Source organism: Nerophis lumbriciformis, linkage group LG12 (genome assembly GCF_033978685.3).
Source record: "Nerophis lumbriciformis linkage group LG12, RoL_Nlum_v2.1, whole genome shotgun sequence".
NCBI classification, from domain to species: Eukaryota; Metazoa; Chordata; class Actinopteri; order Syngnathiformes; family Syngnathidae; genus Nerophis; species Nerophis lumbriciformis.
In genome coordinates, this window is record NC_084559.2 from 18,595,646 (window position 1) to 18,718,145 (window position 122,500).

At 41.2% G+C, this 122,500-nt stretch overlaps 1 protein-coding gene across 1 annotated transcript; it reads right to left on the bottom strand.

Annotated features, from left to right (window-relative positions):
• Positions 1 to 8,571: 8,571 nt before the first annotated feature.
• On the bottom strand, positions 8,572 to 89,919 carry tacr1a (tachykinin receptor 1a). Its single transcript, XM_061986001.1, has 5 exons — positions 89,473 to 89,919; positions 56,470 to 56,664; positions 21,951 to 22,101; positions 17,388 to 17,584; positions 8,572 to 9,069 (listed from the first exon to the last, which is right to left on the bottom strand). Exons 1-5 carry the CDS (start codon positions 89,877 to 89,879, stop codon positions 8,724 to 8,726), a joined length of 1,296 nt encoding a protein of 431 aa, XP_061841985.1. The 5' UTR covers positions 89,880 to 89,919; the 3' UTR covers positions 8,572 to 8,723.
• Positions 89,920 to 122,500: the final 32,581 nt, after the last annotated feature.

Sequence of the window (122,500 nt, forward strand, 5' to 3'; positions counted from 1 at the left end):
AGTGTGTATATTGTACATATTACATATTGTTATGAAGGCGTCTGTTACTACATTATATATATACTTGCAGTGTGTATAGTGTACATATTACATATTGTTATGAAGGTGTCTGTTACTACATTTTATATATATATATATACTTGCAGTGTGTATATTGTACATATTACATATTGTTATGAAGGTGTCTGTTACTACATTATATATATATATATACTTGCAGTGTGTATATTGTACATATTACATATTGTTATGAAGGTGTCTGTTACTACATTATATATATATATATATACTTGCAGTGTGTATATTGTACATATTACATATTGTTATGAAGGTGTCTGTTACTACATTATATATATATACTTGCAGTGTGTATATTGTACATATTACATATTGTTATGAAGGTGTCTGTTACTACATTATATATATACTTGCAGTGTGTATATTGTACATATTACACATTGTTATGAAGGTGTCTGTTACTACATTTTATATATATATATATATATATATATATATATATATATATATATATATATATATATATATATATATATATATATATATACTTGCAGTGTGTATATTGTACATATTACATATTGTTATGAAGGTGTCTGTTACTACATTATATATATATACTTGCAGTGTGTATATTGTACATATTACATATTGTTATGAAGGTGTCTGTTACTACATTATATATATATACTTGCAGTGTGTATATGGTACATATTACATATTGTTATGAAGATGTCTGTTACTACATTATATATATACTTGCAGTGTGTATATTGTACATATTACATATTGTTATGAAGGTGTCTGTTACAACATTATATATATACTTGCAGTGTGTATATTGTACATATTACATATTGTTATGAAGGTGTCTGTTACTACATTATATATATACTTGCAGTGTGTATATTGTACATATTACATATTGTTATGAAGGTGTCTGTTACTACATTATATATATATATACTTGCAGTGTGTATATGGTACATATTACATATTGTTATGAAGATGTCTGTTACTACATTATATATATACTTGCAGTGTGTATATTGTACATATTACATATTGTTATGAAGGTGTCTGTTACTACATTATATATATATATATACTTGCAGTGTGTATATTGTACATATTACATATTGTTATGAAGGTGTCTGTTACTACATTATATATATATACTTGCAGTGTGTATATTGTACATATTACATATTGTTATGAAGGCGTCTGTTACTACATTATATATATACTTGCAGTGTGTATAGTGTACATATTACATATTGTTATGAAGGTGTCTGTTACTACATTTTATATATATATATATACTTGCAGTGTGTATATTGTACATATTACATATTGTTATGAAGGTGTCTGTTACTACATTATATATATATACTTGCAGTGTGTATATTGTACATATTACATATTGTTATGAAGGTGTCTGTTACTACATTATATATATATACTTGCAGTGTGTATATGGTACATATTACATATTGTTATGAAGATGTCTGTTACTACATTATATATATACTTGCAGTGTGTATATTGTACATATTACATATTGTTATGAAGGTGTCTGTTACTACATTATATATATATATATATACTTGCAGTGTGTATATTGTACATATTACATATTGTTATGAAGGTGTCTGTTACTACATTATATATATACTTGCAGTGTGTATATTGTACATATTACATATTGTTATGAAGGTGTCTGTTACTACATTATATATATATACTTGCAGTGTGTATATTGTACATATTACATATTGTTATGAAGGTGTCTGTTACTACATTATATATATATACTTGCAGTGTGTATAGTGTACATATTACATATTGTTATGAAGATGTCTGTTACTACATTATATATATACTTGCAGTGTGTATATTGTACATATTACATATTGTTATGAAGGTGTCTGTTACTACATTATATATATATATATATACTTGCAGTGTGTATATTGTACATATTACATATTGTTATGAAGGTGTCTGTTACTACATTATATATATATACTTGCAGTGTGTATATTGTACATATTACATATTGTTATGAAGGCGTCTGTTACTACATTATATATATACTTGCAGTGTGTATAGTGTACATATTACATATTGTTATGAAGGTGTCTGTTACTACATTTTATATATATATATACTTGCAGTGTGTATATTGTACATATTACATATTGTTATGAAGGTGTCTGTTACTACATTATATATATACTTGCAGTGTGTATATTGTACATATTACATATTGTTATGAAGGTGTCTGTTAATACATTATATATATACTTGCAGTGTGTATATTGTACATATTACATATTGTTATGAAGGTGTCTGTTACTACATTATATATATACTTGCAGTGTGTATATGGTACATATTACACATTGTTATGAAGGTGTCTGTTACTACATTATATATATATATACTTGCAGTGTGTATATTGTACATATTACATATTTTTATGAAGGTGTCTGTTACTACATTATATATATACTTGCAGTGTGTATATTGTACATATTACATATTGTTATGAAGGTGTCTGTTACTACATTATATATAGCGCTTTTCTCTAGTGATTCCAAGCACTTTTACATAGTGAAACCCAATATCTAAGTTACATTTAAACCAGTGTGGGTGGCACTGGGAGCAGGTGGGTAAAGTGTCTTGCCCAAGGACACAACGGCAGTGACTAGGATGGCGGAAGCGGGGATCGAACCTGGAACCCTCAAGTTGCTGGCACGGCCACCCTACAAACCGAGCGACACCGCCCCAACATAGACCGACTTAAACGTGTTCCACTGTACTCCTGCAAACTACTCCCAGAATAATAACATTCACCTCTTTTTGTTCAGCTTCTGGATTCTGGATATTGAGTTTGCAGACATGTTTTTTTTATTTTTTATATATTACGTTATTGTTTCTTTTGTTAATATTATAGCAGTAGTAGAGATTATGGATAAGGGACCCACCGTTAAAATATATAGCATCATATAATATTAAGGGTGTAACGGTACGTGTATTTGTATTGAACCGTTTCGGTACGGGGGTTTTGGTTCGGTTCGGAGGTGTACCGGACGAGTTTCCACACGGACATATTAAGTAGCGCACCGCACGTTGTGTAAACAATGCACACCGAGGCACAACACACGGCATGCTAGCAGCGACCGGGCTACTACAACATGCAAAAAGCCAGAGCTGGAAGACCCTCCTGCCTCGTTAAGATCTCTCGTTTGGGAATATTTCGGTTACAACAATGGATAACATCGCTTCAACGAAGAGAAAGACGAACAGACACAGCTCCCACCGCATTCAAGCAGCCTCTCCTCGGCGTGTCAGGCAGGGCTAAAGCAATAACAAATGTTTTTATAGCAGCAGATTTAAAGGGGAACATTATCACCAGACCTATGTAAGCTTCAATATATACCTTGATGTTGCAGAAAAAAGACCATATATTTTTTTAACCGATTTCCGAACTCTAAATGGGTAAATTTTGGCGAATTAAACGCCTTTCTAATATTCGCTCTCGGAGCGATGACGTCACGTTGTGACGTCACATCGGGAAGCAATTCGCCATTTTCTCAAACACCGAGTCAAATCAGCTCTGTTATTTTCCGTTTTTTCGACTGTTTTCCGTACCTTGGAGACATCATGCCTCGTCGGTGTGTTGTCGGAGGGTGTAACAACACGAACAGGGACGGATTCAAGTTGCACCAGTGGCCCAAAGATGCGAAAGTGGCAAGAAATTGGACGTTTGTTCCGCACACTTTACCGACGAAAGCTATGCTACGACAGAGATGGCAAGAATGTGTGGATATCCTGCGACACTCAAAGCAGATGCATTTCCAACGATAAAGTCAAAGAAATCATTGAATCTGCCGGAGTGTGCGAGCAATTCAGGGACAAAGGATCCTCGGTAGCACGGCAAGCAATGGCGGCAGTTTGTTCCCGCAGACGAGCGAGCTAAACCCCCTGGATGTCTTGGCTCACACCGTCCCTTATGCCACCGAAAATGATCAAGAGAAGAATATCGACCCTAACTCCAAAACTGGACAGATCAGCTTTCAGGAATAGAGCGCGGATGAGGGTATGTCTACAGAATATATTAATTGATGAAAATTGGGCTGTCTGCACTCTCAAAATGCATGTTGTTGCCAAATGTATTTCATATGCTGTAAACCTAGTTCATAGTTGTTAGTTTCCTTTAATGCCAAACAAACACATACCAATCGTTGGTTAGAAGGCGATCGCCGAATTCGTCCTCGCTTTCTCCCGTGTCGCTGGCTGTCGTGTCATTTTCGTCGGTTTCGCTTGCATGCGGTTCAAACCGATATGGCTCAATAGTTTCAGTTTCTTCTTCAATTTCGTTTTCGCTACCTGCCTCCACACTACAACCATCCGTTTCAATACATGCGTAATCTGTTGAATCGCTTAAGCCGCTGAAATCCGAGTCTGAATCGGAGCTAATGTCGCTATAGCTTGCTGTTCTATCCGGCATGTTTGTTTGTGTTGCCATCACTATGTGACGTCACAGGAAAATAGACGGGTGTATATAACGATGGTTAAAATCAGGCACTTTGAAGCTTTTTTTAGGGATATTGCGTGATGGGTAAAATTTTGAAAAAAACTTCGAAAAATATAATAAGCCACTGGGAACTGATTTTTAATGGTTTTAACCATTCTGAAATTGTGATAATGTCCCCCTTTAAGACCATGTTGCATTAAAAACTAGATTTTGACCCACTTCTATGGTGGAAGAACAATGAGCCCATATATCCTCTTACTGCCAAGTTAGCCAGGCACTACCTCGCCATACCTGCTACCTCCGTGCCCAGCCAAAGGGTATTTTCCACAGCTGGAGACATTTTAACTGCAAGCAGGTCTGCTCTTTCTGCAGACAATGTGGATAAACTGATTTTTCTGGCAAAAAAACTTGAAAATTGAGTGAAAGTCACCAGGGTTAAAGGCTGGGGGGGGGAGAAAAGTTAATCTGAGGCTGATTTGACTTGAAACTGTTTAATGTTGCACTTTTTGTATGTAGAAGAAAAGTTGTGTCATTTTATTTAATCTGAGCAACAACTTGAAGCAGTTTAATGTTGAACTTTATATGTAGAAAGTAGGGATGTCCGATAATGGCTTTTTGCCGATATCCGATATTCCGATATTGACCAAACCCTTAATTACCGATACCAATATCAACCGATACCCATATCAACCGATATATACAGTCGTGGAATTAACACATTATTATGCCTAATTTGGACAACCAGGTATGGTGAAGATAAGGTCCTTTTTTAAAATAAAAATAAAAATAAAATAAGATAAATAAATTAAAAACATTTTCTTGAATAAAAAAGAAAGTAAAACAATATAAAAACAGTTACCGTATTTTTCGGACTATAAGTCGGAGTTTTTTTTCATAGTTTGGTCGGGCTGCAGTGCGACTTATATATGTTTTTTTCCTTCTTTATTATGCATTTTTGGCAGGTGCGACTTATACTCCGGTGCGACTTATACTCCGAAAAATACGGTACATAGAAACTAGTAATTAATGAAAATGAGTAAAATTAACTGTTAAAGGTTAGTACTATTAGTGGACCAGCAGCACGCACAATCATGTGTGCTTACGGACCGTATCCCTTGCAGACTGTATTGATATATATTGATATATAATGTAGGAACTAGAATATTAATAACAGAAAGAAACAACCCTTTTGTGTGAATGAGTGTAAATGGGGGAGGGAGGTTGTTTGGGTTGGTGTACTAATTGTAAGTGCATCTTGTGTTTTTTATGTTGATTTAATAAAAAATAAAAAATAAATACCGATAATAAAAAAACGATACCGATAATTTCCGATATTACATCATACATGTTATCGGACATCTCTAGTAGAAAGGTTTTGTTAAGAAATCAATTCTGAGCCTTATGTTATTTAGTTTTTATTTGATATATGTTGACTGCATTAACCCTGACAATGGACCCTGTGTGTATATGTATGTTATTGTTATGTTAAAAGGATAAAGCCATTGTTTACAAATTTTGGTAAATAATTAACCAGAAAATGTACATTTTGTTTTTTTCTTACTGTACCGAAAATGAACCGAACCGTGACCTCTAAACCGAGGTACGTACCGAACCGAAATTTTTGTGTACCGTTACACCCTTATATAATATACAAAATACAGTACAATATAATTGATTTTAAAATCTACCCACCATTTACAATTTCATAGCAACCTATCAGTTCCGATCTACAGAGCCCCTAAAGCAGTGGTTCTTAACCTGGGTTCGATCGAACCCTAAGGGTTCGGGGAGTCGGCCTCAAGGGTTCGGCGGAGGTCAAAACACACCCGACTCATCGTGTAAATACAATCCTCTCCCTATCGGCGTAATAAGGATACGGCAACAGCAGAAGTCACACTAATTTGCAGGTGTGTAATTTGTTGAGAGTTTATGCACTGTGTTGGTTTTGTTCCTTGAACAAGGTGATGTTCATGCACGGTTCATTTTATGCACCAGTAAAAAAACATGGTAACACTTTAGTATGGGGAACATATTCACCATTAATTAGTTGTTTGTTAACATGCAAATTAGTAACATATTGGCTCTTAACTAGTCATTATCAAGTACTTATTAATGCCTTATTCTGCATGGCCTTATTATAACCCTAACCCTCTAACCCTGACCCTAACCCTAACTAAATAACTTTCAATTAAGTCTTTTTTACTTAGAATATGTTCCCCTAGTATCCAAATAACTCTAAATGTAGTCTTTGTTACTTAGAATATGTTCCCCTAGTGTCCAAATAACTCTAAATTAAGACTTTGTTACTTAGAATATGTTCCCCTCGTGTCCAAATAACTCTAAATTAAGTCTTTGTTACTTAGAATATGTTTCCCTAGTGTCCAAATAACTCTAAATTAAGTCTGTGTTACTTAGAATATGTTCCCCTAGTGTCCGAAAAACTAAAAATTAAGTCTTTGTTACTTAGAATATGTTCCTCATACTAAATAGTTACTAAAAACATATAACTTTGTCTTGAATTTGAAAAAAAAAAAAAGTTTATTTTTCACTAAAGAAGGGTTCGGTGAATGCGCATATGAAACTGGTGGGGTTCGGTACTTCCAACAAGGTTAAGAACCACTGCCCTAAAGGGACATGGGGGAAATTTTATTTTTTATAAAACCATTTTTATTTTTTATTTTTTTAGACATGTATCTCGTGCGCACAAGAAACTTTTTATAAAGTTATAAAAAAAAAAAAAAAATTATATCATTTTTTATTTTTATTTTATATAAAATTTCTCTTGCGCACGAGATACATGTCTAAAAAAACAACAAAAAAATTATGTGTTTTTTTAATCTATTTTTTAATAAAAAGTTTCTCGTGCGCACGAGATACATGTCTAAAAAAATAAAAATAAAAAATTATAATTTTTATTTTTTTATAATTTTATAAAAAGTTTCTCGTGCGCACGAGATACATGTCTAAAAAAACTAAACAAAAATGATGTGTTTTTTATTTATTTTTTAATAAAAAGTTTCTCGTGTGCATGACATACATGTCTAAAAAAAATAAAAATTATAATTTTTATTTTTATTTTTTTATAATTTTATAAAAAGTTTCTCGTGCGCACGAGATACATGTCAAAAAAAAATTTAAAAAAATAAAAATTATAATTTTTATTTTTATTTTTTTATAATTTTATAAAAAGTTTCTCGTGCGCACGAGATACATGTCTAAAAAAACAAAACAAAAATGATGTGTTTTTTATTTATTTTTTAATAAAAAGTTTCTCGTGTGCACGACATACATGTCTAAAAAAAATAAAAATTATAATTTTTTTAATTTATATTTTATAATTTTATAAAAAGTTTCTCGTGCGCACGAGATACATGTCAAAAAAAAAAAATAATAAAAAATTATTAAAAAAAAAAAATCCCCCATGTCCCTTTAGGGGCTCCGTACCGATCTAATTTAGGGTATACTTCTTTGTTTTACGCTACAGGGTGTGCAAAAATGTAGCCGACAGCAGGCTGCAAGCAACTTTGTAAATATGTCTGTACATAAGTGATTAACAAAGCTGTACATGTGTGTGTGGTGTTCAGAATGCAAGACACATATTAGAGTGGGATTTAGGGACACCACATTCCTGTTACAGTTTTTTTTTTTGTTCCGTTCTTCAGCCAGTTTTCAGTCTCTGGAGCGTTTTTGTGGCACAACACAAGACGCCAGCAGCTGTTCATTGTTCAGCTGGATGAAATGCTTCAGGTAACAATCACAACCTTTCAGCAGCATCTGTTCGGTCTCCCTCGAGCCAAACAGGTGCTCGCTCTTGACGTGTCCTACTTGGCTCGACAAGCCACAGAAAATACCTCAGAAGTTCCTCGGTCTCGGTCTCTCTGCGGTAAACCGCCGTGGACTGAGGAGTCGCTGCATTGACAGCCTGCCGGTGTCAAGTTGGCTCTAAAATAGACTTGTGAGCTGAAGAATGTGTGAAGCTTCCCTGCTGTGACAAGCAGAAAGTGTGTGAATAATCGAGGTTTCTGCATCTTTTAAAGTGGAATGTGCTCACTTCTACTATCAGTAACAGTAAGCTGAAGAAGTGAGGACTGAGCTGTCTTTCTCACCTGCAATATCAATAATTCACTCGCTCGTGTCATCCTTTTGTGCGACGCAGGTCAACAACTCACATCCTCTCGCTGCTCGTGTGTGACGTCGGCTCTGGAAGGTTGTTGTTGTTGTTGGAGTAGAAGCTCGAGGCCTCAGACGCCGTTTTGGAGACGCTCCGAGAGGACGACCCGTTGGTGGTGAGATCCAGAAAACAGCTTTGAGCGACCCGGGCTTTGGGCTTGGGCCGCTCCATTTCGTCTCCCGCCTGCACAACTGTGGACACGGTGGTCTCCATCCGGCCTGCCTTGTAGATGCTCGTTTGGGTTTGATAGTAGCGAGTGGACTTGAGTTCGAGGCCTTCGTACGAGCCTTGAGGGACACAGGGGAAGCAGCGGAAAGCTTGTTTGAAACCTGCACGGAACCTGTAGAGGAAGTACAACAAAATTAAACATGTTCATGCACATCTATCATTGATTGATTGATTGAGAAGTTTCTTGAAGAATTGAATCCATGTAATGCTTTAAAAAGGCAAATGGATGGCACAAAAAGCCAAAAGGCTTGTCTCCATTGTGGTCCATTTAAATATTCATCACATTTGATACATTCAATAATAAAATATATATAACCTGCAACATGTATATAAAAAATTACGTAAAAAAATTGATTAATTATATACATATACACATGTCAGGTGATTTGAAAAACAATATATACAAAAAATGAGGGGGGGGTTATATACACTATGTACAAACCCCGTTTCCATATGAGTTGGGAATTTGTGTTAGATGTAAATATAAACGGAATACAATGATTTGCAAATCATTTTTAACCCATATTCAGTTGAATATGCTACAAAGACAACATAATTGATGTTCAAACTGATAAACATTTTTTTTTTTTTTTTTTGCAAATAATCATTAACTTTAGAATTTGATGCCAGCAACACGTGACAAAGAAGTTGGGAAAGGTGGCAATAAATACTGATAAAGTTGAGGAATGCTCATCAAACACTTATTTGGAACATCCCACAGGTGTGCAGGCTAATTGGGAACAGGTGGGTGCCATGATTGGGTATAAAAACAGATTCCCAAAAAATGCTCAGTCTTTCACAAAAAAGGATGGGGCGAGGTACACCTCTTTGTCCACAACTGCGTGAGCAAATAGTCAAACAGTTTAAGAACAACGTTTCTCAAAGTGCAAATTGCAAGAAATGTAGGGATTTCAACATCTACGGTCCATAATATCATCAAAAGGTTCAGAGAATCTGGAGAAATCACTCCACGTAAGCGGCATGGCCGGAAACCAACATTGAATGACCGTGACCTTCCATCCCTCAGACGGCACTGTATCAAAAACCGACATCAATCTCTAAAGGATATCACCACATGGGCTCAGGAACACTTCACAAAACCACTGTCACTAAATACAGTTGGTCGCTACATCTGTAAGTGCAAGTTAAAGCTCTACTATGCAAAGCGAAAGCCATTTATCAACAACATCCAGAAACGCCGCTGGCTTCTCTGGTTCGAGATCATCTTAGATGGACTGATACAAAGTGGAAAAGTGTTCTGTGGTCTGACGAGTCCACATTTCAAATTGTTTTTGTAAATATTCGACATCGTGTCATCCGGACCAAAGGGGAAGCGAACCATCCAGACTGTTATCGACGCAAAGTTGAAAAGCCAGCATCTGTGATGGTATGGGGGTGCATTAGTGCCCAAGGCATGGGTAACTTACACATCTGTGAAGGCACCATTAATGCTGAAAGTTACATACAGGTTTTGGAACAACATATGCTGCCATCTAAGCGCCGCCTTTTTCATGGACGCCCCTGCTTATTTCAGCAAGACAATTCAAGCCACGTGTAACAACAGCGTGGCTTCATAAAAAAAGAATGCGGGTACTTTCCTGGCCCGCCTGCAGTCCAGACCTGTCTTCCATCAAAAATGTGTGGCGCATTATGAAGCGTAAAATACAACCCCGGACTGTTGAACGACTGAAGCTCTACATAAAACAAGAATGGGAAAGAATTCCACTTTTAAAGCTTCAACAATTAGTTTCCTCAGTTCCCAATCATTTATTGAGTGTTGTTAAAAGAAAAGGTGATGTAACACAGTGGTGAACATGCCCTTTCCCAACTACTTTGGCACATGTTGCAGCCATGAAATTCTAAGTTAATTATTATTTGCAAAGTTTATGAGTTTGAACATCAAATATCTTGTCTTTGTAGTGCATTCAATTGAATATGGGTTGAAAAGGATTCGCAAATCATTGTATTCCGTTTATATTTACATCTAACACAATTTCCCAACTCGTATGGAAACGGGTTTTGTACATGACCATGTTCTAATGCTATGTTTACAGTATACAACTCAGACATCATTGAGGTGATGCCGTGTGGAATCACAAGGAGAGGAGAGGGAAATAGATAAGAGGAGATTTATGGCAGATGGAAGGAGATAGCCATCATAGGTCACATTTCATTGAGATCATCCAATTGCCAGAGACAAAAGTCGATGCGTATTTTATAAAGAATGACTAAACCTCAGCTTTTATCAGGACGCTCACATAATTTCATTCTTCAGGCTAAATTAATTTCAGAGATGGAAACACCCAAAGTGTGACAGCACAGAGACAATTATCAGGTGGCCACAGTGGAAAACCAAGCACAGAGTTCAACATCTGTCTTGTTTTTGTCAAACAAAGTCCTGGTGACAAAAACCATCTACAGTCAGTGTGAGAGTCAGGTCGTCAGACTTGATTGACTTCACCATTTTTGTATACAGTAGCACTTTTAATTCAATAACTGTACTCAGTCGGGATCCATTGCAGCCGTTCACCAATAGAGGGGTCCCCACATCTCCGGGCCCCTTCCCAAGGTTTCTTTTCCCCCCCATTTTAGGCTTTTGGAGATTTTCCTTGTGGGTTTCAGAGCAAGGTATGTCTTTGTGGTTTGTGCAGACTTTTGAGGCGCTTGTGATTAAAGGCTATGTAAATATACTTTGATTGATTGTGTCAGGATTGTTACTGACACAATGGTTATGTTTGGGTTTATTTCCTGTCAGCTCTCTTATTTTGGTTCCATTTCCTGCATGTCTCCCTCACCTGTCCCTGATCGGCAGCCTGGCACACCTGGTTGCAGTTGCCAATCAGGCTACTATTTATGCCTGCCTTACCCTCCAGTCAGGGCTCGACGATTCTGTCAGGGACTGCCATCGGTCTTGAACTTCAAGATGCTGAGATGGCAGGCGTAGCGCAGGGAAAACTTGACTTTAATGTCAAAAAAACAAATAGGGCAACTGGTAAGTACACATGTGGGGAAAACAAGAACCAGGAATCAGGAAACAGCCAACAGGAAAAAAGTTGAAGTACCAATGATTGTCACACACACACTAGGTGTGGCGAAATTATTCTCTGCATTTGACCGATCATTCCCGCACCCGGGAATCATTTTTGGTAATTTAACCCCCAATTCCAACCTTTGATGCTGAGTGCCAAGCAGGGAGGTAATGGGTCCCATTTTTATAGTCTTTGGTATGACTCGGCCGGGGTTTGAACTCACAACCTACCGATCTCAGGGCGGACACTCTAACCACTATGCCACTGAGTAGGTAACCAGGAAACAGGATAACAGGTTACAGGAAACCAACAACAGGATACAGGATACAATCCTCAAGCCCTGACTGGAGGGCGAGACAGGCATAAATAGTTAAATTACCAATGATTGTCACACACACACACTAGGTGTGGCGAAATTATTCTCTGCATTTGACCCATCACCCTTGATCACCCCCTGGGAGGCGAGGGGAGCAGTGGGCAGCAGCTGTGGCCACGCCCTGGAATAATTTTTGGTGATTTAACCCCCAATTCCAACTTTTGATGCTGAGTGCCAAGCAGGGAAGTAATGGGTCCCATTTTTAGTCTTTGGTATGACTCGGCCGGGGTTTGAACTCACAACCTACCGATCTCAGGGCGGACACTCTAACCCAGGGGGAGGGAACCTATGGCTCTAGAGCCAGATGTGGCTCTTTTGATGACTGCATCTGGCTCTCAGATAAATCTTAGCTGACATTGCTTAACACGATAAGTAATGAAGAATTCCGCTGGTAATCACAGTGTTAAAAATAACGTTCGAAATATAAAATATTCTAATGCATTTTAATCCATCCATCCGTTTTCGACCGCACCTGTTCAAGAAGTCGCAGTAACGGTAAAAAGTATTTAATTTATTATTGGTTAGCTTCAGAATAACAATGTAATTAAAAAGAATAAGAAACTTATTGTACTCTAAAAATGTTGGTCTTACTTAAATGCATTTAGTTGTATTCAGTGTTAAAAAATATTATATGGCTCTCACGGAAATACATTTTAAAATATTTGGCTCTTTCAGCCAAAAAGGTTCCTGACCCCTGCTCTAACCACTAGGCCACTGAGTAGGTAGCCAGGAAACAGGATAACAGGTTACAGGAAACCGGCAACAGGATACAGGATACAATCATCGAGCCCTGACTGGAGGGCGAGGCAGGCATAAATAGTAGCCTGATTGGCAATTGCAACCAAGTGTGCCAGGCTCAGGGACAGGTGAGGTGACATGCAGGAAATGGAACCAAAATAAGAGAGCTGACAGGAAATGAACACAAACATAACCAAACTATCAGTAACAAGCCTGACGGATTGGTACTTTTCATATAATTAATTTTTTGACGACAATTCTAGTCAAAATTTTGCCCCGGTTTTCATATAAAATCTCGGTTAAAGTACAGTCAAACACCAAACAGTCTCCAATATTTAGATACTTCTTCTTGCTAACAACCATTCGGATCAGTTGAGCGTGGGGGTGTGGGGGTGTGAGGGGTCTGTTTCTTCGCAGCTCTAAGTGGTGGGGGTCAATCATTTATGCCAATGTCTGCTTAACTTAACTTTTTGCTAATAAGAGCGCGGTAGAGCAGTACTTTATAAGTTAGTCGACATAAATACGGTTGACTTAAACAAGGGCCTCCGTATCGTTCTTCTGAAGGACAGCAGTGGCTAATCATGGAATGTTGGCCTGTGTCGTGTCAGCGCTAGTCTGCTATTAAATGGCTACTGCAGAATATACTATATGTACACCATTTTTCTGTACTACTTTGTATGAAGAAGCAGCTATAAATGTATAAAATGGAATTGCGGAGTAGACAATATGTATAGAAATATCGCTATTTCTGACGCTCCAAATATGTTGACGTGCGTACGGATGGAATATTCATTGGATTAAAGAAATAAATCATGGAAAAACATGGCCGAGTGTGTCGACATGGCAAAATAGTACAGCACCAGAGATGTCCGATAATGGCTTTTTTGCCGATATCTGATATTCCAATATTGTCCAACTCTTAATTACCGATTCCAATATCAGCCGATACCGATATATACAGTCGTGGAATTAACACATTATTATGCCTAATTTTGTTGTGATGCCCCGCTGGATGCATTAAACAATGTAACAAGGTTTTCCAAAATAAATCAACTCACGTTATGTAAAAAAATGCCAACATGGCACTGCCATATTTATTATTGAAGTCACAAAGTGCATTATTTTTTTTAACATGCCTCAAAACAGCAGCTTGGAATTTGGGACATGCATGAGGAGGTTGAGGTGGGTGGGGTTGGGAATAGGGGGTAGCGGGGGGTGTATATTGTAGCGTCCCGGAAAAGTTAGTGCTGCAAGGGGTTCTGGGTATTTGTTCTGTTGTGTTTATGTTGTGTTACGGTGCGGATGTTCTCCCGAAATGTGTTTGTCATTCTTGTTTGGTGTGGGTTCACAGTGTGGCGCATATTTGTAACAGTGTTAAAGTTGTTTATACGGCCACCCTCAGTGTGACCTGTATGGCTGTTGGCCAAGTATTTGCATTCACTTGTGTGTGTGAAAAGTCGTATATATTATGTGATTGGGCCGACACGCAAAGGCAGTGCCTTTAAGGTTTATTGGCGCTCTGTACTTCTCCCTACGTCCGTGTACCACTCTGTACAGCGGCGTTTTAAAAAGTCATACATTTTACTTTTTGAAACCGATACCGATAATTTCCGATATTAGCATTTATCGGCCGATAACATCGGCAGTACGATATTATCGGACATCTCTATACAGCACATTACTTTACAATCTGCACTATACTGAAGGAGAATTAGTCGATAATGGTAGCCAAAAGTTTTAAAATATTATCTAAAACCGATACCGATAATTTCCGATATTACATTTTCAAGCATTTATCGGCCGATAATATCGGCAGTACGATATTATCGGACATCTCTATACAGCACATTACTTTACAATCTGCACCATACTGAAGGAGAATTAGTCGATAATGGTAGCCAAAGGTTTTTAAAATATTATCTAAAATGAGGATATTTATCCATGAAAATATGGCAAAGCTGATGATGGTGTGTTTGACAGAGAAAACGACTGAAGGAGATACTACTTCTTTCTCGAAGTCTGCTCTCCAAGGTAAACGCTGTGAATTGTTATTACATTACTTCATAAAACTACTGTAGTTGTTAATAGTACATTCTAGTGCAAATTGAGGCCCCGGGGCTGCATGCGGCCCGTTGAGCTTTTCAATCTGGCCCACCGGACATTCCCAAATAATTTATTTAGACCTTTAAGTTGGAAACTGTAGCTGCCATTATGATGTGCAGTGATGTTTTCTAATGGCCGTAAGTCTTGAACTATACAAAGTATTTCAATGGTTGGAATCTGCACTTTTGTATGATATACTAGTTACTATGGTCATCTAATTAGTTACTGTGGTCATTGTGGAGGGGGGGGCGTGGTCTGCGGGCCTGCCGCGGAGCCTGCCGAAGAGTAGATTGCCCAGCTGGGGCTTGTTATCTAATCACCTGTCACCCTTATTAGCAGCAGCCGGAACGAGACACGTGGGGGGAGTTGGAATGGGAGTTGGAGCTAGAGAGAGAGAGAGACACGCCGAGAGAAAAGACTCAAAACAAGGACTGAAAAGTCTGTGTGCTTTCGTGGCGTGTGCACGAATAAAAACGATTGTTAAACCTGACTACCGGGCTCACAAGAGGATCTGTCTTAATCAGGGGAACCCGCGGGAGGGCAACCTCCACAGTCATGTTATTAGTTACTATGGTAATCTAATTAGTTACTATGGTAATATAATTAGTTACTATGGTCATCTAAGTCACAGCAGCTCAGACGAGGCACCAAGCAGTGGGGGTAGGGAGCGTTTCCACAGAGTGTTTCAAGAGCCTGAAATGCGGATGTCAGGGACAGACGCGGAAGGAGATTTTTACAACAAAGTTCTAAAACTTAGTGATATATCTAGGGCTGCAACAACTAATCGATTAACTCGATTATAAAAATAGTTGGCGATTAATTTAGTCATTGATTCGTTGGATCTATGCTATGCGCATGCACAGAGGCTACTTTTTTTAATTTATTTTATTTGTATTTTTTTATTATTTTTTTTTTAAATAAACCTTTATTTATAAACTGCAACATTTACAAACAGCTGAGAAACAATAATCAAAATAAGTATGGTGCCAGCATGCTGTTTTTTTTTCCAATGAAATACTGGAAAGGATAGAAATGAAGTTTGTCTCTTTTATGCGATTATTAATCGATTAATCGAAGTAATAATCTACAGATTAATCGATTATCAAATTAGTTGTTAGTTGCAGCCCTAGATATATCAGATGTATCAGATTGTAGGTGGGTTTTTATTTTACCCTTTGCATTCATTTTTCACTGTGTTTGTTAAATTTTTGTAATAATGTGTAAAATATGTGGATGGAGAGGGGGTGTGACGTTCATATGTTGTCAATATTCCGTGTTTTATCCTTCATAGGCAATATTGTAAATTCCACGTTCTTTATTTTCATGTGCATTCTGAGTGTCTCATTCAGTAAAAAAAAAAAAAAATTCCATTCCGTTTTTTAAGGTGTTTTTACAACGTTTTTAGCATTCAATCAGAGATTATTGTGAGGTTTTGTATTAGTGTTCCTAAAAATCAGATATACCGGCCCCCAGATAAAAATGTTTCTCTAAATTTGCCCCCCCGAGTCAAAATAATTGCCCAGCCCTGCTCTATTGTGTTGTTTTTAATACAATATTCTTAATTTAAATTTTTTTGTAATCAAAATTCATGTTACGTGTTAAAATTGAGATTTTTTTTGTGAGCCCAGATTAAATTCATTTCAATGTGGAACATTGCTTTGGGATACAAGTATTTTGGACAAGGGATGTCCCAGAACCATTTTCTGCTCCGCCGCTCCCAGTCTGTGGAATGCTCTCCCTGACCACCTGAGGGCACCAAAAAAGGCTTAAAAACCTTTAAAAAAGCCTTTTTATAGATATATGCATGCTAGTTCTGGCTATTAGGCTGTTCTAGTTTTTATTTGTATTTTTTTTTTTATTATCTTTTTATTATTATTATTATTTTCAATACACTGTAGCACTTTGAGGTTTTGTTTGCTCAATGTAAAGTGCTTTTTACAAATTAAAACTATTATTATTATTATTATTATTTTAAGCTGTAAGCTGAGGTACCACCGTTTTTTTATCACCCCACAAAGAAATGTTTTGGGTTAAAAATGTGACAGCAAACCACAAAATATTGGCCCAAAACCAAGGTGAAATACAATGGAGACTAATGATTGGTTGTCAGGAGGGTCTTAGTGATCTGTTTGTCAGCAAACAGATCACAAAGCAAGATGATTATTATAGAGTGTGGATGCTGACTTGTTGTTGAGGCAGCAGTAGATGATGGGGTTGTACATGGTGGAACTCATAGCCAACCACATGATGGCCAAGTAGACTTGCTGGATGAATCTTTCCTCAAACATGTCGGGAAAAAACTGGTGCAACAGGAAGTAGACGTGGTAAGGCAGCCAGCAGATGGCGAACGTACAAACCACCACGATCATCATCTTTACCACCTGCAACACAAACGTACACACCAGGTGAGACGCAATGTCGATGCAGCACAATCGCTCTTCTAGAAATCCCAAGGGTGTTTCATGACGTTGAGGTCAGGTTTCTTTGCAATGCTGGACCAGAAAAGACTGTCGCTGTACCAAAATACAAACCCTGTTTCCATATGAGTTGGGAAATGGTGTTAGATGTAAATATAAACGGAATACAATGATTTGCAAATCCTTTTCAACCCATATTCAGTTGAATATGCTACAAAAACAACATATTTGATGTTCAAACTCATAAACTTTTTTTTTTTTTTGCAAATAATAAATAACTTAGAATTTCATGGCTGCAACACGTGCCAAAGTAGTTGAGAAAGGGCATGTTCACCACTGTGTTACATGGCCTTTCCTTTTAACAACACTCAGTAAACGTTTGGGAACTGAGGAGACACATTTTTTAAGCTTCTCAGGTGGAATTATTTCCCATTCTTGCTTGATGTACAGCTTAAGTTGTTCAACAGTCCGGGGGTCTCCGTTGTGGTATTTTAGGCTTCATAATGCGCCACACATTTTCAATGGGAGACAGGTCTGGACTACAGGCAGGCCAGTCTAGTACCCGCACTCTTTTACTATGAAGCCACGTTGATGTAACACGTGGCTTGGCATTGTCTTGCTGAAATAAGCAGGGGCGTCCATGGTAACGTTGCTTGGATGGCAACATATGTTGCTCCAAAACCTGTATGTACCTTTCAGCATTAATGGCGCCATGCCTTGGGCACTAATACACCCCCATACCATCACAGATGCTGGCTTTTCAACTTTGCGCCTATAACAATCCGGATGGTTCTTTTCCTCTTTGGAAACGGGGTTTGTATCTTGGTGAACACATTTGATCAGGCTGTATTATGGTTACTCTGAAGCAGTGGTCCCCAACCGACAATTGGGAAAAAATATATATATATAAAAAAAAAAATATATATATATATATATATATACATATATTAAATCAACATAAATAACAGAAGATACACTTACAATTAGTGCACCAACCCAAAAAACCTCCCTCCCCCATTTACACTCATTCGCACAAAAGGGTTGTTTCTTGCTGTTATTAATATTTCTGGTTTCTACATTATATATCAATATAGATCAATACAGTCTGCAAGGGATACAGTCCGTAAGCACACATGACTGTATTTTTTTATGAGGAAAAACATTTATTTATTTATTTTTATTTTTTTAAATAATGAAAAAAATTGTAACAATTTAGTATGGGGAACATGTTCACCATTAGTTAGTTGCTTATTAACATAGGGTTAGGGTTAGGGCTGGGGTTAGGGTTAGGGAAGACTCTTAGTTAATGGCTTACTGCTTGTACATTAAGGCCATGCAGAATAAGGCATTAATAAGTACTTAATAATGACTAATTAAGAGCCAATATGTTACTAATTTGTATGTTAATAAGCAACTAATTAATGGTGACCAATTCTGTTCATAACTTTTATGGACATAATTTCTAGGTGCAGTCAGGGCGTTGAGGGGATCCGGTTTGGTGGCTGCAGGATTAGGTCTCTGCTTTTTGCAGATGATGTGGTCCTGATGGCTTCATCTGGCCAGGATCTTCAGCTCTCACTGGATCGGATCGCAGCCGAGTGTGAAGCGACTGGGATGAGAATCAGCACCTCCAAGTCCGAGTCCATGGTTCTCGCCCGGAAAAGGGTGGAGTGCCATCTGTGGGTTGGGGAGGAGACCCTGCCCCAAGTGGAGGAGTTCAAGTACGTAGGAGTCTTGTTCACGAGTGAGGGAAGAGTGGATCGTGAGATCGACAGGCGGATCAGTGTAGCGTCTTCAGTAATGCGGACGCTGTATCGATCCGTTGTGGTGAAGAAGGAGCTGAGCCGGAAGGCAAAGCTTTCAATTTACTTGTCGATCTACGTTCCCATCCTCACCTATGGTCATGAGCTTTGGGTTATGACCGAAAGGACAAGATCACGGGTACAAGCGGCCGAAATGAGTTTCCTCCGCCGGGTGGCGGGGCTCTCCCTTAGAGATAGGGTGAGAAGCTCTGCCATCCGGGGGGAGCTCAAAGTAAAGCCGCTGCTCCTCCACATCGAGAGGAGCCAGATGAGGTGGTTGGAGCATCTGGTCAGGATGCCACCCGAACTTCTCCCTAGGGAGGTGTTTAGGGCACGTTCGACCAGTAGGAGACCCAGGACGCATTGGGAAGACTATGTCTCTGGGAAGGCCTCGGGATCCCCCGGGAAGAGCTGGACGAAGTGGCTGGGGAGAGGAAGGCTGGGCTTCCGACCTCGGATTAGTGGAACAAGATGGATGGATGGTTGGATAATGACTAATTAAAAGCCAATATGTTACTAATTTGCAGGTTAATAAGCAACTAATTAATGGTGAATAGGTGTACCTTAAAATAAAGTGTTACCAAAATCCTTTCATTATTTCATTATGCGGCCCCATATGGAAACAGTTTGGACATCCTTGGTTTACATAACAAACATTTCTATAAAGTATATAGCAGTGACGTGCGGTCACTGGAGGCAGGTTAGGCGGGGCCTCACCTGCCATCATGGAAAGAAAAAAAATGTAAAAAGAAAAAAAATTAATTAAATTGTTATATGTATTCAGTGATTATACTATAAAGTTATTTTCCATTTAACTTCACCAGTTTTAGATTATTTTTATTCAAAATCGCTGAATTTTCACATTTGCCGTTCAAATACTGAGAAGAGACGGTGCGGTGATCAGCAGCCAGTTGAGGCACGTCACTCAGTGCCTCACCATGGATTGCGGACTCGGCTAACTGCTGGCCTGCTGTGCAGTGAGACCGTATTGCTATATGAATTATATTATACATTTCCATAGTTTAGTTAGCTGAGGTATATAATGTACAGTGTATTTTGTCAACAACTGTATGTGTGTAACGTATTTCTTGTGCTGAGCAGTCATAAAACTTCTGCTGCTGCTCGCAGTAATCCCGCCTCTTGGTGCTGGTTAATGCATCCCCGCCGCAGAATGCACCCCCCGACGGGAGCGCCACACCAACCAAAGCCCACACCCAAACCCTCCACGTGCAAGACCGAATCCACCCAAAAAAAGTCACTTAACAAGAAGCCAAAAAGTGCAAAAACAACAATGCTCGCGCCGGAGGAGCCGTGAACGACTGCAGGGACACAACATTAGGTACACCTGCAGACTGCAGCATTTCATTCATTCACAACTCCTCCAACACGAACACCACTGTTCCCGCACTTATAAGTAAAGGTAAGACCATAATAACGTTTTTTTTTTATTAAATGTGCTTTTTTTGTGTGCTACAGTTTGTATGTGTAAAGTTAAAGTTAAGTTAAAGTACCAATGATTGTCACACACACACTAGGTGTGGTGAAATTTGTCCTCTGCATTGACCCATCCCCTTGTTCACCCCCTGGGATGTGAGGGGAGCAGTGGGCAGCAGCGGCGCCGCGCCCGGGAATAATGTTTGGTGATTTAACCCCCAATTCCAACCCTTGATGCTGAGTGCCAAGCAGGGAAGAATGCTGGTATGAGCTTTTAAACATAACCCGTTAACTGCTGCCAATCAAATGGTGAATAAGATACTCTTTAGGATTCATATGTTTGTAAATCTGACTGTGATGAAGTCAGTGCCTCACCAGTGTCAAGACTTGGACTGTGACGTGGTTTGTTCTCCCATTGTGCAAATGAACATTTGGACCAGACATGGCGTGAAGGTGAAGACATTATTTATTTTACACTAACAAAGGAACAAAAAGCGCGCTCAAGGCGGAAGTACAAACTTGACTAACGAAACAAAAAGACTTGCACGTGGGCAAAAAACTATGTACATGAACAAAAGTCGCTAACTGTGGCATGAATCGAAAAAAAACTTATGGCATGAAGTGCGCAGAGGTAAACAGAGTGAGAAGCAGAAAGTCAGGGGTATGATGTCGCCAGGGACACTTCCTGGCAACAATGGGTTTAAATAATAGTGACATGATTAAAGACAGGTGCGTGAGTCGTGAGGGCAGGTGAAAACTAATGGGTTGCTATGGTGACAAACAAGAGTGCACAATGAGTCCAAACGTGGAACAGGTGAAACTAATGGGTAACCATGGAAACAAGACAAGGGAGTGAAAAGCCAGAAACTAAAGAGTCCAATAACTAAACAAAACAAAACGTGATTACACAGACATGACAACCAGTCATGAACCTCACCGCACGTCACTGGTATAATGTTTATACTCACGAAATGTATAATATTATTACAGAGCCACATGAAAAAAAACACACATTCCCACATTAATACAAAACATAACGAGCACCAACTTCATTAACAATTCATAATATCGTTAAGGCAACAAGGGCAGCTTACCTTGCGTTTGGCAGTCAGCTGCTCCTTATAGCGGTCAGAGGAGTCTCCTGGGATTTCACTGGCCCAGAGCGTGAGTCCCACCACCAAATAAGCACAACCCATCACCAACAGGGGAAGGAAGTAGATCAGGATAGCCACACACACATAATACCTGTGGAAATACACACACCCCTCATTAATTACACATGCTCTTTTGTCACATCATGGCAAACTTCTTCCTGCTCAATGATGTCAAAAGTTGCAGAAGGGAAAACTTTATTGTTTAAGATCAATAGAGAAGCTTGTACGTGTGAAATGGAAACGGTATTGATTAATCGTCGGAAGCAAAGCTCGATCAGAAAGAGTGGATAGATGCCTCTGAGTAAGAAGATGTACAGTTGAATGGCACGGGGAACTAAGGTTTTTAGAAGTTTGTCGGTTTTGCACCCGTGGAAATTAAAAAGTGAAAGTGTGTAACGTATAGATCAGTGTTTTTCAGTCACATTGACCACAAGTGACTTCATCCTGCACACGGACTGTAGTCTTCTCCACAAACCAATGCAGACGAGCCTCGCAGGCCATTTCCGTGCTTATTAGGTACAATTATGTTAATAGCGCTGAAATTCCCCGTGGCTTTCATCAGGGTGAAAAAGACTGTGCACACACATGTGCAAGTACATTTCATGGAGGGGAAATCAATCCCAAAGCAATCAAAGGAAAACAAATGTTCAATTGGCAAAACTTTGAGCTCACTGGACTTCACCCAGACGCTGAAGAGAGTGTAGTGTGCACAACTGATTACATGAATATGGAGTATCGAAGAAAATGCTATATTAAGGAGTATTTCTATTCTTTTTTTTTTGTATAGCTTGTGGAATAAATATGTTTCAGAAAGCAGGAAAGGGATAGTAAACTATTTTAGAGATGGGTGATACTTCAATTTTTGGTATTGATCCGAACTTTTACTATTTTGGCTTGTCCCATTAGCGGCTTACTGTACATGTTTCTATCTCCTCTTCCTCTGTCACTATTACCTCTAATGGCTGCAACTAACCATTATTTGGACAGTCGATTAGTCAACAATTATCTTAACGACCAGTCGGATAATAAAGCGTACACATATTTAATGGCTCTAATTTTTCCATCGACTTTTAAATGCAGCTTAAGCTATTTTAGGCATGTGCTTACTAACAAAGCTGACTAATTCATTCATAAATATTTATTCATACTGTAACTGTGCTGCTCATTCAGCCGCCACAACAATTTAAATGACTAATAAAATGTTGTCCATTTAAAAGAAAGGAAAGGCAAAGTGCTAAAAAAAACACAAATTAACCTTGTTTATGTATTTAATAAACAGTTGAAATATCTGTCAGGTTCAAACACTGATGACATCTATTAAACAAGACAAGAAGCAAGGAATTAAACAGAGACAGAATTAAATTTGGCTCAATTGAGGAGAGATGTCTGGACTGTACTCTTTGTACAGTCAAGATTCAAGATGCTTTATTATTGTCCATTCTTTAACATGTACAAGACATATAAGAACTGAAACTTCATTTTCGGCACAGTCCCACTAAGAGCAGACATACGTTACAGGGGGACAAGACGGGACCGCCAATGGATCAGCCACTTACAGCGCTCCTTAAAAAAGGTGGCAAAAAGGTGATATTTGGAAAAGGGGGAAGAGTAAAAAAAATATCAGTCTAAGGCTGGACCCTCGGGAGGGGGTCCAGACTGAGTCCAAGGAAAAAACCTCACATAAACATGATAGGGGGGAGTTCAGACAAGATAAAACGAAGAAAGCAAGCAGGGAAGGGAGCGGAGAAAAATGCGACCGCCCTCACCAAGAGGCAAGACAGAAAAAAGTCTCACCACGCTCTGGCGAAAGATTGTACGCCTCCTCTTTTATTTGGACTTATCCTGATTACATGACAACAGCTGTTTCTAAGGTACGGGGGTCGTAAACAGCCATCGCTTTTGATTACAACAGTTCCAAGAAAAGGTCGTAAAACAGTTCAAAGAAGAGGTCCCTGGAGGGGAGTCGGGTCCTGCTTCCTCTTCACTTTGTAGTTCTCGGGTCAAGACAATATCGTGTTTCAATGAGTTCCCGGCGAGAAGACAAAAGCTGTCTTTGAACCTACCAAGAAGAAGGCTTGTGATAACTTAGATACAATTATTCGAACAATAGCAGCAATGAAAACAAACAACACAACAGAAAATCCAACTTCCTCAAAAAGAAAAGAAGCATTTTGTGAGGTTTAAAAACCTGCACACTGATATATTGATTGTTGATGAACTCTTGGCAGTTTTAAAGCTCTAATAGACTCAATGTGTAGAATTGTATCTTTGATTGATTGTTCAAATGTTGACTATGTAATAGATTGTATGTTTAATATTATGATACCTCTGCATTGGTGTGTGTGTGTGTGTGTGTGTGTGTGTGTACATGTTCTGCAATTCATATGCATGAAAGGAGCTCCATAAATAAAGTTTGATTCATTTGGGCAACATGTACAATCTCTACACACACTGGCCTGGCTCACTTTCTGTCATGTATCATTCTTAAAGTGTTGACCCTGCAAGCTGCGTTAACGAGGAAACTTTGCCACCACTTACTTCTGGCTCACCTGCTTTGTCAAACTGTCTGATTGCCAGAAATACACCGAATTCCTCATCAGGACAAGGCACACGGTGCTTATTAGGAAAAAAAGAAAGGAGACGGATATGGAGTTGTTTATTGTTCTGTGTGAGTTTTAGGAACAAATAAACCACCCACACACACATATCATAAAGATGATTAAATGATTCCCTGCCCGGAATCTTTCTAGAGTCCCAACTCTAAAAGTACCACAGAGACTGAGTAAACAAAACGTGGGACACTTTGTTTGGGCACTCGCTCGATGATAACTAAGACAGTGAATGAGAACCGAGACAGATTTTTGGTATTTGTATTTGTCACCCACTGGGGCATAGGAAAACAGAGATGTCCCAATCTTGCAATCCCTCCAAACCATCTCAGTCTGGCCCCTTGGACCTAGTCTTACAGACGTTAACGAGGTCTGTTCCTCTGATCCGATCCTCGTCAATCCCAACGACAATCTAAATGGTCAGAGCGGCCGTCTCCAGATCACACATCTCTGCTGATCTCACTTCTGTCTAAATCTCTCACTTGCCTTTTGCTTATAGGATTTCTGACAGCCATTCCACACTGTCTGCAACGGTTTCTTCAACCTCTTTTCCCGCACATTCTCCGTAGTTCTGAACTGTGGCGTTCCAGATGTACTGGGGATTTGGCATTTCCGAGTTCCTGGTCGGAAATTTCGACTGGAAAGACCCTTGAGGTCAGTTGTTGTACCCGGAAAGTCGGAGAGTTCTCACCATCCCAGAGTTCCCTTCAAAGATGACTGCTCTGAATGTAACAATAATAGAAGCTTCTGCAAAATGTGTTATTAGCATTTCCGACTTTTTTTTTTGGTAGGACTAAATCAGCCATATACGATGTTTTGTTGGACGTTTACCTAAGGTAATGTTTCTGTTTCTGTAGTGTTCATTACATTTATTCATGTGTTTTGTAAGATCTACATTGCTAGTAATGTTTCCTCTTCATCCACCATGTTTGAAGGTGGCATAAGGATTGCATATTATATTTTCGGATAAGGCTAGCAGAAGAATAGCTTTCTTGATTTCTGGAACGCTCCTAACTGGTCTGTGACGTCATTCCCAACTCCGACTTCTGACTTCCAAGGTTAAAGGAACGCACCGCTAGTACTTAAATTCCTTCACCTTCCTCACCTGGACTCCTCGCATTCTCACCTGTTACCCTTTTATGGACTCACATGTATTCCGTCTTGCTACTACCACAGTTCACAATGTCATTTGCAAAGATCATCATCGATGGGGGCGGCATGGTGTAGTGGGTAGAGCGGCCGTGCCAGAAACCTGAGGGTTGCAGGTTCGCTCCCCGCCTCTTGACATCCAAATCGCTGCCGTTGTGTCCTTGGGTAGGACACTTCACCCTTGCCCCCGGTGCCGCTCACACTGGTGAATGAATGATGAATGAATGATAGGTGGTGGACGGAGGGGCCGTAGGCGCAAACTGGCAGCCTCGCTTCCGTCAGTCTACCCCAGGGCAGCTGTGGCTACAAATAAAGCTTACCACCACCAGGTGTGAATGAATGATGGGTTCCCACTTCTCTGTGAGCGCTTTGAGTATCTAATAATAGAAAAGCGCGATATAAAATCTAATCCATTATTTTTACCCGGAAAGTCGGAGAGTTCTCACCATCCCAGAGTTGGCTTCAAAGATGACTGCTCTGAATGTAAACAATAATAGAAGCTTCTGCAAAATGTGTTATTAGCATTTCCGATTTTTTTTGGTAGCACTAAATCAGCCATATACGATGTTTTGTTGGACGTTTACCTAAGGTAATGTTTCTGTTTCTGTAGTGTTCATTACATTTATTCATGTGTTTAGAAGATCTACATTGCTAGTAATGTTTCCTCTTCATCCACCATGTTTGAAGGTGGCATAAGGATTGCATATTTCTCTATACGTGGTTATTTTCAGATAAGGCAAGCAGGAGAATAGCTTTCTTGATTTCTGGAACGCTCCTAACTGGTCTGTGACGTCATTCCCAGCTCCGACTTCTGACTTCCAAGGTTAAAGGAACGCACCGCTAGTACTTAAAGGGGAACATTATCACAATTTCAGAATTGTTAAAACCATTAAAAATCAGTTCCCAGTGGCTTATTATATTTTTCGAAGTTTTTTTCAAAATTTTACCCATCACGCAATATCCCTAAAAAAAGCTTCAAAGTGCCTGATTTTAACCATCGTTATATACACCCGTCCATTTTCCTGTGACGTCACATAGTGAAGCCAACACAAACAAACATGGCGGAAAGAACAGCAAGCTATAGCGACATTAGCTCGGATTCAGACTCGGATTTCAGCGGCTTAAGCAATTCAACAGATTACGCATGTATTGAAACGGATGGTTGTAGTGTGGAGGCAGGTAGCGAAAACGAAATTGAAGAAGAAACTGAAGCTATTGAGCCATATCGGTTTGAACTGTACGCAAGCGAAACCGACGAAAACGACACGACAGCCAACGACACGGGAGAAAGCGAGGACGAATTCGGCGATCGCCTTCTAACAGACGATTGGTATGTATTTGTTTGGCATTAAAGGAAACTAACAACTATGAACTAGGTTTACAGCATATGAAATACATTTGGCAACAACATGCACTTTGAGAGTGCAGACAGCCCAATTTTCATCAATTAATATATTCTGTAGACATACCCTCATCCGCGCTCTTTTCCTGAAAGCTGATCTTTCCAGTTTTGGAGTTGATGTCAGCAGGCCAGGGAAGCTAGGTTCGATAGGGGGTTTAGCTCGCTCGTCTGCAGGAACAAACTGCCGCCATTGCTTGCCGTGCTACCGAGGTCCTTTGTCCCTGAATTGCTCACACACTCCGGCAGATTCAATAGGGGTCTGGCGGCAGATTTCTTTGACTTTATCGTTGGAAATGCATCTGCTTTGAGTGTCGCAGGATATCCACACATTCTTGCCATCTCTGTCGTAGCATAACTTTCGTCGGTAAAGTGTGCGGAACAAACGTCCAATTTCTTGCCACTTTCGCATCTTTGGGCCACTGGTGCAACTTGAATCCGTCCCTGTTCGTGTTGTTACACCCTCCGACAACACACCGACGAGGCATGATGTCTCCAAGGTACGGAAAACAGTCGAAAAAACGGAAAATAACAGAGCTGATTTGACTCGGAGAAAATGGCGGATTGCTTCCCGATGTGACGCCACGTTGTGACGTCATCGCTCCGAGAGCGAATATTAGAAAGGCGTTTAATTCGCCAAAATTCACCCATTTAGAGTTCGGAAATCGGTTAAAAAAATATATGGTCTTTTTTCTGCAACATCAAGGTATATATTGACGCTCACATAGGTCTGGTGATAATATTCCCCTTTAAATTCCTTCAGCTTCCTCACCTGGACTCCTCGCATTCTCATCTGTTACCCTTTTATGAACGCACATGTATTCCGTCTTGCTACTACCACAGTTCACAATGTCATTTGCAAACATCATCATTGATGGGGGCGGCATGGTGTAGTGGGGAGAGCGGCCGTGCCAGAAACCTGAGGGTTGCGGGTTCGCTCCCTGCCTTTTGCCATCCAAAATCACTGCCGTTGTGTCCTTGGGCAGGACACCTCACCCTTGCCCCAAGTGCCGCTCACACTGGTGGATTAATTGATGAATGACGGGTGGTGGTCGGAGGGGCCGTAGGCGCGAACTGGCAGCCTCGCTTCCGTCAGTCTACTCCAGGGCAGCTGTGGCTATGAAAGTAGCTTACCATCACCAGGTGATTGAATGATGGCTTCTCACGACTCTGTGAAGCGCTTTGAGTGTCTAGAAAAGCGCTATGTAAATCTAATCCATTATTATTATTATCATCATCGATGGCACCTCCTGTTTAACCTCATCTTTCAATCTGTCAGCAAACAAAAAAGGGTCAACCGTGCCCCTGGAATCAATCCGTCACACCTCATTGATGCCATACAACTTAACTCCATTTGTCCATCACCCCACATTTCCTTCATATCACATCTCCTCTCGGGACTCTTGTTTGAATCCACAGACTCAGTGTAACATCTACTGTCTTCTCTAGTAGGACCATGATCTCTGGTGCTTTTTCTCGACATGAAACCATACTGCTGCTCACTCATTTCTACCACTTTCCTTATAGCCTTGGTTATTTCTCTTTCCCAGTGAATGTCTCATCATCTTGATTACCTGGTAGTTGTTAAAGATTGGCACCACTATGCTGTCCTCCAAGACATTATTGAATAATCTTGCCAAAAATGCCAGTCCTGTCTCCCCTAAACATTTCCATTGGTTTAGTCATCAGACCCAACTGTCATTGGTAACCCATTGCTAATCCTCTTTAGAGCTGCTTTTACTTCAGACTTACTGATGCCTGGAAGTTCCTCATTTCCATTTCCAACTTCCACTCTTTCTCATTTTCTACATTTATCGATTCTCCCAAGTATTCTTCCATCTCGTCCTTACACTTTTCTTTCTCACTTATGAGCTCATTCCCGTCTCCACCCTAACCTGCTGCAGAGCCTCGTGATCTCTCATTCTTGCAATTATGTACAGGCTCTTTTTCTTCTTCCCTTCTGTCTGATCACTCTTGCAACCAATCAAAGGCGTTTTGTTAAGACTTTACCACCGCAATGTCTTCCAGGGCCGGTTCTAGGCAGGCACATTTGAGGGGGCAATCAGACATGTGAAGGGGGCATCATGTGCACATGCTGCTCCATCATGCTGCAGCACTATTTTTCTGTGCTATTACGGCAGTAACATTGCCTTCTTCATGGAATTTGGTTGTTAGCTACAGTAAGAGGCTGATTTACTAAGGTCCAAATACCACGCACTAAACATAGGCTGACAATATTCTGAAATCCCAAAAAGAGGACACATATATGCGGGCCAAGGCGGGCAGCACGCCAAGGCCGGGACTAGGCGAAAATTTGCCAATGATACTCGAACTTGCTTTATAAATGTCATGACTTGGACTATGGCTTGGTTTGTTCTCCCGAGGTGCAAGTGAATTGGACTGGATATGACTTGTAGGTGAATACATATTTAATAATAACACTCAAAGGAACAAAAGGCGCGCTCAAGGCGGATGTACAAACTTGACTAACGAAAACAAAAGACTTGCACGGGGGCAAAAAACTATGAACAACAAAAAAAACACTAACTGTGGCAATAATAAACAAACTTACTTGGCATGGACATGAAGTACGCAGAGGTGGACAGAGTGTGACAGGGGGCATAAATGCGGGGATGTCGTCAGGACGAACAACAGAAAATGAAAAGCTTAAATAACACAGACATGATTAACGAAAACAGGTGCGTGACTCAAAACGTGAAACAGGTGCGTGACGTGACAGGTGAAAACTAATGGTTGCTATGGTGACAAACAAGAGTGCACAATGAGTCCAAACGTGGAACAGGTGAAACTAATGGGTAATCATGCAAACAAGACAAGGGAGTGAAAAGCCAGAAACTAAACAAAACATGACTTAAAACAAAACATGACAATAAATAATATATTTATTTAAATAAAGCATTTTTTCTCCTCTGTTGACAGCAGTGTTGGCGCTAGGAATGATCAAAATGGGGTCCCACAGTAAATCTTTGGGGTCCCACTTTTTCGTAAGCGTTTTGAAAACCAATTATAAAGGTATGCATTATCCTGTTATATCTCACATTCTATATTGTGTTTTGGAAAAAGGTTGTCATAAACGTAACTTAATTCATTAAAAATAAAAAATAAAAAAATAAAACTAATGTGTATACATATGTAAATGTATTCAGTTATAAACATTCATTCACTTTCTTCTTTCCTTCATGGATCTAAACTTCACCGCTGCTGGTAGTTTGTTCTATGTTTTTATTTAATAAGTTGTAGGTGTATTTATTTCAGTATAAAACTGTAAAAAGTGTTTTGCTTCGGTCATGAAATGATGATAATGGTGTGTCAGGGCATACATACATTTTATATTTAACGCTTAAATCTCTGGAGTCTACATCAACTTCAGATCTATCCTTCATTTCAAAATGTTTTAGTTTTTTTGTTTTTGTTTTTTTGTTTGTTCGTTTTCCGCCCTTTTTTGTCAAACAAAACTATGTTTTTAATGGCAAACACACAAAATATGCAAAATCTTCCACCAAAAATGTTTTTCAAAGTGGAATATTTGATGTGAAGTAATCAGAACCTTGGATAGGTCAATAATTCATAATAACATTGATTTTGATTCAATATTATGTTTTGAGCAATGACAGTTTGAAAGAAAAAAAAACAGCTTTGTTTTATTAGTCAACATTGCAACTTTTTCTAAATTACATTTCACCTTTAAGCTTTTTTATTTCACTTTTGTTATGTTTTTGTTTATTTTAATAGTATTTTTAGAATGTGCCGTGGGCCTTTAAAACATTAGCTGTGGGCCGCAAATGGCCTCCGGGGCACACTTTTGACACCCCTGCTATAGATAATAAAAAATTAAATCTGATAAATCTATGGATAAAAAGCAGAGCCTGGCGAGGCATGCGCGTTTATCATAACTCTCTCTCTCTCTCTGTCTCTGCCCCTCCCTCACCAATGCTGCTGCACGCACAATTTGTTTTATTTTTAACCACTTCTTAACCCTGAACGTACATTGAAAATACACGAAACCCTAACTCAAAATGCCGGACATTTGAGGTATTTAAGAAACCCCGCCCGGACAGCATGGACAGCCCCGCAAAAGAGGACATGTCCGGGGAAAAGAGGACGTATGGTCAGTCTACTAAACAGTATGTGCAAGCTATAAAATAACAAGTACTATTAGTGGGCGTGTTGCGTGTGATTTACTGAGACTGCGTGAGAGTATGTAAAATGCCGCATGCCACCTTATTTAAATGAGGATTTTGCGTGTACTATAAAGGGACATCACCATGGAAACACTCATTTACTGCACATTCATGTTATCATGCTCCCCTACCTGTGGCATTTTGTTATGATTTTAAACATGCAAGAGACATGTACCACACCATCATACATTATTTCAAAATACAGGAATATATCATTATTACCGTATTTTTCTAACTATAAGTCACAGTTTTTTTCATAGTTTGGCCGGGGGTGCGACTTATACTCAGGAGCGACTTATGTGTGAAATTATTAACACATTACCGTAAAATATCAAATAATATTATTTAGCTCATTCACGTAAGAGACTAGAAGTATAAGATTTCATGGGATTTAGCGATTAGGAGTGACAGATTGTTTGGTAAACGTATAGCATGTTCTATATGTTATAGTTATTTGAATGACTCTTACCATAATATGTTACGTTAACATACCAGGCACGTTCTCAGTTGGTTATTTATGCCTTGTATATTGTACACTTATTCAGCCTGTTGTTCACTATTCTTTATTTATTTTAAATTGCCTTTCAAATGTCTATTCTTGGTGTTGGCTTTTATCAAATACATTTCCCCAAAAAATGCGACTTATACTCCAGTGCGACTTATATATGTTTTTTTCCTTCTTTATTATACATTTTCGGCCGGTGCGACTTATACTCCGGAGTGACTTATACTCCGAAAAATACGGTACACACACGTATATATATATATATATACTGTTGCGTTTGGACCAGTTGTTCCTCCCAGGCAATTCAAGCGGCTGGTCGCTCCCAAGCTCTTTATGACAGTACAGCTGAGTAGAAGAACCACCAGAGACAGAATAGGTATTTTGTAATTTTATCTTCAAAGCTTTGGAAATATAATGAGACCAGTCCAGCATAGAACATTCAATCGCGCAGCTAAGGTGGTCTGATCTAAAATATGGAAACCTTCTCTTCTATAAAGTGTCTCTCCCTCCCACCCTCATTGTCTTGTCTCTCTTTCTCGCCCAAACACATGCCCATTGTCCTCCTCAGCTGGACACAGGAACAGATAAAAAAAAGGAGTATCTCTCTTCCTTACATTCCAAAGTCAAGGTTAGCACACAGTATTTGCAGACAACCAAAAGACCACAATTGGAAGAAGAACACTAGCTGTTTTGTAATATGATTATGAAAATAAAGAAGTAACACTTAAATACGGATATATGTTTCCAGAAATTCAACACAAACACATATCTAGGTATATATTAAAAAATTATATAATATAATTTCTACAAACCTCAATAAGACTCATGAATAGTAGTTCATTCTTGGCATTTTAGTTTAGTTTTAATGGCTCAATCGTACATTTATGGAATCAACTCATGGTATTTCAAGCAATATAGACTCTTGTACTTTGTTGTATCTTGAAAAAGGACTCAAGGGTTTAAATTATTGACATATTAGCTTTTTGACAAATTTGTTTTATATTTATTGTTTTATGTCGGCGCCTTGTTGCCTAATGTTTGTGAACTGACGCTGCTTCAAACCTGAAGTTCCTAACAGTGAACCATGAAGCAAAGTTAACTGTTGCATTACCCAAATATTTACTACAAGCTATTAAAAGATGCATACGGTCGGACTGAAATGTCAACATGCTGAGTTAATTATATACACTGTGGAAGCAAACACTTTCTTGTTTGTCAGCCAGTGAGCATGTTTTGTTTAGTCTCTTTTGTATTGTGTTCATTTTATTTTATACAGTATATTACAGCCCCCGCAAGAAGTTCAAGTTAATTCAATTGCATTTTCTATATAGCACCAGATCACTAAGAAAGTAATTTAGGGATATATTTTATACAATGTAGGAGAGGTCTTAATATTGTTCTTTTTATTTACACAACACAGTACGTCAGTTCTAATCTACATGAATGAATGAATGTATTTATTCCGGAAGGCAGACATATATAGCAACGGCACTCAACGAAAAGGGATACGGGAAAAAAGCAGTAATGCTCATTCATGTCCCGCCCCTAATTTACAATCAAACTTATATGTTGGTTATATACTGTATGTTGGTTGTATAGTCCAAGTTTCAACAGCAGATTTGATGGATTCATGACGATTTCAGAAAAAGTACAACATATGATAATGGATGATAATGACAAGTTCTTTGTTTTTTTGTCAATAGCATTGAGCGACCATGAGATTTGCTCCAACCTGCCTGGGTATATTTAGTCTTCTGAAGCCTAGTCTGGTGTGTTATGTCCCTTATTCCACAGTGAGTTGTTTTGCACCTGTGTCCCACAGTTGAGATAGTCCAAACAACTAGTCATGCATGTTTACATGCATAAATGGTTGATTGTTTACAATGGAGGCAAACTTACAACTACGTTATTTAATTTGACTAATTGGCATACTTGCCAACCCTCCTGATTTTCCCGGGAGACTCCCGAATTTCAGTGCCCCTCCCGAAAATCTCCCGGGGCAACCATTCTCCCGAATTTCTCCCGATTTCCACCCGGACAACAATATTGGGGGCGTGCCTTAAAAACACTTTAACGTCCTCTCTCACCTGAAACCATCACCCCTTAACAGCCGCATGCTGTCCAGGCATCCGCTTTTCCTCCATATAAACAGCGTACCGGCCCAGTCACATAATAATGTAGCGTTGGACAAGTTTAATAATGGTCTTTACTCGAAAATGTCAAGAAATGTTGACACGTTGTATGATCTTTTAACTGGTTTAATGATAACGCAAAGCATTCTTGGTCAACAGCCATACAGGTCACACTGACGGTGGCCGTATAAACAACTTTAACACTGTTACAAATATGCGCCACACTGTGAACCCACACCAAACAAGAATGACAAACACATTTCGGGAGAACATCCGCACCGTAACACAACATAAACACAACAGAACAAATACCCAGAATCCCTTGCAGCACTAACTCTTCCAGGACGCTACAATAACATCTATGGCTTTTGGAGCTCAGTGCACAACTGCACACACAACAAGAAGGAGACGAAGCAGAAGAACGAAGAAGAGACATGGCGACGACGAGTAAGAAGAAGAAATACGCTTGCCCCCACCATCTCCAGAATTTGGAGGTCTCAAGGTTGGCAAGTATGTTAATTGGAAGTATTTCTAATGCATTTTATTATATAATGAATATCCATCCATTCATTTTCTACCGCTTATTCCCTTTTGGGGTCGCGGGGGGCGCTGGAGCCTATCTCAGCTACAATCGGGCGGAAGGCGGGGTACACCCTGGACAAGTCGCCACCTCATCGCAGGGCCAACACAGATAGACAGACAACATTCACACTCACATTCACACACTAGGGACCATTTAGTGTTGCCAATCAACCTATCCCCAGGTGCATGTCTTTGGAGGTGGGAGGAACCCGGAGTACCCGGAGGGAACCCACGCAGTCACGGGGAGAACATGCAAACTCCACACAGAAAGATCCCGAGCCCGGGATTGAACCCAGGACTACTCAGGACCTTCGTATTGTGAGGCAGATGCACTAACCCCTCTTCCACCGTGCTGCCCTATATAATGAATATAATAACATAATTTATTATGAAGCTTGTGAAATGTGGGGGAACAGTCAGCTACACTTTGCACGTGCAAAACACACCAAACATAAGTGAGGCGCGATCACAATACATTTGGCGATATGTTTGCGCTCTCCTCCTCCTCACAGCTGTAAACACTGACATCAGTGTCATGGATGCTCAGGACAATATGCTTTATTGACAATAAAAGAAGAAACATTAAATATGTCTCAATTTATGGAATGGATTTGTTCTATTCAATAATTCCACCGCCCCTGGGTGTGCCGTACATCTCACCAATCTCTCCTGCAGCTGCAAATCTCTGCAGCACACTGTAGGAAACACAACTTTCACTGTAAATCAAATAAACACACGACACTGTGTTCTCTACCATTTTACTGTGCAATTCTGTGATTGACAACAACAGGAAACAACAGATAAAACAATGACTAACAATATCTCGCCTAATCAGCTGAGACGCTATAAGGGTGACGAGGAGGTGGTCCAATACGATCGCTTTATTGAGCAAAACGGGTTACTATGTTGTCCAAAACAACATCAGCAACAAACAACTATAATTGATTGATTGATCAATTTAAGTGCGTTTTAAAGTAGCGTCAATTTGAAATGCCATAAAAAAAGGCACGTTAACAAATGCGCACACACACACACACAAACACACACACACACACACACACACACACACACACACACACACACACACACACACACACACACACACACACACACACACACACACACACGGTATCATAAGATTAAACATACATTCTATTACATAGTCAACATTTTAAGAGATAATCCATCCATCCATCTTCTTCCACTTATCCGAGGTCGGGTCGCGGGGGCAGCAGCCTAAGCAGGGAAGCCCAGACTTCCCTCTCCCCAGCCACTTCGTCCAGCTCTTCCTGTGGGACCCCGAGGCGTTCCCAGGCCAGCCGGGAGACATAGTCTTCCCAACGTGTCCTGGGTCTTCACCGCGGCCTCCTACCGGTCGGACGTGCCCTAAACACCTCCCTAGGGAGGCGTTCAGGTGGCATCCTGACCAGATGCCTGAACCACCTCATCTGGCTCCTCTCGATGTGGAGGAGCAGCGGGTTTACTTTGAGCTCCCCCCGGATGGCAGAGCTTCTCACCCTATCTCTAAGGGAGAGCCCCGCCACCCGGCGGAGGAAACTCATTTCGGCCGCTTGTACCCGTGATCTTGTCCTTTTGGTCATAACCCAAAGCTCATGACCATAGGTGAGGATGGGAACGTATATCGACCGGTAAATTGAGAGCTTCGCCTTCCGGCTCAGCTCCTTCTTCACCACAATGGATAGATACAGTGTCCGCATTACTGAAGACGCCGCACCGATCCGCCTGTCGATCTCACGATCCACTCTTCCCTCACTCGTGAACAAGACTTCGAGGTACTTGAACTCCTCCACTTGGGGCAAGATCTCCTCCCCAACCCGGAGATGGCACTCCACCCTTTTCCGGGCGAGAACCATGGACTCGGACTTGGAGGTGCTGATTCTCATCCCAGTCGCTTCACACTCGGCTGCGAACCGATCCAGTGAGAGCTGAAGATCCTGGCCAGATGAAGCCATCAGGACCACATCATCTGCAAAAAGCAGAGACCTAATCCTGCAGCCACCAAACCAGATCCCCTCAACGCCTTGACTGCGCCTATAAATTCTGTCCATAAAAGTTATGAACAGAATCGGTGACAAAGGGCAGCCTTGGCGGAGTCCAACCCTCACTGGAAACGTGTCCGACTTACTGCCGGCAATGCGGACCAAGCTCTGGCACTGAGCATACAGGGAGCGGACTGCCACAATCAGACAGTCCGATACCCTATACTCTCTGAGCACTCCCCACAGGACTTCCCGAGGGACACGGTCGAATGCCTTCTCCAAGTCCACAAAACACATGTAGACTGGTTGGGCAAACTCCCATGCACCCTCAAGGACCCTGCCGAGAGTATAGAGCTGGTCCACAGTTCCACGACCAGGACGAAAACCACACTGATCCTCCTGAATCCGAGGTTCGACTATCCGGCGTAGCCTCCTCTCCAGTACACCTGAATAGACCTTACCGGGAAGGCTGAGGAGTGTGATCCCACGATAGTTAGAACACACCCTCCAGTTCCCCTTCTTAAAGAGAGGAACCACCACCCTGGTCTGCCAATCCAGAGGTACCGCCCCCGATGTCCACGCGATCTTGCAGAGTCTTGTCAACCAAGACTTAATCACATATATAATTCTACACATTGAGTCTATTAGAGTGCTAAAACTGCCAAGAGTTAATCAATAATCAATATACCAGTGTGCAGATTTTTAAATGCTATAATGCTTCTTTTCTTTTTGAGAAAGTTACATTTTGTGTTTTGTTTGTTTTCATTGCTGCTATTTTAACTGTTTTTTTTTTTTTAATTCATACACAAGGTGAATTATTTTATTTTCTAGCAATTTGCCTTTCCTTTCTTTTAAATGGTCAACATTTTCTTAGTCATTAAAAGTTTTGTAACGGCTGAATGAGCAGCACAGTTACAGTATGAATACATATTTATGAATGAATTAGTCATCTTTGTTTTTTCGTAAGCACATGCCTAAAATAGCTTAAGCTGCATTTAGAAGTCGGTGGAAAAATCAGAGCCATTAAATACGTGTACGCTTTAATATGCGATCAGTCGACGAATCGTTAAGATAATTGTTGACTAATTGATTATCAAAATAATCGTTAGTTGCAGCCCGAGTTTGCACGGGAAACTGTTGAAATTGTGCCGTTGTTTGTTATCACAAGATTGGTAATAAAAGTTAAAAATAGCGTCGGACTTTGTTGTCAATACTTGGACTATGGCTTGGTTTGTTCTCCCGAGGTGCAAGTGAATTGGACCAGATGTGGCGTGAAGGTAAATACATGATTTATTTAAACACTATAACTACAAAGAAAAGGATCAAACAAAAGGCGCGCACAGGGGCGGAGGTACAAAACTAGACTATAAACACAGAACTTGCACATTGGCAGAAACTATGAACAATTACACAAAACTTGCAAACTATGGCATGAATAAAGAAAACTTACTTGGATGAAAAAACGGCATGAAAAAGCGCAGCAAGGGTCATAAGGGTGTGTGGAGAGTATAAATGCGGGATGTCGTCAGAACGACAAACTGAAAACAATGAACTTAAATACTATAGACATGATTAACGAAAACAGGTGCGTGACTCAAAACGTGAAACACGTGCGTGACGTGACAGGTGAAAACTAATGGTTGCTATGGTGACAAAACAAAAGTGCACAAAAAGTCCAAAAACCAAACCGAACATGACCAAAACAAAAACATGATCACACAGACATGACATTTGTGTGGTTTCTTCTGGGGGCTACACTATATTATATTACTTTAATATGTTTTTAAGTTTAAAAAAAAAAAAAAACTTTTTTTTTTGAAGGTGTGGCAGTAATAAAAATGGTGTGGTGGCGCGGCACATTTAATTTCATTAAGGGGAAACCCTGTGATTACACTGGCGGGTGGGGGGGGGGGGGGGGGGGGTCTTAAACGGTGGCATTGTTGTGTGTGGACACGGATAAGGTTAGGTGTGATTTACCCTGGATAACATTATCCGGTTTAGTGTAAACGGGGCCATTAAGGGCCCAGGAACACCCCCGCTCTGCCTGATGGTTGAGGCTTTATGACAAAGACGTTGCACTCTGTTGACTTAAAGTCACTCAAGCTGAATCAATAAAACCCTGATAAGCGCATAACATCAGTGACAAATTATAGACAGTGGGGATGCTGCTTCACCCCTTCACCAAGCATGAGAGCTTGCTTAAATGCTGTTGGAAGTGCTGTACACACTACTGTATACACTACTGTATACAGTACTGCACATGTGGGAATGTGGACACAAATACTAACAAGCTGGGAGAACAAACTTTGGGCCAACTTTATAGTGTCTCTGCAGGTTTTAACAAGTCAAATTTAAGACGTTTTTAAGATCATAATGAATCACATTTAGGACCCATTTCACATCCATACTGACACGAAAAAAAGTTCAAGGACAGGAAAGAAAATCAGAGGCTTAGAATTAAAGGGGCTTTTGGCAAGATTTCTGCAGCTTCTTGGAGGGCGCCAACTTTCTCAAGTATTGCACTAGAGCTTGCACCATTTCAAAAATAACAACAAAACAATTGCTATTTACCTCAAGGACATCACCGCCCCCCTCCTGGACCCACTGCAGTTCGCCTACAGAGCCAACAGGTCTGTGGATGATGCAGTGAACCTGGCCCTCCACTTCATCCAGGAGCATCTGGACTCCCCAGGAACCTACGTCAGGATCCTATCAGCTCTGCCTTCAACACCATCCTCCCTGGACTGCTACGAGACAAGCTCTACCAGCTTAGCGTGCCCGACTCCCTCTGCAGTTGGATCAATGACTTCCTGACGGACAGAAGACAGCACGTGCGGCTGGGGAAGATTGTCTCGGACAGTCGAAACCACAAACACTGGTACTCCTCAAGGCTGTGTACTTTCCCCCTGGCTCTTCTCCCTGCATACAAACTGCTGCACTTCCAGTCACCAGTCGGTAAAGCTGCTCAAGTTTGCGGACGAAACTACTCTCATCGGGCTCATCTTGGATGGCGACGAGTCCGCCGACAGGAGAGAGGTGGACCGGCTGGCGTCCTGGTGCATCCTCAACAACTTGGAGCTGAACGCCCAGAAAACAGTGGAGATGATCATGGACTTCAGGAAAGTCAAATCCCCACCATCCCCCCTCACCCCGATTGACTCTCTTACCCCCGTCTCCATTGTGGACTCCATCCATTTTTTTGGGCACCTCCATCACCCAGCACCTCAAGTGGGAGCCGACCATCAGCTCCCTCATCAAGAAGGCCCAGCAGAGGATGTACTTCCTGCGGCAGCTGAAGAAGCTGAAGGTGCCGACCGAGATGCTGGTGCAGTTCTACTCAGCCATCATCGAGTGCATCCTCACCCCCGCCATCACCGTGTGGTTCCCCGGCGCTACAGCCTGGGACAAGCATCGACTGCAGCGCATCGTACGTGCTGCTGAGAAGGTGATTGTCTGCAAGCTCCCATCCCTCCAGGACCGGTTCTCCTCCAGGACCAGGAGGCGTGTGGGTCGGATCACAGCTGACTCTTCTCACCCTGGACACAAACTATTCTCCCCTCTCCCCTCAGGCAGGAGACTATGGTCCATCCAGACCCACACCTCCCGCCACCTGAACAGTTTTTCCCCCTCGGCCATCAGGCACATGAACAATAACAAGATCTGATAGCTTAGTTACAGCTCATGTTATTCTATTCTGTGTCATATGTGATTTATGTTGCACGATTGCACCAAGTAAAATTCCCCTCCAGGAGCTGAACGCCCAGAAACAGCGGAGATGATCATGGACTCCAGGAAAGTCAAATCCCCACCATCCCCCCTCACCCGGATTGACTCTCCCACCCCCGTCTCCATTGTGGACTCCATCCGTTTTTTGGGCACCACTATCACCCAGGACCTCAAGTGGGAGCCGACCATCAGCTCCCTCATCAAGAAGGCCCAGCAGAGGATGTACTTCCTGCGGCAGCTGAAGAAGCTGAAGGTGCCGACCGAGATGCTGGTGCAGTTCTACTCAGCCATCATCGAGTCCACCAGCGCCACAGTCCGGGACAAGCATCGACTGCAGCGCATCGTACATGCTGCTGAGAAGGTGATTGGCTGTAAGCTCCCACCCCTCCAGGACCTGTTCTCCTCCAGGACCAGGAGGCGTGGGGGTCGGATCACAGCTTTTTCTTCTCATCCTGGACACAAACTATTCTCCCCTCAGGCAGGAGACTACGGTCCATCCAGACCCACACCTCCCGCCACCTGAACAGTTTTTCCCCCTCGGCCATCAGGCACATGAACAATAACAAGATCTGATAGCTCAGTTACAGCTTATGTTATTCTCTTCTGTGTTATATGTGTTTTATGTTGCACGATTGCACCAAGTAAAATTCCTAGTTTGTGAACCCGTTCTCAAACAATGGCAATAAAAACTATTCTGATTCTTTGAATACCATATGTGAGGTGGCCGGCAGACCTGCAGTGAGGCCGGGACCGGCTCCGAGATGGACGGCAGGTGCGTGGATCACCCACCTTGGCGCAATTCTGTAATCACCTGTCAGTGTGTAAAAGGGCAGCTGCAGAGAAGGAGGGGGCAGAAGGAGTTGGAGAGCCAGTGGATGCAGAGCGAAAGCGACCGAGAGCGAGACGCAGAAGACAACGTGGGCGGCTGAAAAGCAACCGGCAGAGCAAGCAGTGCCCGACGGGCACAGAGGTTTATTGAAAAATAAACAAAGTCACGAAACTGCTCGCCGTCATGTCTGTTCTTGGTGGTCCATGGAACCCGGAGGGAGGAAGACCTCCACACCATACATTTAGTCTTTTCCAAATTTAAGGATAATTTATTTACATCAAACCACAATTTTAGTTGAACCATTTCCTCTTCAATATTACCGGCTAAGATTTTCAAGTCATCTCCTGAACAGTATACATTTGTATCGTCTGCGATTATGTGGTGAAAATGGTGATGTGTATAATTAATATGCATGCTTGGCTATTTACTGTAAACATGCGTATGATTGTATCCGGGTGCATAATTGACTCAAGTGTGTTGCACAGCAGCTGCTCAGAAGGAAAATAGTTGTGACAAAAGAACGCAGGGCGCCTCTCTCCCTGCGTCTGATTGTACATGCAATTACTGTACGTTGTACGTGGCTGTCTTTCTTCAACACAACACAAATGCATTCTGTGAAGTGTTTCTGCATTCGGTTTGACATGGCGGTTCAAAAGACAGAGAGTGGCCATTAGTCAGTGTTGAGGGGATACGTGGGGGTCAATGTCACCCTTTGGAAGAGCTCTCACAAGTCGACAACAAGGGACCATTTGATGTATTTGCTAAAGTGCACAACCATGCTTTGTATCCTCTTCAGATTTGTGTTGATATTATGGCGCCACCTGGAATCTTGAAGCGAGCGCTAAAAATACTCACATACCACATTGGTTATAGTGAAGACTCTAAAATAAAAGAAGCTAATTCATACCATATAGTACAAACCCCGTTTCCATATGAGTTGGGAAATTGTGTTAGATGTAAATATAAACGGAATACAATGATTTGCAAATCCTTTACAACCCATATTCAATTGAATGCACTACAAAGACAAGATATTTGACGTTCAAACTCATAAACTTTATTTTTTTTTTTGCAAATAATAATTAACTTGGAATTTCATGGCTGCAACACGTGCCAAAGTAGTTGGGTAAGGGCATGTTCACCACTGTGTTACATCATCTTTTCTTTTAACACTCAATAAACGATTGGGAACTGAGGAAACTAATTGTTGAAGCTTTGAAAGTGGAATTCTTTCCCATTCTTGTTTTATGTAGAGCTTCAGTCGTTCAACAGTCCGGGGTCTCCGCTGTCGTATTTCACGCTTCATAATGCGCCACACATTTTCGATGGGAGACAGGTCTGGACTGCAGGCGGAACAAGGAAAGTACCCGCACTCTTTTTTTACGAAGCCATGCTGTTGTAACACATTCTGAATGTGGCTTGGCATTGTCTTGCTGAAATAAGCAGGGGCGTCCATGAAAAAGACGGCGCTTAGATGGCAGCATATGTTGTTCCAAAACCTTTCAGCATTAATGATGCCTTCACAGATGTGTAAGTTACCCATGCCTTGGGCACTATTGCACCCCCATACCATCACAGATGCTGGCTTTTGAACTTTGCGTCGATAATGTCAGGCTTGTCCCTGACAGTTTGACTGTGTTTTAGTTTTTCCTCTGCGTTTGTCTTAGTTTTCTGTCAGCGCTTTTATTTTGTCTTCATTTCCTGATTGTCTCCCTGAGTGCTGCTTCCCCTCAGCTGTGGCTGATTGGCACCTGGCCACACCTGGTGTCAATCAGCCAGCTGCTATTTAAACCTGCCTTCCCCTCCAGTCAGTGCTGGATTATTGTCTTTCCTACTTGTCGATGCCAGTGTAGCTGTAAGCGGTAGCGGTAAGCTATTTATTGTAGATGTTTGTAGCTTGCTGTCTTTTTGTTTCTCGTATTCCAGTTCCTGTTTTCCTGGCATCCTGTTTTCTGTTCCTAGTTCCTGGTTTGTGTTTTTTCCTTTATTTTATGAACATTAAATCTTGTTTTCCCGCACAATGCCTTCCACCTTCTCTGCATCTTGGGGTTCGTGTCCTACAAACTCTGACAGATAACAGTCTGGATGGGTCGCTTCCTCTTTGGACCGGATGACACGATGTCGAATATTTCCAAAAACAATTTGAAATGTGGACTCGTCAGACCACAGAACACTTTTCCACTTTGCATAAGTCCATCTTAGATGATCTCGGGCCCAGAGAAGCCGGCGGTGTTTCTGGATGTTGTTGATAAATGGCTTTCGCTTTGCATAGTAGAGCTTTAACTTGCACTTACAGATGTAGCGACCAACTGTATTTAGTGACAGTGGTTTTCTGAAGTGTTCCTGAGCCCATGTGGTGATATCCTTTAGAGATTGATGTCGGTTTTTGATACAGTGCCGTCTGAGGGATCGAAAGTCACGGTCATTCAATGTTGGTTTCTGGCCATGCCGCTTACGTGGAGTGATTTCTCCAGATCCTCTGAACCTTTTGATGATATTATGGACCGTAGATGTTGAAATCCCTAAATTTCTTGCAATTGCACTTTGAGAAACGTTGTTGTTAAACTGTTTGACTATTTGCTCAAGCAGTTGTGGACAAAGGGGTGTACCTTGCCCCATCCTTTCTCGTGAAAGACTGAGCATTTTTTGGGAAGCTGTTTTTATACCCAATCATGGCATCCACCTGTTCCCAATTAATCTGCACACCTGTGGGATGTTCCAAATAAGTGTTTGATGAGCATTCCTCAACTTTATCAGTATTTATTGCCACCTTTCCCAACTTCTTTGTCACGTGTTGCTGGCATCAAATTCTAAAGTTAATGATTATTTGCAAAAAAAAAAATGTTTATCAGTTTGAACATCAAATATGTTGTCTTTGTAGCATATTCAACTGAATATGGGTTGAAAATGATTTGCAAATCATTGTATTCCGTTTATATTTACATGTAACACAATTTCCCAACTCATATGGAAACGGGGTTTGTACTAGTTTTTGGTTGTTATAAGGCTCATACACGGATAGACTTTCTAAATCTGAAGAGATTTTTGCTATTGGAACATACTAACTACACACACTATGACACTAAGAACACCACAGTCATCAATCAACAATTCTTCCCCCCTTACATGAGAGCAAAGCCTGGCAATAATTGCATATTGCCTGTTCTGCCCTCACTATACGTGTTGAGGTTATACAACTTGGCAGACAGCTAACAAACAATCCAAAGCAGATTAATCCATTTAGGCTCTTTATTGTTGTTGATCTTGCTTTGTCTTTTCCTATCTTTACTTTTGTCTTGCACTGGACTGTTTTTTTTTTTTTTTTAAACTGAAATACACACAATGACAAATGTATAAGCTATGTGATGCAATTAACATACTGAAATGTAATACACAATATGTAAATATTAGCTTCAAACTAATATACAGTACTATCATCAAACAAATACTTCTGAGTGTTGAAACTATTTCGATGGTGGAAATATACGACTGGCAGCCATTTTAAGTCCTCAAAACATCCATTGAAACAGTGCACAAAAATCGTTTTTCATTAAACATCTTAGTATCAAACTTAACCACTTTCCACCTTAATATTGAATTACATGAACAAGTTAAACAATTTACTTACAGGCTTGTAATAGCTAACACAACGTGTCTACTTCTCAATTGTCTCAACCCGGAAGTGCCCAAACTAATGACGCGTAGTATTTTCATATCGCCACAAGGTGTCAGTAAGAGTCTACAATCAAATGGGCATAACATTGCAGGTCCCACAGGGCATTTCCTGTACGTGGGAAGGGATTAGTTCCCAGGGATTCGAATAAAGAACCAACTCTCTTTTTCTTTACTATAGTGGCCTCGATAACAGGAACCGGTTTAGGGATGTCCCGATCCAGGTTTTTGCACTTCCGATCCGATACCGATATTGTTTTTGCACTTCCGATCCGATACCGATACTGACCGATACTGGCCTATCCGAGCATGTATTAAAGTTTAAAGTTATTTAGCCTACTTAGTTGTCAGAATCATGTTGAAAAGGGTTTTAGTACTCTTGATAACAACTAGCCAGCTGAATTAGGGGAGTTTGAATAATACACAATGGTTGGTAACAAGAAACTGACCTGTTTATTCAAGGATAAACACAAAATAGACAAAATTATACATGACAAACAGAAATGGCATCATTGAAACTAGGGCTGGGCGATATGGCCTTTTTTTAATATTGCGATATTTTAAGGCCATATTGCGATACACGATATATATCTCGATATTTTGCCTTAGCCTTGAATGAACACTTGATGCATATAATCACATCAGTATGATGATTCTATGTGTTTTGATTGATTGATTGAGACTTTTATTAGTAGGTTGCACAGTGAAGTACATATTCCGTACAATTGACCACTAAATGGTAACACCCCAATAAGTTTTTCAACTTGTTTAAGTCGGGGTCCACTTAAATTGATTCATGATACAGATATATACTATCAGATATATACTATCATCATAATACAGTCATCACACAAGATAATCACATTGAATTATTTACATTATTTATAATCAAGGGTGTGGAGGGGGGCGCCGGATGTAAGTGTCAAAAAGACAGCCAAAAGAGTTTGATATGAGAATAAATCTAAAGTTAAAATATAGGGTAGAAATGCACCCATTTGCAGGAAATGTAGTCTTGATTTTCAAAATTTTCTTTCAAGGCTTGCATGTCTACATTAAAACATTCTTCTTCATACTGCATTAATATATGCTACTTTTAAACTTTCATGCAGAGAAGGAAATCACAACTAAAAAAATCACTATTTTTTTCATACGGTGTTGATCTGGAAATGTTTGCCTCGGCATTTTGATGGTGTGGACGTTTGGCACCGAATGGAGATAAGCGTCTCGACAGACGTTACAATATTTGAACAATGATGACGAAAACTGTTTTCTCTGTCGTGTCCGTGTGTCGAAAATTGTTATGCGCTTATTTTTTTATTTGATTTTGTGTGTGGCATAGATTTGCTATGCGCAGAGAATGTTTGAGCAGGCGCGCACCTTAGCGGCTGCGCTAGCATCACAGCTAACGTTAGCCATGCTGCTACCTCTCTGCTGGGAGAGGACGTATACGTATGTGACGTGTGACGTGACCGTATGTGACGTGTGATGTGACAGTATGTGACGTGTGTAAGAAGTTGCGCTTGCTGTCTGTGAGAAGGAGACAGAAGAAGGAGTGGGAAGAGCCTGTAGTGCAATGCCAGCAGCTAAAAGCAACTGCGTGAGAATCCACAGACCTGTGGATGTGTTGAAGGTGTGCTGGAAAATGCGGAACGGAAATAGGGAGCAGCAGAAAAGTGGAATGTATTATTTAAATCTGTGCGTTGGAAAACACGGACCGGAGTTTTTTTTAAACTGGATCTGGATCGGCATTTTCCCATGCCTTGCCGATACGCATTTTTTGGCAAATATCGGCGGCCGATCCGATCCAAATATCGGATCGGGACATCCCTAAACCGGTTATCAAAAAGGGATTCGAGTCCATGGAATCGGTTCATTTCTTATCGAACAACCGGGAGAACCGATTTCGAACATCATCCCTACATGCTTAATGGCCAATTATGCAAATTAGACAATGACGTCATAAACCAACCTCGGACCAGATCAAGCCAAATAAGCAGGTGAAAATATGAGGAACAGTGATGCAAACGACAATAGTTGCAGTGGGTCAATGGACTGTGGAACATGTGAGACCTCACCCTGGACCAGGACTAATCAGCTATGCAGCTTCACCAGATGATTTGGCAGATGTCACACAATCACTTAGCTCCCATGTTCTGCCGGGTCCCATCATTAAAAAAAGTAATAGGTGCGGAAGCAATCCCATCATGAACAAATTACCGTAGACCGCTGCTGCACAATTCATCATAAATGATATTTCCACTGAGAAATTCAACCGAAGCCATAAAAACAGGCATAAAAAGGCTGCTTTGAGGGATAAACACAGAGAAGTTGTCATCAGCAGCGCTGCCATGGAAGCGACTTTCCCAGTGATGCTTTTGTTTTCCTTCAATACAAGTAAAGTACAGCACAGCTGCCAACATTTGGTGATTGCAATCCAGGAGATTCCACTCTAAGCCCTCTCCCTGACACACGGTTTAATATTGGATTTTTTCAAATACATTTTTACTCAATGAAATAATGAAAAACATGACCGATTTTGTGACTGCATTACGAGTAGGCATACTTGCCAACCTTGAGACCTCCAATTTCGGGGGGTGGGGTGGGCGTGGTCGGGGTGGGGCGGGGGCGTGGTTGGGGGCGTGGCTAAAAGGGGAGGAATATATTTACAGCTACAATTCACCAAGTCAAGTATTTCATATATATATATATATATATATATATATATATATATATATATATATATATATATATATATATAAGAAATAGTCAAGTATTTCATATATATATATATATATATATATATATATATATATATATATACATATATATATATATATAAGAAATACTTGACGTTCAGTGAATTCTAGCTATATAAATATACGTATATATATATATATATATATATATATATATATATATATATATATATATATATATATATATATATATATACATACGTATATATTTATATTTATTTTATTATATGTATATATATATATATATATATATATATATATATATATATATAGGGCAGCACGGTGGAAGAGGGGTTAGTGCGTCTGCCTCACAATACGAAGGTCCTGAGTAGTCTTGGGTTCAATCCCAGGCTCGGGATCTTTCTGTGTGGAGTTTGCATGTTCTCCCCGTGACTGTGTGGGTTCCCTCCGGGTACTCCGGCTTCCTCCCACCTCCAAAGACATGCACCTGGGGATAGGCTGATTGGCAACACTAAATGGTCCCTAGTGTGTGAATGTGAGTGTGAATGTTGTCTGTCTATCTGTGTTGGCTCTGCAATGAGGTGGCGACTTGTCCAGGGTGTACCCCGCCTTCCGCCCGATTGTAGCTGAGATAGGCTCCAGCGCCCCCCGCGACCCCAAAGGGAATAAGCGGTAGAAAATGGATGGATATATATATATATATATATATATATATATATATATATATATATATATATATATATATATATATATATATATATATAATAAATACTTGAATTTCAGTGTTCATTTATTTACACATATACACACACACATAACACTCATCTACTCATTGTTGAGTTAAGGGTTGTCCATCCTTGTTCTATTCTCTGTCACTATTTTTCTAACCATGCTGAACACCCTCTCTGTGATGCATTGATGTGTGGCACGCACAAAAGTGCTTTCATCAAATGCACTAGATGGCAGTATTGTCCTGTTTAAGAGTGTCACAACATTGCTGTTTACGGCAGATGAACTGCTTTACGGTATACAAAAACGTGACTGCTGTTGTTGTGTGTTGTTGCCGCGCTGGGAGGACGTTAATGAAACTGCCTAACAATAAACCCACGTAAGAAACCAAGAACTCGCCCTCGATCATTCTACAGTTATAATGTGATTGGGCAGGTATGCTGTTTATATTGTGGGTTAGCGGACTCAGGTCCTCATCGACCTGAGTCCGCCTGAATTTCGGAAGATTTTCGGGAGAAAATTTGTCCCGGGAGGTTTTCGGGAGAGGCGCTGAATTTCGGGAGTCTCCCGTAAAATCCGGGAGGGTTGGCAAGTATGCGAGTAGGGCTGGGCGATATATCAAATATACTCGATATATCTCGGGTTTGTCTCTGTGCGATGCAGAAAATGACTACCGTATTTCCTTGAATTGCCGCCGGGTATATCGTATGCCCCTACCTAGAATTACCGCCGGGTCAAACTCGTTTCGCAAAATATTATTTTTATTAGCGCATGTCTAGAATTTCCGCCGGGTCAAACTCATTTCGCAAAATAATTAGCATATGCCTAGAATTTCCGCCGGGTAAAACTCGTCACGTCACGAGTGACACTTCACCTGTCATCATTTTCAAAATGGAGGAGGGTGATTTCAATAATTTAAAATCGCATAAAGGGAAGAAGATATTCAGTAGGATTTAAGGTCCAAGCTATTGAATATGCTAAAAAGAACAGTAAGCAGCTATGTTTTATTAATATACCGTAGCTGCGTGTGTCAAATATGAGTCATTAAATGACTCCCGCCTCCTGGTGGTAGAGGGCGCTAGTGATCCTTCTTGCGACTACTCGGCTGCAGAAGAAGTGACAACAAGCAGCAAGTTTATTTTTTTCCTCTCGCTTGCAGTTTTAACATGGACGATTACATATCTAAAATAAAACAGTTTTCTAAACTGGACTTTCAATCGAAGCAGGAGGTAATAATTAAAGGAAGATCGAGACGGAAAAACTTTTAAAACTGAAGAAAGATAAGGAAGACTTCTATAAACAAGTTATCGATGCTTTTGTTCAGAAGGAGCTGCGCATGGACTTCATTTATAAGTAAAGGTAAGACCATAATAACGTTTTTTTTATTAAATGTGCTTTTCATGATGGTATCCTTACATCACACTCAAATTTATAAGCGCAGGCCTAAATTTACCGCATGCCTTTGGTAAGTGCCGGAATGAGAAGAGGTTTTAAAATAATTAGCGCATGCTTACATTTACCGCGTGCCTTTGGTAAGCGCCGGAGTGAGAAGAGGTTTTAAATTAATTACCGCCCCGGCGGCAATTCAAGGAAATATGGTATATATATATATCGTGAGTATTCGAGTATACGTTCTCACGCAGTTGCTTTTAGCTGCGGGCATTACACTACAGGCTCTTCTCACTCTTTCTTGTCTCTCCTTCTCACAGAGAGATAAAACAAGCGCACCTTCTTACATACGTCACATACTGTCGCGCGTGCAACGTCATACGCCTTTGCGGAGCAGAGGGCGTTAATGTTACCAGCATGGGTAACGTTAACTGTGGTGCAAGCGGAGAGGTGCGAGTGGTAATACGAGAGAGAGAAGGTGCGAATCTGGTAAGAAATGAAGGAAGAAGAATTCAATCCCAAGGAAAACAGCAGGGTGTCCATCGTCTGGCGGTGGTTTGGCTTCAAGCGGAAAGATGTTGAACAGACAACCGTAATATGTCAAGTATGCGGCAAAAGCGTTGCTACAAAAAGTAGCTGCACTACTTATTTGTAGCATCATTTGAAAAGTCACCCGTTAGAGAATGAGGAGTGCTTGAAACTCCGCATGTCAACATTTCGGCCGGTGCCACACCAACAAAATGCCGAAGCAACCAGCACTGACCCAATTGAGCCTGGCGTCTTCCATTTCCACATCAACACCGTATGAAAACAATAGTCAACAACAGAAGGAGATAACGTTCGCATTAACCTACAACATAGCGAATGACAATTACCCCCCCCCCCCCCCCCCACACACACACACACACACAAACAGCAGGCCTAGACAGGAGGAGGACAGAGTGTAGGTACACAGAACATCAGAGGGTCAAATGTGCGAGAAAATGAGAGCAGACAGTGTTGACAAACAATGTTGCAACCTTGTGTGCAGAAACTGGCAGAGAAATTTTCCGTGCAACGTTTGTGGGTCTGATGGACCCGTTGCATTTTGTGGCTTTTAATGCCTCACAATCAAACACTTTTATGTTAAAATACTGAACAGACAACCTTATCCCAATAAACATCTGCTCTGGTTTGGATTTTATGAGCCCTCAAAGTCGGTCCCGTCCATCGCTGCTTGCAGCTTTAATGTTCATATTGTTGTTACTCAGCCAGCGTTTGTGGGTCTGATGGACCCCTTGCATTTTGTGGCTTTTAATGCCTCACAATCAAACACTTTTATGTTAAAATACTGAACAGATGTTTACCTTATCCCAATAAACATCTGTTCAGTATTTTAACATAAAAGTGTTTGGTTGTGAGGCATTAAATGCCACAAAATGCAAGGGGTCCATCAGCCAGCATTTGTGGGTCTGATGGACCCGTTGCATTTTGTGGCTTTTAATGCCTCACAATCAAACACTTTTATGTTAAAATACTGAACAGATGTTTACCTTATCCCAATAAACATCTGTTCAGTATTTTAACATAAAAGTGTTTGGTTGTGAGGCATTAAATGCCACAAAATGCAAGGGGTCCATCAGCCAGCATTTGTGGGTCTGATGGACCCGTTGCATTTTGTGGCTTTTAATGCCTCACAATCAAACACTTTTATGTTAAAATACTGAACAGATGTTTACCTTATCCCAATAAACATCTGTTCAGTATTTTAACATAAAAGTGTTTGGTTGTGAGGCATTAAAAGCCACAAAATGCAAGGGGTCCATCAGACCCACAAACGTTGGCTGATGGACCCCTTGCATTTTGTGGCATTTAATGCCTCACAACCAAACACTTTTATGTTAAAATACTGAACAGATGTTTATTGGGATAAGGTAAACATCTGTTCAGTATTTTAACATAAAAGTGTTTGATTGTGAGGCATTAAAAGCCACAAAATGCAACGGGTCCATCAGACCCACAAACGCTGGCTGAGTAACAACAATATGAACATTAAAGCTGCAAGCAGCGATGGACGGGACCGACTTTGAGGGCTCATAAAATCCAAACCAGAGCAGTAATTAAAACTCTTTCATCAACTTTTAATCAGAAGGGTTCAATCTCTCTCCTGTGCTAATTTGAAGCCGACACGACAAACGCGCTCACATGAGATAATGTATAATGTTTGAAAAAAGGTGACTGTTTTTACACAGCTTTTGTTTTGAAGGGGGAATTGCAAACTTCCTGTTGATTTTTGCTGGGGGTTGTCAGTGTATGAAATATAGGTCTAAGTGAGACCTACATAGAGGTTTTTGTTTCATGTCTCTATGACATTCCTACTGGGAGTTACAGGCAGTTTTGTCTGTGTTTTCTTCCTAGGGGGTGCTAGAGCGCAATTTTGAGTTTTGGGGTTTGGTTTTTTGATTAGATCGCAATGTTCGCCAGTCCTGATGTGTGTCCAGTGAGTTTTGAAGCATGTTAAGGGGCTCAAATTACAGCTCAAAGAGGCGGCGGTATTATAATAAAACGCTAGAAATTCAATAGGGTTCTCTGTCCCAAAGGGACTCTGTCCCTAATTACACAAGGGTTAAATGGCCCGAATGGTAAACAACATATTTGTGTGGAATGATAGCTGAATGTACACTTCAAACACATCTTGAATGTAACTGTGCAGTATGTTTCTTCACATCTCAGACTTCACACTACTAATATTCTGTTTGGCTATTTACTTCATAACACACACACACACACAACAAACCCCGGCCAGCAGATAGCACGGTGTTAGTGTGTTATGGTCCACTGGCTGGCTGGTATTCCTGTTTTTCTTAGGCTTTTCACACATTTCATCTTCGGTTCCGGTGTTACACTGGGAAAACATAATTGCGTGTTTGCACTCAGACCTTTGAGGCTTGCTGAAAGGCAGATGCAAAGGAACGCTCACATGGTGATGATGATGAGCTAAACATACACCAGGTGTTAAAAGCAGAAGAACTGGAGCTGTAAAATCAAAATTGTTTTTTGTTCTTATCTGTAATGGTTTTCATTCACGCTTTAATTCCTCCTTTGATGCAGCATCACAGTCACGGCTTTAATTAAAGTGTGAAAAAAAAAAACTTAACTAAAATATAAACGCAACACTTTTGTTTCTGCTCCCATTTTTCATGGGTTGAACTCAAAGATGTAAAACTTTTACTATATAAACAAAATACATATTCACCTCAAACATTGTTCACAAATCAGTGTTCGTGAGCATTTCTTCTATGCCAAGATAATCCATCCCACCTCACAGGTGTGGCATATCAAGATTGCATAGGTATGCCTTAGGCTGCCCACAATGAAAGGCCACTCTGAAACGTGCAGTTTTCTCACACAGTACAATACCACAGATGTTGCAAGTTTTGAGGGAGCTTAAAGTTGGCATGCTGACTGCAGGAATGTCCACCATAGCTGTTGCCCGTGAATTTAATGTTCATTTCTCTACCATAAGCCGTCTCCAAAGGCGTTTCAGAGAATTTGGCAGTACATCCAACCGGCTTCACAACAGCAGACCATGTGTAACCACACCAGCACAGAACCTCCACACCCAACCCAAGGCCCTCGACGCAAATCCCATAGGAGTGATGAATGGATGGTCAGCGCCTGAGAGCTGCGGCCTACCATCATGACCTCGCCCTTCCCTCTGTTGCTAGATATCTCGAGATGTATATGTGCTTTGCTATGGAGGTTTTTTCCCACTCCAGACTGGGCCCCCTTCGGAGCCCAGTCTAAATTGTATTTTTTTACTCATCCTTCCCCAGCGTTTTACCTTTTTCCCATCTTTTACGGGGCGCCTTGTGGCGACCCATCAGCGTTCCTGTTCTGTAACCCTGTACACAGTTTGTTTTGTCCGGGTTTGTGCTGAAAACATAGTTTCGTTGTACTTGTGCAATGACAATAACGACCTATCCTATCCGATACTATCCTATCCAGCAGGTGCACCTCCATGGTTGTCTGAGACCAGCCACCTGGACAGTTGCTGCAACAATTGGTTCGCATAACCAAAGAATGTCATATGGTCTAAAAATGCATTTTTCCATCAATAACATGACATCATCGCGCCAAGTGCGTGGTCTTTCAGTCAATTAGTGCGCAAGGAAAAAAAAAATATATATATACATATGGCCCATTTTTTTTAATTGTAATTTTGAAGAATTCATCTGAATGTGCATGAACTATTTCTGTTCAAAATTGTTTGAAATGTTAAATGTTTAAATATTAACTGTCAGTTTACTGTACCAACTGTACTACTATATGAGTACGTGTTTTCTATTGTTTCATTGAAAATAAAACAGCAAAAAGTCCATTTGGCCGTCATCTGTTTTAATTATGAGACACAATTGTGTCAAAGTCATTATTTTTTATTTCATGCTTGAAATAAGAAATTATTACTTTAAAAAAGTAGTTTTATACTTGTGAGTGTTGATGACACAGCTTTGCAACAGTTGATATTCTAGTTTCAAGCATGTTTTACTCAATATAGGTCATCAAATCTCAGCAACAAGCTGTAATATCTTACTGAGATCATTTAGGACCAAAACCCTTAAAACAAGTAAAACACTCTAACATAAAATCTGCTTAGTGAGAAGAATTATCTTATCAGACAGAAAATAAGCAAATATATTCCTTTTTTGAGATATTTCATCTTACTTAGATTTCAGTTTTTGCAGTGCAGCAGCATAATGTCCGTATAGAACGATTAAGGAGAACTGAAACACACTGTGTGTGTGTGGGGGGGGGGGGGGGCGTGGCCTGCGGACCTGCAGCGAAGCGGGGTGTGCCAGGACCGGCTTTGAGATCAGCGACAGGTGCGTAGACGGCCCACCTGGGCGCGTTTATCTAACCACCTGTCGCTCTGTTAAAGGCAGCAGCCGGGAAGGAGAGTGGTGGTTGATGGCGGAGCACGAGCGAGAGCGAGGGCGAGACTGACGAGAACGACAATTGCTGAAAAGCACAGCGGAAAAGACAATTTATATAAAATAAAACATCATTGTCAACATGGAAGAGCCTGGCATGTCGGTCAACCCGGAGGCGCAAGACCTCCACACACACATTACGCAGGAGCCATCCATCCATCCATCCATCTTCTTCCGCTTATCCGAGGTTGGGTCGCGGGGGCAGCAGCCTAAGCAGGGAAGCCCAGACTTCCCTCTCCCCAGCCACTTCGTCCAGCTCTTCCTGTGGGACCCCGAGGCGTTCCCAGGCCAGCCGGGAGACATAGTCTTCCCAACGTGTCCTGGGTCTTCCCCGCGGCCTCCTACCGGTCGGACGTGCCCTAAACACCTCCCTAGGGAGGCGTTTGGGTGGCATCCTGACCAGATGCCCGAACCACCTCATCTGGCTCCTCTCGATGTGGAGGAGCAGCGGCTTTACTTTGAGCTCCCCCCGGATGGCAGAGCTTCTCACCCTATCTCTAAGGGAGAGCCCCGCCACCCGGCGGAGGAAACTCATTTCGGCCGCTTGTACCCGTGATCTTGTCCTTTCGGTCATGACCCAAAGCTCATGACCATAGGTGAGGATGGGAACGTAGATCGACCGGTAAATTGAGAGCTTTGCCTTCCGGCTCAGCTCCTTCTTCACCACAACGGATCGATACAGCGTCCGCATTACTGAAGACGCCGCACCGATCCGCCTGTTGATCTCACCATCCACTCTTCCCTCACTCGTGAACAAGACTCCGAGGTACTTGAACTCCTCCACTTGGGGCAAGATCTCCTCCCCAACCCGGAGATGGCACTCCACCCTTTTCCGGGCGAGAATCATGGACTCGGACTTGGAGGTGCTGATTCTCATCCCAGTCGCTTCACACTCAGCTGCGAACCGATCCAGTGAGAGCTGAAGATCCTGGCCAGATGAAGCCATCAGGACCACATCATCTGCAAAAAGCAGAGACCTAATCCTGCAGCCACCAAACCAGATCCCCTCAACGCCTTGACTGTGCCTAGTAATTCTGTCCATAAAAGTTATGAACAGAATCGGTGACAATGGGCAGCCTTGGCGGAGTCCAACCCTCACTGGAAACGTGTCCGACTTACTACCGGCAATGCGGACCAAGCTCTGGCACTGATCATACAGGGAGCGGACTGCCACAATCAGACAGTCCGATACCCCATACTCTCTGAGCACTCCCCACAGGACTTCCCGAGGGACACGGTCGAATGCCTTCTCCAAGTCCACAAAACACATGTAGACTGGTTGGGCAAACTCCCATGCACCATCAAGGACCCTGCCGAGAGTATAGAGCTGGTCCACAGTTCCACGACCAGGACGAAAACCACACTGCTCCTCCTGAATCCGAGGTTCGACTAGCCGGCGTAGCCTCCTCTCCAGTACACCTGAATAGACCTTATCGGGAAGGCTGGAGCCTTTGCCATTAAATAACTGACGTTTTCAAATCACGGTTAATAGTAAAATGAAATTATAGTTGCATCACACGCACACAGACACACCCCCACACCTTACGTACAGTATGTAGTACAATCAAGAGTGGAGGCCACAGTGATATTAATAGGAGTCCTTCTTACTAACGCTGTCAGATTACCATCAACAATTAATCCTGTTTCTCCCAGTTTGACACCCCTTTGCTAGATGCTTCATCAACCTTTGGAGATTGCATTTTGGTTCATATCTGCACAGCGCAAATTATCGTTGGCCGTGCTTTGCCTCAATTATACTGAATATGAACAATAACTGCCCACATTTGCTGCTCGTTAAGAAGAAAATGAACAGTGCATGTTTTCAACAGATGTTTCAAAAGAGACTCACATCTTTTTGAAGTCCCAAATTGTGTATTCAGGCCAGTCGATGTAGCACACCACACGGTCTGGGAGCTGGTCCGTGTTGGAGTAGTAGTACTGAGGAAAGGCCAGGAGCAGAGCCAGGATCCAGATCACTCCGATCACCAGCTTGGTTTCTGTAGACGACATACGCTGCTGCAGTGGGTGGATGATGGCCACGTACCTGAAACACAAACCAAATAGCTTAGATGGCAAGTACTGGAGAGCCATTTAGAGCCTTACTAAAGGTTTAGGTGTACTAATTGGGCTTTCATTGAAGTCTGCACAGTAGGGCTGGGCGATATGGCCTTTTGTTAATATCTCGATATTTTTAGGCCATGTCACGATACACGATATATATCTCCATATTTTGCCTTAGCCTTGAATGAACACTTGATGCATATAATCACAGCAGTATGATGATTCTATGTGTCTACATTAAAACATTCTTCTTCATACTGCATTAATATATGCTACTTTTAAACTTTCATGCAGAGAGGGGAATCACAACTAAGTCAATTTACCAAAACTGCATTTATTAAACAGTTATTAAGCAGTGGCACAATGGATAACACAGCCGGTGTTTCATTGTTTACATTCCCAAAAGATGACAGTCAAGCTTTACCATTGGCCTGTGGAGAACTGGGACAACAGAGACTCTTACCAGGAGGACTTTGAGTTGGATACGCAGACGCGGTACCGTGAGTACGCATGCAGCTGCGGCTTCCAAACATTTGATCGCTTGCCCGTACGTGCGTGCCGCTATGTGCATGTCACGTACGTAACTTTGGGGACTTTGGGGAAATATATGTGCTGTATGAACTTTGGGGAGGTGAACGGTACTTTGGGCTGTGGGATTGAGTGTGTTGTGCAGGTGTTTGAGTTGTATTGGCGGGTTATATGGACGGGAGGGGGGAGGTGTTTGTTATGCGGGATTAATTTGTGGCATATTAAATATAAGCCTGGTTGTGTTGTGGCTAATAGAGTATATATATGTCTTGTGTTTATTTACTGTTTTAGTCATTCCCAGCTGAATATCAGATCCCACCCGCCTCTCACAGCATCTTCCCTATCTGAATCGCTCCCACTGCCCTCTAGTCCTTCACTCTCACTTTCCTCATCCACAAATCTTTCATCCTCGCTCAAATTAATGGGGAAATCGTCGCTTTCTCGGTCCGAATCGCTCTCGCTGCTGGTGGCCATGATTGTAAACAATGTGCAGATGTGAGGAGCTCCACAACCTGTGACGTCACGCGCATATCGTCTGCTACTTCCGGTGCAGGCAAGGCTTTTTTATCAGCGACCAAAAGTTGCGAACTTTATCATCGATATTTTCCTTTCAGCAAAAATATGGCAAAATCGCGAAATGATCAAGTATGACACATAGAATGGACCTGCTATCCCCGTTTAAATAAGAAAATTGCATTTCAGTAGACCTTTAATTGCATACATTTAATTATTTAAAGGTCAAACCTAATGAGAATATAAACATGTCATCACAAACATTACTATAGTTCAGGAATGTTACAATAAACAAGTAGCCATTGGTGCTGCCCGTAGACTTGTTGTCGGGGAGCTGTACTGATATCTAAAATAATTATCTTGTGGACTTTGTTGGGTAGATAAATTAGATAGACAGACACTCAATACCACAGTAATCCTGGTAAGTACTCACTGCCTGGTAAAACCTTGCAGGATAATAAACTAGACAAGCAGCTGTAACTCACAGACAGCTGGTTGTGGTTAGTTTTACTGTGTCCGTGCAATTCAAATGAACGACATTCTACTTCAAGTATTGTTTTTTTTATAAGTAGAAGCTAAGATGAAAGGAACTAAGAGGACAAACACGGAGCACAGTCAGTCAATTATATGGAAGTTTAAACAAAGACTGGTATGTTTTTATTACTGACTGATTATGCAGGGTCAGATGGATTTGATCCATCTTAAGCTCAATAACATTTGTAGCTCCCTAAATGAAAAGAAAACAGGAAAATGGTCACGTGGCCTTGTGGTTAGAGTGTCCGTCCTGAGATCGGTAGGTGGTGAGTTCAAAACCCCGGCCGAGTCATACCAAAGACCAGTGACGTGCGGTGAGGTTCATGGCTGGTGAGGCACTGACCTCATCACAGTCAGATTTACAAACATATGAACCCTAAAGAGTATCTTATTCACCATTTGATTGGCAGCAGTTAACGGGTTATGTTTAAAAGCTCATAGCAGCATTCTTCCCTGCTTGGCACTCAGCATCAAGGGTTGGAATTGGGGGTTAAATCACCAAAAATGATTCCCGGGCACACAAAAAAGCACATTTAATAAAAAAAACGTTATTATGGTCTTACCTTTACTTATAAATGAAGTCCATGCGCTGCTCCTTTTGAACAAAAGCATCGATATCTTGTTTATAGAAGTCTTCCTTATCTTTCTTCAGTTTTAAAAGTCTCTCTGTCTCGATGGAGATCTTCCTTTAATTATTACCTCCTGCTTCGATTGAAAGTCCAGTTTTATTTTAGATATGTAATCCTCCATGTTAATAGTCCAGGAGAGAGGAAAAAATAAACGATCGCTAACCGTTGCTGCTTGTTGTCTTTTATTCTGCAGCCGAGTAGTCGCAAGAATGATCTCTGGGATCACTAGCGCCCTCTACCACCAGGAGGCGGGATTACTGCGAGCCTCACCCAGTACGTCTTTTGCAGCCGTTTTATGATTGGTCAGCACAAGAAATACGTTACACACTTAGTTTACTTAATTGCAAAGTAAAAACATTCGCTTTTACACTGCACTGTCAATAAATGCATTATTCTTCCCTGGTTACTCTTTTTCTGCGTGTGCAGCTAGTTAAGAAAAATAATTTCCAGTTTTTGTCGGATTGATGTTGGATGGATGCTCCTTCTTTTGAATTATTTTTCCTTCCTTAGTTTTATTTCTTCACACTTCATTTAGGTTTGTAAGACTGAAAATACAAACATAAAATAAACATAAAAGCATAATGTCCATTGTGCACTTTACATTGATAATGTCAATTGTGTTTTTTTACATAAATAAAACAGAAGGTTTAGTGTTGATGTATTCACACAATAAATTTCACACATATAGAAATTACAGCAACATTCACACAGCAAACATTGTATGTGACTTATCACTAGTAGCGTTGTCACCCTCTACTGGTCAAATTTAGCACTACATGTATTAAAAAAGGTACCGTTGCTCTCAGACAAAAAACAAAACACGACCACGAATACAAAACACAACACAAAGTCAGAAATTTTAATACAAAACTAAATATCTTTATGCACAACATCTACTCACAAATGTTTGACCAAGTTTTGAGATGAAGCTGACATGTTGGGATTTCTACCATTGTTGCTGCTTGTCTGCATCAATGTGTCCGTCGCTTAAAAGGTCCCCCAGGAAACAATGACTCGAGCAGAACATTCATACTTTGTTGTCCAGTCGTCGTTAGAAGTCAGATTTTTGCAATTTATTTAGATTTTTTCCAGAGTTGAATGAGTAGTCTTCTTCTACTCACCCCATTGCCGCTTCACTGTGACACATATTGCCTTGCTCTTGCCCCCTGCGGGGTGGCGAGAGTACTGCGAACATGATCAACCCCAGTTTTAAAGGGGAACATTATCACCAGACCTATGTAAGCGTCAATATATACCTTGATGTTGCAGAAAAAAGACCATATATTTTTTTAACCAATATCCGAACTCTAAATGGGTGAATTTTGGCGAATTAAACGCCTTTCTATTATTCGCTCTCGGAGCATCGGGAAGCAATCCGCCATTTTCTCAAACACCGAGTCAAATCAGCTCTGTTATTTTCCGTTTTTTCGACTGTTTTCCGTACCTTGGAGACATCATGCCTCGTTGGTGTGTTGTCGGAGGGTGTAACAACACGAACAGGGACGGATTCAAGTTGCACCAGTGGCCCAAAGATCCGAAAGTGGCAAGAAATTGGATGTTTGTTCCGCACACTTTACCGACGAAAGCTATGCTACGACAGAGATGGCAAGAATGTGTGGATATCCTGCGACACTCAAAGCAGATGCATTTCCAACGATAAAGTCAAAGAAATCTGCCGCCAGACCCCCAGGAAAAGAGAGCGGATGAGGGTATGTCTACAGAATATATTAATTGATGAAATTTGGGCTGTCTGCACTCTCAAAGTGCATGTTGTTGCCAAATGTATTTCATATGCTGTAAACCTAGTTCATAGTTGTTAGTTTCCTTTAATGCCAAACAAACACATACCAATCGTTGGTTAGAAGGCGATCGCCAAATTCGTCCTCGCTTTTTCCCGTGTCGCTGGCTGTTGTGTCGTTTTTGTCGGTTTCGCTTGCATACGGTTCAAACCGATATGGCTCAATAGCTTCAGTTTCTTCTTCAATTTCGTTTTCGCTCCCTGCCTCCACACTACAACCATCCGTTTCAATACATGCCTAATCTGTTGAATCGCTTAAGCCGCTGAAATCCGAGTCTGAATCCGAGCTAATGTCACTATAGCTTGCTGTTCTATCCGCCATGTTTGTTTGTATCGGCATCACTATGTGACGTCACAGGAAAATGGACGGGTGTATATAACGATGGTTAAAATCAGGCACTTTGAAGCTTTTTTTAGGGATATTGCGTGATGGGTAAAATTTTGAAAAAAACTTCGAAAAATAAAATAAGCCACTGGGAACTGATTTTTAATGGTTTTAACCCTTCTGAAATTGTGATACTCCTCTCTGAGCTGCCACCTTAACGTGGTAGAGGAGTTTGCGTGTCCCAATGATCCTAGGAGCTATGTTGTCCGGGGGCTTCCATGCCCCCTGGTAGGGTCTCCCAAGACAAACAGGTCCTAGGTGAGGGATCAGACAAAGAGCAGCTCGAAGACTTCTATGGAAATGCAAGAACCGAGACTCAGATTTCCCTCGCCCGGACGCGGGTCACCGGGGCCCCCCTCCGGAGCCAGGCCCGGAGTTGGGGCACGACGGCGAGCGCCTGGTGGCCGGGCCTGTCCCCATGGGGCCCGGCCGGGCACAGCCCGAAGAGGCAACGTGGGTCCCCCCTCCAATGGGCTCACCACCCATAGCAGGGGCCATAGAGGTCGGGTGCAATGTGAGCTGGGCGGTAGCCGAAGGCAGGGCACTTGGCGGTCCGATCCTCGGCTACAGAAGCTAGCTCTTGGGACGTGGAACGTCACCTCGCTGGGGGGGAAGGAGCCTGAGCTAGTGCGCGAGGTAGAGAAGTTCCGGTTGGATATAGTCGGACTCACCTCGACGCACAGCAAGGGCTCTGGAACCAGTTCTCTCGAGAGGGGCTGGACTCTCTTCCACTCTGGCGTTGCCAGCAGTGAGAGGCGACGGGCTGGGGTGGCAATTCTTGTTGCCCCCCGGCTCAGAGCCTGCATGTTGGAGTTCAACCCAGTGGACGAGAGGGTAGCTTCCCTCCGCCTTCGGGTGGGGGGACGGGTCCTGACTGTTGTTTGCGCTTACGCGCCAAACAGCAGCTCAGAGTACCCACCCTTTTTGGATTCACTCGAGGGAGTACTTGAGAGTGCTCCCCCGGGTGATTCCCTCGTTCTACTGGGGGACTTCAATGCTCATATTGGCAACGACAGTGAAACCTGGAGAGGCGTGATTGGGAAGAATGGCCGCCCGGATCTGAACCCAAGTGGTGTTTTGTTATTGGACTTTTGTGCCCGTCACGGATTGTCCATAACGAACACCATGTTCAAGCATAAGGGTGTCCATATGTGCACTTGGCACCAGGACACCCTAGGCCGCAGTTCTATGATCGACTTTGTAGTTGTGTCATCGGATTTGCGGCCTCATGTTTTGGACACTCGGGTGAAGAGAGGGGCGGAGCTTTCTACCGATCACCACCTGGTGGTGAGTTGGCTGCGATGGTGGGGGAGGATGCCGGACAGACCTGGCAGGCCCAAACGCATTGTGAGGGTTTGCTGGGAACGTCTGGCAGAGTCTCCTGTCAGAGAGAGTTTCAATTCCCACCTCCGGAAGAACTTTGAACATGTCACGAGGGAGGTGCTGGACATTGAGTCCGAGTGGACCATGTTCCGCACCTCTATTGTCGAGGCGGCTGATTGGAGCTGTGGCCGCAAGGTAGTTGGTGCCTGTCGTGGCGGTAATCCTAGAACCCGTTGGTGGACACCGGCGGTGAGGGATGCCGTCAAGCTGAAGAAGGAGTCCTATCGGGTTCTTTTGGCTCATGGGACTCCTGAGGCAGCGGACAGGTACCGACAGGCCAAGCGGTGTGCGGCTTCAGCGGTCGCGGAGGCCAAAACTCGGACATGGGAGGAGTTCGGGGAAGCCATGGAAAACGACTTCCGGACGGCTTCGAAGCGATTCTGGACCACCATCCACCGCCTCAGGAAGGGGAAGCAGTGCAGTGCCAACACCGTGTATGGTGCGGATGGTGTTCTGCTGACCTCGACTGCGGAAGTTGTGGATCGGTGGAGGGAATACTTCGAAGACCTCCTCAATCCCACCAACACGTCTTCCTATGAGGAAGCAGTGCCTGAGGAATCTGTGGTGGGCTCTCCTATTTCTGGGGCTGAGGTTGCTGAGGTAGTTAAAAAGCTCCTCGGTGGCAAGGCCCCGGGGGTGGATGAGATCCGCCCGGAGTTCCTTAAGGCTCTGGATGCTGTAGGGCTGTCTTGGTTGACAAGACTCTGCAGCATCGCGTGGACATCGGGGGCAGTACCTCTGGATTGGCAGACCGGGGTGGTGGTTCCTCTCTTTAAAAAGGGGAACCGGAGGGTGTGTTCTAACTATCGTGGGATCACACTCCTCAGCCTTCCCGGTAAGGTCTATTCAGGTGTACTGGAGAGGAGGCTACGCCGGATAGTCGAACCTCGGATTCAGGAGGAACAGTGTGGTTTTCGTCCTGGTCGTGGAACTGTGGACCAGCTCTATACTCTCGGCAGGGTCCTTGAGGGTGCATGGGAGTTTGCCCAACCAGTCTACATGTGCTTTGTGGACTTGGAGAAGGCATTCGACCGTGTCCCTCGGGAAGTCCTGTGGGGAGTGCTCAGAGAGTATGGGGTTTCGGACTGTCTGATTGTGGCGGTCCGCTCCCTGTATGATCAGTGTCAGAGCTTGGTTCGCATTGCCGGCAGTAAGTCGGACACGTTTCCGGTGAGGGTTGGACTCCGCCAAGGCTGCCCTTTGTCACCGATTCTGTTCATAACTTTTATGGACAGAATTTCTAGGCGCAGTCAAGGCGTTGAGGGGATCCGGTTTGGTGGCTGCAGGATTAGGTCTCTGCTTTTTGCAGATGATTTGGTCCTGATGGCTTCATCTGGCCAGGATCTTCAGCTCTCACTGGATCGGTTCGCAGCTGAGTGTGAAGCGACTGGGATGAGAATCAGCACCTCCAAGTCCGAGTCCATGGTTCTCGCCCGGAAAAGGGTGGAGTGCCATCTCCGGGTTGGGGAGGAGATCTTGCCCCAAGTGGAGGAGTTCAAGTACCTCGGAGTCTTGTTCACGAGTGAGGGAAGAGTGGATCGTGAGATCGACAGGCGGATCGGTGCGGCGTCTTCAGTAATGCGGACGCTGTATCGATCCGTTGTGGTGAAGAAGGAGCTGAGCCGGAAGGCAAAGCTCTCAATTTACCGGTCGATCTACGTTCCCATCCTCACCTATGGTCATGAGCTTTGGGTTATGACCGAAAGGACAAGATCACGGGTACAAGCGGCCGAAATGAGTTTCCTCCGCCGGGTGGCGGGGCTCTCCCTTAGAGATAGGGTGAGAAGCTCTGTCATCCGGGGGGAGCTCAAAGTAAAGCCGCTGCTCCTCCGCATCGAGAGGAGCCAGATGAGGTGGTTCGGGCATCTGGTCAGGATGCCACCCGAGCGCCTCCCTAAGGAGGTGTTTAGGGCATGTCCGACCGGTAGGAGGCCACGAGGAAGACCCAGGACACGTTGGGAAGACTATGTCTCCCGGCTGGCCTGGGAACGCCTCGGGATCCCCCGGGAGGAGCTGGACGAAGTGGCTGGGGAGAGGGAAGTCTGTGCTTCCCTGCTTAGGCTGCTGCCCCCGCGACCCGACCTCGGATAAGCGGAAGAAGATGGATGGATGGATGGATGGAAATTGTGATAATGTTCCCCTTTAATGGTTTCATCAAGTCTGTTTGGGTGATGTTTGGCGGGCCAAATGAAAAGCCAGTTGAATACAGCTGCGCTAAAGAAATCTAATCAAGGGTTAAATCACACTACTATGAACGTCCTCACACTAATGGCTTCAAAGACATTTTCCTGGGGTTTGTTTTTTTTAAAAAGGAAGATTAGTCTTAGTTTTGTTTTGGTCCAGACTTCAAAGCCCAAAGGCAGCTGTGTGGCTTGTCTTTATTTATACAAGGGTCGTGGAATTGGGAATCAAATGAACACTTGACAGAGGCAAGACCTCGGCTTGATTGATAGCAACACCCATTCAAAGCATCTCTTCAGTTAGCAAAGTAAAACTATTGAGACAACAATTACAAACAGTAACAGTGAAGTGCAGCACAAGAAAAGAGTAATAAATGAATTCAAGGCTTGACAATTGGGACAGATTTCAGTCCATTGAAATGAGTGACAGATGAGGTACAACCCTACTAATTTCAGGGTGTTTTAAAATGATAATGGATCCCAGTGTGGCACTCGAGTAGGTTTATTCTAATAAGATACTCCATACCTGTAAAGGTTGTGTACTTGGCAAATCTGCATTCTTCTCTTGGCCAAAACTTAATGTTTACAATCCTTGTTTACAAACTATAATCTCTTCCGTTATTTCGATTAGAGCCATCGATGTTAAAATGTTGGCTCTGTATCCGTATTGGTTCTCTCAAGTCTTATGCTTTTATTCATGAATTTGTCCAGTTTGTTGATGAATAGTTTTTCAATGATTTTCGAAAATTGAGGAAGTAAGCAGGTCTATAGAACAAATTTGTGCAACTTTTGCCATTTTCATTTAGTTTGCGAATTTGCCCGTTTTGAAATGACTGGTTGCTGATATACAGTACATTAAAGTTTCTGCAATCTTCCATCCATCCATCCATCCATCCATCTTCCTCCGCTTATCCGAGGTCGGGTCGCGGGGGCAGCAGCTTAAGCAGGGAAGACCAGACTTCCCTCTCCCCAGCCACTTTGTCCAGCTCCTCCCGGGGGATCCCGAGGCGTTCCCAGGCCAGCCGGGAGACATAGTCTTCCCAGCGTGTCCTGGGTCTTCCCCGTGGCCTCCTACCGGTCGGACGTGCCCGAAACACCTTCCTAGGGAGGCGTTCGGGTGGCATCCTGACCAGATGCCCGAACCACCTCATCTGGCTCCTCTCGATGTGGAGGAGCAGCGGCTTTACTTTGAGCTCCCCCCGAATGACAGAGCTTCTCACCCTATCTCTAAGGGAGAGCCCCGCCACTCGGCGGAGGAAACTCATTTCAGCCGTTTGTACCCGTGATCTTGTCCTTTCGGTCATTACCCAAAGCTCATGACCATAGGTGAGGATGGGAACGTAGATCGACCGGTAAATCGAGAGCTTTGCCTTCCGGCTCAGCTCCTTCTTCACCACAACGGATCGATACAGCGTCCGCATTACTGAAGACGCCGCACCGATCCGCCTGTCGATCTCACGATCCACTTTTCCCCCACTCGTGAACAAGACTCCGAGGTACTTGAACTCCTCCACTTGGGGCAAGATCTCCTCCCCAACCCGGAGATGGCACTCCACCCTTTTCCGGGAGAGAACCATAGACTCGGACTTGGAGGTGCTGATTCCCATCCCAGTCGCTTCACACTCGGCTGCGAACCGATCCAGTGAGAGCTGAAGATCTTGGCCAGAGGAAGCCATCAGGACCACATCATCTGCAAATAGCAGAGACCTAATCCTGCAGCCACCAAACCAGATACCCTCAACGCCCTGACTGCGCCTAGAAATTCTGTCCATAAAGGTTATGAACAGAATCGGTGACAAAGGGCAGCCTTGGCGGAGTCCAACCCTCACTGGAAACGTGTCCGACTTACTGCCGGCAATGCGGACCAAGCTCTGACACTGATTATACAGGGAGCGAACTGCCACAATAAGACAGTCCGTTACCCCATACTCTCTGAGCACTCCCTACAGGAATTCCCGGGGTACACGGTCGAATGCCTTCTCCAAGTCCACAAAGCACATGTAGACTGGTTGGGCAAACTCCCATGCACCCTCAAGGACCCTGCCGAGAGTATAGAGCTGGTCCACAGTTCCACGACCAGGACGAAAACCACACTGTTCCTCCTGAATCCGAGGTTCGACTATCCGGCGTAGCCTCCTCTCCAGTACACATGAATAGACCTTACCGGGAAGGCTGAGGAGTGTGATCCCAGTTCCCCTTCTTAAAGAGAGGAACCACCACCCCGGTCTGCCAATCCAGAGGCACCGCCCCCGATGTCCACGCGATGTTGCAGAGTCTTGTCAACCAAGACAGCCCCACAACATCCAGAGCCTTAAGGAACTCCGGGCGGATCTCATCCACCCCCGGGGCCTTGCCACCGAGGAGCTTTTTAACTACCTCGGCAACCTCAGCCCCAGAAATAGGAGAGCCCACCACAGATTCCCCAGGCCCTGCTTCCTCATAGGAAGACGTGCTGGTAGGATTGAGGAGGTCTTCGAAGTATTCTCCCCACCAATCCACAACATCCGCAGTCGAGGTCAGCAGAGCACCATCCCCACCATACACGGTGTTGACACTGCACTGCAATCTTGTTTAGTATAAAATAAAGAGTGAGTTCTAGAGATCCATAACAAATCAATCAATCAATAATTTCTTTTACATTTTTAAACCATTTTTAAAAACTTGACAAGCACACATTTTTAATCATGTCATTAAAAGAGTGGGAAAAAGCAGAGCTCTTCTGGTCACACCCCTGTGCCATAAGCAGCAATGCAAAGAGAGAAAGAAATAAGGAAAGAAAGAAAGAAGGAACCAACTGAACCCCCCATGAGCAAGCACTTGGCAACGGAGGCAGGGAAAAACTCCCCTGTGGGAAGAAACCTTGGACAGAACCTAGGTTTTTTGGGGTGTCTTGACCGGTTGGGTAAAGAGAGAGAGATAGGGTAGAGGGACAGAGCATATGAAGAGATAAGAAATAACTCATACTAGAGTTGTAGAGATTAGAATAAAGCAAAGCCTATTTGTTTATACCCGTGTCCAATAACAAGTATCTCGTAGTGATATCCGGCACTTTACTTCAACAGTTCTTTTGTACACTTTGTGAGCACCATCTACTTTTCTTAAACTGTCTCTCATATTAGGGAAATAAAGGTATAATGAAGTGTTCTGGGGTCAGTAAGAGAAGCAAACAGGATTAGACAAAATTTGTAATTTGGTGAAAAAAGAAATCTGATGTTATATGAAAAGTTCTCTGCTGGTCTGTTCAAGGTAAGGAGTCATTCCTGGTAGATATAAAGATCGCAAACTGTCTACCATGGTCAACAAAAAAATACTACTGCTGAAATAAAACTTGACATTTTCAGAACGAATACACTAATACCTCAGTGTTTGTACAATCAATGTGTGTATCTAGAATACACTTACAAGAAGTAAGGAAGCGAGGAAGCAGCAGACCACTCAATGATGTAAACATAGGGACACACGAAACTATACTATACTATAAATAGTATAATATAAATATCATCTGTGTTCGCACTTATAATAACAATATCATCAATACTTTGTTAATATTCAAGTCACGAAATGTAAATTGAGTATTGTTGGTGCTTTTTGAATGGTTATTTATCGGATTTTATGGGCGAAATAGTGTAGCTCCCATTGGCTCTGCTGTAAGTGGACTTTTATTTACGTTTATTTGATATTTAGAATGCATAAAAAAAAAGTTTTTAAATCCATTCGTCGTCATGTATTTCATAATGATTGTGAACAATAAGCAAAATTCCCCTTTAAAATTGGGCCAGGATTTAGTGACCCAGCCGGTCCAAGTGTGAGTCCATTGGAAAACCCTTGCGTTATAAAATGAAATAATACTTGATGTTTTACCTTCGCAATGAGCACTGTCGTAGACCTGCCATTAAATTTAATGGACATATGCTTTTTCTGCATTTGAGTCCATACCAAAGCTAACAAATACCTTTTTGGTTCTTGAGGTGTCTGATTAAATGTACTACAATACATTTGATAAACTCTTGTGTAGTATACCAATGTCCTCAATGCTTTTGTTTAAATATTAAAGAACTACAAGTATTTGTGTCAAGTGTCTGGTAAAAGGTGTGATTCCTTTTTTCTACTCCCTTGTATTACCTATGTTGAAATTGAGACTTGGGTAATACATGGTTCCCCTAAAAGGAAAACCTTCATAAGGTCGCAGCAGAGAGGCCGGCCAGTGCAACGTGGCGAAGGCACACATTCATTCATTTAATTATTCCAGAATGGGAGCTAACCTGCATTGGCAATGCAGTGGTTCAATATAAACACTGTGAAGCTGCTTTCCTGAAAAAAAAGGAGGTAATTTAGAAGTAGGCTGCTAAAGAACCAACCTTCATGCCTGGAATTTCTTTGTAAATTGCATTTGAAGCCAAGTTGGAGTAATTCGATCAAACATTTGTTCCCAATGGTTTATTGGCCTTTCGGGCAATTTTGCAGAAAACGTAAAACTCCAAGAGGGAAAAAGCATAGGCAGTTTGTGTATTGCAGTGTTTTTCAACCACTATGCTGCGATACAGTCTGGTGTGCCGTGGGAGATTATCTACTTTCACCTATTTGAGTTAAAAATATTTTTTGCAAACCAGTAATTATAGTCTGCAAATGATGTGTTGTTGTTGAGTGTCGGTGCTGTCTAGAGCTTGGCAGAGTAACCGTGTAATACTCTTCCATATCAGTAGGTGGCAGTCGGTAGCTAATTGCTTTGTAGATGTCGGAAACAGCGGGAGGCAGTGTGCAGGTAAAAAAGGATCTAATGCTTAAACCAAAAATAAACAAAAGGTGAGTGCCCCTAAGAAAAGGCATTGAAGCTTAGGGAAGGCTATGCAGAACGAAACTAAAACTGAACTGGCTACAAAGTAAACAAAAACAGAATGCTGGACGACAGCAAAGACTTACAGTGGAGCAAAGATGGCGTCCACAATGTACATCCGAACATGACATGACAATCAACAAGGTCCCCACGAAGAAGGATAACAACAACTGAAATATTCTTGATTGCCAAAACAAAGTAGATGCGGGAAATATCGCTCAAAGGAAGACATAAAACTGGGACAGGAATACACGAACAAAACAGGAAAAGCCACCAAAATAGGAGCGCAAGACAAGAACTAAAACACTACACACAGGAATACAGCAAAAAACTCTAAGTCAGGGGGTGATGTGACAGGTGCTGACAGTACACCTGCTTTGAGACAAGAGCTATAGTGATGCGTGTTTGGTAATGGTTTAAAGTCATATTCAACAATTGCGACGACGACTTTTTACTGTCAGCTGAGTTTTGTTTTTGAATGATTTCTGCTGGTGGTGTGCCTCCGCATTTTTTCAACGCAAAAAATGTGCCTTTGCTCAAAAAAGGTTGAAAAACACTGCTGTATTGGACTATAATGGTACACATTGTTTTTTTTCATTATTGTTCATATGCATATTGTATATCCTTCTATCTCTACTGCTTGTCTCTTTCTGGGTCGCGGGGGTGGTTGGAGCAGAATCAAAAAACACAGGACGAGATATTGAACAGTCCTTTGTGCCAAATGTGGTGAGTACTCACTCGAGATGTCCTTGTTGTTGGGAGTGGTAGACAGACAATGTTCTTGTCTTGGGATATGAGACTTGGTCAGGGTTGAATTTCAAGACAATTGGACGAGCGACACATCTTCGGTAGTGTGCCCTTGCATCATTGGGTGTTTCGGCCTTCAAACACCATACACTGCAAAAACTGAAATCTAAGTAAGATGAAATATCTCAAATAAGGGTGATATTTGCTTATTTTCTGTCTGATAAGATAATTATTCTCACAAAGCAGATTTTATGTTAGAGTGTTTTACTTGTTTTAAGGGTTTTGGTCCTAAATGATCTCAGTAAGATATTACAGCTTGTTGCTGAGATTTGATGACCTATATTGAGTAAAACATGCTTGAAACTAGAATATCAACTGTTGCAAAGCTGTGTCATCAACACTCACAAGTATAAAACTACTTTTTTAAAGTAATCATTTCTTATTTCAAGCATGAAAAAAAATCATAACTTAATTATTAATCATTAAAACAGATGACAGCCAAATGGTCTTTGCTGTTTTATTTTCAATGAAACAATAGAAAATACGTACTCATATAGTAGTACAGTTGGCACAGTACAATAAACTGACAGTTAATATTTAAACATTTAACATGTGACATTTCTAACAATTTTGAACAGAAATAGTTCATGTACATTCAGATAAATTCTTCAAAATTACAATAAAAAATTTGTAATTTGGTCGGGGGCCGGCTGTATATATGCGCACTGATTGACTGAAAGAGCACACACTTGGCGTGATGATGTCATGTTGTCGATGGAAAAATGCATTTTTAGACCATATGATTTGCCTGAGCGGCTAGGAGACCCCGAGAGTAACAAGCGGTTGCCTTATTGCCTTTCCATTAAGAACAATAAATTCGTTTTTAGTATAAGTTTGCTGGTTTCAAGAAATGTAATGCCGAGCGCATATCATTATGTCAAGATAATGGCACTAGCATTTACTTCATTTAAGAATATTTTTCAACATACTGAGAAAAAAGGTCTCATATTTGTTAATTCTACCAAGAAAAGTGCACTTGTTATTAGTGAGAATATACTTATTTTAAAGGTATTTTTGGGTTCATTGAAGTTAGCTAATTTTACTCGCTTTGGAAAGTCTTGACAAGCCGAATTTTCTTGTTCTATTGGCAGATAATTTTGCTTAGTTCAAATAAAATACCCCTCATTTTTGTATTTTTTTTCTTCTTGTTTTTGAACACTGACTTTTTGCAGTGTACACCATCCACAAGGGTGGCCCGCCGCATGATGATCAGTCCTCAGCTTGTGCCCCGTGCTCAACTGTTCCCGAAATTCACCCTGTTACACTACTGTTTTCGGGGCCCAACCGGGGTCCTTCCGCTTGAGCCAAATCCACTGGCTGCTTCTTTCAGCTGCCTCTGAGACTCTTCTGACGGTCCTCCGCAGAGCCTGACCGTGGCTGCCGAGCAGGCCCGGCCCTAACCAATCTGGCGCCCTAGGCAAGATTTTAGGTGGCGCCCCCCCACATCGGCAGTGAAGTGTATATACTCACAAGAAACCGAATAGCTTTGTCTTTGACCTTTTTTTTTTACTTACAACCAGAGGTTGCGCTACATTTACTCCGTTACATCTACTTACGTAACTTTTGGGATAAATTGTACTTCTAAGAGTAGTTTTAATGCAACATACTTTTACTTTTACTTAAGTATATTTATAGAGAAGAAACGCTACTTTTACTCCGCTACTTTTATCTACATTCAGCTCGCTACTCGCTACTAATTTTTATCGATCTGTTAATGCACGCTTTGTTTGTTTTGGTCTGTCAGACAGACCTTCAAAGTGCCTGCCTTACTGGTGACGTTTCACTTCGTTCCACCAATCAGATGCAGTCACTGGTGACGTTGGACCAATCAAACAGAGCCAGGTGGTCACATGACCTGACTTAAACAAGTTGAAAAACTTATTGGGGTGTTACCATTTAGTGGTCAATTGTACGGAATATGTACTGTACTGTGCAATCTAATCATAAAAGTTCCAATCAATCAATCAAAAGTGTGAAGGAAAAAATATACTTTTTTTATTTCAACCGTACATCCCGTCAAAAGCCTCAAGACTGACCGCACATGAGGACGTTCCTGTCTTCACAATAAAAGTGCCGCTCCATCGCGCCTGCGCTTTCAAAACAAGAGTCTCCGAAAGCCAGCGCAAACAAGCTAGCAAGCTACGGAGTTTGACGCCAATATATTTCTTGTAAAGTGTATAAAAACGAATATGGAAGCTGGACAAATAAGGTGCCAAAAACCAACCACTTTCATGTGGTATTAGACAGAAAGGAGGAACTTTTCTTCTCCTCCATTTGAAAACGTGGACGTTATCATCACTACTGTCTGATTACAATCAACGCAAGTCATCAGAATCAGGTAACACACCAACTTATATTCTAGTCTGCATGAAAGAAAGGAATCTATATGTTAAACATGCATGTATATTCATTAAAACATCTTTAACATGTAAACAAAAACAGCAAAATAAATACATATAAATTATATACTGTATATATCAATGTATATGTATGTATATATATATATATATATATATATATATATATATATATATATATATATATATATATATATATATATATATATATATATATATATATATATATATATATATATATATATGTGTGTGTGTGTATGTTACTCATCAGTTACTCAGTACTTGAGTAGTTTTTTCACAACATACTTTTTACTTTTACTCAAGTAAATATTTGGGTGACTACTCCTTACTTTTACTTGAGTAATAAATCTCTAAAGTAACAGTACTCTTACTTGAGTACAATTTCTGGCTACTCTACCCACCTCTGCTTACAACTATACCTAATATATAAAGGGGTGGAAAAGTGACTATTACCTGCAGGGCAAACATTAGCTAACCAGAAGGCAATAACAATGTAAACAAAAACACCTGCTTAAAAGATCTAATACAAATGTCCCTGAGGAATGTAAGGTGGGAGTACTGTAATTACCTAACGTTACATTATTATTTTCCATAACAATTTAGCCCCCTCCACAATATTAACCCGACGTTAAAACAGAACTAGCTATTTATTGATTAGCAATTGCCGAATCATGTAACATTAGCTTAATGCTAAAAAGCCAGGTTACTATCACATTCTGTAACAGACAAATAATTTCATGTAGGCTAACGTTACCTACCTGCTACCTCTGTCTTTTCTCGTTTCTACTCCTCTTCTTTTCTCTTTTTTCTTCCCTGGGCACCTGACAGTTTTGGCCGTTTTGACATCTTGTGTTGATTTTTTGATGTGGTGACATCCAAAAAGAGTCATGATACGGGAAGGGGGGGGCGCACCGTGCGGGGGGAAGGGGGGGGCGTAATGTTGTAACAAATAATATTTCTATTAAATAGGCTTTAATTTGCATTTTAATTAACGTGGGATTATTTTTTGTATTTAGAAATAATAGTACCAACTTTCTTTTTTTTTTTTTTCTCCAACATTTGTGGCACTGGCGTGGCGCCCCCTGATGGACGCCGCCCTTAGCATTTGCCTATACGGCCTATGCCACGGGCCGGCCCTGCTGCCGAGTTCCCTCAGCAGTCTGATGGTAGACGACGCCGCAAATCCTCTGCATTCCACTTCAACTGGATAGACTTTGGTGTTCCAGCCCCAACCATGCTGCCTCGCTTCTTCTGCCAGCTCTGAGTAGCAGCTTCTTACGTTTATAGAGGTCCACAGACTTCTCCCATGGGACTGTGAGCTCTATGATGTAAGCCAGTGGTTCTTAACCTGGGTTCGATGGAACCCTAGGGGTTCGGTGAGTCGGCCTCAGGGGTTCGGCGGAGGTCAAAACACACCCGACTCATCGTGTAAATACAAACTTCTCCCTATCGGCGTATTACGGATACGGCAACAGCTGACTGATTTGCAGGTGTGTAATTTGTTGTGAGTTTATGCACTGTGTTGGTTTTGTTGTTTGAACAAGGTGATGTTCATGCACGGTTCATTTTGTGCACCAGTAAAAAAACATGGTAACACTTTAGTATGGGGAACATATTCACCATTCATTAGTTGCTTATTAACATGCAAATTAGTAACATATTGGCTCTTAACTAGTCATTATTAAGTACTTATGAATGCCTTATTCGGCATGGCCTTATTATAACCCTAACCCTCTAACCTTGACCCTAACCCTAACCAAATAACTCTAAATTAAGTCTTTATTACTTCGAATATGTTCCCCTAGTGTACAAATAACTCTAAATTAAGTCTTTGTTACTTAAAATATGTTCCCCATACTAAAGTCTTACCAAAAACATATAACTTTGTCTTGAATTTGAAAAAAAACAAAATTTTATTTTTCACTAAAGAAGGGTTCGGTGAATGCGCATATGAAACTGGTGGGGTTCGGTACCTCCAACAAGGTTAAGAACCACTGATGTAAGCAGTCTTCACCGAAGGGGACCAGAGCACCAAGTCTGGTGCTCTGGATGTAAACAGGATGTGATGTAGAGGGCCCCGCCTCTTCAAAATGGCCGTGCCTGCGTGCACAGGAAGTGATGTCATGAAAGTGGCAGCCCGCGATGACTTCTAGCAGCGTGCAAAATGAATGAAAGGAGCGTTCTTACGGCGAGACATGGTTGCAGCACTAACTCTTCCGGGACGCTACAAGGTGTGTGGGGTGGGGTTTGGTGGTAGCGGGGGATGCATTTTGTAGCGTTCCGGAAGAGTTAGTGCTGCAAAGGGTTCTGGGTATTTGTTCTGTTGTGTTTATGTTGTGTTACGGTGCGGATGTTCTCCCGAAATGTGTTTGTCATTCTTGTTTGGTGTGGATTCACAGTGTGGCGTATATTTCTAACAGTGTTAAAGTTGTTTATACGGCCACCCTCAGTGAAACCTGTATCACTGTTGATCAAGTATGCATTGCATTCACGTGTGTGCGTACAGAAGCCGCACATATCTTGTGACTGGGCCGGCACGTTGTTAGAATGCATGAAAAGCGGACGTGACGACAGCTCGTAGAGGACGTTAAAGGCAGTGCCTTTAAGGCACGCCCCCAAGACTGTGGTCCGAGTGGACTACGAGATATAATGACTGATGAACATCTTCGTTTGATAATGAAGGTTGCCTCAGCTCAAAGCCTGAGCCCTGACAATAATGAACTAGCATCCAAGTATCTGGCTTGGGCACATCAGATTAGATCAGTGTGTTGCAAACTGAGCAGTTTAAAGTCCTGAATGGTTGGTTTATTCATTGTTATTTTATTTTCAAATGTATTAGCCTATGGAAAAAGTTAATGCTGATATTTACCTCAGAAGGCTGCAAATAGAAAAGAGGCATTACATTTTTTTTTTTATTGTATTTGATAGGCCATTGATATTTTTTAATTATTATTATTATTATTTGAAACTCGATTTTGCATGTCACTATAAAGTTATATAAGCCTTGCTTGTTCAATATTCAATGCAAAACTTGTTCGGGTCCCTATTAAAAGGTTAATTTGTTCAACCTTGGCCCGCGGCTTTGTTCAGTTTTAAATTTTGGCCCACTCTGTATTTGAGTTTGACACCCCTGATGTAGAGGGATGAGAAACACGGGTATATTTCCAGTGGTTAGCTCCGAGCTACGAAACCGCTTTATTATGAAGCTGGCTGTGGCGTGTTCTTTCTGACGTCACTTCCTGTGTGGGCGAGGTCTTTCTGGCGTCACTTCCTCTCCGAACTCACTTTGTAAACGATCAATGAGTCCATACAAAGCTAAGTGCCGGAGATTCAAGAATTACACGGCTGACTTACCCGTGTATAAATTTGTCCGAGGAGGGGGACCTTAAACGCTGGTTTAGTGTGGCTGAAACGGGGCTTAGGCTAAATAATTATTTGTTTAAGGGGTTAAACTGTCATGTCTGTGTAATCATGTTTTGTTTTAGTCATGTTTTTAGTTATTGGACTCTTTAGTTTCTGGCTTTTCACTCCCTTGTCTTGTTTCCATGATTACCCATTAGTTTCACCTGTTCCACGTTTGGACTCATTGTGCACTTTTGTTTGTCACCATAGCAACCATTAGTTTTCACCTGTCACGTCACACACCTGTTTCACGTTTTGAGTCACGCACCTGTTTTCGTTAATCATGTCTATAGTATTTAAGTTCATTGTTTTCAGTTTGTCGTTCTGACGACATCCTCACATTTATGCTCTGTACATTTCTGACACTTGTTTTCATGTCCATCCTTCATGCTGCTACTTTTGTCCAAGCCAAGTAAGTTTTTGTTTATTAATGCTATAGTCTTTTGGTTTCATAGTTTGTTCTCCGCCACTGTGCGTGCTTTTCGTTTGTACTTTTTTTGCTATAGTCTTTTGGTTTCATAGTTTATTCTCCGCCACTGTGCGCGCCTTTTCGTTTGTACTTTTTTTTTATATATTAAATAAATCATGTACTCACATTCCCGTCTCGCCCGAGCCAACTTTCCGTTGCATCCCGGAAAAGCTAACACCCAAGACCAAGTCCTGACATAAACGACTTAGGCCTAAGTCAAAAAGCTCAGTTTGATGCAAATTAGACGATCACATGGTCTCAGACAACTCCACCTACCCTTGGCTTGGTTTTACATAAATGTATCCTAAAAAGCGCACCTTTTCACCACAATGCCATCTTTTAGGCAGTATTCCCCAGGAAAGTACTGTGAGAATGGATCCAGTCAAGCAACGCTGAAGACTGAAAATGAGGGCGAGTAATCACCAATGAGTCCTACTAAAGGTCAAGACTGGCTATCTGTGGCTGCCACACAGGAGGTCTGTTCCTGGGAGAAGGATAAATTAGCCTCACTCAATGACATCATGAATTTCAGTCTCTTTTGTCACTTTTAAACAATCTCAGCCAATCCATTCCGCATTCTTTCTAATTCCTATAAATGTGTCATGATCTTTACCCGCAGGCCCACTGAAAGGGTTTTTATATGCTGCTGAAATGGAGCGTAAAAGGAGCAGACTTTATATCACAGCATATGAGCTGCATAAGGGATGAGAGAGAATAATGTTAATTGAGCATTTGGTAAGTATAATGATCTCCCCAAAACTATGCCCATGTACAGTATTTATTTGCGTCAGTTTGTGTCCATTTTTATTATTTAGTTACACTCATTTAACGATTAATCAAAGCATCAGAATATAAATTGATGTATTTTTCTAATCGGATTTATTCGGTAAAGAATCTGGGTATTATCTTCGACCCAACTCTCTCGTTTGAGTCACACATTAAGAGTGTTACTAAAACGGCCTTCTTTCATCTCCGTAATATCGCTAAAATTCGTTCCATTTTGTCCACTAGCGATATTCATGCCTTCATTACGTCTCATCTCGATTACTGTAACGTATTATTTTCGGGTCTCTCTATGTCTAGCATTAAAAGATTACAAAATGCAGCTGTTTGACTTTTGACAAGAACCTATATACATATATACCTATATATATATACCTATACTGGCTCACCTGCACTGGCTTCCTGTGCACTTAAGATGCAACTTTAAGGTTTTACTACTTACGTATAAAATACTACACGGTCTAGCTCAGGGGTCGGCAACCCAAAATGTTGAAAGAGCCATATTGGACCAAAAGTACAAAAACAAATCTGTCTGGAGCCGCAAAAAATTAATTGCCATATTACATACAGATAGTGTGTCATGAGATATACATTGAATTAAGAGGACTTAAAGGAAACTAAATGACCTCAAATATAGCTACAAATGAGGCTTATGATGCAATATGTACATATAGCTAGCCTAAATAGCATGTTAGCATCGATTAGCTTGCAGTCATGCAGTGACCAAATATGTCTGATTAGCACTCCACACAAGTCAATAACATCAACAAAACTCACCTTTCATGCACAACGTTAAAAGTTTTGTGGACAAAATGAGACAGAAAAAGAAGTGGCATAAAACACGTCCTAGAAAGTCGGAGAAAGTTATACATGTAAACAAACTAAGGTGAGTTCAAAGACCGCCAAAATTAGTAGGACAAAACGGCGGTCGCCAAATACTCGAATCAGTGAAGCCTGTTTAATATAAACAGTGTGCTTTGTAACAATTAGGGAGGCTTGTGTCATGTTTGTCCTCCTACAGAAACCATATTAAAACAAAAAATAGATTTTTTTCCCCTCATCTTTTTCCATTTTTCATACATTTTTTAAAAAGCTCCAGAGAGCCACTAGGGCGGCGCTAAAGAGCCGCGGGTTGCCGACCACTGGTCTAGCTCCATCCTATCTTGCCGATTGTATTGTACCATATGTCCCGGCAAGAACTCTGCGTTCTAAGAACTCCGGCTTATTAGTGATTCCCAGACCCCCCCAAAAGTCTGCGGGCTATAGAACATTTTCTATTGGGGCTCCAGTACTATGGAATGCCCTCCCGGTAACAGTTAGAGATGCTACCTCAGTAGAAGCATTTAAGTCCCATCTTAAATCTAATTTGTATACTCTAGCCTTTAAATAGACCCCCCTTTTAGACCAGTTGATCTGCCGTCTCTTTTCTGCTCTGCACAGATCGGGTGACCAAAGGTGAGGCGCTAGCTGTCCAAAGTCGGGACTCAGGGTGGACCACTCATCTGTGCGTCAGTTGGTGACGTCTCTGCGCTGCTGACTTGTCTCCACTCAAGATGATCTCCTTCTGGCCCCACTATGGACTGGACTCTCACTATTATGTTAGATCCACTATGGACTAGACTCTCACAATATTATGCTAGATCAGGGGTCGGCAACCTTTACCACTCAAAAAGCCATTTTGACCCGTTTCACAAAATAAAGAAAACAATGGGAGCCACAAAACTCTTTTGAAATTTAAAATGAAATAACACTGCATACAAAGTTTTTTTTTGCTTTGTGTTATGTATAAACCAGGGGTCTCAGACACGCGGCCCGCACCTTAATATGAAAATTTAATAGTGCGGCCCGCAACTTTTTCCGGGAGATTCCCGAATTTCAGAGCAACTATTCTCTCGAATGTCTGCTGATTTTCACCCAAACAACAATAATAAGGACGTGCTATGATGGCACTGCCTTTAGCGCCCCCTACAACCAGTACAAACAGTTTGCCAGCCCAGTCACATGTTGTATGCGGCTTCTGCAGACACACACAAGTGACTGCAAGGCATACTTGTTCAATAGCCATACAGGTCACACTGAGCGGCCCGTATAAACAACTTTAACACTCTTACTCAGTGGTTCTTAACCTGGGTTCGATCGAACCCTAGGGGTTCGGTGAGTCGGCCTCAGGGGTTCGGCGGAGGTCAAAACACACCAGACTCATCGTTTAAATAAAAACTTCTCCCTATCGGCGTATTACGGATACGGCAACAGCAGAAGTCAGACTGATTTGCAGGTGTGTAATTTGTTGTGAGTTTATGCACTGTGTTGGTTTTGTTGTTTGAACAAGGTGATGTTCATGCACGGTTTATTTTGTGCACCAGTAATAAAACATGGAAACACTTTAGTATGGGGAACATATTCACCATTAATTAGTTAATTATTAACATGCAAATTAGTAACATATTGGCTCTTAACTAGTCATTATTAAGTACTTATTAATGCCTTATTCGGCATGGCCTTATTATAACCCTAAATAACTCTAAATTAAGTCTTTATTACTTAGAATATGTTCCCCTAGTGTCCAAATAACTCTAAATTAAGTCTTTGTTACTTAGAATATGTTCCCCTAGTGTCCAAATAACTCTAAATTAAGTCTTTGTTACTTAGAATAAGTTCCTCACACTAAAGTGTTACCAAAAACATATAACTTTGTCTTGAATTTGAAAAAAAAAAACATTTTATTTTTCACTAAAGAAGGTACCTCCAACAAGGTTAAGAACCACTGCTCTTACTAATATGCGCCACACTGTGAAGCCACACCAAACAAGAATGACAAACACATTTTGGGAGAACATCCGCAACGTAACACAACATAAACACAACAGAACAAATACCCAGAATCCCATGCATCCCTAACTCTTCCGGGCTACATTATACACCCCCGCTACCACCAAACCCCGCCCCCACCCTCTGTGCGTCGGTTGAGGTGGGCGGGGCTGGGGGGGGGGGACGGGGTTTGGTGGTAGCGGGGGTGTATAATGTAGCCCGGAAGAGTTAGGGATGCATGGGAGTCTGGGTATTTGTTCTGTTGTGTTTATGTTGTGTTACAGTGCGGATGTTCTCCCGAAATGTGTTTGAGTGCTTTGAGTGCTCAAAGAGTCGCATGCGGCTCCGGTGCCGCGGGTTGCCGACCCCTGTGCTAGATCCACTCGACGTCCATTGCACCATGGTTTGATTTCAAATTTTCAGAAAATATGCAGAGATCAAATACACAAAAATGGGCACCAATAGGTAAGAAAAGTTGGTTACGCATGATGGGTCTCCTTTAAGTTGAAGTATTATTTTCATCTGATTGTGGCACAATATTTATTATCACATTGTAACTGCAAGCATGATCGAAACAAACTTGAACCATAAACCATAAATCCTAATGTGTGACATCCAGTGGCATAAATGCTGTCTTTGTTTGATGTTCCCAGAGAATGAGGAAGTGTGGTTGTGTGTGTCAGGGGAAGCACGGAGACGGATGTGTGTGCGTGGGAGGGAATACTGTTGGAATCGGGCCAGTGGTTGGCATAAGACTGGCAATAAAAGTTAAAAATAGCATCAGACTTTGTGTGACTTCTTTGTGGAGGCTACAATACATTGGATTACTTTAATTTGTTTTCACCTAAAAAGCCTTTTTTAAGGTCTGGCAGCTATACTTGTGGGTGGCAGAGCGCCACGACCATTAAGGGGAAACCCTGCGTAGATTACGATCATCACAGGATCCTTTAAACAGCGTCTAAACTGTATCGTTACGACTATTAATATCAGCAATCAATCAATATATTTTTATTTGGAACATGTTAGAACTTCACAGGCACACATTTTTACTCAAGTGATGATCGACCGTCCAACACTTATGTGTCAAAGTCAAGGCCCGCGGGCCAGATCCGGCCCGTAAATGAATGATCTATGGCCCCCGGGATGATATTTGATTAGTATTAGAAGCGGCCTCGCCTGCTGCTGTTTTGCATGCACCAACACTCCATTAGTGTTGGCACTAGGAATTTTCAAAACCGGGTCCAAGTGTCACAAGGTGTTGGTGACGAACCCCAAGATGCAGAGATGGCAGGCTCGGTGCAGGAAAACATGACTTAATGTTCAAAAATTAAGGCAAAACACAAACCAGTAACCAGGAACAGGCAAACTGGAGACAGGGAACAGGAACCAGCAAACAGGAAAACTGGAAACAGCAAACAGTCCACAGCATACAGCTTACAGCTACAACGACAATACTCCAGCCCTGACTGGAGGGCAAAGCAGGTCTAAACAGCAGCTGGCTGATTGACGCCAGGTGTGGCCAGGTGCCAATCAGTTGAGCTGAAGGGAAACAGCGCTCAGGGAGACTAGCAGGAAACTGAACCAAAATAAGAGCGCTGACAGGAAATAAACAAACAGAGGAAAAACCAAAACATAACTAAACTGTCAGTGACAAACCTGACACCTAGGGACCCCATCAAGTCTTAAAAATGGGGTCCTACAGTACATTTTTGTAAGCGTTTTGAAAACAAATTATAAATTATTGCATTATCCTGTTATATCTCACATTAGGGCTGGGCGATATATCGAATATACTCGATATATCGAATATACTCGTTATATCGAATATACTCGCTATATCGAATATACTCGATATATCACATGACGTCACATCGGGAAGCAATCCGCCATTTTCTCAAACACATTACAAACACCGAGTCAAATCAGCTCTGTTATTTTCCGTTTTTTCGACTGTTTTCCGAACCTTGGAGACATCATGCCTCGTCGGTGTGTTGTCGGAGGGTGTAACAACACGAACAGGGACGGATTCAAGTTGCACCAGTGGCCCAAAGATGCGAAAGTGGCAAGAAATTGGACGTTTGTTCCGCACACTTTACCGACGAAAGCTATGCTACGACAGAGATGGCAAGAATGTGTGGATATCCTGCGACACTCAAAGCATATGCATTTCCAACGATAAAGTCAAAGAAATCTGCCGCCAGACCCCCAGGAAAAGAGAGCAGATGAGGGTATGTCTACAGAATATATTAATTGATGAAAACTGGGCTGTCTGCACTCTCAAAGTGCATGTTGTTGCCAAATGTATTTCATATGCTGTAAACCTAGTTCATAGTTGTTACCGGTAGTTTCCTTTAATGCCAAACAAACACATACCAATCGTTGGTTAGAAGGCGATCGCCGAATTCGTCCTCGCTTTCTCCCGTGTCGCTGGCTGTCGTGTCGTTTTCGTCGGTTTCGCTTGCATACGGTTCAAACCGATATGGCTCAATAGCTTCAGTTTCTTCTTCAATTTCGTTTTCGCTACCTGCCTCCACACTACAACCATCCGTTTCAATACATGCGTAATCTGTTGAATCGCTTAAGCCGCTGAAATCCGAGTCTGAATCCGAGCTAATGTCGCTATACCTTGCTGTTCTAGTTTGTTTGTATCGGCATCACTATGTGACGTCACAGGAAAATGGACGAGTGTATATAACGATGGTTAAAATCAGGCACTTTGAAGCTTTTTTTAGGGATATTGCGTGATGGGTAAAATTTAAAAAAAAACTTTGAAAAATAAAATAAGCCACTGGGAACTGATTTTTAATGGTTTCAACCCTTCTGAAATTGTGATAATGTTCCCCTTTAATATGTCCGTGTGGAAACTCGTTCGGTACACCTCCGAACCGAACCGGAACCCCCGTACCGGAACGGTTCAATACAAATACACGTACCGTTACACCCCTAATATGTACATTTATTTAGTTATAAACATTTATTCCCTTTCTTCTTTCCTTCATGGATCTAAACTTGAATGTTTTTCTTTATTTTTATTGTAATATTTTCAGAATGCGTTTGTTCTATTTTTGGCCAAAGTAAGACAAGGAAAACAATCTGAAAACAGTCTTTATTTTTTTAGTTTTAATGCCATGATTTTAATAGTCCGGCCCCTGTGTGCATGCAAGGATTTTCCTCCATGCGGCCCCTGAGCTAAAATGACTTTGACACCCCTGCTCCAAAAGGAGTGGGAAAACACAAAGCTTGTCTGGTCTCCCCCCGCTGTTCCGTGAGCAACAATGTCTGCCATCTTATTTGACACACTACAAACTGAAGACGTTAGTTTCCTCGGTCGCATATTTTTCATCCCATCATTTGTTCATGGGGGACAAGAGACCGCCACAATTATATTTCTATCCAACTGGTAAGAGCAAAAGAATGTGAGATAATGGTGGCCAGTACACTTTTTGTACACACACAGCTTACAGTTGTTTTTATGCAGCTCATCCTCAATCATCCTCACTGACAGGAAGAACAGCCCACTGATGAATTCACCTCACACACACACACACACACACACACACACACACACACACACACACACACACACACACACACACACACACACACACACACACACACACACACACACACACACACACACACACACACACACACACACACACACCATTACAGTCATTCACACTAAATACATGTGGCAGAGCCTGATAAAACAGCATGGCTTGAGTAATGAAAGTGTTGCATTAACTACCTTATTTTTGTTTGTTTTTACACCCTTTATCCTTACTAGCACACATTTATATGCAACAATATACACCATTCGTATGAGCACGAGTATTATTTATTACCTTTAGAAGATTATATAAGATTTATTAAATATAATACGTCAATAATCTTTTATAAAGCATTGAACAAATTATTGCCGCCTAATATAAGACGAGTGCAGGGTCATAACTTGAGAGGCTTTGGATATTTCTTATTGCCGAGAGCTCAAACCACGCGTAAAGGTTTGTGTGTGTGTGTATGCGGAGTAAAACTATGGAACAAACTGGACTTACAACACAAGCAATGCCAAACTATTCATCCATTTAAACTATTATACAAACATCAGGTCTGGTTCAAATATAGAGATGAGGGTCTTTATTTTGACTTGTTGTTGTACTCTGTCTCAAAGTGTTAACATGTGCTCAATGTTTCATTACCATTATTGCTATGTTGTCTATTACCATTGTTGGTATGTTGTCTATTACCATTGTTGGTATTTTGTCTATTACAATTGTTGGTATTTTGTCTATTACCATTGTTGGTATTTTGTCTAATATCATTGTTGGTATGTTGTCTATTACCATTATTGCTATGTTGTCTATTACCATTGTTGCTATGTTGTCTATTACCATTGTTGGTATTTTGTCTATTACCATTGTTGGTATTTTGTCTATTACCATTGTTGGTATTTTGTCTATTACCATTGTTGGTATTTTGTCTATTACCATTGTTGGTATTTTGTCTATTATCATTGTTGGTATTTTGTCTATTACCATTGTTGGTACGTTGTCTATTACCATTTTTGGTATTTGGTCTATTACCAATTGTTGTATTTTGTCTATTACCATTGTTGGTATGTTGTCTATTACCATTGTTGGTATGTTGTCTATTACCATTTTTGGTATGTTGTCTATTAACATTTTTGGTATTTTGTCTATTACCGATTCTTGTATTTTGTCTATTACGATTGTTGGTATTTTGTCTATTACCATTGTTGGTATTTTGTCTATTACCATTGTTGGTATTTTGTCTATTAACATTGTTGCTATGTTGTCTATTACCATTATTGGTATAATGTCTATTACCATTGTTGGTATTTTGTCTATTACCATTGTTGGTATTTTGTCTATTACCATTGTTGTATTTTGTCTATTACCATTGTTGGTATTTTGTCTATTATCATTGTTGGTATTTTGTCTATTACCATTGTTGGTATTTTGTCTATTACCATTGTTGGTATTTTGTCTAATATCATTGTTGGTATGTTGTCTATTACCATTATTGCTATGTTGTCTATTACCATTGTTGCTATGTTGTCTATTACCATTGTTGGTATTTTGTCTATTACCATTGTTGGTATTTTGTCTATTACCATTGTTGGTATTTTGTCTATTACCATTGTTGGTATTTTGTCTATTACCATTGTTGGTATTTTGTCTATTATCATTGTTGGTATTTTGTCTATTACCATTGTTGGTACGTTGTCTATTACCATTTTTGGTATTTGGTCTATTACCGATTGTTGTATTTTGTCTATTACCATTGTTGGTATGTTGTCTATTACCATTGTTGGTATGTTGTCTATTACCATTTTTGGTATGTTGTCTATTACCATTTTTGGTATTTTGTCTATTACCAATTCTTGTATTTTGTCTATTACGATTGTTGGTATTTTATCTATTACCATTGTTGGTATTTTGTCTATTACCATTGTTGGTATTTTGTCTATTAACATTGTTGCTATGTTGTCTATTACCATTATTGGTATAATGTCTATTACCATTGTTGGTATTTTGTCTATTACCATTGTTGGTATTTTGTCTATTACCATTGTTGTATTTTGTCTATTACCATTGTTGGTATTTTGTCTATTATCATTGTTGGTATTTTGTCTATTACCATTGTTGGTATTTTGTCTATTATCATTGTTGGTATTTTGTCTATTACCATTGTTGGTATTTTGTCTAATACCATTGTTGGTATTTTGTCTATTATTATTGTTGGTATGTTGTCTATTACCATTGTTGGTATTTTGTCTATTACTATTATTGCTATGTTGTCTATTACAATTGTTGGTATTTTGTCTATTACCATTGTTGGTATTTTGTCTATCACCATTGTTGCTATGTTTTCTGTTACCATTGTTGGTATATTGTCTATTACCATTGTTGGTATTTTGTCTATTACCATTGTTGGTATATTGTCTATTACCATTGTTGGTATTTTGTCTATTATCATTGTTGGTATTTTGTCTATTACCATTGTTGGTATTTTGTCTGTTACCATTATTGCTATGTTGTCTATTACCATTGTTGGTATTTTGTCTATTATTATTGTTGGTCTTTTGTCTATTATCATTGTTGGTATTTTGTCTATTACCATTGGTGGTATGTTGTCTACTACCATTATTGCTATGTTGTCTATTACCATGGTTGGTCTGTTGTCTACTACCATTGTTGGTATGTTGTCTATTACCACTGTTGGTATATTGTCTATTACCATTGTTGGTATGTTGTCTATTACCATTGTTGGTATGTTGTCTATTACCATTGTTGGTATTTTGTCATTATCATTATTGCTATGTTGTCTATTACCATTGTTGGTATGTTCATTCTTCCTACATTGTTGCTACAAATTATTGTTACAGTGTAATAATTATTGTTACCTGTGGTAATGCCACCATGACACAACAATTGTATTATAATCCTTAAACAAAGTAAGAGTGAAACTTAATGTATTAATCACTGAATGGAGAACTGGGGATGGGATTAAATAAATTATCGGTAACACTTTAGTATGGGGAACATACTCACCATTAATTAGTTGCTTATTAAAGTATCAAAGACTTCATTTAGACACTAAGGGACCACATAAGGGTTAGGGTTAGGATTTACAACCTTATCTTTTTGAAGCTGAATATACAGAGGATGAACGACTGGTTATTTAAACGAGCACAAAGAGAGGTTGATGTTTTGAAAGCAGATAGAAGCTGAGAGAGTGAGAACTGCGTGACTTGAAGCTGCAAATGTGGAACTCGGTGCCAAGTGGACATGTGTTGTGGTATTGTTAACGTTAAAAATGGCTAAGCAGCGTGTACCGACAACATAACTACCGCATACTTACACAGCATTCAAATGTAACTTCCTGCAACTAACAAAATGCATCTTTTTTTTTTTCATTGTTAATTATTGGATGAAAGATTTGAAACGTTATTGTCTATTTCTGTTAGATAAGAGTAAAAATGTCGGTAACACTTTAGTATGGGGAACATATTCACCATTAATTAGTTGCTTATTAAATTAATAAAGACTAATTAAGAGCCAATGTTACTAATTTGCATGTTAATAAGGATTTAACACTTTAGTATGGGGAACATATTCACCATTAATTAGTTGCTTATTAAAGTAACAAAGACTTACTTTAGAGTTATTTGGACACTAGGGTTAGGGTGAGGGTTAGGGTTATGGTTACTAATAAGTAATAATTCCGAGGTTATTGAGGGAAGACTCTTAGTTAATGGCTTACTGGTTGTATAATAAGGCCATGCAGAATAAGGCATTAAGAAGTACTTAATGACTAATTAAGAGCCAATGTGTTACTAATTTGCATGTTAATAAGCAACTAATTAATGGTGAATATGTTATCCCCATACTAAAGTGTTACCAAATTATCTTCTTTCCACTCCCTTTCAGGCAAAACTGGACCATCATGCTTACATACTGTACATTACCTTTTGCATTATATTCATTTATATTATTACTAGATAATAATATAAATAAATGCTTTAGAATGTAATATCAGAAATTATCGGTATCGTTTTTTTAATTTTTGGTATCGTTTTTTTTTTTTTTTTTTTTTATTAAATCAACATAACAAACACAAGATACACTTACAATTAGTACACCAACCCCAAAAACCTCCCTCCCCCATTTACACTCATTCACACAAAAGGGTTGTTTCTTTGTGTTATTAATATTCTGGTTCCTACATTATATATCAATATATATCAATACAGTCTGCAAGGGATACAGTCCGTAAGCACACCTGATTGTGCGTGCTGCTGGTCCACTAATAGTACTAGGGCTGCAACTAACGATTAATTTGATAATCGATTAATCTGTCGATTATTACTTTGATTAATCGCTTCATAATCGGATAAAAGAGACAAACTACATTTCTATCCTATCCAGTATTTTATTGAAGAAAAAAAAACAGCATACTGGCACCATACTTATTTTGATTATTGTTTCTCCGCTGTTTGTAAATGTTGCAGTTTATAAATAAAGGTTTATTAAAAAAAATGAATAAATAAAAATTCAAAAAAATTTAAATAAAAAATAAAATAAATAAAAAAAGCCTCTGCGCATGCGCATAGCATAGATCCAATGAATCAATGACTTAATTAATCGGCAACTATTTTTATAATCCATTTTAATTGATTTAATCGATTAGTTGGTGCAGCCCTAAATAGTACTAACCTTTAACAGTTAATTCTACTCATTTTCATTAATTACTAGTTTCTATGTAACTGTTTTTATATTGTTTTACTTTCTTTTTAATTCAAGAAATTTTTTTTAATTTATTTATCTTATTTTATTTAATAAAAAAAAAAAACAACCTTATCTTCACCATACCGGTTGTTCAAATTAGGCATTAATGTGTTAATTCCACGACTGTATATATCGGTATCGGTTGATATCTGCATCGGTTGATATCGGTATCAGTTGATGTCGGTATCGGGAATTAAGGGTTTGGTCAGTATCGGAATATCGGTTATCGGCAAAAAGCCATTATCGGACATCCCTAATTATTACATGTTGTCTACCTTGTAGTTGTTTTAATGTCATTGCCTGAAAAAAAGAAGAAGAAAAAAAAATAAAAAATGGGGAAAAAATGGGAAAAAAATGGGGGAAAAAATGGGAAAAATAAATAAATAAAATACAAATGAAAAAAATTAATGAAAAAAATAATAATTAAAAAATGAGAAAAAAAAGAAAAAAAAAAGAAAAATAAATAAATAAAAAAAAGTCCTGGAGCAGTTAAGACTTGAAAAAAGATGACTGTGTGAATGTGAGTGTGAATGTTGTCTGTCTATCTGTGTTGGCCCTGCGATGAGGTGGCGTTTTGTCCGGGGTGTGCCCCGCCTTCCGCCCGATTGTGGCTGAGATGGGCTCCAGCGCCCCCCGCGACCCCAAAGGGAATAAGCGGTAGAAAATGGATGGATGGATGGATGGACTAATTGTTGCAGCTTATGTTTTGTCAACTTATATGAAATATTTATATGAGAAGAACTACCATTATCGGACATCCCTAATTATTACATGTTGTCTACCTTGTATTTGTTTTAATGTCATTGCCTGAAAAAAAGAAGAAGAAAAAAAGAAAAAAAAATGGGGAAAAAATGGGGGGGGGGGAATGAAAAAAATAAAATAAAAAAAATAATAAATAAAAAATGAGAAAAAAATGGGGGGGAAAAAATAAAAAATAAAATGAAAAAAAGTCCTGGAGCAGTTAAGACTTGAAAAAAGATGACTAATTGTTGCAGCTTATGTTTTGCCAACTTATATGAAATATTTATATGAGAAGAACTACCAGTACCTGTCCAGGGCGATGGCGGTCATGGAGTAGATGCTGGCGAAGACGGCAGCGACGGGGAAGAAGTTATGGAAGCGGCAGTAGACCAGTCCGAAGTACCACTCGTTGTGCACCGCGTAGACGAAGTTGACGACGGTGTTGAAGGCCGACATGGAGGCTTCGGCGAACGCCAGGTTGAGCAGGAAATAGTTGGTGACGGTCCTCATGCGTGTGTGCGCCACAATGATCCAAATCACCGTCACGTTGCCCACCACGGACACGGCCACGATGCAGCAGTAAGCCACGGCCCACAGCGCGATCCTCCAGGCGGGCTGCACGAACTGGTTCCAGTACTCCGTCCCGTTGTTGGTGTCATTGGAGGAGTCCACGCTCCAGTTGCCTTCGTCCATGCTGGGAAATATCGGATCCATGGCACGGACGTAGCTGGTCAAAGACTTGACTCCACTCCAACTTCAGCCACTGGAGTTTTAGCTTGACTTTCAATGGGATTGGAACGGCGCGTAAAAAGCGAGCGGCGCGTATTTTACGCGCGTCTCCTTGGCAGCGCGGAGGAGAGTGAGAGTTTGCATGCTGCTGCTCTGCGCTCCGACACACACACACACACACACACACACACGCACACACACACACACACACACACACACACACGCACACACGCACACACGCACACACACACGCACACACACGCACACACACACACACATCTTATATCAGTCACACGCACACGCACACGCGCACACGCACACGTGTCTTATATCCCGCCTTCTGCTGCCCCCTGTGGTTCTGACAAATGTACTGGTTTTAAAACCTCCAGGGACAAGAAGCCAGAACGCATGGAAATTATATATTGGCATTGGAGTAAATATTCTCTGAAGCACGTTTTGGCATTAAAAAAAAAACACATTTGTTATTATTTTTTAATATTATGAGGTATTTTCGGAGCCAGATTTCTCTTGGTGTTATATTTCATAGTCTGCATTTTCACATTCGGTTTGATTTATTTCACTTTCAACCTAAGACACTGCTCTTCTGTAAAGTAAATATGTACAGCAGATATGCATTAACAATATTGTTTTCCTGAGACATATTTACATTTTAAAATACATATATTAAAAAAAAAAAAAAGAAAAAAAAAAAAAAAAAATATATCCATCCATCCATCCATTTTCTACCGCTTATTCCCTTTTGGGGTCGCGGGGGGCGCTGGAGCCTATCTCAGCTACAATCGGGCGGAAGGCGGGGTACACCCTGGACAAGTCGCCACCTCATCGCAGGGCCAACACAGATAGACAGACAACATTCACACTCACATCCACACACTAGGGCCAATTTAGTGTTGCCAATCAACCTAACCCCAGGTGCATGTCTTTGGAGGTGGGAGGAAGCCGGAGTACCCGGAGGGAACCCACGCAGTCACAGGGAGAACATGCAAACTCCACACAGAAAGATCCCGAGCCCGGGATTGAACCCAAGACTACTCAGGACCTTCGTATTGTGAGGCAGATGCACTAAGCCCTCTGCCACCGTGAAGCCCTATATATATATATATATATATATATATATATATATATATATATATATATATATATATATATATATATATATATATATATATATATATATATATATATATATATATATATATATATATATATATATATATATATATATATATACCCTACAGACATAATTTACAACTGAATGCTACTTATATATATATATATATATATATATATATATATATATATATATATATATATATATATATATATATATATATATATATAGACCCTACAGACATAATTTACAACTGAATGCTACTTTGTATTCATACTTGCCAACCTTGAGACCTCCGATTTCGGGAGGTGTGTGTGTGGGGGGGGCGTGGTTGAGAGGGGAGGAGTATATTTACAGCTAGAATTCACCAAGTCAAGTATTTCATATATACCGTATTTTTCGGAGTATAAATCGCACCGGAGTATAAGTCGCACCTGCCGAAAATGCATAATAAAGAAGGAAAAAAACATATAAATCGCACTGGAGCCCGGCCAAACTATGAAAAAAACTGCGACTTATAGTCCGAAAAATACGTTATATAAGAAATACTTGACTTTCAGTGAATTCTAACTATATATACAGTATATATATATTTATTTTATTATTTATATGTATATATATATATATATATATATATATATATATAAGAGAACTACTTGAATTACAGTGTTCATTTATTTACACATATACACACACATAACACTCATCTACTCATTGTTGAGTTAAGGGTTGAATTGTCCATCCTTGTTCTATTCTCTGTCACTAATGTTCTAACCATGCTGAACACCCTCTCTGATGAGGCATTCTGCTTCGTCTCCTTGTTGTGTGCGCAGTTGTGCACTGCACTCTCTAAAAGCCCTAGATGTTATTGTCACATATGCATGTACAGTAGATGGCAGTATTGTCCTGTTTAAGAGTGTCACAACATTGCTGTTTACGGCAGACGAACTGCTTTACGGTAGACGAAAACGTGACTGCTGTTGTTGTGTGTTGTTACCGCGCTGGGAGGACGTTAATGAAACTGCCTAACAATAAACCCACATAAGAAACCAAGAACTCGCCCTCGATCATTCTACAGTTATAATGTGATTGGGCAGGCACGCTGTTTATATTGTGGGAAAGCGGATGTGAAAACAGGCTGTCGACACGTCACTCAGGTCCGCATGGAGCTGGAGGGGGCGTGGCCTCCAGCTCCGCCTGAATTTCAGAAGATTTTCGGGAGAAAATTTGTCCCGGGAGGTTTTCGGGAGAGGCGCTGAATTTCGGGAGTCTCCCGGAAAATCCGGTAGGGTTGGCAAGTATGTTTGTATTAGAAATGGCAACAGCGGAGGATGCATGTGCATGTACGAGCCAGTCTGACCCACAACAAGAGGATAGAGAAAACGAAGGAATCTATTGACTTCAGTGTCGCACTACAATGACCTGCAACTGTGCAAAACTCTTCAGGTAAATCTCCACACGGGGATATCCGCGGATGTCACCAACTGGGAAAAAAACGTCACAAATTGGGCATATTCTAAAAAGCTCATTTGGGCAAGATCGTTTTATAAATATCTCTGCCATGCCTCCATGGGTTAATTTCAAATTTTCAGAAAATATGCAGAGATCAAATACACAAAAATGGGCACCAATAGGTAAAAAAAGTTGGTTACGCATGATGGGTCTCCTTTAAGTTGAAGTATTATTTTCACCTGATTGTGGCACAATATTTATTTTTACATTGTAACTGTAAGCATGTTTAGTGGTGATGTAGCCTGTGGGTGGAGGACTAGTGGTGATGGGGCCTATATATATATATATATATATATATATATATATATATATATATACAGTATATATCAATCAATCAATCAGGGTGACCAGTGCAATAGATGTGGAGTGGATCCAGCATGATAGTGTGAGAGTCCAGTACATAGTGGATCTAGTTAATAGTGTGAGAGTCCAGTCCATAGTGGATCTAGTTAATAGTGTGAGAGTCCAGTCCATAGTGGATCTAGTTAATAGTGTGAGAGTCCAGTCCATAGTGGGGCCAGCAGGAGATCATCTTGAGTGGAGACAGGTCAGCGGCTCAGAGACGTCCCCAACTGATGCACAGATGAGTGGTCCACCCTGGGTCCCGACTTTGAACAGCTAGCGCTCATCTGTGGTCACCGAATCTGTGCCCCCCCTCACCTTCGTGGAGAGGGGGGGCATTATTTATGATGTAAAATAAACTTACAGGGAGTAGGTAAACAAGGAAGCAGCTTATCTGTTGATGATGTAAACATAGGCACACAGGAAGAGATCAGGGTTTGCCTGTGTTAGCGTTTATAATAACAATATCACTAATACTTGGGTAACACTTTAGTATGGGGAACATATTCACCATTAATTAGTTGCTTATTAACATGCAAATTAGTAACATATTGACTCTTAATTAGTCATTATGAAGTACTTATTAAAGGCCTACTGAAACCCACTACTACCGACCACGCAGTCTGATAGTTTATATATCAGTTTATATATCAATGATGAAATCTTAACATTGCAACACATGCCAATACGGCCGGGTTAGCTTACTAAAGTGCAATTTTAAATTTCGCGCAAAATATCCTGCTGAAAACGTCTCGGTATGATGACGCCTGCGCGTGACGCCATGGATTGTAGAGGACATTTTGGGACAGCATGGTGGCCAGCTATTAAGTCGTCTGTTGTGCCGGATTACACAGCCGGTGTTTCATTGTTTACATTCCCGGAAGATGACAGTCAAGCTTTACCCTTGGCCTGTGGAGAACTGGGACAACAGAGACTCTTACCAGGAGGACTTTGAGTTGGAAGCGCAGACGCGGTACCGTGAGTACGCATGCAGCTGCGGCTTCCAAACATTTGATCGCTTGCCCGTACGTGCGTGCCGCTATGTGCATGTCACGTACGTAACTTTAGGGACTTTGGGGAAATATATGTGCTGTATGAACTTTGGGGAGGTGAACGGTACTTTGGGCTGTGGGATTGAGTGTGTTGTGCAGGTGTTTGAGTTGTATTGGCGGGTTATATGGACGGGAGGGGGGAGGTGTTTGTTATGCGGGATTAATTTGTGGCATATTAAATATAAGCCTGGTTGTGTTGTGGCTAATAGAGTATATATATGTCTTGTGTTTATTTACTGTTTTAGTCATTCCCAGCTGAATATCAGGTCCCACCCGCCTCTCACAGTATCTTCCTATCTGAATCGCTCCCACTGCCCTCTCTAGTCCTTCACTCTCACTTTCCTCATCCACAAATCTTTCATCCTCGCTCAAATTAATGGGGAAATCGTCGCTTTCGCGGTCCGAATCGCTCTCGCTGCCGGTGGCCATGATTGTAAACAATGTGCAGATGTGAGGAGCTCCACAACCTGTGACGTCACGCTACTCGTCTGCTACTTCCGGTACAGGCAAGGCTTTTTTATCAGCGACCAAAAGTTGCGAACTTTATTGTCGATGTTCTCTACTAAATCCTTTCAGCAAAAATATGGCAATATCGCAAAATGATCAAGTATGACACAGAATGAACCTGCTATCCCCGTTTAAATAAGAAAATCGCATTTCAGTAGGCCTTTAATGCCTTATTCTGCATAGCCTTATTATACAACCAGTAAGCCGGTAACACTTTAGTATGGGGAACATATTTACCATTACTAACCCTAACCCCAATCCTAACCCTAACCCTAACCCCAACTCTAACCAAATAACTCTAAATTAAGTCTTTGTTACTTAGAATATGTTCCCCTAGTGTCCAAATAACTCTAAATTAAGTCTTTCTTACTCAGAATATGTTCCCCATACTAAAGTGTTACCAATACTTGGTTAATATTCAAGTCACGAAATGGAAATGGAGTACTGTTGGCGCTTTTTAAAAGGTTATTTATCAGATTTTATGGGCAGAATAGTGGAGCTCCCATTGGCTCCGCTGTAAGCAGACTTTTATTCACGTTTATTTAATATTTAAAATCCATTTAAAAAATCCATCAATCATCATGTCTTTCATAATGGTTGTGAATGATAAAATCCAACCAAAAACTGCAGTTCCCCTTTAATCTCAGTGTATCTACAAAGCAATTCAACTTTAAGTCACAGCCCGTCTCGGATTGAACAAAAAACAAAATAAAACATAAATAAAAACTCTTATCAACTACCTCATTTGTCATATCCACATATCAATTCTGTACGAACTCAGCAGAGCATACAAACTGAGGTAGAAACTATTGAAGAAGGTTGACTTACTCCCTGCCTTCTAGGCACCACTGTGTATTGATAGAACAATAAAAGCAGAGCAATGTGTGAACAATTTCAACAAACCAACAATAAAAACTTCAATGGAAGACTGAGAATATTGCAGTAAATCACACACTTTCTTTAAATTTGCACAGAAGACAATCATTTTCACAGAACTATATCAATGTGCAGTGTCTCATGCAGAATTTTAAGTGGGGTTACTAGTTGTTTATTTACTCCTGAGGGGGAGGAGTTGCAGTACCGCTTTACCGTGTACCTCTGACTTGGTATACTTTCTTGCCCCGGTATAAACAATTTGCTTGCCGGTATAAACTATTTGCTTGCCTAACATAATTGCTATTGCGACATCCAGTGGACACATTTAGAACAGCTGTTTTTTAAAATTTAAAAATGCAGCTCAATTTTACACTTAGAAAACTCAGCTCAGGGGTCGGATTGAACCTGTTCGCTGCCGGCCGCATGTTTGACATCCCTGTTTTATATATATATATATATAAAACAAGAGTTTACTGTTCACTTTAATAATAATAAGACAAGATACTTGTTAGAATCTGTGGTAATGATTATTATAACAGTAATAATCAAGATTGACGAACCCATCCAACAAGTACGTCTGGTGCTTCAGAGACTGTTACTAAAAGCGTAGAAGTGTGCTTTTCACATATCCTCGATGCCATTTCTGGGGTTTATTGTAGGCCAAAGTAGGCTCAGACCCAACCCCGCAAAGGTCCAGACACTACTAGATTAGTCTCCGCTCACTTCTCGTAAATTACTTCAGAGATTCCTAGGGTTCGCAAACTCTTAGCGCTAAATATATTCGTGATTATAGCCAAGTAGCACTTTTTCTTTACAGGCTCACATCTTTTAAAATCCTGTTTGAATTGACTCCTGAAACCACTAACGCCTCCTTATGTCTCAAGGAACTGTTTTACCTCTGTCCCTACTCACCCTACTCTCTCTGCTCATTTTTGTGTCAAGGTTGGCGCCTCTGATACCGGCATAGGAGCCATCCTCTTCCAGCACAACCCCTCCCCTGGGAAACTGCACCCCTGTGCCTTCTTCTCTCGTTGCCTCACCTCGGCAGAAAGAAACTACGCCGTGGAAAATCGGGAACTCCTGGCCATTGTATTGGCTTTGCAGGAGTGGAAGCATCTCTTGGCGGAATAACAATACATTTTCAACATCTTTACGGATCACAAGAACGTGGCATATCTGCGGTGCGCACAAAGACTTAATCCGAGGCAGGCCAGGTGGGCGCTACTCCTCTCACTTTTTAAGTACTCTCTCACGTTTTGCCCAGGGACTTAGAACGGCATGCCAGCTGTTCTGTACAGGTTACATTCCCCGGTGGTGGAAGACAAGATCCCAAAACCAATTATTCCTCCAACTCGGATCATTGATGGCCTCCGGTGGGACGTCGAAAAGGAGGTAGAAGAGGTACTCAGAACATCACCTGCTCCTGCTGCTTGCTCCATGGTCGATTATTTGTGGGACCTGAACTACGATTCAAGGCATTATCTTGGGCCCATAGTTCTCGAGTGGCCTGCCATCCTGGTACTAACCAAAAATGTTCCTGCTGTCTCAACGATTTTGGTGGCCTTCCATAAAACTGATCTCAAATAATTTGTCGCTGCCTGCTCTGTCTGTGCCCGCAACAAGTTGTCCCAAGTTGTACGACCTCTCTCCATTCCCTCCTGACTCTGGTAGGATTGGACTTCATTACTGGACTTGCTCCATCCAATGGTAACGCTGTCATTCTCACATGTGTCGACTGTTTCTCTACTGGTACATTTTGTCGCTCTGCCCAAGCTGCCTTCCGCCTTAGAGACCGCCGACCTCCTGGTCCAGCATGTGCATGGAAGTGGTTTCCAACGAGGGTCCTCAATTCTCCTCAGCTGTCTGGAAGGAATTTTGTAAAGCATTGGGTGCATCCGCCTGCCTGTACACCCACAGATAACAACCAGACATAATATAACAACCAGCATTTGGAGGCAATGATTCGCTGCCCCCAACAACCGGCCTTCTGGGCCCTCAACTTACCATGGATCATCAGCTCAGCCACTGGAGTTTCTCCATTTCACACGGCCTAGGGATTTCAACATCACATAGTCCCATCATTGAGGCGGAATCCGTAGTGCCATTGATTATTTGTGGGACCTGAACTACAATCAAAAGCATTATCTTGGGCCCATAGCACTCAAATGGCCTGCCATTCTGGTATTAACCAAACATTTTCCTGCTGTTTCAACGATTTTGGTGGCCTTTCATAACACTGATCTCAAAGAATTTGTCGAAGCCTGCTGTTTCTGTGCCCGCAACAAGTTGTTCCACTAGGCTCTGGAGGGACTACTACGACCTCTCTTCATTCCCTGCCGACGATGGTGGGATTGGAATTAATTGCTGAACTTCCTCCATCCAATGGTAACTCTGTCATTCTCACGTGTCGACTGTTTCTCTAAAATGGCCTGCCTGTCCTCTGGGAACCACCCACTTACCAACAACCGGACAGAATATGACAACCAGGATTTGGAGGCAACGATTCGCTGCCCCCAACAACCGGCCTCCTGGGCCCTCAATTTACCATGGATCATCAGCTCAGCCACTGAAGTTTCTCCATTTCACACGGCCTTTGGATTTCAACATCCCACAGTCCCATCATTGGAGGCAGAGTCCGCAGTGCCATCTGTGTCTTCCAATCTTTGCCGCACGCGTCTGGCATGGCAAAACCCGCGCAGCATTGTCCCGCACGCCCGGCGTGAATGATCATATTTTGATATTATTCGCTTTTTGGTGATATTAAATATACTTTTTGTAAATTCGCCTCTTTGGTATTTTGGGGATTCTTCTTTGGAGTAAAAGCGTAACATTTTCTGCAGTGGGTCCTTAAAACAGTATGTCAACTTTTAAGGAATGGCAGGTGGTTGACATTTTAACCTACTAAAAGTCAGCCTCCTCAGCAGTGGACACAGTCAGCATTTTTTTCCCCGCAATTTGTAACTCGGAAATAGAACAAAAACAAATGTTTACTACAGAGGACACTGGTTCTCAGGAATTTACAACATACGACTAATAGTAAAGGGAGAAGTCTGGGCCTGCGGTCCTTAGCTTTTTGGAAATGCATTCCCCTGAACAAATGAGTTGAATAGCCCTGCTTTAGACATACAGTATGTTCTTGCAGCTGAAAATGGATGTTTTAAACCAGAGGTGTCAAACTCAAATACAGAGTGGGCCAAAATTTAAAACTGAACAAAGCCGCGGGCCAAAGTTGAACAAATTAACCTTTTAATAGGGACCCAAACAAGTTTTGCATTGAATATTGAACAAACAAGGCTTATATAACTTTATAGTGACATGCAAAATCGAGTTTCAAATAATAATAATAATAATAAAAAAATATCAAAAGCACATCAAATACAATTTAAATAAAAAATTGAATGCCTCTTTTCTATTTGCAGTCTTCTGAGGTAAATATCAACATTAACTTTTTCCACAGGCTAATAAATTTGAAAATAAAATAACAATGAATAAACCAACCATTCAGGACTTTAAACTGCTCAGTTTGCAACACACTGATCTAATCTGATGTGCCCAAGCCAGATATCTGCCATCTTTTTTTGGATGCTAGTTCATTAATGTCGGGGCTCAGGCTTTGAGCTGAGGCAACCTTCATTATCGAACAAAGGTGTTTATCAGTCATTATATCTCGTAGTGCGCCCGGACCACAGTCTTGGGGGCGTGCCTTAAAGGCACTGCATTTAACGTCCGCTTTTCATCCATTCTACCAACGTGCCAGTCCAGTCACAGGGATATGTGCGGCTTCTGTCCGCACACACAAGTGAATGCAATGCATACTTGATCAACAGCGATACAGGTTACACTGAGGGTGCCCGAATAAACAACTTTAACATTGTTAGAAATATACACCACACTGTCAATCCACACCAAACAAGAATGACAAACACATTTCGGGAGAACATCCGCACCGTAACACAACATAAACACAACAGAACAAATACTCAGAACCCTTTGCAGCACTAACTCTTCCGGGACGCTACAAAATACACCCCCGCTACCACCAAACCTCCCTCCGCCCACACACACACACCTTGTAGCGTCCCGGAAGAGTTGATGCTGCAAAGGGTTCTGGGTATTTGTTCTGTTGTGTTTATGTTGTGTTACGGTGTGGATGTTCTCCCGAAATGTGTTTGTCATTCTTGTTTGGTGTGGATTCACAGTGTGGCGTATATTTCTAACAGTGTTAAAGTTTTTTATTCGGCCACTCTCAGTGTAACCTGTATCACTGTTGATGAAGTATGCGTTGCATTCACTTGTGTGTGCGTGCAGAAGCCGCACATATTATGTGACTGGGCCAGCACTCGTTGGACTGGCTGAAAAGCGGACGTGACGATTTTCGGGAGGGGCACTGAAGTATGGAAGTCTCTTGGGAGGGTTGGCAAGTATTATACTTTGCGGTGAATGCGGTGTTACCGCGGCACCGCCGCAATATATAATCGGCGGGCCAGCTTTAGTGTTAATTTGATATCTCCTCAAGGGCCAAGTGAAATTACACGGCGGGCCATATTTGAGTTTGACACCCATGTTTTAAACCAATGTCCATGAACGCACCTCACTTGAGTGTGATTGTTGGGAAATGAGGTGGGGGAAGGGTAGGGATTTGGTGTGTAAGTTGTAGATATGTGGCGATGGAACTTGGAACTGAACACTGCTGTTGATGTAAAAAAAAAACGTCAGACTCTGTGTCTCTGTCGGGATGATGCAATGATAATGTGCCACATGTCAAGGCTATTTGAACAAACTATTATATAAATACTACAGAGGAACCAATTTATGTCGATTACCCATTTTTTTGCGGTCTGTTTTAGGGCTGCGCTCCAAGTTGCAGAGACAGAAGACGACGCGCAGGTAAAAATATTAATTGAAGAAAGCAGGGAGCCCCAGCGTGGACAAGATAGTGGAGCCCAGGTGAAACAAAGGTTACATTGCATGGGTGAAAATAGTGCAGAGGAAAACTGTCAAACCGATGACAGTGGCTTATGTACCCTCCTTATTGGTTGTAACAGCCAGGTGAACATCCTCGGTCCCAATCAAACAGGTGAGGAACCAGCACTCTTGGCAGAGGTGAAGTACAACTTCATACACAAACAGAAATTGTGCTAAAAATTACAATAGCGCTGAAAGGGAGATAAAACCAAAACAGAAGTACACTTTTCATTTCCCACATCAAAATGGATTGTTGATGAGGTTGCTGCTTTTAAGCCTTGTAAAATTCCAGTTGTGAATCCCACTCCTTGGTTAAAAGGGAACATTATCACAATTTCAGAATGGTTAAAACCATTAAAAATCAGTTCCCAGTGGCTTATTATATTTTTCGAAGTTTTTTTCAAAATTTTACCCATCACGCAATATCCCTAAAAAAAGCTTCAAAGTGCCTGATTTTAACCATCGTTATAAACACCCGTCCATTTTCCTGTGACGTCACATAGTGAATACAAACAAACATGGCGGAAAGAACAGCAAGATATAGCGACATTAGCTCGGATTCAGACTCGGATTTCAGCGGCTTAAGCGATTCAACAGATTACGCATGTATTGAAACGGATGGTTGTAGTGTGGAGGCAGGTAGCGAAAACGAAATTGAAGAAGAAACTGAAGCTATTGAGCCATATCGGTTTGAACCGTATGCAAGCGAAACCGACGAAAACGACACGACAGCCAGCGACACGGGAGAAAGCGAGGACGAATTCGGCGATGGCCTTCTAACCAACGATTGGTATGCGTTTGTTTGGCATTAAAGGAAACTAACAACTATGAACTAGGTTTACAGCATATGAAATACATTTGGCAACAACATGCACTTTGAGAGTGCAGACAGCCCAATTTTCATCAATTAATATATTCTGTAGACATACCCTCATCCGCTGATCTGTCCAGTTTTGGAGTTGATGTCAGCAGGCCAGGGAAGCTAGGGTCGATATTCTTCTCTTGATCATCTTCGGTGGCATAAGGGACGGTGTGAGCTCGACTGCGGGAACAAACTGCCGCCATTGCTTGCCGTGCTACCGAGGTCCTTTGTCCCTGAATTGCTCACACACTCCGGCAGATTCAATGAGGGTCTGGCGGCAGATTTCTTTGACTTTATCGTTGGAAATGCATCTGCTTTGAGTGTCGCAGGATATCCACACATTCTTGCCATCTCTATCGTAGCATAGCTTTCGTCGGTATAGTGTGCGGAACAAACGTCCAATTTCTTGCCACTTTCGCATCTTTGGGCCACTGGTGCAACTTGAATCCGTCCCTGTTCGTGTTGTTACACCCTCAGACAACACACCGACGAGGCACGATGTTTCCAAGGTACGGAAAACAGTCGAAAAAACGGAAAATAACAGAGCTGATTTGACTCGGTGTTTGAGAAAATGGCGGATTGCTTCCCGATGTTCGCTCCGATATTCGCTCCGAGAGCGAATAATAGAAAAGCGTTTAATTCGCCAAAATTCATCCATTTAGAGTTCGGAAATCGGTTAAAAAAATATATGGTCTTTTTTCTGCAACATCAAGGTATATATTGACGCTTACATAGGTCTGGTGATAATGTTCCCCTTTAAACAACGATATTCATTGCCTTTGGCGCAAATGCCGAAGAACATGTGGAAGTCAATGAAACTTCTTGTCCATGGTCTCAATCTAAAAAAAAATGTTAGCAGAATTCAATTCTATAGTTAAGGTGGGAGGATCATGTTATTTTGCAAACCTCATCACCTTCAATAAAAGGAATCCAAGGGTCAATTTTGACACCATAAATTCCATTACTGGCTCACAGCCACCCATGCACCTCCTCTAATAAAGACTGCAGTAATCATTTTCATTTTTATTTTGTCACTAAAGTTGCTAGTGTCAAGGCCAATGTTATACCCCCGTATCCATCTTCTCCCTTTCTTCAACAACAGCCCTTTTTAAAATAATTTTTCACCTCTTTTCTGTGATCATGTTTTGTTTAAGTTATGTCCTGTTTGGTTGTTTAAGACTCTTAGTTCATGTTTACGCTCCTTTGTTTGGTCACCATGGTTACCCATTAGTTTCACCTGTTGCACATTTTGATTCACGCACCTGTCACTTATCATGTCACGGTTATTTAAGCCTGTCGTTTTCTGTTGATCGTCCTGGCGACATTGCTTCTGTTACCCTTGTCAATCATGCTATTCTTCCATGCCGTTGTTCCATGCTTGTTCCAAGTAAGTTTTGTTTATTCATGTCACGTTTAGCAGTTCTTTTGTTTCATGTCCTTAGTCTTCGTTAAGTGTAAGTTTTTGTTCATAGCCAAGTTTTATCTCCGCCTTCTGCGCGCTTTTTGTTTACACCTTTTTGTTAGTGTTAAAATAAAGATGTCCTTACTTTCACACCATGTTCGTTCCAATTTCCTTGCAACTCGGGAAAACAAACCCCGCCAAAGTCCACGTCGTGACATTTTCGCACAAGACTTAACAGATCTTGTGCGCATAATGTTGATTAGTCATCCTGCGCACAACTTTGTTAAAAATGTTTTTCAGCAGTCTTGGTCCATCCCTGCTCTCTATAATGAATTGCTCACCGGTTTCTGGTTGCGTCCTTTACCACTTCAAGCAGGCAGTTGATCAGCCTCCTTTTAAAAAGCAAAAACCATGACCCCTCTCTAAGCAACTATCCGCTTCTCTCCAAGCTGCCCTTGATGTCCAAAATGTTTGAAAAAGTTGTGGCGAACCAGTTCGTCTCTCCTTAAAAGAAACATATCTTAAATAAATTTCAGTCCATTTATCGTCAGTTGCATTCCACAGAAATCACTTTTTTTCTTTAGCTGCACTTGACACGGTCTTTAAGGCTTGTTGGATTGAGCAACAGACGGATGGTAGATGCTTCCACATATCTACTACATCCCTAGGTGGTGGTCTCACAGCTGTTCCGGGATGCTTTAGCAGCCAGGTTAGAATATTTGTTTGTCTTTCTCTCATAAGCCCCCTCAACCCCATCTTCCCATAGCACTGTCAGCTACACAATGTAAACCAGCTTTGCTGTTGGACACCACTGGACCATGTCTGGCCAGAGTGTTGCCACTTAAGGCCCTAACCACGACCCATCAGGAGCAAGGGTGAAGTGTCTTGCTCAAGGACACAACGGACGTGACTAGGATGGCAGAAGCTGGGGATCGAACCAGGAAGCTTCAAGTTGCTGGTACGGCCGCTTTTCCAACCGAGCCAAGTAAAGGGCAACCTATTATTGTTGTACCTGATGTCTGTTGTAATATTGGAAATATTTTTCTCCCTGCAATGCTTTCAGAATGTTTAAATTTGAGAAGCACATATACAGTCTCCTCTTAATCCCAGTTTTGTCTGTTTTTGTTTTTGCTTCCTGGTTATATCCCGAGCATTGGGACTGGCATAGCAAAGGGTCCCCTCCCTCCCACTCCAGGGATCTGGTTTTCAATCGCATAATCAAGGTGCGTTAGTCTGACTTTTCAAAAGCCAAATTATTTGAGAAATCTAGTGCATGGGAATGTAGTCAGTGCAAAAGAAATGTTGTGTACTTCCAAAATCAGGTGATCATGGACTAGTCCACGCCAACAAAAATCAATCAATCAATCAATCAAAGTTTATTTATATAGCCCTAAATCACGAGTGTCGCAAAGGGCTGCACAAGCCACAACGACATCCTCAGCTCAGATCCCACATCAGGGCAAGAAAAAACTCAACCCAGTGGGATTACAATGAGAAACTTTGGAGGGGGCCGCAGATGTGGGGACCCCCCGTCGCCTGGACGTCGAGTGGATCTAGCATAAGAGTGTGAGAGTCCAGTCCATAGTGGGGTCAGCACGAGATCATCTTGAATGGAGACAGGTCAGCAGCGCAGAGACGTCCACAACTGATGCACAGATGAGTGATCCACCCTGGGTCCCGACTTTGGACACTAACGCCTCACCTGTGGTCACCGAATCTGTGCAGAGCAGAAAAGAGACGGCAGATCAACTGGTCTAAAAAGGGGGGTCTATTTAAAGGCTAAGTATACAAATGAGTTTTAAGATGGGACTTAAATTCTTCTACGGAGGTAGCATCTCTAACTGTTACCAGGAGGGCATTCCAGAGTACTGGAGCCCCAGTAGAAAACGCTCTATAGCCCGCAGACTTTTTTGGGGCTCTGGGAATCGCTAATAAGACGGAGTTCTTAGAACGCAGATTTCTTGCCTGGACATATGGTACAATACAATCAGCAAGATAGGATGGAGCTAGACCATGTAGTATTTTATACGTAAGCAGTAAAACCTTAAAGGGGAACATTATCACCAGACCTATGTAAGCGTCAATATATACCTTGATGTTGCAGAAAAAAGACCATATATTTTTTTAACCGATTTCCGAATTCTAAATGGGTGAATTTTGGCAAATTAAACCCCTTTACGTGACGTCACATCGGGAAGCAATCCGCCATTTTATCAAACACCGAGTCAAATCAGCTCTGTTATTTTCCGTTTTTTTGACTGTTTTCCGTACCTTGGAGACATCATGCCTCGTCGGTGTGTTGTCGGAGGGTGTAACAACACGAACAGGGACGGATTCAAGTTGCACCAGTGGCCCAAAGATGCAAAAGTGGCAAGAAATTGGACGTTTGTTCCGCACACTTTACCGACAAAAGCTATGCTACGACAGAGATGGCAAGAATGTGTGGCTATCCTGCGACACTCAAAGCAGATGCATTTCCAACGATAAAGTCAAAGAAATCTGCCGCCAGACCCCCAGGAAAAGAGAGCGGATGAGGGTATGTCTACAGAATATATTAATTGATGAAAACTGGGCTGTCTGCACTCTCAAAGTGCATGTTGTTGCCAAATGTATTTCATATGCTGTAAACCTAGTTCATAGTTGTTAGTTTCCTTTAATGCCAAACAAACACATACCAATCGTTGGTTAGAAGGCGATCGCCGAATTCGTCCTCGCTTTCTCCCGTGTCGCTGGCTGTCGTGTCGTTTTCGTCGGTTTCGCTTGCATACGTTTCAAACCGATATGGCTCAATAGCTTCAGTTTCTTCTTCAATTTCGTTTTCGCTACCTGCCTCCACACTACAACCATCCGTTTCAATACATGCGTAATCTGTTGAATCGCTTAAGCCGCTGAAATCTGAGTCTGAATCCGAGCTAATGTCGTTATAAACTTGCTGTTCTATCCGCCATGTTTGTTTGTATCGGCATCACTATGTGACGTCACAGGAAAATGGACAGGTGTATATAACGATGGTTAAAATCAGGCACTTTGAAGCTTTTTTTAGGGATATTGCGTGATGGGTAAAATTTTGAAAAAAACTTCGAAAAATAAAATAAGCCACTGGGAACTGATTTTTAATGGTTTTAACCCTTCTGAAATTGTGATCATGTTCCCCTTTAAAGTCACATCTTAAGTGCACAGGAAGCCAGTGCAGATGAGCCAGTATAGGTATGTTTATAGGTATATATGTATATAAAGGTATGTACAGTATAGGCGTAATATGATCAAACTTTCTTGTTCTTGCCGCATTTTGTACCAACTGTAATCTTTTAAAGCTAGACATAGGGAGACCCGAAAATAATACGTTACAGTAATCAATACAAGACGTTACGAACGCATGAATAATGATCTCAGCGTCGCTGGTGGACATAATGGAACACATTTTTGCGATATTACGGAGATGAAAGAAGGCCGTTTTAGTAACACTCTTAATGTGTGACTCAAACGAGAGAGTTGGGTCGAAGATAATACTCAGATTCTTTACCGAGTCGTCTTGTGCATCTCCTTTTCCCAATATTTTTCACACTACTGATGAGTACATATTCTGCAAATAAATGTAGACAAACACGCTAAAAAAAAACAGATACAGTATATCGGCTTTGCACGCGCTATTAAAGTTGCACATGTTTTAATACACACAAACCTTTAGTATATCAGGCCTTACTGCTACTGTCATGATCCGTGGTCCGGATCATGTGTTTGTTATGTTCTGTTAGTTTTAGACTTCATTAGTTCCTGTTTTTATGTGCACCCTTGTTTGTTTTAGTTACCATGGCGACTTATGATTTTCACCTGCCTCTGGTGTTCAGGACACGCACTTGTTTCCAATCAAGAGACATGATTTAAGCCCACCTTTGCCAGTCAGTCGTCCTGGCGTCATTATTGGTTTCATGTTGTGCTATGCCCAGTGTTGGGACAGTGTTACTGTAACGCCGTTAGTTTCGGCGGTAACTAGTAATCTAACGCGTTATTTTTTATATTCAGTAACTCAGTTACCGTTACTACATGATGCGTTACTGCGTTATTTTACGTTACTTTTTATGTAGTATAAAGTGTGTTTTATCGGAGCGCTGCTCTGTCATCGTTCTGATTCTTCTTGTGACACAAGCCGGAGAAGAGAGACGTGCGCTCTGTGTGTGTGAGTGTGGAGGGATGAGAGGGAGGGAGGGGAGGGGGGCGTGTCTGATCATGGCGGAGCCAGAAGTCGAGTTTGCTAACATGGAGATATTTTCACTACTTTTCTTTTGTCGAGCACAAAGAAAAGAACATTTTAGTTAAATGTAAATTGTGCTTTGGATCAAAGATGCCATCTACTGCCCAAAACAGCAATTCAAATCTGCTGAAACAAGCTACATAAGCAACATGCTTCGACGAAGCTAGTAAAGAGAGACAGAGACTGATGCCACTTCACCTCCACCATTTAAGGATTAACTTTGCCTCTTCTCATCATTCACCGCTGAAGGTACACACTCTGTCAATAAATGTTCCCTCTAATTTTTCATGTGTGTGAGCAAACGCAAAAACTCCCTGAGCATGAGTGGAGCCCATGTGAGCAACATCACACGTGCACACTGTGGCTACACCAGCAGCACACCTGTCCCAAACCTCACTAAATAACAAGTTCAATCTCCATCCATCCATCCATTTTTACTACCGCTTGTCTCTTTCGGGGTCGCAGGAGCCTATCTCAGCTGCATTCGGGCGGAAGGCAGGGTACACCCTGGACAAGTCCCCACCTCATCACAGGGCCAACACAGATAGACAGACAACATTCTCTTATTATTATAATCAAATGACAGCAGTCATTTCCATTTCTAATATAAGTGTTTAGGCCCACTTACAATGACAATAACAACAAATATTGTTTTTCATGAACTGTGTACTTGTATTGTTTGTCTGGGTGGAGGTCCTGCTTTGGAAATAGTTTGTACCCCTTTCATTTAGTTCCCATTAAAACATTCACATGTTGCACAATGAGATGTAAGCAGGGGATCATGTGTACATTCCTGCAACTTCCTGTTTGTAAAAAATATATTTTTATAAGTATTTATTTAATATACTAACATCATTTAATAATTAATATTTATAAATTAAGATTCCTAATAAATGACACTAGAATAAGCACACATTTGATTGGTAAATCATAGTGTAACGACCTGGAATTACACTTTATGTGTGGTGTTGGAGTTGTCTGACTTTTTGTGTGGCTGTAAACTCATCACTGGCTAAGTGCCATATGTGCAAGTGTTGGCACACGTGAGAAAGAGCGAGTGGCTGCTGTTGATATAACAAAGTAGCTTTTGGTCTGGTTTGTACTGCAGAAAATGACCACTTTTGCTAGATATCATTTTTTTTACTAATGTTTTGGTGATGTGTTTATGGCCGACAATAAAGAGTTTTGCTCAGTAAAGAAAATGCCTGGTTAGGCTTTGTGTATGTAGTGTGTGCCTTTCTTGGTTTACATCTATGCTGTTATTATGCTGTTTGTTACTTATGTACGTTATGTTGCAGCTATTTAAAATAGTTTTGTCAATTTGTTCTGGCCAGAAACAAATTGGCCTTTGTAACATATCTTTGTCTTTGTGTGTTGTATGTAGAGCACATTGCTTAGCAGAGTTCAGTGATGCAAATGCATGTCAAGTTGATCAACAGATTGTATTATTCTCCAGTGCAATAACAGTACTGAAATGAAGGCTAAAAGGGCATTAATGGGAGCTTTAAAAAAAAAAGAAGAAGAAAAAAAGAAGTAACTAAATAGTTACTTTTCACAGTAACGCATTACTTTTTGGTGTAAGTAACTGAGTTAGTAACTGAGTTACTTTTGAAATGAAGTAACTAGTAACTGTAACTAGTTACTGCTCTGCAGTAACTAACCCAACACTGGCTATGCCATAGTTATGTTAGTTGTTTCATGCCATAGTAATTCTTGTTTGTTCTATGTCAGGGGTCGACAACCCGCATGCGGCTCTTTGATCACTCTGATGTGGCTCAGCTGCATACTTGCCGACCCCCCGATTTTCCCGGGAGACTTCCGGATTTCAGTGCCTCTCACAGAAAACTCCCGGGATTAATATACTCAGATTTGCACCCTTACAATAATAATAAGGGTGTGCCGTGATGGTACAGCATTTAATGCCCACTACAATATGTATTAACAACGTGCCAGTCCAGCCTCTTATTATATGCATCTTCTGCTTGCATACGTACGTGACAGCAAGGCATACTTGGTCAACAGCCACACAGGTTACACTGACGGTGACCATATAAAACAGCTTTAACACTCTTACTAATAATGCGCCACACTGTGAACCAAAACCAAACAACAATGACAAACACATTTCGAGAGAACATCTGCACCTTAACACAACATAAACACAACAGAACAAATACCCAGAATCCCATGCAGCCCTGACTCTTCCGGGCTACATTATACACCCCTGCTACCAAACCCCCCCTGTTCTGTGTAGTTCATGCTAAGTGTTAGCCTTCTATGTTTCTTGCGTTAAGTTTTTTTGTTCTTTAGCCTCTCGTGCGAACGGCACGCTTTCCTTTTGTTTTAGTTCCTGTCTTTTGTGATGTGTAGGATTCATTAATTAATAAATATGTTCCTACCTTCAAGTACTGTCCGGAATAGTCAGTTTGCATCCTGGGAGAACAAACCTCGCAGTAAGCTGCGGAAACCTCGTCATGAGAGCTACAAGAAACACTGTAATAAACTATACAAATACAGTTAAGTAAAACACAGCATACATGTAGAATAATGTGAGGTTAAAGAGTGGAACATGCATGTTTGTAGAAAGAGGCAGGAAGCTGGAGGACTGCAGAAAACATGCAAACTCCACACAGAGATGTTACAAATAAGGTTAAATGACACCTGCAGCCCAATTGCTACCATAGTAACTATAATTACAGTCGTTTTCCTTTAGGGAGCCATGCTGTTTTTATTGCTGACAACACCTTATCAAATTCATTAGCACTTTGCTTCTGGGCGCATTTTATGCTCAGCATGGGTCAATTGAGGGGGTTAATGAGGTCATTAGACCTTATTATTTTGCGGTCCTTATGGCGCAGGTTGTCTTCAAAATGAGTTATGCGTTAAAGGAACAGGACTTGATGATAATAAATCTGAGACGTTTGATTTGTCATATTTACTGTCATGAATGATAGGTCAGATAATAAACATGTTGATTGCACACAGGCTGATTGCTCAGTGCAATGTGGCAAGATGCAAATCATATTCATCACAGACCTCATTAACCTGAATGTTGTTTTCTGAAGCACAATTTGGCAAAGAGCATAATACAAAATACAAAATAAACATTGTCGTAACCATTACATAGTACATTACAGTTTGAATTTGGCCTGTTTAGACATTTAACAGCAGTAAAAATGCCCTAAATGTTATTCTTTTATGATGATGGATGATCAAGTAAACTGATTATTTCCTGCACATTTACTTTACCAGAGACATAAGAAAAATGAGTAGTAATAAAGGACTTTTTTTAGACAACAATATTTGACCTTTTGTTGAGTTACTGTATCATAAAGTGTAGTGTCACTATCATAAGTGTAGTGTCACTGTCATAAAGTGTAGTGTCACTGTCTTAAGGTGTAGTGTCACAATCATAAAGTGTAGTGCCACTGTCATAAGGTGTAGTGTCACTATCATAAGTGTAGTGTCACTGTCACAAAGTGTAGTGTCACTAGCACAAGTGTAGTGTCACCGTCATAAGTGTAGTGTCACTGTCATAAAGTGTAGTGTCATTGTCATAAGTGTAGTGTCACTGTCATAAAGTGTAGTGTCACTATCATAAGTGTAGTGTCACTGTCATAAAGTGTAGTGTCACTAGCACAAGTGTGGTGTCACTAGCACAAGTGTAGTGTCACTGTCATTAGTGTAGTGTCACTGTCATAAAGTGTAGTGTCACTGTCATAGAGTGTAGTGTCACTGTCATATAGTGTAGTGTCACTGTCATAAGGTGTAGTGTCACTGTCATAAAGTGTAATGTCACTATCATAAGTGTAGTGTCACTGTCATAAAGTGTAGGGTCACTATCATAAATGTAGCGTCACTGTTATAAAGTGAGGTGTCACTATCATAAGTGTCGTGTCACTGTCATAGGTGTAGTGTCACTGTCATTAGGTGTAGTGTCACTGTCATAAAGTGTAGTGTCACTATCATAAGTGTAGTGTCACTGTCATATGGTGTAGTGTCACTGTCATAAGTGTAGTGTCACTGTCATATGGTGTAGTGTCACTGTCATAAGGTGTAGTGTCACTGTCATAAAGTGTAGTGTCACTGTCCTAAGTGTAGTGTCACTGTCATAAGGTGTAGTGTCACTATCATAAAGTGTAGTGTCACTGTCATAAAGTGTAGTGTCACTGTCATAAGTGTAGTGTCACTGTCATAAAGTGTAGTGTCACTGTCATAAAGTGTAGTGTCATTAGCACAAGTGTAGTGTCACTGTCATAAGTGTAGTGTCACTGTCATAAAGTGTAGTGTCACTGTCATAAGTGTAGTGTCACTGTCATAAAGTGTAGTGTCACTGTCATAAAGTGTAGTGTCACTAGCACAAGTGTAGTGTCACTGTCATAAGTGTAGTGTCACTGTCATAAAGTGTAGTGTCACTGTCATAAGTGTAGTGTCACTGTCATAAAGTATAGTGTCACTGTCATAAAGTGTAGTGTCACTGTCATTAGGTGTAGTGTCACTGTCATAAAGTGTAGTGTCACTGTCATAAAGTGTAGTGTCACTGTCATAAGTGTAGTGTCACTGTCATAAAGTGTAGTGTCACTGTCATTAGGTGTAGTGTCACTGTCATAAAGTGTAGTGTCACTATCATAAGTGTAGTGTCACTGTCATATGGTGTAGTGTCACTGTCATAAGTGTAGTGTCACTGTCATATGGTGTAGTGTCACTGTCATAAGGTGTAGTGTCACTGTCATAAAGTGTAATGTCACTATCATAAGTGTAGTGTCACAATCATAAAGTGTAGTGTCACTGTCATAAAGTGTAGTGTTACTGTCATAAGGTGTAGTGTCACCATCATAAGTGTAGTGTCGCTGTCATGAGGTGTAGTGTCACTAGCATAAATGTAGTGTCACTGTCATAAGGTGTAGTGTCGCTGTCATAAGGTGTAGTGTCGCTGTCATAAAGTGTAGTGTCACTGTCCTGAGTGTAATGTCACTGTCATAAAGTGTAGTGTCACTGTCATAAGGTGAAGTGTCACTGTCATAAAGTGTAGTGTCATTATCATAAGTGTAGTGTCACTGTCATAAGGTGTAGTGTCACTGTCATAGGGTGTAGTGTCACTGTCATAAGGTGTAGTGTCACTGTCATAAGGTGTAGTGTCACTTTCATAAGTGTAGTGTCACTGTCATAAAGTGTAGTGTCACTGTTCTAAAAAAATTGAGCAAGCAATACTACTGAGCGAGCATGTACCTTGTAGCTCAGACAAAAATATCCCAACATCCACAGGTGCTCCTATTTTTTTTATTTTTTTTAAAGAAAAATGTATTTGTTGTAAAAAAAAGTCACATCTGGAGTCCAATTGCGAGAAACTGTTAGCAGGCTGCTGCCATGCTGAGTTAGAATGACAGCAGCCAAGGCAAACAGAATAAACAGATGTCAGAAAAGTAGAAGAACATAAGGTTTGACTAGTGAGCAATCAGGCACACTGGCATCGACTGCGTTAGCCTTGGCCTGCGACAAACTGCTGTCAAAGCTGTTGTTGTGAATGGAATCTAATGATATTTTACTGACTATTTGTGTCAGAAAAATTGTATGTAAATTATCAAAAAACTTTCCGTTCTCTGAGTTCTCAGTGAACAGACAAGAGGCTGTCTTTGTTGCACCAAGCCAAAGGCTTGTAAAATTCCATTGTGTACGATGGGAGGAGACGGGAGGGGTTATCTATTTTGATCCAAGACCTGCCCAAGCTCGATCCAGGACCAGTCCAAGCCCGAGGCATCTTTTTCTTTTGTGTTAAAGTGACGGAAAACAATGGCTGTTTACATACCCGCCATTCCTTTAGAAACAGCTGTTGTTATGTAAACAGTGAAAGTCCAAATAAAAAATATTTCGCCAGAGCGTGCTGAGACACTGTACAAGGGTACAGTGTCCGGGCGTCTCTCCTCAAATTGAGCCAAATTGAATTCTGTCTCTGTTTATTTCCTTGCTTCTTGTCTGTTTTAATAGATATCATCGATGTTTGAACCTGACAATTTGTATTTATTTTTTTATTTTCACCGTAATAAAAATACAGGACAGATCAGATCAATACCTAACTCGTACTTTAACGTCTAAAGACAACATGGTTCCATGCGATGATTGGCAACCCTATAGTCAGACAAGAGCCAACCTATCTCATTTATGTCAATACATACTGTATAGTATCCGCATCAATTGCAGGCAGAGTGGCAATGAAAACTGTCATTCTAAGGAGTCCAAATGTCCCATGCGTCTGTCATTGTGTCAGCGTCTCATCTCAAAAGTATTTGGCCACCTATCCAAATGATCAGAATCAGGTGTCCTAATCACTTGTCAGCAGTGTTGGGTTAGTTACTGAAAACCAGTAACTAGTTACAGTTACTAGTTACTTTATTTCAAAAGTAACTCAGTTACTAACTCAGTTACTTACACCAAAAAGTAATGCGTTACTGTGAAAAGTAACTATTTAGTTACTTCTTTTTTTTCTCCTTTTTTTTTAAGGCTCTCATTGATGCCCTTTTAGCCTTCATTTCAGTACTGTTATTGCACTGGAGAATAATACAATGTGTTGATCAACTTGACATGCATTTGCATCACTGAACTCTGCTAAGCAATGTGGTCTACATACAACACACAAAGACAAAGATATGTTTCAAAGGGCCAGTTTATTTCAGGCCAAAACAAATTGACAAAACTATTTGAAATAGCTGCAACATAACATACATAAGTAACAAACAGCATAATGACAACATAGCTGTAAAGCTGGCTTCACCCAAGGAAGGCACACATGACATACACAAAGCCTAACCAGGCATTTTTTTTCCTCAAGGAATTGTGAAATAAAATCATGTATTCAGGAGATCAACACTGTAGTGAAGCCCAGAACACTCTATTTAGAGTGATGTGATAATCAAACACTCTAGAAGTCTAGAATGAAATAGTATACAAGAGAATTGACAGTGTGTACCTTCAATGATGAGCAGAGGCAGAGTTTGGAGTGTTTTCTTTAGCTCGCTTTCCATGTTTATGTGCTCACTGTCCAGGTACTTGGAACATGTTTTCCGTGCCATTTGTTGTTTGACGCCGGTATCATGCTAATTAGCTGCCTGAAAACGTGTGACTCCACTGTAGAAATAGCCTGCATGTCTTCTAGCACATACGCTGCAATGGCTCTATCAATGTTGTCCTGGCTAGCAGTGGCCGTGCCAGCAATCTGAGGGTTACTGGTTCAATCCCCACCTTCTACCATCCTAGTCACGTCCGTTGTGTCCTTTAGCAAGACACTTCACCCTTGCTCCTGATGGGTGGTGGTTAGCGCCTTGCATGGCAGCTCCCTCCATCAGTGTGTGAATGTGTGTGTGAATGGGTGAATGTGGAAATAGTGTCAAAGCGCTTTGAGTTCCTTAAAAAGGTAGAAAAGCTATACAAGTATAACCCATTTACCATTTATGTAGCTGTTTCAGCAGATTTGAATTGCTGTTTTGGGCAGTATTCCCGGGCGCGGTCACTGCTGCTGCTCACTGCTGCTGCTCACTGCTCCCCTCACCTCCCAGGGGGTGATCAAGGGTGATGGGTCAAATGCAGAGAATAATTTCACCACACCTAGTGTGTGTGTGACAATCATTGGCACTTTAACTTTAAGTAGATGGGATCTTTGATCCAAGACACAACTTACATTTAACTAAACTGTTATTTTCTTTGTGCTCGACAAAAGAAAAGTAGTGACAATGTCTCCATGTTAACTTGTTAAGAAACTCGACTTCTGACTTCACCATGATGTCTTGTTAGTTGTTATGAGAGTAGCGTATGTGTGTGTGCGTGTGGCCCTTTAAGATATCACAGCATGTGAGGTGAGTGACGTCAGTGAGTGAGTGGGCGAGAGAGGTGAGGGAGCGCAACAGTTAGTGTGTGCAGGTGCTCTAGCTTGGTGGATGGCTGCGTGTAAGACACCAATAAAGTCGCAAAGTTGCAACAAACCGCCGGCCTCATCATTTACCCTCGAGTCCGGAGCTGTAAAGACCCACTGCCGGGTAAAGTGAAAGTTGTTAGCCCCGAAATACATAGGCCCTGGAGGAACGTCTCCCCTGCGCTCCGCTCCTCGGTCGAGGAAAGCACGCCTTTTCTTTTCCTTGTGAGACAGAAGGACGACACTTCTTCTGTTTCTAGCCGATACTACATTAAAAAATAACGTAAAATAACGCAGTAACGCATCATGTAGTAACGGTAATTGAGTTACTGAATATAAAAAATAACGCGTTAGATTACTAGTTACCGCCGAAACTAACGGCGTTACAGTAACGCGTTACTTTGTAACGCGTTAGTCCCAACACTGCTTGTCAGGTGTATAAAATCCAGCACTTAGGCATGGAGACTGTTTCTACAAACATTTGTGAAAGAATGGGCCGCTCTCAGGAGCTCAGAGATTCCCAGCGTGGAACTGTCATAGGATGCCACCGGTGCAACAAATCCGGTCGTGAAATGTCCTCACACGTTTCCGTCTGGCAATCTGATGGACGAGTCTGGGTTTGGCGGTTGCCGGGAGAACGGAACATTTTGGACTGCATTGTGCCAAGTGTGAAATTTGGTGAAGGAGGAGATATGGTGTGGGGTTGTTTTTCAAGAGTTGTGAACGGAACTTTGAATGCTCCAGGATACCAAAACATTTTGGACAATTCCATGCTCCCAACTGTCAGGTTTAAACATCGATGTCATCTATTAAAACAGACAAGAAGCAAGGAAATAAACAGAGACAGGATTCAATTGTGTTCAATTTGAGGAGAAACGTGTCGACCTGTAACCTCTTACAGTGTCACCCACGCTCTAACGGAAAAAGGTTCACGTCTCCTCTTTTATTTGGATATTCCCTGTTTACATAACAACAGCTGTTTCTAAAGGAATGGGGGGTATGCAAACAGCCATTGTTTTTGGTCACATTAACACAAAAGGACAAGATGCCTCGGGCTTGGACTGGTCCTGGATCGAGCTTGGGCAAGTCTTGGATCACAATAGATAACCCCTCCCGTCTCCTCCCATCGTACACAGCGGAATTTTCTAAGCCTCTGGCTTGGTGCAACAAAGACAGCTTTCATCTGTTCACTGGGAACTCAGAGAACGGAAAGTTTTTTGATAATTTACATACAATTTTTCTGACACCAACTGTTGGAGCCAAATATCCTTATTTGTTTATATTGTTTTTATTTTATTTTCTCTAATTGATTGTTGGATCCAGCATGTTGAATTTCCTTTTCGGCAGATTGCGCCGCCCACTCCCTGTTAAGAACCAGGAAGTGTTGACAGGGAGGGGACTGTTGCTATGGTGCGGTTACCATGGTAGCCTTCTTAAATTGGGTTCAGGTGTGAGCATGGGCTGGGCGATTGGAGGACAAACAGTTTTTGACCGTGTCATGTCGTGTCGTGTCATGTGGTGACAATGCTGTGATAATGTGCCATTCAAGGTTGAGACGTGTTCGCTGGAGTGATGAATCACGCTTTTCCATCTGGCAATCTGATGGAGGAGTCTGAGTTTGGAGGTTGCCAGGCAAACGCTATATTTTTATACTGCATTGTGCCGAGTATGACATTTGGTGGAGGAGGAATTATGGTGTGGGGTTGTTTTTCAGGAGTTGGGCTTGGCCCCTTAGTTCCAGTGAAAGGAACTTTGAATGATCCAGGATACCAAAACATTTTGGACAATTCTATGCTCCCAACCTTGTGGGAACAGTTTGGAGCGGGCCCCTTCCTCTTCCAACATGACTGTGCACCAGTGCACAAAGCACGGTCCATAACGACATGGGTGACAGAGTCTTGTATGGATGAACTTGACTGGCCTGCACAGAGTCCTGACCTGAACCGGATAGAACACCTTTAAGATGAATTAGAACGGAGACTGACAGCCAGGCCTTCTCGACCAACATCAGTGTGTGACCTCACCAATGCGCTTTTGGAAGAATGGTGGACAATTCCTATAAACACACTCCGCAACCTTGTGGACAGCCTTCCCAGAAGAGTTGAAGCTGTAGAAGCTGCAAAAGGTGGACTGACATCATATTGAACCCTATGGGGTTAGGAATGGGATGTGTTGCGTCTGACCAGTCTACCTCTCAGGGAATTAAAGTCACTGGTCAATCCCAAATTCTTCCGATGACATATATGCTGAGTAAGAAGGACCATCAAGACAGAATAGGAATATGATCAAGTTTTACTAAAGCTTTAGGAGACCAGTCCAATTGTCCTTTCATATCGACATCTCGAATTGGTCTAACATTCAAACAGGAAGAGACAATTTATTGAATACAAAAACAGCCCCCACCCTGTCCAGAAAGGAATGCCTCCCCTTTCTCCAACACTGATAAGATAAGTTTGGGAGATGCATCTCTCTCTCTCTCTCACATTCCAATACCTATAACACTACACAGACATCTGCAGACAAAGAGAAACAACTATACAGAGTATACATGGAAAAATACTAGCTGATCCAAACATGGCTATGAATAAAGAAAGAACTCTAAAACATATATGCATTCTCCACAGATGGCACTTCAAATTCATATGTGAGTCAAGGCAGGTGGCCAAATACTTTTGGCAATATAGTGTATCTCAACAGTTATGGAAGGCCATGAATGTGACTGACCGATTAAATACTAGATTCTGTGTACTGTGACTGATTCTAGTCTGTAGAACCCTGAGAAAATGAGACCCATAATTTGATGAAGTTATCAATACTACAAAACACAAAAGGGTCCATTAAAATGACCTCCTACAGCCTATAATGTATGTTAACTGTTCACTTGAGCGGGCAACATTTAGTAATAACAACAAATTGGGCCACTGGGTCTTGACTTTTATTTAGACTTTATTATCCTCTTGGGGGAATTATTCCCCAAAAATCTTGGACCTGAACTGCACTCCAAGGACTTGATGAGATGAGCATACATGTATTATTGTGACATTAATAGTTGAACATTCCTTATATATTTGTCATTTTTGAAATTGGTAAAAAAGCTTGCAATGAGGGAATTTATGACATACACCATGTTGTTAAGGCTTAAAACATAAACGGTTTTGACATGGCAACATACATGACTCGAGGGAGGTAAAGATTCAACAATACTGTAAAGTAATGCACTCACTGTATTTTTCGGACTATAAGGCGCACTTAAAATCCTTTTATTTTCTGAAAAATGGACAGTGCGCCTTATAACCCGGTGCGCCTAATGTACGGAATAATCCTGGTTGCGTTTACCAACCTCGAAGCAATTTTATTTGGTACATGGTGTAATGACAAGTGTGACCAGTAGATGGTAGTCACACATAAGAGATATGTGTAGACTGCAATATGACGCCAGTAAACAACACCAACACTTTAAATGTTCCTTTGAGAATAAAGAACATTACACACGGCACTCAAAAATCAGTCAAAATGTTTTAGTACGACTTTGAAGCCGCACCGCTTGATGGATTGTTGGCCAATTACGACTTACGTAGTCAGAGATACAAGTGTTACTATGATGTGTGTATAAGGACCGCAAAATGGCACCCATTATCAGACATATTATCTAGTGTTTTGTTTCACAATATTATGCAAAACCAATTTTTCTTACCTTCTGGTACCTGCTGGTGTGTATTGGGGATCTGCATAAGTCCTGAAAATTTGCGCAAGTCCGCCACTGTAGTCCGTGCCGATGCCGTAGTTGATAAGCTTCTTCTTTTTCTCTATCTTCTTGTTATGTGACATTCATCCTCCGCTGTTGCCACTTCTAATATAAAGTAGTGTAAAGTTCTTCCTTGTATCTCGCTATGAAAGCGCTAAAAACTACCGGTGTAGTGAGTTAACATTATTCACCCAAGGAACTTTAGTTATTAGAGAGTTCCGGTCAGACGCCTTTTCACGGGACACATTTCCGGCGTTGTTGTTGCACTAGTGAGCCACGGGTGAGGAGATGCTGCTCCGTTATTGATTGAAGTAAAGTCTGTGTCACGGCCAGCTCGCATTCCAATGCGCCTACAAGCCGGCAAGGCCGTGGGCAATCAGCAATCAGCGCACCTGGACCTGATGAGAGGGAGCTGTATAAAGCACCGGTGGACCCAAGGATCCATGCGGGAACTTAGTTTACCCTTAGTGTACCGTAAGCAGAAGACTTATGCTCTCTTTCTCTCTGCGTTTTTTTCTCCGTGTCTGACGTTCTTGTTTGTTCTCCCTTAGTTCCTTCCCGAGTACAGATGTCCGATATTATCGGCCGATAAATTCTTTAAAATGTAATATCGGAAATTATCGGTATGGTTTTTTTATCATCGTTATCGTTATGGTTTTTTTTTTATGTATTATTTTTTTATTTTTTTTTATTAAATCAACATAAAAACACAAGATACATTTACAATTAGAGCACCAACCCAAAAAAAACTCCCTCCCCCATTTACACTCATTCACACTCATTCACACAAAAGGGTTGTTTCTTTCTGTTATTAATATTCTGGTTCCTACATTATATATCAATATATATCAATACAGTCTGCAAGGGATACAGTCCGTAAGCACACATGATTGTGCGTGCTGCTGGTCCACTAATAGTACTAACGTTTAACAGTTAATTTTACTCATTTTCATTCATTACTAGTTTCAATGTAACTGTTTTTATATTGTTTTACTTTCTTTTTTATTCAAGAAAATGTTTTTAATTTATTTATCTTATTTTATTTTATTAATTTTTATAAAAGTAACTTATCTTCACCATACCTGGTTGTCCAAATTAGGCATAATAATGTGTTAATTCCACGACTGTGTATATTGGTTGATATCGGTATCGGTTGATATCGGTATCGGTAATTAAAGAGTTGGACAATATCGGAATATCGGATACCGGCAAAAAGCCATTATCGGACATCCCTATTCCCGAGTCTTACCAGCTGTTTCCCCCGTGGTTTTGGACTGCCTTCCTCGATCCTCGACCCTCGCTCTGGACACGGACTCCGACGCCTCTCTCTGCCCCACGGACCTCACGCGGATCACAGGCCCCATTGGATTTGTCTGCTTCCTCATCCAACACCACGGTAAAACACAACAGCTAACTACACACATAGCCTCACACACACTCACCCTTGTGTTTTGACACTCTCCATTTCCTTAGTTTAGTTTATTAGTTAGTATTGTTTATTATTATTATTATATATATTGACTATATATATATATATAATAAATGATTGAACATTACTGCCCCCTGGTGTCTTTGCCGTCAACTCCCTTTCAGCAAACACAACAGTCTGAATGTCATTAAAACAGTTAACTCCATCTTTTGACACTTCTTCCACCCCCGCCCTTGCACGCTACACCGCGACAACAAAGATCACGGGGAGAAGACGCTGTCGAAGTGGAGGCACGTAAATAATACCGCCCACAAAACGGCGCATCCTGAAGCGACTGTCAGAAAGCGACTTGAAAATGATCTGTAAAACATCATCTATGCAACATTTTGACCAAAGAACCACCATTACATGTTATGTAGACCACAAGGAAGGCCTATCAAAGCTATGATGTGTAGTTTTGCATCCATTGGCCACCTGATGGCATTGTTGGCTCACCTTTTTCCTTTCCCTCTGCAACCAAAGAGCTGCTCATACGCTGATTGGTTAATCATGAGAGTTTTCCCACTAATAGAAAGGTGTCATGTTTAATGCATGTTTACTTTCGCCGTCTCCCTGCATTAATAAAGCACTTACAAATGAAAAATAATGCAACGACCTGAGTGCAGCTGGGATAGGCTCCGTCCTCCACCCCAAAAGGGACAAGCGGTAGAAAATGAATGAATGGATGGATGGACAATGACAAATTCATGGTTTTAGATATTATTGATTGATCTTCATTGTTTAAAGGGAAGTTTTAAGTTCCCTTTCAATCCTTTGTCACTGAGCTACTGTGTGGAACAATTTCCCTTGTGGATCAATATAGTTTGTCTAAGTCTAAGTGTCGTACTTGCCAACCTTGAGACCTCCGGTTTCGGGAGGTGGGGGAGGGGGAGCCTGGTCGGGGAGGGGCGTGGTTGGGGGCGTGGCTAAGAGGGGAGGAGTATATTTACAGCTAGAATTCACCAAGTCAAGTATTTCATATATATATATATATATAGAAGAAATACTTGACTTTCAGTGAATTCTAGCTATAAATATATATATATATAAATAAAATAAATACTTGAATTTCAGTGTTCATTTATCTACACATATACACACACATAACACTCATCTACTCATTGTTGAGTTAAGGGTTGAATTGTCCATCCTTGTTCTATTCTCTGTCACTATTTTTCTAACCATGCTGAACACCCTTTCGTAGGTACCCAGAAAGGTTTCGAGTACCACCAAAAAAACTGAATCTCTGAAGACAGTATAAAAATCTGTGTTAAAGGTGTACAAATACTGTTTGTATAATAAGCATGTTATTGTTTACAAATGAGGGTTAAGAGTTCAGTACTAAAAAAAAAAAAAAAAAGAATGTGGCTTAAGTACAGTTTTTTAATTGAGCTGCTGCATTTTTTGGTTGGGTTGTTTATTTATTTTGAGTAACTTCTTAATTTCTAAAAGGGGAGGAATGTAATAGAGTGATCTATGTTTGTCTGTTGCCATCTCCTGGTGAATGTTGGCTATAGCGTACTGGGGTTACTTTTTGGTTGGCCAACGATTTACGTGGTGTTGCGCACCTGATGTCAAGTGTGTGAGTCTGTTCTGAAGTCTACAGTAAAGAGACGTACTTCATCACCTCGCCTGGTTATTGCCTCCAACTCAATATATTACAACAACATTGCTGTTTACGGCAGACGAACTGCTTTACGGTAGAATAAAACTTGACTGCTGTTGTTGTGTGTTGTTACCGCGCTGGGAGGACGTTAATGAAACTGCCTAACAATAAACCCACATAAGAAACCAAGAACTCGCCCTCGATCATTCTACAGTTATAATGTGTTTGGGCAGGCACGCTGTTTATATCGTGGGAAAGCGGACGTGAATACAGGCTGTTGACACGTCACTCAGGTCCGCATGGAGCTGGAGGGGGCGTGGCTTCCAGCTCCGCCTGAATTTCGGGAGATTTTCGGGAGAAAATTTGTCCCGGGAGGTTTTCGGGAGAGGCGCTGAATTTCGGGAGTCTCCCGGAAAATCCGGGAGGGTTGGCAAGTATGTTAAGTGTGAACGTTCTTCATGCTCTACCACTGTTCACATCCGCAAGGTCGAAGATTCCAAAGACTTAAATGAAATAAATGTAAAATGAAAGAATAATTTAAAAATGTATTCTATTGTTCAAATGATGTCAGTCATTGTGAGTAATGTAAAGGGTTATGTAAATCCAATCACAGGCAAATAAAAATGTAAAAAAAAAAAAAAAAATGTTAGTCTCAGTTGGTGTTAATTAGTCTTACTATGATCACAAATTCTTTACTTCCTCTAAAGATATCATCAAACTCCATCAGCATGCAGCTCGTGTCCTGCAAAGAAAGTCTCTTTGCTTGTCTGTCATTGGGAATTCTTCTTCCAGAACGTATAATTAATCAATCAGTTAATTAATTAGTCGAATAAGATCCTGTTTTGCTTGAGCTCTCGCAGAATGATACATAAGCACTATCAGCATCTGTTCCAAACTTGAATGAATACGCACATTTATCTTCTTCTATTGGGAACATGTGACTGTGACATCATATCTATGGAACATGCAGCATGCTTCACTT

Bases quoted from the DNA above. Each gene is read 5' to 3' on its own strand.
- tacr1a (XM_061986001.1), bottom strand. From the start codon at position 89,879: ATGGATCCGATATTTCCCAGCATGGACGAAGGCAACTGGAGCGTGGAC. The intron at 56,665-89,472 runs GTACTGGTAGTT...TTTGTGTTTCAG, and splicing joins ACCGCCATCGCCCTGGACAG to GTACGTGGCCATCATCCACC. The intron at 17,585-21,950 runs GTAAGCTGCCCT...TTTGTGTTGCAG, and splicing joins AGCTGACTGCCAAACGCAAG to GTGGTAAAGATGATGATCGT.